This window comes from Symsagittifera roscoffensis, unplaced genomic scaffold, assembly GCF_963678635.1.
Source record: "Symsagittifera roscoffensis unplaced genomic scaffold, txSymRosc1.1 SCAFFOLD_25, whole genome shotgun sequence".
NCBI classification, from domain to species: domain Eukaryota; kingdom Metazoa; phylum Xenacoelomorpha; order Acoela; family Convolutidae; genus Symsagittifera; species Symsagittifera roscoffensis.
The window spans coordinates 819993-964171 of record NW_026971149.1 but is presented as its reverse complement, the minus strand read 5'-3'; the positions used below and the strand labels follow the sequence as shown (position 1 = coordinate 964171).

Here is a 144179-nt window from a genome sequence, read left to right as displayed (position 1 = left end):
TGCTCATGTCCATTGGTTGACTCCCTAGCTGTAACTGTAGACTCTTTCGGGGAGAGTCCAGTGGTGGCGTCACTGTATCCCCCATACTTCGCCACTCAAGTCCTGGAGCACTGCTTCTTCAGCCGGGGTCGCCCCCGTGTGTATGTCCTCCTCCGGGTCACTGAGAGCTTCTTCCTTTCTCTCCCCTTCGATCACTTCGGTTGCATGTTCTCTTTTCAAATCATTCTCAAATCTGTTCCCCACTGGGAAATTTCCCCTCTAGGAGTGCCAATCGACACAGATGATATCGACTGGATTCGGCTGAATATACTCCATGAAACACAGAAACAGCGCAAACCGCATCGAGCCTACATCCCTCATGTTGTAGCACCACCTCTTCCAGTCCACAGGGCGCCAAATAATTCCTCGTGCTGCATCTTTACTTCGCCATCAAGCCCAGGTGTCCTTCCTCCTTTATTATTTAGCCGTCATCATTTATTGGAACTTTTTCTCGAACCCAGTCCTCTCAAGCAATTTGCTTACTACTCGTACATCCCAACTCGGCGGCATCGAAACCCTTATCTTCTTAGCCTCGATCGTCCAAGACTTTATGTTAATCTCGCTCGAGTGGAAATATGCAGCAGCAGAGTACCTCACAAACAAGTGTCTCAGCCTTGTGTAGAAACCCTTATAAAAAATGGTTGGGTTGTTTTCGGTGACAACTGTTTTTTCTCCAGTAAGTCTATACCTAAAATAACTTGCGCTAGCTAAAATTATATCAAATAATCTCTCATTCCTTTAAAATACGAGTAAAAATCAATCATGTTGATTTTTGAGGTGTCAGTATTACTATCACTAAGAAATAATTTGCAAAAGAATTTTTTTTCCAAACTGAACAACGAACTTAAAGCTACTCTTGAACACGGCAGATATTTTGACGCAAGAAAAAATACATAACTTTTTTTGTACTTTTCAAATTTTGCTGTGAAAGAAACAAAAAACACAAAAGCTAATAGGTAAAAATTGAAAGGCGTCCTTAAAAACGCAGATTTATTCCGTAGTAATTATTAAGCTTTATGAGCGCAATTTAGTTTTTGAGTCAAAAAGTTATATCATTTGCTACGAAGCTCAAGCAAAGTACAAAGATTTCTTAAGAAGCTTAAATTGAACACAAGTGCAAAAATTTAAACAAATCATTAAACAGTTCAGTTTTGCTTGAAAATTTTAGAAACCTCCTGATGATTTTCTGTTGCGAAAGGCTTTAATTTGAGACATAAGCAACTAGTTAAAACTACAAACAGAAGCAATAATAATGGAGCATTGAGACCATAAATGGACTAAAAATAATCAGAAAAACTTCAAACTATTTTGAGAATTAAAATATCTTAAAGATTTTAGTTTCTTTCGAGCCAAATAATTGACGTAAGCAAGAAAAACTTTCTAAACACAAATGCATTGTTAATGGAAGGTTCCTACCATGAGCTCACTAAAACCATATTTTGCTGACTTTTTATAGAAATTTTGATAATATCTAGTTCCAAAAAAAACCAAATGCACTAAATTGAGATTTTTAAGCAACATGAATGCACAATGCACTAATATACTGAAGATAAGGGAAATTGAATTTCTGATTCAGAGTAGTAGACCATGTTAACAATTCGTCATTATTATATTGCGAATTTACAGGAAAAAGTAGATTTAAAACTAATAGGTATTCCGTCAAAAAGAACCCTGAGAACATTTTTCCAACGGAAAGCTTTATGCTGCGCAAATTAGTGTTCGAGTAAAATATTACATTGTTTGCAACAAATAAAACCCATGGAGAAACCGTTTTGTTAAGTTTTTTTGGCTTTCTATTAAGTTGTGCAAAGTTCTTGATAGTCATATGCATCAAAGACGCTCGTTGTAACGTTAGGTCAAATTTAGATCGTAACGATGGAATTATATCAAATTTATGTCCAGTTTTAACAGGCTCTATTGAATAGCAAGAGATAAAAACTCACGAGACGATTGTTGACAGTGTTGATGATCCCACATTAAGTTGAAATTTTTGTTTCAAATCCTTCTTTGGAAATTACACATAGAAAGTAAAGTTTTGATTGAAAGTGAAAAAAAAAACATTTTCGGTTATTCTGGACGACAACTGTTTATTCACCAGTGAAACTTTTTAAAATTTTTTGCATCCTTAAACTAAATGCCAATTTGATTTAATTAAATTGCTCTTTTTCAATAACAGCTGTTAACAAGTAGAATAAATAAAAAACCAAATCAAAGACAAAAAATAACAAAATTATAAATGAATTCATTCGAAGTTTCTAAAAAAACCGTACCCCAGATGGTCCGAATATCATCATATGTTCTTTGATTAAATTATCTCCAACAAAAATTACTTAAAAAAAGAATAAACCTTCAATTTAGGCATTTTGCGGTTAATTGTAAAAAGTGCGGTAGATCTTGTTCTCTTTGAGAAAAATACGCAAATTGTGAATTCATTTGTTCATTTCACAAATGGCTAGTTTTTCTGTTGAATTCTCAAAAAAATTCCTTTCCGATCAGTTTTGTTGTAATTTCAACCAATTCAAAAAATTGTCAATTGAGTTTTTCTAAGATGGTTGTAAGCTTGCTCTGAAAATTTTTTTGGAAAAGTTGGGTTTAATTGAAACAAAGTGAAATTTTTCATAAATTCAATTTTTCAATACTTTGCCCGAATTAATTTTTTTGCAAATCTAAATATGAAAAAAAACCTTAAATCACGTGAAAAATTTCCAAACAAACCAATAGAATTACTTGCAGTTAGTGTTACTATTTTGAATCAGCTCATGCTGTAAAAACCACTTGTGTTAATTCTAACTTTGTCTTTCAGAAACCTGCTCTGAAAAAAATTATGGCTAGAGTTGAGCTAATAATGGAAATTTAAAGTTTCCAGAATTCTAATGGTTTTAGTTAGCTGGAAATTTTCGGCTATTGTAGTCAAGCCACAGTTTGAAAGTTATATCAATATCAGCGTTCGATACCTTACTCTTAGCATTTTTAAGCTACCTAAATGATTTCAGATTTTTACATTTTTATAGCTCGCCTTAGCTTATCTTATTTTCAGAAAGTTTCCAAATGGAACCAGTTCTAAACTAGAATTTATAAATGGTTATATATATAATTATCTATTTCTGTAAAAAAAATTCCTAGACTAACCAATCATATTCCATCTCTAACATTTAGTTTCAGAAACAGAGCAATTTGAATTAAACTTAGAATACAGTTGTTCTCCTTCTGGAAACTAACTCGCATAAACCAGTATAACCAGATCTTTTGAGATAGGAGATTTATGAGTAAGATTAAGATCGTTATTAGACTGAGAAGTTGCACGAATCTATCCGGCCTAAAACAAAATAGCGTGACGAGCAGACGGTGTACCTTCTCTGGAATTACTCTACTCCTCTGGTGCGACGAAAAGTCTCAAACAAGACCTTTACTAAATTAGGTTTAGAACAAAATAGATTTTAGAATCAGACAATTGCAAAATTGCAAAATTATTAGACGAAATAGAGAACTTATTAGAAATGCCTCTACGACTCAAAAGATCGCCGCCAATTTCCCAAACAATACGAGAAACGTACTTCAATTTCTCACATGAAATCAGATCTTTCAATGCTGCTTCAGCCGAACACCACGTGAACAAAAACTGACTCTCGATCCGGGTGAAAAAATTCGAAAAAGAGGTTGGGCAGATGAGGTATGGCCACATCTCGTTCTCGAAGTACTCCAGCACCAATTTCTCCCACATTCGCCACTTGTTGGCTCCTCAACTCCAAGTTATTCACCTCTGCTTTCTGCTACGTAACCCAATTTCGACTATTTCTGGATACTCTGCAGTCGAGCTTCCTTAGTTCTTTCAACGTATCCAGGGCTTTTCACCAGGAACGAGTAGTGTTCTTAGTGAGTCCCTTCCCAAGAGGATCATTTGTGATTTGTTGCTCGACGCTCTGGCGTTGCCTCAAAAGCTGCTTGAAGCAACATACTGTATCATCATCCGGTACACATACGAGCTTTTGTCTCCGAACTTCAGTTTGTCACATGAGTTCAGATCTTCCTATGGAACTCCAGTCAAGCACCACGTGAACATTAACTGACCCTCAGTCCGGCTGAAAGGGTTCGCCATCACAAGTTGGGCAGATGAGGTAATGCCTCATCTCGTTCTCGAAGTACTCCAGCAGCAATTTCTCCCACATTCGCCCTAGTTGGCTCCTAAACTCCAAGTTATTTACCTCTGCTTTTTGCTGCGTTACCCAGTTTCGAGACTTTCAGGATACTCTGCGGTCCAGTTTCTCTAGACAATTCTCTAGCTCTTTCATTATATCCTGGGCTATCCACCAGGAACAGGCAGTGTTCACCGTGAATCCCTTCTCAGGAGGAATATTTGTGATTTTTTGCCCGACGATCTGTGTTGACTCAAGTGCTGCATGAAGCAACATACTGCATCACCATCCGGTGCAAATGCAAGCTTTTGTCCACGAACTTCGTTTTGTCACATGATTTCAGATCTTTCAATGCAGCTTCAGTCAAGCACCACGCGAACATTAACTGACGCTCAGTCTGGGTGAAAGTGTTCGCCATCAGAGGTTGGGCAGATGAGGTATGGCCTCATCTCGTTCTCGAAGTGCTCCAGCAGCAACTTCTCCCATGTTCGCACTAATTGGCTCCTCAACTCCAAATTATTCACCTCTGCTTTCTGCTGCTTGGTCCAATTTCGACTATTTCTGGATACTCTGCAATCCAGCTTTTCTAGACAATTCTCTAGCTTTTTCATCGTATCCAGGGCTATCCACCAGGAACGAGCAGTGTTCCTCGTGAATACCTTCTGAAGGGAATCAATTGTGGGTTGTTGCCCGACGCTCTGGTGTTGACTCATGTGCTGCATGAAGCAACATACTGCATCATCATCCGGTACACATGCAGGCTATTGTCCTCGTACTTCATTTTGTCACATGAGCTCAGATCTTTGAATGTAACTTCAGCCAAGCACCACGCAAATATTAACTGACCCTCCTGATGAATTAATAAACTGTTTGGGTGAAAGGGTTCGCCATCAGAGGTTGGGCAGATGAGGTATGGCCTCATCTCATTCTCGAAGTACTCCAGCACCAATTTCTCCTACGTTCGCCCTAGTTGGCTCCTCAACTCCAAATTATTCATCTCTGCTTTCTGCTGCTTGGCCCAACTTCGACGCTTTCTGGCAAATCACCGGTGCAGCTTCTTTAGACAATTCTCTAGCTCTCTCATCGTATCCAGGTCTATCCATCAGGAACGAGTAGTGTTCCTCGTGAATCCCTCCTCAAGAGGATCGTTTTTGATTTGTTGCCCGACGCTCTGGTGTTGACTCAAGTGCTGCATGAAGCAACATATTGCATCATCATCCGGTACACATGCAACATTTGTCCCCGAACTTCAGTGTGTCACATGAGTTCAGATCGTCCAATGCAACTTCAGCTAAGAACCACGTGAAAAAAAACTGACGCTCAGTCCGGGTGAAAAGGTTTGACATCAGGAGTTGGGCAGATGAGGGTGCACTCATCTCGTTCTCGAAGTACTCCAGCAGCAGTTTCTCCCACGTTCGCCCTAGTTGGCTCCTCAAATCCAACTTATTCACCTCTGTTTTCTGCTGCTTGGCCCTTTTTCGACGCTTTCTGGATACTCCGCGTTCCAGCTTCTGTAGACAATTCTCTAGCTCTTTCATCGTATCCAGGTCTATCCAACAGGAACTAGTAGTGTTCCTCGTGAGTCTCTTCTCAAGGGGATCATTTGTGACTGGTTTTCCGACGCTCTGGTGTTGACTCAAGTGCTGCATGAAACAAGATACTGCATCATTATCTGGTACACATGCAGGCTTTTGTCCCTGTACTTCATTTTCTCACATGAGTTCAGATCTTTCAATGCGACTTCAACCAAGCACCACGTGAACAATAACTGAAGCTCAGTCTGGGTGAAAATGTTCGCCATCAGAGGTGGCCTCATCTTGTTTCGGAGTACTCCAGCAGCAATTTCTCTCACACTCGCCCTAGTTGGCTCCTCAACTCCAACCTATTCACTTCTGCTTTCTGCTGCTTGGCCCAACTTCGACGCTTTCTGGTTAATCACCGGTGCAGCTTCTTTAGACAATTTTGTAGCTCGCTCATCATATCCAGGGCTATCCATCAGGAACGAGTAGTTTTCCTCGTGAGTCCCTTCTCAATGGATCACGTGATCATTTGTGATTTGTTGCCTGACGCTCTGGTAATCACTGGAAATCCCTTCCTTGCGGACATCCACCTCCCATAATTGCCCACTGGTGGAACCTCTCTTCAACTTTACCCTCTGTGCCATTAAGTCCCCTTCTGTCACGGGACCAGGCGCAGCTTTTATATCTGCCGTCACCTCCTAGCTTCCTTGATGTCAAGTTGACTTGTTAAGCTGCAGTCTTCCATCTTGCTAAAACCATCGGATGTGTCTCCTTCAGTTTCGCCACCGACACCGCCTCCGCTGAAGGACTCCCTTCCTCCATCTCTCGCTTCCTCTGCCTTGACTTTGACTCCTTGTTCGGCGCTGTAGACACGATCATCACTGAAGCGGCCTCTTTTTCCAGGCCCTCTTCTCCTGACACTTGCCTCTGCTGTTCTCTTGCCTCAAACACTTTTTTTCCTTCTCTAGACTTAGGTAAAATAATATTTTTAGCTATGATAATATGTTTATCTCTATCACTCATTTTGGTCGTAAATTTCTTTCTCAGAGTAAAGCTGTGTTTACAGAGTTCGGGCTCGCTGTTTGGCCTCTTTTCTCCGATATGGATTATCTTGCTAAGCACGTTCTCTCCCTAATCGCCTCCACTCTAATTTTTATGCCACCACTATGTCCCATAGTTCCTCCTTGAACTCTTCAAAATCCATGTTCCGCTTCACATTCTGATTGAACTCCAGCAAGAATTTTGCCATCCTTCTTGATCCAGAGTATTCAAGAACATCGTTTTGTTTTTCTCAATGGTGTTCTTCCCCTTGTAATCATTGCTCAAGAACACCAGGCTCATGTCCATTGGTTGACTCCCAAGCTGTAACTGTAAATTCTTTCGGGGAAAGTCCAACGGTGGCGTTGCTGTATCCGCCCACTCTTCACCACTCAGGTCCCGGAGCACTTCTCGCGTTGTGCCAGGAATGTAACTCTGGGCACTGCTTCTTCAGCCGGGGTCGCACCCGTGTGTATGACCTCCTCGGGGTCACTGAGAGTTCTTCCTTTCTCTCCCCTTCGATCACTTCGGTTGCATGTTCTCTTTTCAAAGCATACTCAAATCTGTTCCCCGCTGGGAGATTTCCCCTCTAGGAGTGCCAATCGACACAGATGATATCGACTGGATTCGGTTGAATATACTCCATGAGGGGCACAGAAACAGCGCAATTGGCATCGACCCTACATCCCTCATGTTGAAGCTCCACCTCTTCCTGTCCACAGGACACCAAATGATTCCTCGTGCTGCATCTTGACTTCGCCATCAAGCCCAGGTATCTTTCCTCCACTATTATTTGGCCGTCATCATTTATTGGAACTTTTTCTCGAACCCAGCCCTCTCAAGCACTTTTTTTACTACTCGTGCATCCCAACTCGGTGGCATCGAAACCCTTATTTACTTAGCCTCGGTCGTCCAAGACTTTATGTTAATCTCGTTTGAGTGGAAATATGCAGTAGCAGAGTACCTCAAAACAAGTGTCCCAGCCTTGTGTAAAAACTCTTGTAAGAAATTGTTGGAAAATTTTCGGTGACACAAGTTTTTTCACCAGTAAGTCTAGAACTAAAATACTTAGCGGTAGCTAAAATTGTATCAAAAAACCTCTCATTCCTTTAAAATACGAGTAAAAACCAATCATGTTAATTTTTCAGATGTCAGTATAACTATCACTAAGAAATAATTTGCAAAAACAATTTTTTTTCCAAACTGAACAACGAACTTAAACTTACTCTTGAATACGGCAGATATTTTGACGCAAGAAAAAAAACAAAAACAGAACTTTTTTGTATTTTTCAAGTATTGATAAGAAGAAACACAAATATCAAAGGTTAAAGGTAAAAATTGAAAGGCGTCCTTAAAAACGCAGTTTTACTCCGTATTAATTATTAGGCTTTATGAGCGCAATTTAGTTTTTGAATCAAAAAATTATATCATTTGAAACGAAGCTCAATCAAAGTACAAATTTTTCTTAACTAACTTAGACTGAAAACAAGTGCAAAATTTAAATAAATCATCAAACAGTTCATTTTTGCTTGAAAATTTTAGAAACCTCCTGGTGATTTTCTGTTGCAAAACCATAAGGCCTTAATTTGAGACATAAGCAACTAGGTAAAATTACAAACAAAAGCAATAATAATGGAGCATTGAGACCATAAATGGGCTAAAAATCATCAGTAAAACTTCAAACTATTTCGAGAATTACAATACCTTAAAGATTTTAAGTTTCTTTTGAGCCAAATAATTGATGTGAGCAAGAAAAAAAATCTAAACAAATGCATTGTTAATGAAAGGTTCCTACCATGAGCTCACTAAAACAATATTTTGCTGAATTTTTATAGAAACTTTGATAATATCTAGTTCCAAAAAAATCAATTGCACTAAATGGAGATTTTTAAGCAACATGAATGCACAATGCACTAATATACTGAAGATACGGAAAATTGAATTTCTGATTCAGAGTAGAAAACCATGTTAACAATGAGTCATTATTATATTGCGAATTTACAGGAAAAAGTAAATTTTAAAACTAATAGGTATGCCGTCAAAAAGAACCCTGCGAAAATTTTTCTAAAGGAAACTTTATGCTGCGCAAATTAGTGTTCGAGTAAGTTATTACATTGTCTTACAACAATTACATTGTCTTACGTTATTACAAAAAATAAAACCCATGGAGAAACCTTTTTGTTAAGTTTTTTCGGCTTTCTATTAAGCTGTACAAAGTTCTTGATAGTCATACGCATCAAAGACGCTCGTAGTAATGTTAGGTCATATTTAGATCGTAACGATGGAATTATATCAAATTAATGTCCAGTTTTAACAGACTCTTATGAATAGCAAGAGATAAAAACTCACGATATGATTGTTGACAGTGTTGATGATCCAAAATTAAGTTGAATTTTTTTTTCAAATCCTTCTCTGGAAATAATACATAGAGTGTAAAGTTTTAATTGAATGCGAAAAAAAAATTCGGTTATTTTGGAGGACAACTGTTTATTCACCAGTAAAATTTTAACATTTTTCCTTTTTTCGATGAAATTGTATTTATTTCTGAATCGGAAAAATATACTGGGTCCTGGATTGGATAAGTTTGATTTATTGAGTCTTCTACTTTGTATAGTGTATCGAGACTACTGACTTCTGATTCGGAGAATGCATTTCGGTATTTTGAAAAAGTTTTTCGTTTTATTTGTCTTTGCTTTCTTAGAATTGTTCTATTTAGTGTTTGCCGTTTTGTGTGAATGTATTCAACTGTTTGTGTATGCGGGGTTATGACAAGATCGTATTTTTGATTTTCGATTTCACTCTTTAATTTTTTTTGCATTCTTAGTTTAAATATCAATTTGATTTAGTTTAAATTGTTCTTTTCAATAACAGCTGTTAATAACTAGAATAAAAAAAACCAAACCAAAGACAAAAAATAACAAAATTCTAAATGAATTCATTCGAAGTTTCTAAAAAACCTTACCCCAGATGGTCCGAATATCATCATATGTTCTTTGATTATTTTTTCTCCAACAAAAATCACTTAAAGAAAGAATTAACGTTCAATTTTGATATTTGCGGTTAATTGTCAAAAGTGCGGTAGATCTTGTTATCTTTGAGAAAAATACGCAAATTGTGAATTCAATTGATCCTTTCGAAAATTGCTAAATTTTTTGTTGAATTCTCAAAAAAATTCCTTTCCGAGTAGTTTTGTTGTAATTTCAACCAATTCAAACTATTATCAATTGAGTTTTTCCTAACAGGGTTGTAAGCTTGCTCTGAAATTTTTTTTTTAAAATTTATTTGATTCAAATAAAGTGAAATCTTTCATAAGTTTTATTTTTCAAAAACTTGCCAGTATTAATTTTTTTGCAAATCTAAATATGAAAAAAACTTGAAATAACCTGAAAGATTTCCAAACAAACCAATAGAATTACTTGCAGTTAGAGTTACTATTTTGAATCAGCTCATGCTATGAAAACCACCTGATCTTAGTTAGCAATGGTCTTACTTAGCTGGAACTTTTCGTCTATTGCAGTCAAGCCACAGTTTGAAAGTTTAATCAATATCAGCGTTCGATACCTTGCTCTTAGCATCTTCAAGCTACCTAAATGTTTTCAGATTTTTTAATTTTTTCTAGCTCGCCTTGACTAATCTAATTTTTTGAAAGTTTCCAATTGGAACCAGTTCTAAACTAATATTTATAATTGGTTATAAATATAATTATCTATTTCTGTAAAAAATTCCCAGACTAACCAATCATATTCCATGTCTAACATTTACACTTATTTGTAAAGGCTGAAACTGCTTGTAGTTTCAGCAACAGAGCAATTTGAATTAAACTTAGAATACAGTTGTTCTCCTTCTGGAAACTAACTTGCATAAACAAGTATACACTAGATCTTTTGAGACTAGGAGATATAAGAGTAAGATTAAGATCTGTATTAGACTAAGAAGTTGCACGAATCTATCCGGCTTAAAACAAGATAGCGTGACGAGCAGACGGTGTACCTTCTCCGAAATTACTCTACTCATCTGGTGCGACGAAATGTCTCAAACAAGACCTTAACTAACTTAGATTTAGAACAAAATACATTTTAGAATTAGACAATTGCAAAATTGCAAAAATATTAGACGAAATAGAGTTTAATAGAAATGCTTCTACGACTCAATAGATCGCCGCCAATTTCCCAAACAGTACGAGAAATACCAGGTATTGCGAGAACACCAAGGACAAGGCACGATCTAAATTTAAGAAGTTTTCATGGTAGTACGACGGAAACCGGAACAAACCTATGTACTTAGAATCCTTTCCGCAGTAAATTTAAGTTTTCATTTGCTGACAAAAACTTTGAAGAAGTCCTTCAGTAACCTTAATGGTGCTGAATCTACTGTTTGTAGAGTAACGACTGATAAAAACGACAAGTCGTTCTTCCCAAAAAGTCTGCAGTAAGTTAAAACACTTTGAAAAAATACATTTCTTTGATCAAAATACAAAAACTAATTATTAAAAAAGATATACACATCAATTTTCATATCAGCTTCATTACCTAAAAAAACTTAATGTAGAGAAAAACAACAGGATAATCAGAACGAACCACAAAAACATAGATAACCAAATAAATCATTTTACCAATACATGAAAAAAGACCAAAATCTACCAAAAAGAAAATTCACGGCAACAATAGTTCAGGGAAATCATTTCCTGATAACTATAATACGTCTAGAAAACAGTCACCTTAAAGACATAACTATCGTGGAAGATCTCCAGATCAAATAAATTTAGGAAATTTCTCACAAAATAATATAGTCGATCAAACAGTCAAAACAATCAGTATTGAAATAACTATTCAAGATCAAACTCAAATTGAAGCAACTGCTCAAATTATAACAGAAATCGTTCAAACTCAAACCCAGAAACAGATATCACTGAAACGATCGCTCCAGAAATTCTTCATACAATAGAAACAGAAGTTATTCAAACAATAGGAACATAGAAATTCGAAATATCAAAATCGACAAAAAAAATTATTTCAATAACCGCACAGAAAAAATACACAAAAAAATTCACATCAACACTATAGTACACCTGAACATCAAAGACAAATAACCAAGTACAACCAACTGAAGAAACTCAATTAGATCCTCCCGGTATTGATAACAAAGAAACCAAAGAATTACACCTCAGTCAGGTAATTTGCGAACCCACAGACGTTTAGAGCGAAACAGAAACTTCGCTTTCATTAAACCTGCTTCAGATTGAAAACGAATACGAAGCAACAATAGAATCGATTTAATAACAAAGCAAAAATGACAATTTTCGAAACCCTGATAATATTCAAGAATCATCAGATTAAAATGAACAAGAGTTTAACGGAAAATCAGGCAGAAAACATTATATATGTATCAGAATACATCAAATGAAGTACAAATATCCAAAAAAAAGTTTTGACAATTCCTCTTCTCTTAGGAAACCCAAAAAGTTAAAAGATTTTCAATCACCATTACTCGGAATGATTTTTTAGTAGACTGAGTAGCAGAATCAAATATAATAAACTTTCCCACATGGAGTGAAATACAAACTTTACATCCCAAGTTAAAACCTCAAGCAAATAAGCTACAACAGAAGGACCAAATTTAACTAATTTTGAAAAAATCCAAATATTCCTTTTTCCCACTCGAACATGGGAACAGAATGAACTTTTAACTAAACCATTCAAACAAACATTCCACATCACAGATATAAAACACAATATCGTTGGAATACTATTTATTATTAAAAACATTCCCACACTTAATATTTTAAACAGCAAGATACATATAAAAGACACATACACGAGAAAAAAAATCTCATCACTTACATTCTTCTAAAGACTAAATAAACAACCGCCATTTTTCTCTTAAATTCTATACTATTTTTAACCAAAAACGAAAAGACCTGAAACCACTAGCAGGATATGTATATAACTTTTCAGTAAGTCAAGTCCATCAAATTAACATGAAACAGAACAAACAACGATTACAAATTTTAGATCTAGAATTCAAGCCAATTCATAAATTTTTCCCAGTAAAAATCTCATCCATCAAATACACGAAAAATACAAATTCAGATAAAATTTCATTACGTGTATACAATATTTTTCCATATATAAAACAAACATTATTTCTAGGACTTCTAGGTTTTTGTGAAACAAAGGCAGCAAATTCCCACAATAGAAGTAGCACATAGAGTGAATAATATTTTGAAATTAGATATATGCCAATCAACAATTCTTAATGATGAATTAACAATTAATAATATAATAATTGATCCAAACTGAAACACAGAATAGATACTTTTTTATAAAAACATCTTATTTTAAAACCAACATTTCAGATAATAAAACATACCAATGAACAAGAAAAACGCCTTACAAGGTTCAATTTCCAACACTCTCAAATTAAACAAAATTTGCTACTAAAATACCCAATGGTTTACGCCACATCTAAATTTGATGTTGGAAAATTAAATTCACCACTACACCTACCTCTGAAACCTGACAAAATTTTCAAAAAGCAACGAGCAACTTAAGTCCCAATTCACTTGCACGATAGAGTTAATAGATTACTAGACATACAAGAACATAATGAAATTATTTCCCCAGTAAATAAAGAAGAACAACCAAAAGGAAACACATTCATAAATCCAATTGCTATTTTAGCTAAAGGAGAATCCTTGAAAATCGTTTTAGACGCAAGATACCTCAATTCACTCATTGATGAATATAAATTTAATTGGCCCATAGATTATCACGAAATTAAACGGAAAACATTTCACAACAGCCAATATGAACAGTACATATAACTAAATGCCACTAGATGATCAATCACGACGTTTAACGCAATTCGTTATTGGAAAACAACAATACGAATTTAATAGACTTTTCTATGGAATTTCTATAGGACCAGCAGCGTTCTCAGCATTTATGAGTGAAATTTTTTGACCACTCAATCTCAGTAGAAAAGTTATAACATATTTAGACGTTGTTTTCTTGCAATCACAGACAAAAAACGAAATGTTTAATGTCTTAGATAATTATCATCAAATACTACTTAAAGAAAACATGAAAGCAGCCCCGGATGAATCACCGTTTTTTCTCACTAGTTTAAAAATTCCTGGGCATATTATCCAAGGAATTACGATTACTCCACTAAAATCCCGCATACGCGCAATCATCAAACTTCAACCTCATTCAAATAAAAAGAAAACTCAAGAATTTCTTGAAATGCTTAATTTCTCAAATAATTACATCTTTAAAATGCAACTGAAATTAAGACCATTTTAGAACAACCTCAGACAGCAAAATAGTTTTGAATGGACAACATAACATCAAAAACGGTTTGAAAAATAAAAACACTTCTCACTGAACAAATATCAAATACTATCCCAGATCCAGACCAACCTTTTTATGCTATGTGCGACGCCTCAAATTTTGGCATCGGCGCAGCATTATTACAATCACACAGTGGAACAAATAAAATGAATCTTATTTCAGCAAACTCAAGACTTTTTAAACAAGCTGAAATCAGACTCTCTACACTTGAGAGAGTGCAAAGCTATAAAATACACTCTCTCAAAATAAGAACTTTAATAATTGGATCAAAACATCCAACAGTTCTCTTAACAGACCACAAACCTATAATTTTTACACAGAAATCAAATCCAAACCATAGAGTTTGTAGATTTCAATTAAATTTAATGAAATTTACAAACCTACATATAGTTTGGAAAGCAGGAAAACTTCTTGCGCTACCAGAAACACTCAGTAGGAAGACGCCATCTAAATTATTAACGAGAAAAACAACATAGAATGCAGATAGGCAGTAAAAACTGACATCGATCACGCACAAATAAATAACTTAAAACACTTACCATTATATTCAGATTTCCGAAATAATCTTTACGAAGTAGACTTATTAGAAAACTCTACATTTAAACCAGTATCATAATCATCATGGATCAAAAACAACACACAACAAAAACGACTCAATAAAAAAGTTATAGGACAGACCTATTCCCTTTAATAGAAAAAGAAAATCTTACTTATAATATAAATTTATCAGGACCCCCCCTGATACTGACTCAAAGTACACAATAAATCAAATTTTTAACCTCCATGACCCCCTAGATAACATACTTTTCTCAACAACAGAAACTGAAAGTATCTTTCTACCAAAACTAGAGAAAGTAACACTTGAACTGCTATAAAAAATATCAAAACCTCGACCCATTCATTAGACAATTACAGTCTTAGCACATTTAAAATAAAAACCCATGAAAGCAGATATCACAATTCTAAGAAACAAATTAATTCTAACATACTTTACAAAATTCAATAATACATCCATAAAAAAGAACACAAATATTTTAGAATACCAAACATCTGATTTAAAAGTACCCTGTTTACCGCTAAGTATGATTCTCATAGCGTTTCACATTTCACATTCCTTAAACACTAAAAGACATGTAGGATAAAAAAACATATTCAAACCTTATCCAAAACTTTTACTTTACAAATGCACCGATTCGGATAAAAGTAATATGTAGCAACTGCATCACATGCCGACTAAATAAACCATACCCACATCAAAAACAAATAGCAGAAAAACAAGGAATTTTGAAGGAAAATTTATATTTTAACCACAGAATATCATTCAATACAAAAGGACCAAAATCAGCTTGTTCAGAAGGAAACTCAAATATAATGGTCATATTTGACGCTCTTACACGCTACGTACCATCCAACTCAAAAAACCATTTTAATGCCTATTTTGTATATACAACACTGGGTAGCGAAATTTGGATTACCAGAAATCCATGTCACACATAATGGCACTAATAAAGAAATAATCACATTATGCCATCTATATAACATTAAACACAAACTACGAACATCTCATGCCCCTTGGACTAATGGTTTAGTCGAAAGAAAGAACCGTTCACTACAAGAACACCTCAGATGTATCATAAATGGGAACGATACAAAATATACTGAATGGTCAACAGATGTAACAATAATCCCCTTGGTTTGCAATTCACGAATAACAACGAACTCAGGACTATCACCTTATGAAATGGTTTTTAATCAAAAACCACTGAAACCAATAATGTTCACAGCAAACTCCTAGAAAAACACACAAGACTATTGCTAACCTACAAGGAATCAATGTGTTAAAATCTACCAATACATACACACAAGGAAGATCATTTTTATCACCCACAAACTTTATAATTAGCCTCCGGCATTCATACCCATGGATTTTAAACAGAGAAAAAAAACACAATGAACTTTATCAAAAATTAGCCAAAAACTATTACAAAAACAGAATATTCATTCTCAAATAAATTCATGATTCACACCAGCTACAAAATGAAAACTTGGAACAATTGTCCTGATCCCAAATTTTGTAATACAAAAAAGAAAATTTCAAAACCACTCAGAAAAGGGCCATTTCAAGTTATTGACAAGCCCACTGATGTAACATATAAACTTGTTGATTTAAATAAAAAAAATTGTTCAACATAGAAACAATCTTTTACCCTATTACCCAAAAGAATACGCTCTTCGCGAGCTAACACAATTATACTCCTTTACAGGACTGAAAAATTGTCCTTGAAAACTCAGACTTTAGACTTCAATCAAAAACAAACAAATGACATAAATTGTTCATCACAAATGTTAGAAATAAAAAAAACAAGATACCCGACAAAAATCCCAAGAAATAACCAATGAAAAAATACATCAGAATCAAAGAAAAAACCAAAAATTAGAAGAAAAATTTTACCACAAGAAGAAAAAGAAAAATCTCAAGTACAGAAATTAACGCGACTTCAAAATCAATCGCGAAAAGATTACAAAACCTTCATTCCACAATGTGAAATATTAAAGAAAGATGAATTCCAAAAAATTCTTTCTGATTAATTATCACTTTACACTTTCAGAAATTTAGCAAATCCTTCCTCCTTTTTCTAAAAATTCATGCTGACACTCTTGAACAACTTGTTCAGCTTTAGCCAATCAAAAGCTATCTAAACATCACCTCATTCTGACACTACTTCTTCAGCCGACAGTTTGCAAACTTCAATCATATATGTAAATATAACTAAAAGAAGGTCAAAAATAAGCAACAAGCTCTTGTTTGACAACCGGAATAAACAAAATCTAAAAATCACAACCCTCCCCTATCATATAGAACAAAAAATTAACAATATTGTCCCAACTTACACTCCAAATTTCCTTTAAGGAAAAATATTAAATTAGCCTAAAAAAATAGGATATGATCATTTAGCCTAAAGTACACAATAATTCAAATTTTTAACCTCCATGACCCCCTAGATAACATAATTTTCTCAAAAACAGAAATTGAAAGTAACTTTCTACCAAAAATAGAGAAAGTAACACTTGAACTGCTATAAAAGTATCAAAACCTCGACCCAGTCATTAGACAATTACAGTCTTGGCACAATTAAAATAAAAAACCCATGAAAGCAGATATCACAATTCTAAGAAACAAATTACTTCTAACATACTTTACAAAATTCAAGAATAAATCCATAAAAAGAGCACAAATTTTTTAGAAAGCCAAACATCTGATTTAAAAGTACCCTGTTTACCACTAAGTATGATTCTCATAGCATTTCACATTTCACATTCCTTAAACACTAAAGGACATGCAGGATAAAAAAACATATTCAAACTTTATCCAAAACTTTTACTTTACAAATGCACCGAATCGGATAAAATATTATGTAGCAGTTGCAACACATGCCGACTAAATAAACCATACCCACATCAAAAAAAAATAGCAGAAAAACAAGGACTTTTGAAGGAAAAACCTTATATTTTAACCACAGAATCTCATTCAATACAAAAGGACCAAAATCAGCCTGTTCAGGAGTAAACTCAAATATAATGGTCATAGTTGACGCTCTTACACGATACGTACCATCCAACTCAAAACCCCAATTTAATGCCTATTTTGTATATACAACACTGGGTAACGAAATTTGGATTACCAGAAATCCATGTCACAGATAATGGCACTGAGTTCATTAATAAAGAATTAATCACATTATGCCATCTATATAACATTAAACACAAACTACGATCATCTCATGCCCCCTGGACTAATCGTTTAGTCTTAGGAATGAACCGTTCACTACAAGAACACCTCAGATGTATCATAAATGGGAACGATACAAAATATACTGAATGACCAACAGATGTAACAATAATCCCCTTGGTTTGCAATTCACAAATAACAACGAACTTAGGACTATCACCTTATGAAATAGTTTTTAATCAAAAACCACTGAAACCAATAATGTTCACAGCAAACTCCTAGAAAAACACACAAGGTTATTGCTAATTTCCAAGGAATCAATGTGTTATAATCTACAATTACATACACACAAGGAAGATTATTTTTATCACCCACAAATTTTATAATTAGCCTCCGGCATTCATAGCCATGGATTTTAAACAGAGAAAAAAAACCCAATGAAGTTAATCAAAAATTAGCCAAAAACTATTACAAAAACAGAATATTCATTCTCAAATAAATTTATGATTCACACCAGCTACAAAATGAAAACTTGGAACAATTGTTCTAATCCCAAATTTTGTAATACAAAAAAGAAAATTTTAAAACCAATCAGAAAAGGACCATTTCAAATTATTGACAAGCCCACTGATGTAATATATAAACTTGTTGATTTAAATTTAAAAAAATTGTTCAACATAGAAAAAATCTTTTACCCTATTACCCAAAAGAATACGCTCTTCGCGAGCTAACACAATTATACTCCTTTACAGGACTTAAAATTGTCCTTGACAACTCAGACTTTAGACTTTAATCAAGAACAAAAAATGACATAAATTATTCATCACAAATGTTAGAAAAAAAAAACAAGATACCCGACAGAAATCCCAAGAAATAACCAATGAACAAATACATCAGAATCAAAGAAAAAACCAAAAATTAGAAGAAAAAATTTTACCACAAGAAATAAAAGAAAAATCACAACTACAAAAATTATCGCGACTTCAAAATCAACCGCGAAATGATTACAAAATCTTCATTCCACAATGTGAAATATTAAAGAAAGATGAATTCCAAAAAATTCTTTCTGATTAATTATCACTTTACACTTTCAGAAATTTAGCAAATCTTTCCCCCTTTTTCTAAAAATTCATGCTGACACTCTTGAACAACTAGTTCAGCTTTAGCAAATCAAAAGCTATCTAAACATCACCTCATTCTGACACTACTTCTTCAGCCGACAGTTTGCAAACTTCAAACATATATGTAACTATAACTAAAAGAAGGTCGAAAATAAGCAACAAGCTCATGTTTGACAAGCGGAATAAACAAAAACTAAAAATTACAACCCTCCCCTATCATATAGAACAAAAAATTAACAATATTGTCCCAACTTACACTCCAAATTTTTGTTAAGGAAAAATATTAAATTAGCCTAAAAAAATAAGATATGATCCTTTTGCCTAAAAAACCAACAACTCTTGGATACCCCCGAACATCCAATAAACAAAAAGAAAAATAAAAAGCTCATTTTTAGACCTTTAGCTTTCTCTCAGCCAAAAATTGCCGATATCCAGCCCACTTGTCGAAAATCAATGAACAATCCGACCACACTCATCATATTTTTTATTATAGTATAGATACTTTCGAACTGACTCCCTTTCTCTTCATAATTTTTTGCAGTTTTTTCATATTTTTCTATTCAGTCCACAAAACCTACCTCAACTTTGCAAAAATTCTTGACCACCTCAGGTACGATATTTCAACAACTACCTCAATGTAAAGACAAATATTCAACAAGAAAGACATTTTTCCTCTTTTAGTACTATTTTTCATATTTCTATTACCCCTACTTCTGACAATATGCAAATGTATAAAGAAGGCAATAATAACATTTGCAATAGCAACGATACTTTAAATCATTTTCATAGAAAAAAATTATGATCCATATAACTTCATCACAACACCTCCCACATTAGATGACACAAGCTTTCACTCGAGGTGAGCCAAACTTGTTAAAAAAACAAAAGAAATATCATCAGAAACATCTTTGTCACTACTAGAAACCCCCTCACCCCCTTCAACCGCTTCAATTAGTCAGATATCAACAACATCATTTCCCCCAAACTTTTTTAAACTAATTTAGTACATCACCCTCTCCCTCTAGCTCCACCAAGTAAAACAGCTCAATTATTACCTCCCCCATTTATCAAAACAGAAATTATCTTTAAATATGATAGATATACAAAAAAGACACTTGGATACATCGCATTCAATAAACCTTATTCAGGACTATCCTACACAAGTAATTTTTAGTATCCTTCTCCTTTAAACCCCATTCCATTTCATTTTTTCAGAGGCAACAAGTCATAAAAACCCTCCCCCCGAACAAGACCCCATGATTTTCTAGTCACACACTATGATTGTGAAGAAAATAAACAAAAAACACTAGATAAAGACGCCATAAACCAGGTAACTCAATGCGAACCCGAGCTACAAGAAATAGAAACAACAAATATGACAGCCCGAGCTACAACAATAACAGGATACAAATTTACAGCAATATTCTCAGAGAAAAAGTACATTTTTCCCGAATCTCAAACGGAAACGAAAATAGACTTGATCACGAATCATCTTATAAAAGTAATATAGAAAGATTTTTCAATCTTAGCTTTGAAGAATTTAAAAACGAGCTTAGCTGATTAAAATTAACCACAAATAAAGGCACACACCAAAATTTGGTAATTTTCAAGTTTTTCCAGACTTAGTTTATCTAGTGGAACTTGAAAGATACCAAGGTACCAAGTCATATAAAATTACGCATATGGACATTTAATTTATGATCTCTCTGATAAAAATTGGAACCACACATTGGAATTAACAACACTCCTAATTGCAAAGCTGACACAAAAAACAAAGGTTACCAAGAAAATACGTTTTTTGATTGGAAAAGCCAATTAGAAAAAGTACAATTAACACGAGATTTAAAAGACGACACTTTTATTTATCAAGAATTACGATTAATTTGTAAAAAAAGATCAAGGATATTGCGATCCAACAAGATAGCACAAGCAACAATTGTTTGGTTCCCCGAAGACACATGTACCACATTTCAAGTTGCAAGAACACACACAAGAAATATCAAGTTTCATCAAAATACTTTATTGAATCCATCCCTAATGATAAAGTAAACACTGAATAAATCAGACAAAACAATCACCGTTTCAACAATATCAAAATTATAGAAAACAAATTGACACGTTTTCAAATCTACCCAGAAACAGAACTTGCTTGCAAATATAACACTTCACTTTAAAAAAGACAAAACTCAGAAATTCGTGTCGAATACGAAAAAGATTTCGATATAAACACAGGAAAACTAATAATTAACCCAAATCCAACACATCACATTTCAAATAGTGACGAAAACTCATACATCCCAGTAATATTTCTAAAAACCACCTGAAGAACTGGTGGAAAACTTCGACCACAAGATAAAAGCAGTACACGCTTACAGAAACTATCACTTATGGACAAGATACATGTTGGTGCAATTCACTATGAAATCCACTTAGACATGAAATAAGACTATACAATAAGCAGAATTTTTCGAGAAATGTCACTATAAGAACTAGAAACGCTTCATCACTTATGTGAACTTGAACGAACGAACACAAATTTTACAATCACTATCAAAAATATTTTATGCAGGTTATTTTTTGTCAGGAATTAGATCAAATTTTATCGACTAGGAATGAAATGTATTATGATGGTAATACACATGTACAAAAAAGTATCACCTTTATATGTATTTGAAGACAAAAAATGTTACAAAAGAATCACCATTTTCTACAAAAATAAAGTAAATTTTGTTGACACAATTTCTAGAAGAACAAATTTTTGCGATACAGCTGACCCATGTGGATCTGATAATAGCCACATTATTGTACAATTAAATCCCGATGATGATAAATATTATCTTCTCACATCATATCCTACACTTATGCCACCATTAAAGAAACAATCAGCAGAAAGTATTAAAGCTATTGCTAGAAACCGAATATACATTTACAATCAATGGGTATATACTCAAGATAAGATATACAAGATCACATCGGCACACAGCAGTTTCAGGAACTCCTTACAAAATTGTATACAATACATTACAAAGGCAATCCACTGACCAAAACTGAAGAAAACTTGCAGAAAACGCAGGGTTTTCAGACATCTAAACACAAAACTTCAGTGAATACTTCAAAGAAATAAAATATTCCATTTATTTAAACAGTGAAAAATACCGTCCACAAGATATATCACCGATCAATATCTTTAGTTTTGTAAATTTGAAAAATGAACTACTCGCCTTTCTAGAATGGCTCTACTACATCTTAGAAAGATTGATTATTTTATATGCAATGTTTAACTTTTTTGCTTTTGTCTTTTCATTAATAAAGAAATATACAAAATATAAGCGATACACACAAGTAAGCAAACAACCAAGTGTAGCAAGCATACTTCTCGCAGGGTTTTTCCGAATATTTTCAACCTCAATTAACAAAATCCTTTTAGAAGCTCAAATAAATGATTTAAACAAAAAAAACTATCAACTACATATGATAATTTACAAGACAATAAAAATACAACACCTTTTGCACCACAATTATACACTTTACTTAATAACCATCCTTTATCTTCAGTACCACGAAATTACAGCAATATACTCCTAACAGAGCACATCGCTATAAGTCATAGTTACCCACAAAGTCCAGTTACCCTTATTATAGTACAGCAACCAAAAGTAGAAGAAACGTATGAAGAGATTATAGAACAGCCACATACCACTAATTTTCGTTCTCAGAACAACCATCTTTTATGCCTACGATGAGCCCACAACCGTTCTTTTTCGTTTCCATCCAACCTCCAAAGTCACTCTCAGGTCCTACCACTTTTTGATTTCAATCCCTACCCTGAACCATCATATACTAATAATTCATCAAGCATGGCCTCAGATGACACTCCCACAAACACAGTTTTTCACAGAAATTAACAAATTAACAATTCTGATATTGAAACCCCAGATGAGTTCGCAGACTCCGAGCCTAGCCCATTCACTTTTTCCCAACCCCCCTTTTACAACACTCCATACCCAAATTCCCGGTTAAACTTTCTCAGCCCTTCTTCTTAAAATGATGCAACCCCAATTTACTTCTCTATGACTAGAGACCCACCTGACCACACTAGCCCCGTTAATACAGAACTCGAAAACGATTCAGATAACGTCATAACCCTTCAACAACAACTACAACACCCTAACACACTAACCAATCATCACTTCTCACAAACCAAGATATCCTCAGAATCCTCCAACCCCCAGATTCCCGGTGAAACTTTCTCAGCCCTTCTTCTCAGAGTGATGCAACCCCAATTTACTTCTCAATGACTAGCGACCCACCTGACCACACTAACCCCGTTTATACAGAACTCGAAAACGATTCAGATAACGTCATAATCCTTCAACAAAAACTACAACACCCTAACACACTAACCAATCATCACTTCTCACAAACCAAGATATCCTCAGAATCCTCCAACCCCCATCCACTTATGGAGAAACGCGAGCCCACCGAGTATTTAAACGAAAACTCCTCAATACCCCGTTCCCTTCTAACCCTCGACCAGCTCGAACATTTTCGAATCATCCAAATCTTACTAACACAAAAGCAGTTCTCCAAGTGTGCTTGGCATTTTTTCTACAAAATACTTACTATCACTCAAGTCCTAACAACGATCAACCAAATTACGTTAATGATGATGCCTTATTTCCCACACTTTCTTGGACCTCACATTATCATTTCAGTAACCCATTATCACTTCCACTATATAATAATCCAGAAGACAACAATTTATGTCAAACTAGACTATATCACCTAACCACAGTACTTCATGAAAAACAGTTCACAACCATCAGATTAAACCAAACACTAAATAGATTCACTGCACAAAAAGCTGACCGATTTTCCTTTAACCATAATGTTCATGCCAGTGCACGATCCAATGAAGATACCTTTTTAGATGACGATACTAATGCTTACCCCCAACTAATTAAAAAAATTTTCATCAAATCCAAATATGTATTTACTATAAACTGCATGAATAAAAAAACTGATCTTATTATATCCACAGCACTTCGCGCCACAAAAGCCTAGGACTCCCATTTCAGTAAATGTAACCTTTTTTCACTAAGTTTTATTTTTCTAACTACGAAAGAATGTGACTTACACAGTTCACATCAAATAATGTTACGCACAAAACAAACTCACACAAACACATATTATTAATTCATACAACACCATTACACAACTGATACACCATCACGAAACCCACAACATCGACTTCAGTTTATGAACTCCAAATACACTTCACCATTCTTATTAAACTTCACATTTTGTATTAAAGACCTTTATATGCAAGGGATCCTTAGAAACTACGACCCTTTCCGACAAATGTATATATTCTGCCCACTAACCAGAAATTTTAACGTTGGTGAATCCCGTCCACTAAAGGTCCCTCACGAACATATACAGCCCGTTGGAATCCCAATCCTAGAATACATTCACAACATTAACTATAATCATAAGCTTTATAATCTAATCCAAAACACACCTCATGAAATCTCACCAAGTAGTGAAGAGCACAAGATAATCAAAGCACTTGAACTGCTTTGACCTCTACTGCAAACTAAATATATTACCAGCTTGCTTGCTAAACTTTTAACATCATCGAACGTCATTCACGATATTTTCCCAGATGGAATTTTCGCTGACAATTAAAAAGTATAATTATGTATCTTACACTAAAAAATTCAAAACACAACTAACCATTCCTAGTAAAGGTTTCACTTCTGTTTTAGATCTCATCACGCACTCATCTAAAATGAACAAAAAACAAACGAAAAATTGAAAACTCCTTTCTTAAAATTCTAAACTCGTATTAACAAATCGCCGTATAATTAATAAGCACTAAAATTTCCCCCAAATAGCAGTAAAATAGTAAATAAACCTCAATGCACTAAATTCTTTTTACCAAGCAGTTAATTCATAAACGAAACTCTCCAAAAGCAGTAAAATTAATATTTCAATGCAGTAAAATCAAAAAAAAAGCAGATACATTGAAAAAGTATTAACCTGTTTACAAGATGCTTTTTTACAGATTTGAATCATCCACTCGCCCATAAGACTCTTTCCACAATCGTACAGCTCGCCCACAAAGAATTGCTCAAATAATGAGTTTTAAGTTTTAACTCTCACTGATAGCAACTCTACCCAGTTTTCACACGTTTCAATTTTTCATTTAACCGGTTTGGAAGGAACTATATAGTAAACTACAATAACCAACGCAACTTACTAGTCATACTAATGTCACAAAAACACAAACTAACAGCATGACTAAGAAAGAAAAACCCACGGTACCCCAACCAGGTTAAACCCAGATTAAATTATTCTTTTCAAGACCACTTTCAAGTCTAACCACAAACGAATGAAACACAAAAAAGTCGAAAGACCAAACCAAACTGAAAGATTCTGTTTTTGAGAAAAGGACGTAACCAAAAATAAAAAAAATAAAAAAACAGGTAACAAAATCTAGACAAGAGTTGAACACAGAAAGAGACTCTCCACAAAAAGACCATAAAAATATACCCCACTCCTGGCCTCACCTACCAAAGGGACGTCCTGAGCATGCTCTATAGCCGGCCTAACCCACCGCGCTACACCACGCTTTGTGACCCACACTCTATTTTAGCCAAGAGTTGCTCTAGTGTGAGCGACTTTTAAAAAATAACCAAAGTAGAGAAAAACGCTTTTGATAACCATTGATATCAAATCATAACTAAAACTAAATTAAGAATAGAAATTAAATATATAAACGATAATTTCAGTTTGTATAAATTTCATTGAGCCCAAAAGACGAGCAGCAAAGGAGACGATAATTCAATCACATTCCAACTTCGGAATGGCAAATCTATTCGATTAGCTGCCTAAAGTAACTCTTCCCAAAAGATTTAAAGTTTGGACTTAACAACGCAGCAAAGGAAAACCATTAAACCCAACCAATGGCCATCTCGATGTTGACTACACATACATAGTCAATTGGCACTTCACAAGGAACAGTCAAATTTCACCCTGCACGTAGTCACGATCTAAACTTAACGAAATCGATACATCATGGCATCGATCAAAAGTCTTGACACAACCACCCAAGACTACCACGATCAACGAGACCCATCAAGAGAAACGAACATAACAATCTTCCTCCATCAAACACAAACAGTCACACTTCTCCTTTCTCCAAGAAGTCAATGCTCGCAACTTCAAAAAGAAACTACATCGCCCGTCCTTTACTACCTTAAACATTTAAAAACTAAAAACTCTCTAAACCCCGGATGGGTGGAACCAGTTTTAATCCAGAAATTATAATTGGTTATAAATATTATTCTCTATTTCTGTAAAACATTCCTGAACAAACCAATCATATTTCATCTCTAACATTTACTCTTATTTGTAATTGCTGTAGTTTCAGCACCAGAGCAACTTGAAATGAACTTAGAATACAGTTGTTCTTCTTCTGGAAAGGAACTCGCATAAACCAGCTCGCTTATTGACTTCAGAATGTGTTCAGAAAAAACTGTTCAGAATGTTCTCTTTTTTTGCAATAAAACTCATGCGATGAAAAAAAACTTGCAATCAAAAAGGCTCATGCGATGATGCTTTTTAATGACTTGCTCAGAAACGAGTAAAAAGAGTCTGAACAATTCGAACCATGACGCTGTCATACCAGCATAAAAAGTATCCAGGCTCACAAACTTTCATTCACCCAGTTCTAAACGGAATTTATAACGATTTAACAGCAAGTGATCGTTTACCAGAGCTGGTAACAAGTCTATGTTTTTCTACAAAAACTTATATTTTTAGGAAAAATCCAGCTTTTATTTCAATTAGATGATATCACAAGTTAGAGAAAATAATTGCAAAAATTACGGGGAGAAAAACCGTTCAGTGTGTGGGGGCACATTTATCGTTTATTCCAATCAATAAATTATTCAATTAGCGAAAAATTAGGAGTGAACTTGAGTCCGGTTCAACAGGGTAACAATTTGACGTTCCAGAAAACTTACTAAGTAAGCCTTGAAAACTAGTGAAACTAGTTCGGACTTATTCGATTCTTTTTGCGCTAGTTCAATGAAACTTGTGCTTACTCAATGATTTAGGGTGTACTTCAAGTCAACAATGGCCTAGCTGCCGTTAATGCCTTACAGCAGACGGGTGATGATGCGGGACATCGAATGAGTTCAGGATTGGAATACGTAAAGGACCCGAGACCATGATAAAAAACAAAACAGAAGGAGTTACCTACCCAGAAGTAGATGTCTGAAATTGAACATGATTTCTGGGAAAACGATTGTTAAGAAAAGTTAGCAAAAACATGTTCGTTATATCCCATACAGGCCATTATGACGTCATGAACATCTGGGAATCATCTGGAAAAAGTTTGGTCGGCATGGGTATCTATGCTTCTTATTTGCGAGAAAATGAACCTAACGAAAACTAGTAAGTAGTGAGAGCACTGCTCTTAAAAAAATTCCGGTTTGATAAAAGTGAAAAGACGCTACACAGATCTTCACGGTCAATGCCAAAATTTATTGAATGTAGATGGCATCCTTTTGTCTTCCAATACTCGAGCCAAGAGTACCAGCAAAACCAGGGGACTTATCAACCTTAAAAAGGAGAAGCTGAAGATCAGGCGTGTTGAACACAACGCCATGCGGGAACAGCATGCTGTTCACATAGGATTTGAAGCGGGCATGACCGCAGAAACATTGGAGATACATGGCAAACGACTATCAGTGAAAGGCTTGCTAGAACCATTCGCGGTTTCAAGTGACATGCCTGTTGACACTTGCGCGGTGATCATGTTGACACTTGCGCGGTGTTTATGTTAGAGCTTTGACAAACATGAAACTTGGCAGATCTGACCTGTTCTCTATTAATTTGTGTGTGTGTTTATTTATGATTGTATTTAGTTATTTTTGCTTATACAAAGAATGGAGTTAAGGCTAAAACTCGTTACTGGCTACTGGGCAGCCCCACTAACTTACATACACACTGGATAGGTCAGTTTTCCTCAAATTGGAGATCCTCCTTTTGCTAGTAAGGACAAAAAAAAATTCGTGTTTGTTTTTGGTAATTCTTGTGCGACGCCGTCATAATCTTTTGCGGATTCTCATAGAACATAAAAATGAAAATAAAGATTAATTCGAAGAGTAATTTAGTATTCTAGATCAATCACATTTAGCACACGAAAAATAAGGACAAGATAAAGTCATTTCTCTGTGAAACGAATTTAAGATCAAACAAGTTCCCGCGAGAATGAAGATCGTGATGGATCGGTTGATGACTCTGAAAGCAGCGAATCACATGAGAAGAGAGGGCACCTGAACGACCCGAATTTCATCAGGGCGAGAATTCACAAACTGTTAGCTCCTTAAAAAAGACAGACAACTACAAAAGCCAAAGACAGAACAGTCATCTTAGATAAAGCAAAGGGGCATTGCATTGATGGACAGCAGAAGTCCCTCGGAGGATCAATTGTGAAGAATATGAACGAAAAATCAAAATCTAGCTACCAAAAAGCTCTGAGGAATGGCCAACCGGAGGCCACATCAACTGGGGTCGATATATTAAAAAAAAGCAAGAAAAGAGTGTCAACTACTCAAAAGAGAACCACGTCTAACGGTTTTCCACTGGGTCTTCTACCACAATTGATGTTGATGATGTAAACTGGCATCAAGAGAGATGATGTATCATCAACCAGCGGTCTAAAGATGCCTCTGATAACCAGGAAGTTCATATTGACGCGGTTGGTACGCACGCGAAGATATATGACGGAAATTTTGGGAGATGTGACGATGTTGCTCAAGTTTTTGCAAATGAAAATATCAGTAAAACTAATTTTTGAAGCAATAGGCTCCGATAGACCAAAATATACAGATTGATGAGCTAGCTAGGATGTTAGCTCAGGTGAAGTAATAAAAATCAGGGTTATTGCGAAGAAGCGATCAGTACTCGGCGGAGAATCCTTATGTGGCAGCCAGCGAGGCAGAATAAAAAGAACGACACATGATGAAGGAGCTTCTAAAAGGATGGATACACTGGCTGAAGAATGAATGAGAAAATGATAGTGATGATGAGCAAACTCGATGCATTTCTCTGCACTGTCAGCTCAGCAGGTTGCTCATACTCCCGAGGCGGTAACGATTGTCATTCGAATCGTGAAGCTAAAAGCTGGAGCAAACTGTGGGTCGAGGAACGAGGAATCAATCAACGCGGCTCGTCAAGGTGAATTAGGCTTAGCAGCGTTTAAACGATCAAAACTAGGTGATCCTGACGATGCCAACATGGCTGCTTCAAAGTTTGAGCCGCTCAATAGGTTCATTCCGGAAGCTTATCACGACATTTTCAAAGACTACTGAGAGAAGGGATTTGTCACCAAGGACTGTCGAAAAGCCAAAGGAAAACAAAAATGAGTCAGTTGGGTGCCTCGTTATCTAAAAAGAGCTGATGAATTTCAACTTCGAGAAGAAGAATCTGTCGAAAAACTAAAAAGGAAGTGTGTTGAGAAGCAAACTGGACGGTACATTCATCGGCAATTAGGAGCTGATAAGAAGGAGCTCAATCCGCTTGAACGAATTTTGGAAAGGAATCTCGCAATAGCACTATGTTCATGATAAGTTCAGGAGCGACAAGCTTGTTAACAAGCTGGTTACTCAATTCACTCTATCGAAGGATTTTGTATTTACACCAGAAATTCTGCACATCAAGTCAAGATGGTATCTCTTAATCAAACCGAGAGACCTTCTTCGTATCACTACTAGATTAATAACAGTGGAACCCACAACGGCATGGGGTCCCGTCGGTACAAGCCATGTGACGACCCTGATCGAAAGGAACATGAGCTTTAAAAGATTGAACTAAAAAGATCGGCTTTCAAGGATCATAAGGAAAACGTCAGAAACCTTACAAGGAAACTTTTTCCGTGTTGATTCCTCCGTGATCCGGAAAAACTTTTCTTTTTGCGCCTTATCTAACTCTTAGACGCAGTAGCCGATGTCAAGCACACTTGCTTGAAGAATCAATAAGGGTTAATGTCTGCGGGGTCCGTTTGATGTATGAAGCTACGGCCGGGAAGAATTAGGACTTTCACGGGAAGTTTGCAGAAGAGAAATTAAAGGCTGTTGTCGAGTAGGAAATCACATCGGACCTGGGTACAGTGACAATGGGTAAACCTTAAGTTGATATTGGACTAGCTGATAGGACTTCTTTTGAAAATATGCAGCAAGACTTGTCCACATGTTTGGTGGAACATTGGGTCAAGATAGAAATGGAAACACTGGAATACGATAAATTTTCGGCTCCATGAAAATAGTTGGAAGATTAGAAGAAACCTTGCCTAAAGTATAGGTTTGAAATTGAACGTTTTATCTACCGAATGATTGTTCTGAGAAAAGAAGGGACGAAATCCATATCCGTCATATTTGTGGCAAGTCATCAGGTCGTCAAGAACCTATCCGATGTTCTAAAAGTAAAATGAGTTCAAATGGATATCAACGCGCATTACTTGCCAGAAAAAAAAAGAGAACAACTCGAAGATCGTGAGAGCTCGAAGCTCGAGCAAAAACTCGAAGATCGTGAGAGCAGTACTCGTGATGGGAGCACCGCATTGATGACACTGGAAGAACACAACAAAGAGTTTCACGAAACTTCTCATTTTTACTATATGTAGACAGAATCATAATATGATTAAACGCATACTGCACGAGCGCCAGCAATCGGGTGGGACGAATTAACATTGTAAAGAAGGAGAAGAAAGTCAGGCGTTTTGGAAACAATCTCATGCTTTGAAGCATACTTGCCTGCAAAATTTCGGATGTGCAGGGCAGACATTTTGCCGGGAAAGGCGTGATAGACACATTTGCGGTGGTCAGTGCCCTGCCCATTAATGATTGGACAGTCATGGGTTTCGGCAGTTTGGATTGAACTTCTAAAAGCTTTCACATCAAGGATTATTCTAAATGGCTGGTAGAACGCCGATCGTATTAGTGCAATTGGGAGACAGACAAATCTGATTCAGCTTTCCAAAGGTATAACATTTGACGTTGACCAGTTTATCATGGTGCAAGACTTCATGGCCATCGATCTGAACAACAAACCCGGAGGCAAATTAAACTTTGCCTCCGGGTAGGCTCCATAAATGAACACTCAGCTTAAGAACTTTCTAGTCTATGCCAAATGTTATCAAGAATTTGATGAAGGGTACGCAGATAAAATCTACGTAAGGCAGTAAATCAAGCGAATCAAGGGCAAATTGCACCAGATTGTTTTGCCATTCGACTAAATGGCTGCTAGTGTGAAAATAACGAAGAAGCGCTCTATTCGAGAGAAAAAACTAGCATTTCCGAAAACAAATCTTTTTGAGCATTAACGTTGCTGGTCACGTTTTATAAATCAGGAAGCTTGAAAGAGTGGGAAAATCGTTCACAAGAGAGAAGAAGTACTATGTTCAACGCAAACCAGCAATCGAGACTGTCGGCGGACTAACACAACGTGGCTCAGCTAAAGAAAAGTTTAGCAGCAATTAATAAATCAAATCTGGGAGCTACTTTATAAAAAATTGGCCACGAACAGCTCAATGGAGTTGAGCAATAGATTTGTCAGTAATTTCACACGATACCAACATGAGTGCTTCAAAGTTTGAGACGCGCAAGCAGCTCCTTCAAGAAGTTTGCCTCCGGGTAGGCTCCATAAATGAACACTCAGCTTAAGAACTTTCTAGTCTATGCCAAATGTTATCAAGAATTTGATGAAATGTACGCAGATAAAATCTACGTAAGGCAGTAAATCAAGCGAATCAAGGGCAAATTGCACCAGATTGTTTTGCCATTCGACTAAATGGCTGCTAGTGTGAAAATAACGAAGAAGCGCTCTATTCGAGAGAAAAAACTAGCATTTCTGAAAACAAATCTTTTTGAGCATTAACGTTGCTGGTCACGTTTTATAAATCAGAAGCTTGAAAGAGTGGAAAAATTGTTCACAAGAGAGAAGAAGTACTATGTTCAACGCAAACCAGCAATCGAGACTGTCGGCGGACTAACACAACGTGGCTCATCTAAAGAAAAGTTTAGCAGCAATTAATAAATCAAATCTGGAAGCTACTTTAGAAAAAATTGGCCACGAACAGCTCAATGGAGTTGAGCAACAGATTTGTCAGTAATTTCACACGATACCAACATGAGTGCTTCAAAGTTTGAGACGCGCAAGCAGTTCCTTCAAGAAGTTTATCACGACGCTTTTGAAGACTTGGGAGAGTGAATAGGTCTCAAAGAATCGTCGAAAATCATAAGGAAAACAAAAGTGAGCCAGATGGTTGCGTCGTTACCTGACCTGAAAAGTGTTGATGGATCTAAATTCCGAGAAAGGGAAACTATCGAAAAATTAAGATGACAGTGTGTTGACCAACAATCTGGATGGTACTGCCCTTAAATGTCGATGAGAAGAGGGCAAATGAGCTTAAAAGCGCTCGGAACAATTTTGAGACTTTGAACAACAGCTATTACTCGGGAGTACAGGATCATCAGGCGATGGTGAATTTTGAAGAAAAACAGCGGCGTGATGCTAAGTCGATTCAAAAGTACTTAGACAATCTGGAACTTATGAGTTGGCGAAACAACCCACATGAATGAATTTTAGAAAGGAACCTCAATATTGCCTCTAAGTTCGTGATTGGTTTCAGGAGCGACAAGCTGGTTACCATGTTGGTCACTCAGTTCACTATATCGACGGATTGTACTATCTCCACATAATGTCAAGATAGTACCTCTTAATCAAACCAAGAGATCTTGACGAGGATCATGAGGAAAACGTGAGCAACATTACAAAGAAAATTGGTCCGCATTGACTCTTCCGCGGTCCGTAGTGATTTTTCACTTTGCACTATATCCAATTCTCAGGCGCAGTAGACGACGTCAAGCAGCCAGCCATGACGAATCAATGTCAGGGGTAAAGTCGAGCGGAGTCCCTTTGATTTACGAAGCTGTGGCCGGGAACAGCTTCGTAAATCAAAGGGACTCCGCTCGACTTTACCCCTGACATTGATTCGTCATGGCTGGCTGCTTGACGAATCAATGGCCAGCCATGTATTCTACTTTTCAGGTTATTTTTAAGGCTTTCACGGGAAGTTTTCAGCAGAGAAGTTAAAAAATGTGGCCGAGGGAAAAAAATCACATTAGACCTGGATACAGTGACCTTGGGTACACTTTAAGTAGATTTTGGAATAGCTAGCTGACTTGACTTCCTTTGAAAATATGCAGCAAGCGCTGTGCACAAAGCATGTGGGACATTGAGTCAAGATAGAAATGGAAACAATGGAAAATGGTAAATTGTCGACTTCATGAAAATTGTTAGGAGATTAGAAGAAGAAACTGTTCCAAAATACAGGCTTGAAACCGAACGTGTGTTCTGGCAAAAGGATTGTTATGGGAAAAGAAGGGACCAAAACTCGAAAAATTGCTTCTTTATGCGTTTTATTATATATATTTTTATTATCTTTATGCGTTTGTTAGCGTCAGGTTTTAATTCAGTTAGTTTGTATTAGCTGTTTTTTCTTAGTCATAAACCAAGAAAAACCAGAAAATCCTGAAAAGTGAAAATAACTCAAAACAAAAAAAATGAAAGCATGTTTTTTTCTCTGTATTAGCTTCAATTGTTTCTTACTTTTGAGCTGTAAGTTTAGTTGATTGTTGTAAAAAACAACGAAAAACAATGACTCAAAAATTGCTGATCATTTCCTTGCCTTTAGCTTTAATTATTCATTTTTTTTATTTTTATTTACAGTTGTCACTATCTGATCTAGTCAGTATCGAGACTATGAAAAATGCATCATTTCTTAAAAATCACGGAAACCTTTCAACTGCCCTTTACAGTTAAGATAATTATAGTTAAGTTAGCTACTTTTTTAAAGTGAATTTGTTGGCAGTTTTGCATATAAAATAATCATTTAAGGCATTTAAGGTTGATATATCTTTTAAGGTTTTGATAGGAACATTTTTAGGGTATTTAATAGGGGAATTAAGATGTATCTAAAGTAGAGCAAAAGTATCTCAACTTTGGAGGTGTTTTAGAGTTTTTTAAGGTTATTTTTTTTATTTTCGTAATACCTCTCAAAAATTGAAAACAATTTTCGCAGAAAGAATATACCGCGATTGCGCTTTGCCGTCCTAATCTTACGTTAACCCAAGTTAGTAGACTACAATTTGTACTTTGCTTCTTTGTCATTGAGATTATTCGTTTAATTTTAATCATCGCCAAGCTTACTTAGTCAAACTTCAAAAAATTGTACAGTTCAACGAGCTTTTTTTGAGTTAATTCGAAATTATTTTTATGGAATTGCCCGTTTTAGGGTTGAAACCTTTAAAAAGTGTTTTATAGGTAAATTAACCTTAAACATCCATCTTATAAAGTAGGTGACTTAACTTAAATCGTATAACGAAGATGTGAATTTACCTGAAAGTTGTCCCTAAACACAAGAAAAAGAAAGTGTCGAAAATCTGAGAAATAAAAAAATTCAAGGTGTTTTAATCTTTACTGTTAACGTATTTTATCTGAATTTTTGTTTTCAAAACTTTTCAGGTTACCTTATTTTTAAGGTACACTTCTAGGGCAATTTTACATATACAATAAATATTTAAGGTTTTTTTTTCAAAGTTGATACACCTTCATTCTTAAATTATTATTAGGAGAAATTTTATAGAGCAATTAAAGGCAAGTTAAGGTGACTTAAGATACTGCAAAATCAACTTAATTTTAAGGTATTTGAAGTATTTTATGGTTATTTTACTTATTTTTTTTAGGTGTAAGAGTGTCTCAAATTGCGCAATAAAAACATTGTTCTTTATTTAAAACAACAAAAACTTGGTGGTTTTTTGGGGATTTTATTTTATGATAACAATTTATGGGCCTTCGGTTTAAATATTCGAATTTGGATAACGCAGAGCAAAATTCTATCCAATCAGACTCACGAGAACGGCTATAGTTTTTGTATTCTTATTTAAATACGGTACCTCGTCTTTTTTTTAATCACGCCATTTTTTTCGAAGATTGCAAAGATATGAACAGTTTGAATTTATTTATCCTTCCACATTCTAATGTCAATTTTGCAACTTGGAAAAAAACTGATTCAAGCCACTAGTTTAATTGAAAAACCTTGTATTCTACATTTGCAGCGTAAGCTTTGTTTTAGCTTTGAGTTTTAGTTTATTGGATCAAACGCTTTCCGGAGTACAAAGCGAACATTTTTCCGATAGTGGTCACGTTTCTTAATTTGTTCATAACATGACGTGTCTGTCTGGCACAAATGCACTTTTCGGGTCTGGATAGAAGAGACTCCAGTGTTTATTTGCACATGACTCATCCGACTGGACGTGTGTGGTGTCTGTAGTAGGAGTAGGGGCTGATATGATGCATGAGTCCTCTAGAGAGAAGTATGTCTCCAGTGAACTCCTCTTTGCTCTATCTCCGAACACCATGAAGTGCTGCTTCAACACCAGTCTGTCTGAAGGGTCAAACACCTGTCAACAAACATCAAAATAAAACTTATCGTGACAATTTCAATTTCTATCAAGCGGTAACACTTTCCCCTTTCATCTTTTGGGAGCAAATTTTTCTTTCCATTATCTACAAAGGCATCCAAATTATCAAGGTTATTGCAGCGACAAACGGTTGATTAATAAGGAGTGAGTTAATGAGATTTGAGTGATAAATTCAGTAGCAATTCAGATCAAATATATATGGTAAATCACCCGCACAAAGTTGCTCGAACCAATGACTAAAGGTCATGTTTCACCAGCTAATTTTAACAAAAATCGGGAAGTGATCTTTCAGTTTGAACTGAATAAGAAAGATCAATTCCAGTTCAGTTAGGAAAAATCACCAATACCCCGCCTTTCAAATTAGGTGGTTCCTAGAAGAATGTCTCGGAAAAATGCAGTTTTGCACTTTCCCAAGTTTTTCGTCAATGCGTCTGCAGGCATGTTTGCTGTTGGTAAAAAGGTTAATGTCACCTTCTCCTGTTCAACTAACTCTCGAAGGAAGTGTAGTTTTATGGCAAAATGCTTCGTCTTTCCGTGGTTCATTGAGTGTTTACTAAGGGCAATACAAGCTTGGTTATCAACGAAAACTTCCAGAGGCCTATTACAAATTATGTCTAAGTCGCTAAGTATGCCCTGTAAATGAATTCCTTCCTTCACTGTTTCGACCACAGCATTGTGTTCTGCTTCGGCTGCTGAAGTTGATACACAACGCTGAAGTCTGCTAGACCAACTTATTACACCTGAGTTGTCACTGAGTTTAAAACAATATCCTGAGGTACTTTTCCTGTTGTCTATACTTCCTGCCCAGTCCGCATCCGAATAGCTAACAAGATGCAAGGCCTTATCCCTCCTATATACTAAAGGTAAACTTTTTGTTCCTAGGAGATATCTAAGACAATTTTTTCCGGCTTTCCAATGCTTTTCACCTGGGTTTTCCACAAAAGAACTTAGAAGATTTGCTGCAAAGCTAATGTCGGGTCTACTTGATAACGCTAGGTAATTTAGACAACCAACAAGTCCTCGATAGTCACATTTTTTCATGTTTTCTTGTTCTATGCTACCTTCTAAAGGACAATCTTCTTTTGTCAATTTTTCGTTTTCACCAATAGGGGTCGTTTTCGGCTTTGCTTCAGTCATCCTAAATCTTGATATCAATTTTTCAACATATTTCTCCTGGCTTATCCTAATTTCGTTTCCTGAGTAATCAATTTTCATTCCTAAGAACCATTTAAGATCACTTATCTCGCTTGTCTCAAATTTTTCAGAGATACTGTTTTCAAACCAACTACAGAAATTTTTCTCTGCTCCACAAACCACTATATCATCTACCCACAAGCAAATTAAACCTTCTATCTCTCCCTCAATCCTCCTAACAAACAAGCACTCATCAAAAACTGAATTTTCAAAACCTAATTCCTCAAGATAGTTTTTTAAAGTCCTATGCCAGTTTCTACCGGACTGCTTCAGTCCATAAAGACTTTTCTTCAGAAGACAAACTAAAGGTTTTCCTTCCTCATCAAACTTCTCGAACCCTTCAGGTTGCTTCATAAAAATTTCTTCATCTAGTTTGGCATTCAAGTATGCAGTTTTAATGTCAAACTGTCTCAACTGATACCTATTTTGAACTGCTAAGCTCAGTACTATTCTTATGGTCGACATCTTGGCTGTAGGCGAATACGTTTCGTGAAAATCCCTTCCCTCAACTTGGCTAAAACCTTTAGCAACAAACCTAGCCTTAAACCTGGAAATTTCACCATAAGGTCCGTACTTCAAAGCAAAATGCCATCTGCTGCCAATAGGCTTCTCTCCTCTGTTTCTAACTAGTTCCCAAACTTTGTTTTTCTCTAATGAATCAAACTCTTTCTTCATTGCTTCCTGTCAGTCAGGGTCTGCTAAAGCTTCCTGAGCAGTTTTCGGTATATTTTCGAGAACTTCTCCAAAAAATACTACATCACCTACTCTTTCTCCTTCGTTTTTTTCTATCTTTTTCTCAAATTAGAACTTAGATTCATCAAAACTAACGTTTCTAGACTTTTGCACTTTGAGTTTTCCTTCACTCTCAACTCCTATCAGATAAGCTTTACTATTTTCCGATGCCCCAGAAAAATTCCCTTTTTAGAGTTTTTGTCTAGTTTTTTTGCGAAACTGTTTTTCCACAAAACTATATGCTACACACCCAAAAGTTTTAACAAAATTAAGGTTCGGTTTTTCTCCATACATAGACTCGTAGGGTGTTTTGCCTATAGCAGAATGAAAGCACATATTTTTGAGATTAGTAGCCATATTAAGAGCATAAGGCCAAAAAGTTTTCGATAAATTCGCATCAAAAATTATGCGGCGAGCCATTGGAGTAATTGTTCCCCACACCCTTTCTATCTTTCCGTTCTCTTGAGGGGTATAAGGAGCCGATGTTTCCAGTTTTATTCTTTGTTTCCTACAAACTCGCTTAAAATCCTGACCAATGTATTCTCCTGCGCCATCTGAAACTAAAGTCTGAGGGACTCCTATGTCTGCTATGAACTTTTCCAACTTTTCTGTTGACTCATCTCTCGTCTTCATGAAATAAATTTTCAGATATCTAGAAAAACTGTCCACAAAACCTATAGCATATCTATGTCCATCCTCTGCTATCGGGTCGATAGGACCTAAAATATCTGTGTGAACAAAATCTAGTGCCCTGGTTGCCCTGATATAAGATTCTTTCGGGACTGGCTTCTTTTTTGCTTTGTTTAACTCACAAGTTTCACAATTCTCAATTTCAAAATCACTTATCTTCATGCCTTCAACATGTTGCTCCAAATGACTTAAATCTTTGTAGTTATTATGACCCATCCTGCAATGCCACTGTTTCAAGGTGCTAACTACATAACACTCATCTTTTCCTACAAAAGTGTCCCATAAAAAGAGACCACTTTCCTCTCTTAATGGGTAAACTGAACCATTTCCCTGGCGAATGAACGAGCTCGCACCAAAAACAACTTCTGCTCCTGCTTTCTTCATTTTTGATACACTCAGCAAATTTCTTGAGTTTTCAGGAACGTACAAAGTATCCTTCAGCTCAATCATCTTAAACTCGCCTTTCTCATCTTTCACTCTGAATCTAACTTCACCTTTCCCTAAAATTTTTGATTCAGAGAAATTTGCATTGCTAACCGATCCTTTGAAGTCCTCATCTAAACTAACAAACATGTCTCGTTCCTTAATCATTTTACTGGTAGCTCCAGAATCTACAACTAAGTCCTCGCCCGGAGACACTCCACTCAAGAAACTAAAATGAGCCTCTGTTTCAGCTACTAGGTTCTGCTGTTCTCGTTTAGTCTTACTAACGAACCTTTTCTTTGCTTGACAATATTTTGCAATATGTCCAAACTCCTTGCACTCATAGCACTGAATTTTTCGAGCTCTATCTTCACTATCTCGTCTGCTGCTTAAGTTTTCTCTGCACTGTTTCGACACATGTCCTCTTTTATGACACTTGAAACAAACTAAGTTCTCGCTATTAAAAGCATGCTCTTTTTCGGTTACTTGTCTCTCGCTATCAAAATTCACTAAATCTCTTTTCAACTCATCTAAACTTTTCTCATCTCTACTAAACTTAGCTATAGTAGAAAAAGTTTCAAATTGGTTTGGAAGTCCTTTCAAAATAATTGAAATTAACATTTTTTCACTCACTCCTTCATTCACTTGTTCTAAGTTATACTGAATCTCCTCTGCTCTAGTCAAATAATCTACCACTGTTTCATTGCTATTCTTTTTCAAAGTTGTAAGTTGGGAGATTAGTTTTTGCAGCCTGGGTCTTTCAAAACTCTCAAACCTTTTCCGTAAAACATCCCAAGCTTTGCTACCATTGCCTTTATAAGGTCTTAAAAACAAAACTGATTTCTTATCTAGAGCCTGTACAAGTTCGTACCAGATATGCAACTGTTTTTCTTCAAAAATTTCTTTTCCTTTATCTATCGCAGCTTGTTTTTGATCACTGCTTGCATTCGGTCTTAAACTTGGCATAAAATTTCTATAATCAACTGTCTCATCTAAAATCTTGTTTAACTTCAAGTGAAAAATTCTTGCCTCGAATTGCTCTTCAAAGTAGGAAAAATCTTCTTCTTTTCCCGAAAAAACTATCCTATCAGTTTTCGACATTTCTTTCCTAATCCAAGTTCTTCCTTTCGACTTAATTCTCACACAAAAGTTAAGCTCCAATCCAAAACTCAAAAAGTTAAGTATTGCCCTAGGTAAAGATCAATGACCCCGTTTTCTCTTACATCAAAATCATATTCTATAAACATCAATATCGCCCGCTTATATAACTATGCAAGTATATTTGATTACCTAAATCTGATTTGGAACCTAACGGAGTGCGTACCGAATAACACATCAGCGACTTAGCAAAGCTAAGGTCCCTCCTCAGATTTCATACTAGGTAATATATATATTAGCAAAATAGAAATTCGTCTTTTTATTCTAGGGTATCAGTTTCTTTTTCTTTTAATTGCAATGTATTCTTTGGATTGATTTTTTGTCGGATTCGAGCAACCGCGTACGAACGAATTTATCCTTCCGCAAAAATTGAGTATAAATCAGCAACTTTTACAAATAAAACATGTAATTTATCAGTTTGGTTCAGTTTTCTTTCTCTAACAACAGTGTAGTGCTTCTTCCACTGCGGTGCTCACTCAATGCCCCTTCGTGTAGCTTTTGACCGTCTTCTCTTCTTCTCTGTTGTGTTTCCCTGCTTCTATCGTCAGAGTTGTCTATCTCTAGAAGTTGTTGTGCCCTGCTTCTGTCGTCAAAGTTGCCTGTCTTTACTAGTTGTGTTATCCTTCTTCTATCTTTGCACTTCTCTGTCTGATCAATCGTCTTTGGCCTGCTTCTTTTTGTTCAAAGTTGTTTTGGCCTGCTTCTTTTCTCGCAGTTCTCTAACTGATCAGTTGTATACTTCGAGTTGTAATTTTTCACTGTCACAACTCCACTGCAAATCTCAGCTTTTTTACTTATTCGTTTGAACAAACAGTCAATCTTGACTCCTGACTTCTCACTCGTGATTGGGCATCTGGGCCCATAACCTATCAAGGTTATTGCAGCGACAATTGGTTGATTAATAAGGAGTGAATTAATGAGATTTGAGTGATAAATTCAGTAGCAATTCAGATCAAATATATATGGTAAATCACCCGCACAAAGTTGCTCGAACCAATGACTAAAGGTCGTGTTTCACCAGCTAATTTTAACAAAAAACGGGAAGTGATCTTTCAGTTTGAACTGAATAAGAAAGATCAATTCCAGTTCAGTTAGGAAAAATCACCAATACAAATAACCGTTTTCTATTCTCGCTCTGAGATGCATGAACACCGTCTTAACCTAGTCTTATGAGACTTTTTTGTATAAGATTTCTTAATTTGTAATTCCGGTTCTTGAAATGACTTCACTTGGAAACAATTTATAACACCGAGGGGAAGTTGCCTTTCGCAAACACAAGCAACAATATGACCGATAACGCTACTGGGAAAAACTGAATGAGTAATACTTTGAGTCTACAAAACTTCTTAAGTGACGCACGCCAATTATGAGTCTACATAATTGCTAAGTGACGCAAGCCAATTCTGACGCATTAGCAGTAACGGTCAATTTGCAAAAAAAATACCAGCTAACATGCCTCAATTTATAGAGCGGACGCATTTTAGCCTATATACAAAAAATTTCATTGGAACATCCGACCCTCAAATTTTGTTGTGGCTGTTTGTAATATAATAGTCTGTGTTAATATCCTAATATCCTTAGCATCGGCTCAACTTAATAGCTGACTATTATTCCGACTTTCGATACAAAAGTAACGGAATATTTGTGCTCGGGGTGGGTTCTTTCTTCAGACAAATTTCGACTTTTTAACTAGCCATTTTTGACGGAATATCATTCGAAAGTTATTGTTGCCCTGAGCTTAAAATTGAAAAGATATTTCACCTGTGATCATTTTTCGTAAAGTTATGGGGGTTTAACGATTGCCATTTTGGCCAATTTCGGACAATTAACGCGCGATGTATATTTCGCGCTATTAACGCGTAAGCGGAGATTTAATCCGTCTCAGAAATCGTGCCAAATTGGTTGAAAGAAGCTTATTTGCCATAATTGATTTGTTACAAGGAGCGAAACCTATCTTTCTGTACTTAAGATGGCGTGTGGGGGGATCATTTTCATTAAAAAATTCAAATTTTAGAAAAAAAAATTTCATTTTGTTTTAATTCATTTAATTTTTTAATGTTATCACTGCTCCATAAACATTAAAAGGCGGTCAGAACATTCAGGGCTTCGCCCTGATACGAGCAGTCTTGTTGATCGTATTTATGCACGTACTGCAATAAAAAAAACACTTTCTAAATGAGCACTAATATTTGCGACTTTTCATGAAAAAAAAATAAACCATACTATCACATAAGCTTTGCTTCTGTAATTATTTGTTCTCAAATCTTATATTATCTCTAAACATAAAATTGGGCATGTCTGTGTGTTAGCATGTCATTAATGCTTGGTTAGATGTTCACTCAAGCTGAACATAATCATTCAATATTTTAGGAATTTTATTAGCACTAGCAGCAGTAAAAGTGCCTTCCTGTAAAAGATTTCAACTCCCGTCAACTGGGATTTACATTTATTATGAAAAAAAAGGTTAGAAAAAACTGCGGTTCAATATTTAGCATTTTTGAGTTTTTCCCACAAACAATATCTGAGCTTTTAATTTACACATTTTTGACACTTGTACTCAATATCTTTTCACTCATTGAGGCTGTCAAAAAATAATGGATCGCAACGAATATTTGATAAAATGTTGACTTTTTTGGTTGTCAGTAGTTCGTCTGTAGTCTTTTTTTATGACTGAAAAAATGGAAAACGTTGGAATAAACAACACACGTAAACATTCACATACTATCAGATCTTGTTCTATCGATTAAAGCCTCATTTTCAGTCCTTTTTTTTTCCTAAAGCCTAAACCTAAGCAAAACTTAAAACATTTTTCCATTTTCCAAAAGAAAGTTTTTTTAAAGTCCAATCTTGCTTTTCTACAAATTTAGAGCGTAGCCGCAATGCAGGGAAAACTCCTGGCCCTTATTCTTTCAGATGATACCGTAATATTATAGTTGGCTGAGTATTTATCAATAGCTTTTCTCAAACGTTTCCAAAAAACGGTCAATTTTTGAAAACTTAACTTTTCGTGTAGCCACAAGTTTTTAAGGAAGTCCAAAAATTGGATCAAAAACTGGTCCAAAACTGGAAATTTCTTAAGTCAATAGATGATTGCTTTCAACATATGGGAGAAAAAGTTTATGCAGAGGAAACCTTTACACTTTGACCCAAGAAAAAGTTTTTCTTCTCAGAAAATTTACACTTTAAGTCCAACGTCGCTTTTCTAAACAAGTAAGGGCATAGGCGCTATGCAGAGAAAAAGATAAACCCAGTTCATGAGTTTGAACCATTTTCATGAGATTTGTATGTAGTTTTCGAGAAAGCATAAAAGTGTCCAAAACACTGTCGAAGTTTCGAAAGTAGTCTAGATTTTTAAACCTGATTTTCTCCAAAAAATAGTTCGTAAATGCTTATGCTGAAAAAACTACTGCTACATTTTCTTTCAACTGAACTCTTTGTGACGGTTCCAAGCGTATCACCCCGCGTTTTTCAACCCTTTTCTGAAAACCACTAATATAACCCCAGAACTAGATCACCCCACTACAATTTAACCCCTTTTTAATACCAATTGTTAGAATCAAATAGGTACCTACTTGAAAGGAATTCGGACCCATGGCGTCGGTAAACATCAAAGCTTAAATTGCAAAAATTAGGGATTAAATAACGTACGGTTAAAGAGTGGTACACCCTTTGTGACAGATTTGTTAGGGTAGTTTTAGATTAAAGTCCAAAGCCAACAAGCAAAGTTAGACAATTTCTATGACTATAACTTTTTCAGCAGAAATTAGGGTGTAGTCGTTTCAGCAGGGAGGTTTCTCAGTATCGGTTATTATGATTGAGATGTTGATCTCCACTATTTTTCCGGTAAGAAAAACTGAAGAAATGGTGAAATTTCAAAGTTCGGATGTTTTCGGAGGCTGTAAGTCTCTGTCTACAAAAACAAGCGCGTACCATACTAAGCAGTGAAGATCTCCATTTTGATTAAAAGTTAAACCTCAGATGAAGCAGGGTAATTTTAGAAGCAAAAAATCCAAAATATTGCTAAAAAATCTCCACTATTAGAATGCAGTTAGAATCTCCACATGCAGTTAGAGATTCTCCACTATTAGAATCTCCACTATTAAATGGCCAAGTACCCACAAAGCACTTGGTCATTTAATATTCCTCAGAGACTAGCAGAATATGCGGCACACATGGTCTTTCCATCACACTGATTCTTTCCACCATTTAGTGAAAAAAGGTGCCACCAAATTTGAACCTATAATTGCGACTTCCATTGGAAAAGAAAACGTTGCATGGTAGTATTACACTACAGTTTGCAATGAAATGTGAATGAACTTTGAACTGCAACTGAATTGCAAAAATGGCAACAAAAACTCATTCTATTTTCATCATGTTTTCGAGCATTGACTGTTCCCTTGGCAATTCATGTTTGATAAACCCTGTTAACACTAAGTGGTACAAAGGAGACAGAGGGGCCTCACGAAACACAGATAAGCTCAAAATCTTTTAAAAAACTGAATCAGTCATGTCAATCAGGTTAGCATCGAATGAGTTTTAAGTTGGAATTAAGTTTCAGAAAAATTTGAAGTAATCAAGGGGCGCCCATTTATTTACTCAACTAATTACTAAACTATTTTTCATAAAATTAGCGCCATGTGGGACCTCTCTGACCCTTTTGGTTGATACCCCCCCCCCCCTATCACATTGTACCCACAAAGCACTTGGTCATTTAATATTCCTCAGACTATCGAGCTGACCAGGTTGAACACTTTAATCAAATCTTCACCTCATACAAAATCCTTCAAGAATTGGCGCATTTAAAACAAGAAATACCACTTCAATTTACTGAGAGTTCACTGAGAGTTACTGAGACTTTACCGCCCGGGCCCCGGCAGTGAACTCTTCCTCGGACTTCAAGACGGTCTATGCATTGGAAGGTCTGCCGAAGTCTTCTGAAGTTTTCGTAAGAAAATTTTCTAAAGAAACTTAAGTTCCACATCAATCAAACATGGCGTGGCTGGGATTCAGACTCCAAATTTTAGGCTCTCAAGGCACTCAAACTATAACTCAACAAGGTAACAGTGCTCGAAAATTACTGAGGCTTCATATAAAGCACAGCCAAAGTCGTTAGATTACAGATTCGTTAGAAAAATTATTAACGCAAGAAAAAACAATTCCTAATAACATGTAAATTTTGCCTCGCAAGAAATACGACAACTAATTCTTAAACTACTCGTAGTCGTAATTATTTTGATTTTGCTTAACTTTTACTAATACAAAGAAGAAGAAGAAGAAGAAGAAGAAGAAGAATTAATTTCTCGTAGTAAAAAACGGCTTAGTAACCAAATATAATTATAACTAATTTTAGCAACTCGGAAAGAACAACGAATGAATTCATTTGGATTGCAGGATGCTGCCCTAAACTCAAAGAAATTCGAATAAACCAACTAATAAAAGCATGAGAGTGGAATTAACATAAGCTAAATACAATTTCTGAAGAACAAAGGCAACAAAAAACGTCGCTCAATAAACTGGACCATTTAAGTGGTACGTAGGACAAATTTTCTGGCGATATACACCTTAATAAAGCCAATTTACGTATAAGACTTTGATACAATTGGCTGAAAATTGTATAAACATATACTGAATTTGTTTGTATAAACTTCAGAAACTGCTAGTCGTAGCACCCTTGTTCGATTCAAATGTGAAACTTGAACTTGTTAACTTAGCGGTTACTTCTCCTACTAACTGTATCTCGTCTCTAAAGACTCCCTGGCACCTATAGAAACGGATGGAGGCCATTTTGACGTTGGGTACCTAACTGAGTTCGAGCGGCAGTAACCAGTGAACAAGTCGAAGTGGGGTTTTCAAATACTTCAATTTGTCAAAAAGCATTCGGTCCTCTTTATAATATTTTCAGACTCACATTTTGATTTGACAGTTTTTTTTTGAAAAACGGGACACATCATTAAGAAATGCATTTTGAGAACAAGCTACTGCATGGGGGTTCGTTTTTTAAAAAAAAAACACAAAAAGTGTATCAATGTGTAAAAAAATTACATAAATTCATAAAAATATAACTTTTGCAGGCATTGTTTTTTAACCTTGTTATTTATATAGCATTTTACTTTCAGCGTCGAAAGACGACTAAAGCAAACAATTCTACTGGAGCATCGAAACCAAATGAGAGACCAATTCATCTAGATCGAACAACATTTAATCCAAAAAAAATATTCAAAAAATTTGTTCAGAGACGAAGTCGCATTTTACAAACACCAGCAACAAACGGCAAGTTTTATTCTAAGAAGCGAAAAAGCAATGATACTGCAAAAAAAAAGATATTACCAAGGAAAATGTGTCTCTCTGGCAAAACCTAATACCCACAACCTCCAGAATCCGATACAAATAACATAAATCGTCGAGCCGGCACAACCTTCAGTATCCAAAGCTAAGGTAGAACTAAATAAATCACTAGTCAGATAAAAAGCAGAAAGAAACAAGCCTTAATGATATGCAAACCTTTAAAACCGATGAAAACCCGATTTTACAACAGCTTCCTCAAATCAACCAGTTCAGGACAAGTTCGAACAATTGACTTCCGACATGCAACTCCGACATCCAATAACAGAAACAAAACATTTTGAAAACGACTTGATTCAACTATGAAAACTGAACAAAATAACTAACGAAAAAAATGAAAACAATGTTTAGTTACACAATTAAACAAAAAATTTCATAAAAATCGTTACTATGGCGTTTTTTGGGAGCAATTCCATTAAAACCGTTTGATTTCTCTTAATTTCAACTCAAAATTTATCTTCACTGCAAAACTTACTGCTGCTCTAATATGATAGTGCAATCTTGATCCTCGCATTTTTTTTAATTATTCATCTATGGCATCAGAGAAGCCTGTAATTATATTTTTCTCGACGATTTATATTATTTGTATGTGACATCTCTGATTTACATTATAACTTATTTTGTTCAGCTCTCTTCTCACTCTCTGGGTTTGACCTTTAGCACACAACAGCAACAGGAAAACTTAACCATCAACATTACCAGCCGAAACTAACTATAAAAAAATTCATTTTCAGCGCAATTCCGGTTTGAAACGTCTGAAAAAAGCAACTCGTGAATGCAAAAAGCAACAAAAGATGAAAATGCGGACATCAGCATCATCGAAAAAAAAACAGACGCACAACAAACAACTGGTCAAAATATTGCTGATAATCTATTGAACAATACAATTAGCAGTAAAATCAAGGGCACTTACAGCGGAGTTGAAGATCAACTGAACAACAACGGAGCAACAATAGCCTGGCTGAGCAGACAATCAAATCCGTAAGCCGCGCGTCCAAATCTGCTGCAATATTTCGTGCACCATACCAGCTTGTATGACAGCAGCAACTTCTGCATTAAATACATCCATCTGCATGACATAACAACACCAGCCCATCGACGGAACAACTAATCAGACGCCACCAACCGACTCAAGGAACGGCTTTGAAACATCAAAGAGCTTGATAACACCATATGCAACTGAAAATATGTACTCTTTCAAAAAATCAAGAAAGGCAGTGGCAGCATCATCTGCACCAGCTTCAATCAGTAGAGATTTCCATATTTTAGATTTAGAAATGTTGGTGGTGACTAAATCAAAATAGCACAAAACATCGAATGTTTCATTACTCAGTGCAAAATCAACCAGAGCAATTGAATCACCTGCAAACTTTACCAAAAGGGAAATAAAACCAGTCAGTAGCCGATTTTCAATGTACACGAAAGCCCCACATGAACTTAAAAGAAGCTTCGTGCAATTGAACCATCAGTGCAATTGAATCATCTCCAATTTTTACCAAAAGGAAAAGCAAACCAGTCAGTAGCCGATTTTCATGTAACAGTTCAATGTACATGAAAGCCCCACATGAACTCAAAAGAAGCTTCGTGCAATTGAACCATCAGTGCAATTGAATCATCTCCAATTTTTACCAAAAGGAAAAGAAAACCAGTCAGTAGCCGATTTTCATGTAACAGTTCAATGTACATGAAAGCCCCACATGAACTCAAAAGAAGCTTCGTGCAATTGAACCTTCAGTGCAATTGAATCTTCTCCAATCTTTACCAAAAGGAAAAGAAAACCAGTCAGTAGACGATTTTCATGTAACAGTTCAATGTACATGAAAGCCCCACATGAACTCAAAAGAAGCTTCGTGCAATTGAACCATCAGTGCAATTGAATCTTCTCCAATCTTTACCAAAAGGAAAAGAAAACCAGTCAGTAGACGATTTTCATGTAACAGTTCAATGTACATGAGAGCCCCACATGAACTCAAAAGAAGCTTCGTGCAATTGAACCATCAGTGCAATTGAATCTTCTCCAATCTTTACCAAAAGGAAAAGAAAACCAGGCAGTAGACGATTTTCATGTAACAGTTCAATGTACATGAAAGCCCCACATGAACTTAAGAGAAGCTTCGTGCAATTGAACCATCAGTGCAATTGAATCATCTCCAATTTTTACCAAAAGGAAAAAAAACCAGTCAGTAGCCGATTTTCATGTAACAGTTCAATGTACATGAAAGCCCCAACTGAACTTAAAAGAAGCTTCGTGCAATTGAACCATCAGTGCAATTGAATCTTCTCCAATCTTTACCAAAAGGAAAAGAAAACCAGTCAGTAGACGATTTTCATGTATTAGTTCAATGTACATGAAAGCCCCACATGAACTTAAGAGAAGCTTCGTGCAATTGAACCATCAGTGCAATTGAATCATCTCCAATTTTTACCAAAAGGAAAAAAACCAGTCAGTAGCCGATTTTCATGTAACAGTTCAATGTACATGAAAGCCCCACCTGAACTTAAAAGAAGCTTCGTGCAATTGAACCATCACTGCAATTGAAACTTCTCCAATCTTTACCAAAAGGAAAAGAAAACCAGTCAGTAGCCGATTTTCATGTAACAGTTCAATGTACATGAAAGCCCCACATGAACTCAAAAGAAGCTTCGTGCAATTGAACCATCAGTGCAATTGAATCATCTCCAACTTTTACCAAAAGTAAAAGAAAACCAGTCAGTAGACGATTTTCATGTAACAGTTCAATGTACATGAAAGCCCCACATGAACTCAAAAGAGGCTTCGTGCAATTGAACCATCAGTGCAATTGAATAATCTCCAACTTTTACCAAAAGGAAAAGAAAACCAGTCAGTAGCCAATTTTTATGTAACTGTTCAATGTACAGTGCTGATTTAAATGAACCGGACAAAACGCGTTAAACTTGAAATTTAAAACGCCTTTTTCTCAACTTGGGTTGAGTGTAGGTGAAAACTTATGAAGACAAAACTTGCTTAAATTTTTAGCAGAATTAATATGGTGTAATTTGTTTTGCGAAATTCGGTCCCAAAAATTTACCCCAAAAATGCAAAAATGGGCCTTTTTGGCTTTTCTTAGTTAATCAAATATCACGCCAAAAATGCCCGGTTGATCACAAAGGCAATTATATCAAATTGAGCCCCTTACGTAGCCCAACAAACTTTGAGAAATGTATATTCTCCAAAACATTGTATAAATTAATTTATTTTTGTTTAATAGACAAAAAAGGTCGTTTTTACTATATAAAATACCTAACTTTTATTTAAAACCAATTTTTAAACGGTTTGCAAACTTTTTTTGGAGAATATACCTTCTTAAAGTTTGTTGAGCTCACTTTGATATAACTGTTTCTGTGCTCGACTCCGTATTTTTGGCGTGATTTTTGATTAACTAAGAAAGGCAAAAAGCCCCATTTTTGGGGTAAAATTTTGGGATCGAATTTCGCAAAACAAATTACATCATACTAATTCTGCTAAAAATTAAGCAAGTTTTGTCTTCTTAAGTTTTCACTTAAACTCAACTCAATTTGAGAAAAAGGTGTTGTAAATTTCAAGTTTAGCTCGTTTTTTCCGGTTAATTTAAATCAGCACTGTACATGAAAGCTCCACATGATTTTAAAAGAAGCTTTGGAAGACTCAAGATCCTTGTGAGCAACTTCATCAGCCGACTACAGATTTTTCAATCGCCATCGATTGATCGCATCATCAAGACATATACTAGCAGTCCTTCTTTTTGTCAGCGCCCCTGTTGAAAGTTTTCAGACATCTATACTTCAGAAAGACATTAACTCGACCATCTAGGCAACCATCTAAAATCAACCACTTCAAGCAACCACAGTCAAATTGAAATAGTGCGCTAGCACCAGCCAAAAACAAAAGATACCAACAAAAAAACTGCTGACTTTACGCATTCAACAACTGATACCAACATTCTTCCCACTGTGACAAACACAAAGACTAGACAAAAGAAACAAAACTATCAAAAAATCATTACATCATTCGCTGACGAATACTTGTGTTGCAAGATTGTCCCTCAAAGCAAACATGTTCAACGTGCAACCGAAAACATCATAGCAACCTCCACAACAAAAAAAAAACGAGTAACAGATGCGCATATTAGAAGAATTCTCTACAAAAGTCATCATTTACGCTTTACTCCATGTTCTTTCTTTCAATTCAACCTCAGTAAAACGCTTGTGCAAAGGAACATATCACTCTCAAACACGGACATTCATTAAATTCCAGCAGTCGATATACCCATCTTTCCTTAAACTCTTAAACTGATGATAATTTTATTTTCAAGCCCATGAACAAAATAGCAACAATCAAAACATGATATTTGATCCCAAAATGCCATCAGGCTAGACAAAGACTGATCCAAACAGCCCTCCTTCAACTTAATGATTGCACATACTGATTTCGCAAACCAACACTTTGCCTCTTAAAAAAGGTAAAGCGTAAATGCCAAAACAACTACCCTCGCCAGCTCGCTTTTATGTTAAAAATCAAAAAATCTACATACTCTACATAAAATAACGGCTTGTTTTGAATTTACCTCGAAGAGCCACTCGTGTCGAGTGCAATTGGATGTGAACTTGATCTGAAACTGTTGTTTGAACATTACACTCAGGTGCTGTGTCTTGTGCTCTCCCTCGAAGGTGGGTGGGTCATCTCCCCCGACCTATAAAAGAAAGAGAAAAAACTATCATTAAACAGAATTAGATTGCGCGAGCAATTGCAAAAATAGGCAGTAATGTTTAACGTCTTGTACGGTTCTCTAACCTCATTATTTTGCTGGAAAATTGATTTAGGAAAACATGTTATTCCCCTTTTTAAGGGAGGAGTAAAAGAATCTTTGGAAAATTATAGACCTATTAGTTTACTCAGTTCACTCAGCAAAATTTTCGAAAGGATAATATTCAATAGAATGTATAACTTTGCTAACAAGCAGAAGATTCTTTATGAAAAACAATTTGGATTTCAAAAAAAAGTCATGCGTGGACGCATTAATCGAATTCACCGAAATTATTAGAGAGGGATGGGACAAAAAATTGTTTGGTCAATCATGCCTTGTTGATCTCAAAAAAGCATTTGATACCATAAATCATGATCTTCTTTTGGCAAAATTGGAAAAATACGGCTTTATAGGCCGGATTTTTTGTCTTCTGAAAAACTACTTTACAAACCGGTTTCAATTTGTTCAAACTGATAATAAAATATCTTCTAGTCGCTCTATGTCGTGTGGAGTACCGCAAGGGTCAGTTTTAGGTCCGTTTTTGTTTTTAATATATATAAATGATCTTCCGAAAATTGCTGAAGGATCTGAGGTTGTTCTGTTTGCTGATGATACTACAATCTGCAATGCAGAAAAAAACTGTTGCGATAGCTTTGATAGTTCGTTAAATAAAGTGGATAGATGGTTCAAAACGAATGGACTTCGTGTCAAACCTGGTAGAACTCAAATAATGAAATTTGGTATTAATTTTTCAAAAGATTACTTTGCTTTTGGTACTACAGTTCAAATTACAAATGTGTGTAAATATTTGGGCATTTTTGTTGATAAGAAACTTACTTTCAAATTTCACATTGAACATGTTTGCAAAAAGTTAACTAAATTTTGTGGCATTGTCTGGAAAGCTAGGTATGTTTTTTTAAACAGCAGATGCTTCGCTTCTACAAAGCATATGTAAATCCTACAATCACTGATGGAATTTTAATATACGGCAATACATCCCAATCTCACCTTACCGAGGTAATGAAACTACAAAAAAATCTTGAGAGCAATTTTTTTAAACGTAGATATGAATCAATTAAAGAAATTATGGACGAAAACAAGTTGCTTACTGTTTTTGATTTATACTTTTTTTGAGATGTTTAAGTACTTGTTTATGGAATTGCGATCGGACAGAAAAAATGGTTTTCTGCCTCAGATTTACTCCCAAAAAAGTGGACCATAAACCAGGAGCAAAGCGAAAGGCTTAATTAAAGTGGCAAAATTTTCTACTACCGCTAAACAGAGATCGCTTATAGTTAGACTTGTGCAGGCTTTTAACTATTTAAAACAAAATGACTTGATACCTGTTAATATACATGAAATCTCAGAAGTTAGTTGTTTGAGACTCTATAAACAGTTTTTTCAAACTTACCTAAAATACAATCAGGACCTCTACAAACTGTTTTTCAATTTCAGCCCTTAATTTAATTTGTTTGTTGAGTTGATGCATGCTGGCTGTCTTCTCTTTACTCTCCAGGATATCCTACTCGATGAGCAGTACTACTCTTCAGGATCTCCCTCCAGGCATAATATATTGCTTTTGGCGTTGTATATGTAGCTAGTAAAGTAATTCAAATTTCAAATGTTTTAAATGATCTTTTATGTTCTAAACTGCACCAAAACCTGTCAGCGTGAACACTTTTTACACACTTTCTATAAGGCTAAATGCAGTATGGATAATTTTAGGCAACCAGAATAAACAGCCGGAACGACCTGTCTCCTCTTCCCCGGTGAACGAACCTACTGCAGCTTCTGTACAAAAAAGATCGGCAAAAAATCTTGATTTAAAAAAAAAAACATTTTGGATGCAGAATTTGGATCGGAAAATCGCTATATCCGCGAGCTTTTTTGTATCAATGGAAGAAAAGAACATTGTCTAAGAATTCATGTCTCAGGTTTGTCTAAAAATTCAAATTGGCCTGCTCAATGTGTTCGAAGATGGCAGGAATCCATTGCTCTGTTGAAATTAATTAAACCAGTCAGTCAGTTAGAGCTTTTAGTTTTAGCTCTCTTGGTCTCGTTAGATGATACTAACCTGACTGAGGAAAACTGAGAAAGGGTACTGGTGCTCTGCAATGGGGGGTATCTTCCTCACAAAGTCCCTCCTGAAGCCCACAAACAGGGTAACGAGGGAGTCCCATTGGGTCACCCAGTTGTTACTACTGCGAGACACATTCTCCTTGCTGTCGAAGTGAGTAGTCACCTACACAACGATAGAATTAAAGTTAGAAAGTTGCTACCAAAAACTGCAGCTATAAAGTTTCCTAGAAAGACGATAACCTGACTTACATAACCACAAAACATAACGGCGTTTTAAGGAACTTTTTGGGAAATTTTGACCAAAAAAAAACAGCGTTTTTTTGGCGCGCGATCCCAAAATAGTACAAAGGGGGACCCTTTGGGTCGGCAAGGGGTCGAATCCCTGAGGGGGGGCGTCCCCCACCCCTCCTCCATATCCGCTACTGACAAAACTGTTGATAGTGAAATCACAGAAACATAAGCTAGCGAGAATTAAAGCGACTTGCTTCCAGCTGGGAATTGTACCGAAGCTAATTTATATTCAATTTCAAAACACAGATCAGTGCGTAGCTTTTCGCACTGTTCGCCATACAAAAAAAAAACATTGCCAATTTTCGGTTGGAAAAGTGTACAAAAAAGACTGAAAAATCAACTATTGTCGATAAGATTGAAAATTGGCAGGTTCTTTAATGGCATGCCAAGTGTTTCAAAATATTCGTCAGAGAAAGATTGCTTGTATCCGTTGTATCAGGTCGGTTGAATAATTTTTGCAATCGTTCTGCTTCTGATGAAAATAAGCGTGGAACATCTTTTCGGTCATTTCATTTGGGACCATTCTCGCATCACGATTCGTTCTCGAGTTTTTAAGTGCAGACGAATTTCTGAAGCTTGTTCAAAATAAGGTCCATGTGCTCCAAGAAGAACATTTTGAATGATCAAACGTTTCTTTCCCCAAAACAGACTTTTTCAATAACTGTTGTATGCGTTTCAGTGCCCTTCTTACCACAAATGTTTGAGCAAACTCGTCAGCGCTGTGCCTTTATCTACCCAAGTTTTTAGCTGTTGGTTGGTTTGATTTAGTCTTTTGTTTGAATGCATCTGCCGTTTGAATACTTTTATTTGAAGGCTTCTTTCGTTTGAACACTTTGTAGTATTGACAATACTACACGGACAAAAGACCATTGTCCTAATTGTTTATTTAACGACCCAATTCTAGATTGGAGCGTGCCATTTAAATTAAAGCCTCTCTTCACAAAACCAGATATTGACTGATTTACTCTTATTAGGACTATAAAATCCACTACTTTTTAAATACTTGTCCAATTTCTCTAATTTTTTTCGTGCTCACTATTTTAAAGGGGCGGCGATTATTAAAACGTCCCTTTTAACTTTAACTTGAAACAAAATGGATAAATATTTAGCAGTCTTGCCGGCTGCACTGAAATTCTCCTTGCTTTGACTAAGCAGAGATGCACCTGCAATATGATGCATCAGAGGGAGTATTATGAATTTTTAATCAGATAAAACTGAAGGCTGCGGTTCTAATCAAAGAGGACTAACAATTTAAAGATATTTGATTTGAAAAAATCAAAAAAAAAATAGTTGAAAATTCCCTTATACGAATGGGAGAATAAAGGAGCAGGTGAAACCTGAATAATTAAAGATTGAATCAGCCGCCGGTTTATGCTTACGAGTAAAAGGACTGGCCTGAAATCTTCAGTGTTTCAATTTGCTCAGTCAGCAGCAAGTCAGAACTCTTAACAACTACTTTTTCAAAATAAATAACTTTTTTCTTTTCCACTTTAACAATAACATTAAACTGGCCGTTTTTCCAAATAAAAAAGAGAAAAAATTCGCGTTCAAAATTCGATAAAATTATAAATCGAGATACGCACAACCGAGGAAATCTGGACCATACGGACTAAAAGGACTACGGCAAGGACAATACAGACGACCAACTGGAAGTGCAGAAAAGGACACAATCAAGGGTGACGCAAGAATACTAAACAATCATCGACCTTAGTAAGAAGATAAAATATTGATGAACAAAATAAGATTAACTCAACCTCCCTCATAGGTAATGTTCTTTAAGCTGTTCGATTCGTTTATATAATCTAATAATCATGTGCTTTGTATTTAACCAGCTAATTAACTCATACCTTTTCTAACTATTGTTTCTACTCTAACTTTTGTCAAGACAACTTGACGATCCAAGGTGAGACTTATAACTTAGGATAAAATTACTAAGCAATCAACCAGCAATGAACGCTTAGTAAAACTTCAACTTCAATGGTTATACAGAACGATAACAGGAGGGGGACACGCAACCAACTGCAACAAGAAGATGCTCGTGTTCTTTGATGTCTTAAGCAATTTTATCAACATACGCCAAGTCATCCAACAATCTTTTGTTTTAGGTAATACGCTATCACTTTGAGTCGCAATGTTTTGCGGCAAACTGTTCAAAATTTTGTGTATACAGTTTCTGTAAAAAACCTGTAAGTAATTAACTGTGGAACTTTCAAAATTTTCGCACAATTCAACGTTCAAAATCGTCACACTGCCAAACAGAGATGGATCTTTACTTGTATATTTGTTTTGATGAAAATTCTTCAGCAAACATAGATTCGTCATCTTTTTTTGCTTACATCTGCTTCTTTTCAGTCGATGATGTATCTCAATCGTAATGGGGCATTCCGTAGGATTCGGGTTTTTTCTTCATCTCGTCTGGTTTGCTGGGCTTTCTGTGTTTTTCTCTGTCTACAATGGTAACTACTATGGTTTTGCGTCTTTTCTTAAGAGGGTTTTTGAGGACCTCTGATTCTTTGCTCAATCGGTTGTTCCGTGGTCGTTGGTTGGACCGCGAGTTATATTCACTTATTCATAACCAACTTTTGTCAAACTTAGGAGCAGATGAAATCAATATGAAAGCAGGGTTGTAGCAAATCTTAGTTTATTGGTTTATTGTTGTATGTAAAAAAAACTGTATGCTATAAGACATGTTGGAAATAAATCACTGAGTTTTTCAGTTTTTTTTTTCATTTTAACTTAGTCTGACTTCTTAATCAATTTCAGATTTTTTTAGATCGATTCTTGTGGATGAATTGTATCTATAGCATTGTACAATTCAATATTTACAGCCTCATCTAGCTCATCACTTAATTCCAGTCAATTTGCCTTCAGTCAGAAACAAGGGATGTTTTCTTGAGTGGCAACAATATATATTTCAGATGTTAGTATGAACGGCACCCAGGGTCAGTTTATGGATCTTCTTTTTGAGGTCTTCGCGGTCTTGATGACAGGATTACAGGATTATCTTCAGAGTTCATTCGTGATAAGCGTGATCTGTGCCAGATTTAACGACCACTAAAAAAATGAGCGACAAGAAGGTAATTTGTTTGAACTTCATATCACAGAACCTGATGTTCGGCGCTTTAAGCAACTAAAACATGTCCCTTGTGTCCTTGAGTAACAATTTATACCAATTTCTCAAACACTTTGTAAAATTCAGTTGCCTTTCAAGATACTCAAGTACCTGAACCTCTTGATTGGTTTTTTAAAATGAAAAGGCTTGTTTTTAGATCAACCGTTCGAGACCATAGCTGAGTAGGAATAAGTTATTTATAACTAAAAACATCAAAGCCTTTCATGCCGCAATGATGAGTAGATCCAGCAGAACTACTTGTTGATTTTTGGGTACTAAGGCTAGCAAATTTAGCAAATTCGTATAAACTCCTCACTTGCTCCCTAAAAGTTCCCGCATATTTAAATAGTTGGAAGTAAAAGAATATATGAATCAGTGAAAAACCCTCCTCCGCAGGGGCGGATTTAGGGGGGGGGGGGTGTTGGGTGTGGCGGACGCCCCCCTCCCTTCAGGGGTTCGACCCCCTGCCGACCCAAAGGGTCCCCCCTTTGGTATTTTTAAGAAATCCAGTTTTGGCCGACCAACCCTTAAATTTTTCTAAAGGAGCCTTCGGCACCAATGTATACTAAATTTAAGGGGGAAGCGCGCGCCAAAAAACGCGATTTTCTGGTCAAAACTTTCCAAAAAGTACATAAAAATGCCTTATTCGGACTGTTTTTTCAAAATTTTGACTGCGGCACACAAAATTTGGCCAAAATAGGGACTAAACAGGCTTAGGGAGGAGCTCGAAAAATCAATTCGGTCGACCAAAAAAAAATGTCGACAAAAATTTCGAAAATTTTTTGAAAATCCGCCCACCCCTCGAGAAAATCCTAGATCCACCCCTGCTCCTCCGGCAACAAGGTCGTCTTCAAAAACTGTTATCTGTTCCTTTTAATGCCTCTAAAATAAATGTCTCTGTGAAATTTTTTTTTCAGCACTGAAATCCTAATCAGTCTCCGCTGTAATCCCAGATTAAAGCACTGAATTTTGAAAGGTATGTTTCCAATTTCGCTTAAGATCATTTTCAGCCAATTTTAGTAGCCTTTGGAATTTTTAGAGCACACAGATTTTTTTAAACATATTTGTTATTAGGCGTTGTGAGGCACATTTGCTCTACAGCGTGAAAGCTTTTCGAATAAACATTTTCAACCCTGGAAAGCACAAACCGAAAAGGTTCCCTACTTTGATGCCCAAGTTTTTGGATGAAAAATCTACCTTCTTTTTTTATTGCTTAGAAAACAGCCTTGTAATTTTTAACCCACAATTTTGAATTATTTCAATTAAAATTCAATACAAGAGTTCTCCGCGTTCCCAGTGAAGCCCGGGCAAGTAAATTGTCAAAGAATTGTATGCTTCGGCTTATATTTTGGAGGAGAGTTGAAATTTAATAGAAGTAGGACAATACTTGAGGCGCAGTACTCGGTAACCGTTAAAGATAACTTTTTAAGTATAACTCCTTTTTCCTTGTGATAAAATCCTTGTGAACAGATCACATTCTTGAAAAAAAAAAAAACTCATTTTGTTTTTCATTTTGAAAAAAAAACGCGCTTCCTCCTATGGTGAAGCATATAAGAAAATATATGATTATTACGTATTATGTATTACGTTATTTATATTTATTGTAATGGCAAGTTCAACCGTATAGAGGTTGCTAACCATGCGTGTTGCCATTGGAGCTAGTGTTCACCGAGAATTGAAGTTGTTCTTTTTACGTTCTCTTTGCCATAAACTTAACATACACGTACCTCCAATGAAAATAGTTCTACATGGCGCAGTCACATACGGAATCAAACTATCGCGAGCTGGATGTGTTTTGGAACGGACTGACCCAAGAACAGCCGGTAGCTTAGGATGATTGGGCACAACGATTTCAGCTCACCGTAATTGCGAAAGAAGAAATTGACATTGAAAACATACTTGCTGAAAATACGTTGTCTGCGAACGAGTACCCAACATTGGAAGAACCACAGGGAAGGGAAGACGCTCAAATGAAATCGGATAGAGAGGCACGTACTGAAAGAGTTTTAAAAGTATGGCAAACTGAAGAAACCCGATGATTAGAGGAGGAGAAGCGTTTTTCAAGGGAATAAGTAGAGGAGAAGCAGATAAAAGTCTTAAATCAAAGTTATTCCTATCTCTCGGAAAACGAAGCCAGCGGTAAATTTTCAGAAACACCCTCGCATCAAGATTGTCGAAAATATTTCCAACGAGCTCTGGAAGTTGGCTAGAGATGTTTTTATGGAGGAGCCCAATTTGACGAACTGTCGCTTTATTTTGTTCGGACTTAAACAACGGGAGAACAAAGGGATGGAGCAGTTTTACTGCGCATTGAGTCATTTATCCCGGGGTTGTGATTTCGGTCCCAAGGAGGAATCAATAGTTTTAGAAGTGTTTATTTTCAACATGCAAAACAAGAAGATTCACAAACAATTGAGTATGGAGACATTGCTCCCATCGGACTCGTTACAATTTGCAGTGGTAAGAGAGAGGTGAAATTATGTATAAAAAGGTCAGCGGCGGTCTTCCGAAGTTTGAAAGAGGTAATTTCACCCCAGGGCGATCGACCAACGTGGGGAGTCAACAGTCAGGGTATATAAAACGTGAACCCGTGAACTAAGTTGAAGGCAAACGGCAAAATAAATGCCACAAGTGCGGGAATTGGTTGAACCCAAACCACAGAGAACATTGCACTGCACGAAACATCATTTATAACAATTGTAGGGAACGTAGACATTTTGCAAAAAACTCTAAGAAAACATGCGTTAATCAAGTTAATGATTCAGAATTTACCCAATATGAAATAAATGTCATACAAGAATGGGATACCGAGAAAAACGAAAATGAGTTTGGTGTATTCGCAATACGAACGGTGTGGAATTATGTATTACGTTATTATATTATTATCGTACCAAGGTCAACCGCATAGAGGTTTCTAACCTTGCGTGTTGTCTATGTCGCTAATGTTCAGCGAGAACTTCGTTTTTTGTTCGTTTTACGTTCTCTTTACCGTAAGCTAAACATACCCGCACCTCCCAAGACTATAATTCTACACCTCCCAAATGAATTAGGAAGACTGGTGTTAAACTTCTATGACAGCAAATAACAGCATGCAAAACCAGAGCTCTAAACTTCGTGAACAAAGCCCAAGTCAGCCGTTTCGACAGACATTGTCAAAAACTAGCAACAAACAGCCGCGACAGACATTGTCAAAAATTAGCAGCAAACTAGCAACAACTAGCATTCTTCAACCCCCTATCATAATTTCAACATGATGCACCGTGCTGATTAGTCTACAGAGAACGGCAGAACCACTTATGCATGCATGTCAAAAGCAAAGGAGGCGAATTAAAAACTATATGCAAGGAAGAGCAGTGGTGAATTTGATTATGTCTAAGCGTTTCATTCAAAAGTCGGTGATTTGAGGCCAGCCACAATCCGTGTTCGTTGCTAGCGAGAGGCAACAACCCATAGCCCAAGAATGGGTGGGCATAAAATCTATACTTCCTGAATAGCCCCCAACATTTCGACTTTTATTATAAAAAATGGCTATTGTTAGAATAGGAGCTGGGCTTGTGTATTAGTGTCTGTGTATCGTAAACCAATCACTTAAGTCAGTTGTGTTGTAATAACAGCCGATAAGAGCTGTCTGTCTGTTCTATTATAAGAGTGATGTATTCATTTGATACTTGGGGGTCATTGTACTAGCCTGGGCGTAGGAAGTGAATATCTGTGGGTCAAAGTAGTTCTCCTTCTCCCTCTCCTTCCGAGTCACCAGAGTCTGCACCATCACAACGTTCCCCTTTCCCTCCCCCTCCCCCTGCTGCTTGTACGAGGAGGTAGAGAGGGAGAGCGTGATCACATCCCCCACATACTTGTCATGAGAGTAGAAGTGGTCTGCTCGCATTTGTTTCGCCTCCACTTCTAAACACACTCTCAATTATGAGAACAAAGCAAACAACAATTCACAATAGAAGCACAATTTAGGTCTTGTTTAGTCGTGATGATTAGTCATAAAAAATAAAAAATTTAAAATTGATTTGTGATTTAATCGAACTCAAGGCCTCCTAAGACCAAGCTTTCTGCTGAGAGAAGCTATCGTTTTCGAAAAACGGATAGGCTAGAAATCACTTAACGCAAAATAAAAAGCAATTCACGAAAGAACAGATTGCAAATTATACCAAGAGAATATGCTTATGAACTCATGACTTAATTACCTTCGCCAAAATATATATAACAACAGTCAGTATAGACTGACTGTGTGTGAATAATGTTACTTACCTGGGAGGGAGTGATGGGGGGCTATGATGTGAGGGGGCAGGTGTTGCATGATGATGGCGGCTGAGATGTACTTGAGGGGGGTGGTCACACTCTTCTTCACTTCTACTCTGTCGAATGAGTGGTGGAAGAAGTTGAGCCAGTAGCTGTTCCAACTCCCTCCCTCTCCCACTGATGGGGACAAGGGGGTGCCTATTCGCTCATTCAGAGATGTGTCCACCTCATTGATGGCTGACAGTGAAATTGTCGAGTCGAATTTGCGCGCGAAGAAGCGAGGTCGTCTAGACATCTGCACACAACACGAAAAAAAACAAAGTGCGATGCACGTTTTATGAACGAGAACAATCGCAGTATTTAAAAAAAACAAATTTGCAGTTCACACAAACAAGTTACAGAAAGGTGAGCTAAGGTAAATTTTAGATCAATATTAAATGCAACCCACGGAGAAAAACTAAATGTTAATAAATAATGCTTATAAAAGTCAATATATTAACCAACAATATCAATTCAAAATCTTATCTCGTGGACGATACTTCAGAAAACTTTGACAATTTAACTGCTCACGATGTAAGTAAACACCAATTAGCATTTGTGGTGACAATATTTGTGGTAACAATATTTTTTGGGTGAGTGCGCAATAATGCTCTTGTTTAGTGATTATAGCTTGAAACCCCAAACTTTTTTCAATTTCTTGTGCAATTTCTGGAAAAAAATGAAAAAACCTTAAGTTTTTTTATCATTTTTGTTGGGCAGGGAAATAACGGTCGGGGAGGAGGGCATAGTAGGAGAGAGGTGCTAGTTGTAGATTTAAGATCCAAATTTCAAAAAAAAACAAAGCTCGGCTTCTATTCCATTTCCTTCTGTTTTGAGAGACAACTCGATGCTACTCTATAGGACGGATCAGAAGAGGCCAATCGTTCGTCCCACGGGCTGCCGTTTATCAGTTCTTATAGGACGTAACTATGTGTAGTGAAAAAAACTTGTCCCGGTTTAATTCTCTAAAAGCAACATGAATTAATAATTGAGAGACTAAAGACTATAAGGGGGGCAATTTTTCCCGTCCGGATCATATATTTATATCCGTTATGTATTACTTTATATAAATGCTATACTAAGTTAATTATGAGCAATAACATTTATGTTCGGCCTTGAAGGCTACTCAAAAGACGGTGACCTTGATCGCCTTATCTTGTTACCTAAACCGAGGATTGCAGTTAGTCGTGACACGGAACTTGAATCCGTACGGATACGAAATTCTTGTAAAAAATACGCTACTCATTAGATATACAATACAACATGGCGCAGTCATATGATTCGAATCAGATGAATCCGCAGAATAATCCAACTTTTTGGCACAAACACACGACGCAACCACCGATGGAAAGGTCAAAATGGATTGTGGGACTACAGATGGCGATATTCGCGAAAGAAAACAGACGTGAACATTTTGCTTTGCAATCTACCCACAGCGCCCTTAAGACCACCATCACTAAGATTAGAAGAAGCGATCGAAGAAGAAACAAAAAGGTAAAAGCGCGACAGAGAATATCGGAATCAGAAAAAAAACGGTACGAAAAAGAGAGACTAGAGAACTATGTTGGGGACAATGAAGGATTGTGAGGGATAGTCCAAATCCTAAATATCTCACATGAGATGAGAGAAAGGGAGATTGAGAGCTATGGTATTCGTAACTTTCATTACCGCACACACAAGTCTACATGAGACATTTCAACTAATACCCAAAAACATCAAAAACTTCTTAGCTGAATGAGTGGATTTGCTTGCTAAGGTATATGACATTGCCTTTTGAAACTTGATTTATATTATTAAGTCTGAAACGTTGCGATAAAAAATTACTGCTTCTGGAAAGTTTACTAATCTTGAGTAATGTTTTTGACACGTGCGTCAATGTGGTGAGAACAAAACTAATAAAGTTAGCCGACAACGGGATACGAAGATCGCAATCGATTGGGAGTCAAAAACTGCCTAAATGACTACCACAGAGGCGAAGCTTCGCAAACACTAGCGGGAAAACGACCAAAAATCAGCTGTAGAAACAAAAAATAATAATCCTCAAATTAGTAAACCTTTTACTGCGTGACGGATTGGTTCCAACCAAAGACAACGAGATGAAGAGTCTCACATCCTTCCCATTCTGCCAAAGAAGCTTATCACCAAACACTAGCCGCAAGTAAAGCAGAGAAGAGATGCTATAGCTTGTGATTATAGCAAATAGGCCACCAACTTGAGGGCTTTTTTTGCGACCTGGTGTTGGAAGAAAAGATAAGTTCAAACTAATACACTATGCTCGTAAGCTCGATATTGAAAACACATCTTTTAATTGATGTTGACACATCATAAAATAGTTAAAACCAGGCACCATTAAATGCGCTACTAAATCTCTAATAGAACTGGGGAAGTATACATATATACTGAACCTATTCAGGGCTTTTTGCTATTTGCACGCTTTGCTTTACCTCTTCACAATTAACTTAATCCTTTTAAGGTCAAACCGCTCTAAGAAAATTGCACCTGGAATAGAACTTTGACGTAATGCTCACCAATCACCCGTGCTACCAACTGCGCCAAGCACGTTACATTGGTTTAACAATTAGCATATTTTTGAACACCGAACCACATGGTCGTTTTGCAATATTAAAATTAGATTGAAAAAATTGCGGAGCTTTTCCGCTCAAACCCTTGTGGGGACGCGCAACAGCCTGGCATGTTTGTACGTTTCTATTCACTAGAAAGACCTTCAAAGCAATTTAAATCCAATGAATTGAGTAACTTCAAACCGATTAAAGTAAAAAGTGTTAGAATAAACTGCATTGGTGTATCTGGGACTCAAACAGGCTCCTCTGCTATAGTGCTCAACTGCATTACCATTTCACAATCAGCTACTCGTATAGACACAGTTAATGGCAATGAGGAGAAGAGAACCGATATAAAATCATTTACATGATTGAAAGGACAAAAGTGAAAAAATATATTTTGCTTACAAGATAATCCGCACACTCGAATTTAGTTTCATTCAAAACAACTGATCAATTAAACGATAGAACTGAAATCTGCAGTGTTTTTTTGAAAATTCAGGAGATACGAAGGTTCCAACTCGAAACAAATTGAACATAGGTTTGGTAATTTTCAAAAAAAGCTTTTTACCTGAATGGAGATTCGAGCAAGTCTAGTCAGTTTGGGAGTTTCTAACAGATAAAATCAACAACCGACCTCTCCGAAAAAAGAACTGGAAAAACTTAAAATGTTTCAATTCTGCAAAATAAGCAAGTGGAAAACTTTAGAAAAAATCACAATATTTTTTTGGTCTTCGATTGCGATTTGAACTCGGCCACCGGGCAAATGGGACCAAAAAATATACGCTCAGCTATATTGGTAGTTAAAACAAAAGAATTCCTTTTTTCGCACAAAACAAAATTGGATTTCTCACAGAAAAGAGAATGGATATTGAACCTCCAACTTTGTTTCTTCCCTTACTTGGGAAGCAAGTCACAATGGAAAAAACCAGAAGAAAGATTTTCAGGGTCAAAATTACAACGTTGAAAACTCACGGTGGCTCGTTAAAAGAGGATTGAACTCGCGTGTACGAAGGTTGGCCGAAAAACCACAACCATTGAAAACAAAACATATAACTTCGGTTGAAAAAATAGGTCGTATTATAACACAAACGTACGCGTGGAAAAACCCAAAACAAACATTGGTACTTCTTGGTAGGAAGAATGAGAACCTCTGCTATAGTGCAGGTAGCCCAGAACCTTGCAACAACAGTTACAATTGCAAAAAAAAACGAATAACAAAAAAGACTTATAGGAGGCTACATAATCTGAAACAAATACTGAAACAAAATTTAAGCTGAAACAAAATTAAAAGTTTTTTTTTCTCGTTTAAAATCTTTAATTTAGGCTGCTGTACTGTGAACAAGCCTGAAGAGCAAATAAAAATATATTCGGATCGTTTTTCTCTGCCACTGAGAAATTCTGAAAGATTTTTATTAAGCCGAACAATTTTTTTTTTAAATAGAGAAAAAATTGATGTTTCTTCAAATGTACAAAAATATAAAATCTGAATCTGTTTTAAAAATTAGTCAGGCATTTTATACTGATACATATCAAAAAAAATACATAAGGAGAGGATTGACAAAGCAAATTTTTATCCATAAACTATGTTGAACAACAAATTTAAAAATAAATCTAAGTTTAGCTAACGGAAAATTGGGAAGATAGTCAAATAAAACAAGTAAACAAAAAAAATACTGGCTTGTTTTTTGACAAAAACTCAATTTTCAAATTTTGAAGAAAAAAACAGGCCTTCAAGCTCTTTGAATTTCTAGAAGACTTTTTCAACTCTGTTTTGATAAAATCAACCCAATCTGAGAAAAACAGGATTAGTAAACAAAAATTTTATTTCGCTGATAATTCTAATTATTAAAATCCGTTGTCGAAATTAGAAGACAACCACATTACTCGTGAGCTTTATGCTTTCGCTGTTTGATAGTGGAGTTTGACGTTCTTTCTTTTAATAAAAGAAAAGAAATTAACTTAAACAGAACTCAAAACTCAAACCGCAAAAAAGTGAATTAGAGCCTGAACAAGTTTTATGGTTTTATGACTTTCCTGGAAAAAAAAAATCATCACGATCTATGAGAGTCTGAATTACGTTCATCTACTCGATGATCGAACCACAGGCCCCCAGATTGGGAGTCTAATGAGCAAATTACTTGGTCATATATTCTTTAACTCTCCAAGCAGTTTCCGACAACAAACCGGATAAAATAAAATGTTTAAATTGCCAATGCTAAAGCGCTATATTGCAAAAGCGAAAGTGCAGCAAAATTGGCACAAAATAAGTAAGGTTAAATAGTTACCTCAAAATATAACACAAGCGATTGCTGGTGTAAGTAAAATTGATAGCTCTAACTTTTGATGATACGTCTTTTTTGTACCTCAATATAGGAGAAAAAGTAGAGTCAATATGGAAAAAAAAGTTAAATTAGCAAGTATGCAAATATTATTTAGCGGCAACTAAGCCGACTCCCCTTGACCCGAAAACAATAATGTAGTCACAACAAAAATCGACACAGAAGCGAAGCTGCACTTCGCATACACAAGTAAAAAAATGACCGAAAATTTATAGAGTGGACGCATTTTAGCTGGTATCCGAAAAAAAAATTAAAATACCCAATTCTGCCCAGGTTTGAAACCTCTAATTTTGCTGTGGGTCTCCTTCCCTACATCTACACTCCAGATCCATGATACCTTGAAGCTAAAACGCTATTTGTAAAACAATTGTCTGTGTTAATATCCTTAGCATTGGCTGTACTTAATAGCTGGATCAAAATGAACTTTCAAAATGAACACATTCTGTCGCAACAATTACATCGCAACAATATTTGCGTCTTAGGTTGAAAAAAAAGAAAGTTCATAGTATAACACAAGCTATGCTTGTGTAAAAAAGGAATTCTTTAGAGGAAAATGAGGACTTTATTGTTCCGGCTTTCGAAGAAAAAGGAATATTTACGCTTGGGGTGTTTTTTTTAAATCAAAATTCGGCGACCGAAATAATAGTTTTTAACATAAAAAACATACCCCATTGAAGATATTTTACTACCGATAATTTTTTACAAACTTTTGGGAGTTTGAAAATTGCAAATTTGGCCATGCTCTGGACTAACTTATGCGCTCTTTGAAGATTGTATCAATTATACTGTAAGCATAACGCGAAATACATTTTCTGCGCGGCGAATTATCCCGCACAACAAAATCGTTCCAAATTGAAATTAGACTGGCTTATCGGTCGTATTATTTTCATACGACCCAAACTTTTTCACTTGATCGTTGACATTGTCCATATTTTATATTTTTTCAAAATTTTCCCAAAAACTATTCAATATGGATTACGGGACAATCGGGACGTTCAGGGCTTTGCCCCCAATTATTTATTGCACCCAATGCTTCACTTTATTTAAACTTTCCAGAAAATTGATTTAATACAGAAATTTAATTGCTTTTCAATATCGGCCAGGAGAACATATCCAATGGAATGTTGGAAAAGAGTCAATGAACATAAGTAAACAAAAAAAAACTGACTTGTTTTTAGAACAAGTTGATCCAATTTGACAAAAATGGGATCAATGGGTAAAAATTTTATTTCGCTGGGATATCTGACAATTAAATTCCATTTTCGAAAGTAGAAGTCGATCAAGTTTTTGTGACCTCTAGACCTTCAATGTTTGATAGTGGAGCTTGTTCCTTTTACCAAAGTAAATGAACTGAAAGTAAATCAAGAGTCGAACCAAAAAATAAATAAATTTGAGCCCAAAAAAAATCATCGAGACGTTCATCGACTCTAAATAAATTCACGCATACTTTAATCTTAGATGTCAGGATGTAAACACTACACTTCGATAGAGCGGAATTGGATGCGGTTTAATTAAGCGAAAAGAGCTCAAGCAACTCAGAATTGCTGGAAGGCGCTAATAATTCAATCTTGCACAAAAATGGTGCAATGAAAGGTTGAATTGTGTGACATAAATTGGGGTAAAATGAGACAATGGTTGGTAGAGTGGATGAAGTATGACGACTGACGTTGGAAGACTTGATGTCTGATTGGTAGATTGGGAAGGTGGATATGTTGCGGATGACGAGGGGAGAGCAGCCACACCAGTCCACTGTGCTCTTCTCACTGCAGGTGCAGCCAGTCTTGTTGGCCCAGTTGGCGAACTTCAAGTCGGTCGGCCTCACTCTGTTGCACATGGGAGACGCCTTCACTATGGTCGAAAAGAACGACTAAACAACACCACATTACACTAAAAAACCACACAACAGGAAACAGAGGAAACAATAAAGAACAAACATAGCCGGTTACCGGTTGTTGTCCATCACATAACCCACTCGAAAGAAGAAGAAAACATAATAATGAACGACAGTTAAGAAATAAGCAACAACAGCAAAAACGAAACTTCTCCTATAATAGAAAGGGTCTGAAAGTTTTCCTAACATTCAACGTGTCCGAAGCAGATTTTAATTTAAGAAAATCGTTTGTTAATCCCTAACTTTCAAACGTTTATTTTTTGAGAAAGTGAATGCATACGCATTTCATAAGAAGAGTATGTTTCTGCTCTTTCACACATGTTTTTATCACGACAAGGCATGAAAGAAAAATGAAATCATTTGCATAGTTTCGCGCACTTTTCTGGGCTCTTTCACAATTTTCCGGGCACTTTTTTTGAAAGCCAGATTATAACAATTGAAAAAAAGTGAATCGAAGAAAACATGGATTCTGTGTACAAGTACGAGTTGTGATTAATAACCCCCAAAACTGTACTCTCAACTTTACTTTTAATTACAATATTCGTCTCTGTCCTCCAAAACAAACAGAAAGAGCAAAAACATACTCTTCAACAGTTAGAACATAGTTGAAGATGGCCTCGGGCAAAAGATCCGCCCTCGTGCACTTCGTGCCCTCAAGCCGGGCTCTTTTTCCCTCGGGCATCTTTCAACAATGTTCTAGCTACTAAGAAGTCTTATATCATGCATCTAGCCTTGATTGAATTTACAATCATAGACTTCTAGATCCAAAATGTAGCGGCCTATGATAGATGTTAATAGATATCATAATTTGTATCATACATTAAAGTATTCCAAAATATATCTGGTTATTTATCCCACATTGGCCCTTTTCAATAACTGCACACAAAAGAATCGCACGTGAAACATTGTTGGAAATTTGCAGATGGTAACTTCAATTTGTGCCGATTACTTTTGTTTTTACGGTGTTTTTGGGACCATTTAAAACGTTTTCGGCAAACGTGAGTTACTATTCTGATCTACAGTCACGGGACATAAAACAGTTCGATTTGAACGCAGAAATGAACGAACTTTTCTTCACGTGTTTGTCGTTTTCTCTGCAACTAATTAAGATTTAGGGCCGAACTTTTGCAAATTTTCGATAAAACTATTCAGAAGGACTTATTTCGAAGGCGTAAAATATCCAGTAATTTTAGATGTGTTCTTGTTGGGGAAATTTCCTCGCAAACAATATACGGAAACTGAATTTATGGGCTCAAATTGGTTCTTTGGGTAGCGGATGAAATCAACTTGGGTGGCGCCCAAGACTTTTTGATCTCGCTATGGTCAAAACCACTTTTTAACATCGGACGAAGTAACTCTTTCAACTCTTCTCTATCAATTTTCGGCGGATTAAAAACAAATCGAGCTTGTCATTTTCCAGTTTGAGCTCATAGATTCTAATTCCTTATTTTGTTTAAGAGAAAAATTCCACAGCGAGAACATCTCTAACACAAGCTACGCTTTTCTGAAAATTTCACGCCTTCGAATCAAGAAATCTCAAATTTGGTGCAGCTAAGTTTTTCCAAGTAGTTTCATTTAGCATTCGTGAAAACAAAAATAAACTGATATATTTAATAGTCGCAGAGGAAGCAACAAAAATGTGAAGAAAAGGAGCCAGAGTTTTTTTCAACGAACAGGGCTTTTCAGGGGTTTAGTGGCAAGGACTTTTCTGGGAATAGCATCAGGTTCTTTAAGAATGACCGAGTACAAACCAAAAAGCGTTGGAAAAGCCAGCAGAATAGCCAATTTCTGTTTAAATTTCCGACACCAGCGAAGCGGAGCGATACAAAAACAAAAAAATGAAAAAAAAAATAAAGGTTGAAAAAAAAACTGGTTGAACCAAAATTTTTAAATAACTCGAGAAAGGACACCTAATGCCCAGCTAAAGCTGAATGCAAACGTTTGATATTTTATGAATTTGTTACACTGATGCGTTAAGAAATGCGTAATTTCAAAAATTGGACTTTGCCTAAAACCTTATTTGCTTCTTCTAAATTAAATAGGAGTAAAAAATGTACTAAAGACGCATTTCTCTCCAAAAAAATGAACGAAAGTAGCCGCTTCTGCTGAAAAAACTTGCGCCACCGCTTCTTTTGATTGATCTTTTCATCTCAGACTTAATAGGGTAGTTTTTAAGACAATTCATAAATCTGAAAAACCGTCAACGTTCAAACACTTGATTTTCCAAAATCCGTCAACTTTTTCTGCCAAAAACAGGTCGTTGCCGTTGAGGTTGAAAAGAATAGCAAAATAGGATTTTCGATTGAACACTTCACCTGATAAAAGGTACGACAATTTTCGAGTAAAATCACTTACTTCCAAAAACTTCCAAAGATGGCCAAAATTTCGAAATTTTCACTTGTTTTAAGGCCATAACTTTAATCAAAAAAATTAGACACAGCAAACATTAAAATTAAAAACGATCAATCCTATATCAGATTTAGAAGGATAGATATCGAGAAACGCTCCAAAAACAGTCAAAAATCAAAAAGTGGGCCATAAGTTTTTGTTTCAAAAATTTGGGTGAACTCGCGTGTTCCAAGTAGCTTGCCACAACCCGTTCTTTGGATTGAGCTTAACATCTCAAATCTATGAGGGTTTTTTGATAAAATTCATTAAATTTAGAAAACGATCGCTCAAACAATCGAAAAACTGACATTTCCGAGAACGACAACTTGTTGTGTAGAAAAAAAAAACATTTGAGAAGTCGCTTATGCAGAAGAAACTCACCTAACCTGCAACTTCGATTGAATCCAAACACCCAAAATTGGAATAGTAGAAAAATTGTGATTGTACCCCGGGGGGTAGTTGTGAGAAAGAGTAGAATAGTTGTGATTGTATCTCGGAGGGCAGTAGTGAGAAAGAACAGAATAGTTATGATTTTACCTCGGAAGGTAGTAGTGAGAGACAATATAATAGTTGTGATTGTACCTCGGAGCGTAGTAGTGGGAAAGAAGATGTTAGTTGTGATTGTACCACGGAGAATAATAGTGCGAAAGAGAAGAGTTGTGATTGTATCTCGGAGGGTGGCAGTGAGAAAGAATAGAATAATTGTGATTATACCTCGGAGGGTAGCAGTGAGAAAGATTATAATAGTTGTGATTGTACCTCAGAGCGAAGTAGTGAGAAAAAATAGAATAGTTGTGGTTGTACCTCGAAGAGTAGAATAAAGAGTAGAATAGTTGTGATTGTACCTCGGAGGGTAGTTGTGAGAAAGAGTAGAATAGTTGTGATTGTACCTCGGACTGTATAGTGAGAAAGAGTAGAATTGTTGTGATTGTACCTCGGAGGGTAGTAGTGAAAAAGAGTAGAATAGTTGTGATTGTACCTCGGAGGGTAGTAGTTAGAAAGAGTAGAATAGTTGTGATTGAGCTTCGGAGGGTAGTAGTGAGAAAGAGTAGAATAGTTGTGATTGTACCTCGGAGGGTAGTAGTGAGAAAGAGTAGAACAGTTGTGATTGTACCTCGGAGGGCAGTGGTGAGAAAGAATAGATTCGTTGTGATTATACCTCGGAGAGTAGTAGTGAGAAAGAGTAGAATAGTTGTGATTGTACCTCGGAGGGTAGTAGTGAAAAAGAGTAGAATAGTTGTGATTGTACCTCGGAGGGTAGTAGTTAGAAAGAGTAGAATAGTTGTGATTGAGCTTCGGGGGGTAGTAGTGAAAAAGAGTAGAATAGTTGTGATTGTACCTCGGAGGGTAGTTGTGAGAAAGAGTAGAATAGTTGTGATTGTACCTCGGAGGGTAGTAGTGAGAAAGAGTCGAATAGTTGTGATTGTACCTCGGAGGGTAGTTGTGAGAAAGAGTAGAACAGTTGAGATTGTACCTCGGAGGGTAGTAGTGAGAAATTGTAGAATAGTTCTGATTGTACCTCGGAGGGTAGTAGTGAAAAAGAGTAGAATAGGTTTGATTGTACCTCGGAGGGTAGTAGTTAGAAAGAGTAGAATAGTTGTGATTGTACCTCGGAGGGTAGTAGTGAGAAAGAGTAGACTAGTTAGGATTGTACCTCGGAGGGTAGTAGTGAAAAAGAGTAGAATAGTTGTGATTGTACCTCGGAGGGTAATAGTTACAAAGACTAGAATAGTTGTGATTGAGCTTCGGAGGGCAGGAGTGAGAAAGAGTAGAATAGTTGGGATTGCACCTCGGAGGGGAGTAGTGAGAAAGAGTAGAAGAGTTGGGATTGTATCTCGAAGGGTAGTAGTGAGAAAGAGTAGAATAGTTGTGATTCTACCTCGGAGGGTAGTTGTGAGAACGAGTAGAATAGTTGTGATTGTACCTCGGACGGTAGTAGTGAGAAAGAGTAGAATAGTTGTGATTGTACCTCGGAGGGTAGTGGTGAAACAGAGTAGAATAGTTGTGATTGTATCTCGGAGGGTAGTAGTTAGAAAGAGTAGAATAGTTGTGATTGAGCTTCGAAGGGTAGTAGTGAGAAAGAGTAGAACAGTTGTGATTGTACCTCGGAGGGCAGTAGTGAGAAAGAATAGATTCGTTGTGATTGTACCTCGGACGGTAGTAGTGAGAAAGAGAAGAATAGTTGTGATTGTACCTCGGAGGGTAGTAGTGAGAAAGAGTAGAATAATTGTGATTGTACCTCGGACGGTAGTAGTGAGAAAGAGTAGAATAGTTGTGATTGTACCTCGGAGGGTAGTGGTGAAACAGAGTAGAATAGTTGTGATTGTAACTCGGAGGGTAATAGTTACAAAGACTAGAATAGTTGTGATTGAGCTTCGGAGGGTAGTACTGAGAAAGAGTAGAATAGTTGGGATTGCACCTCGGAGGGTAGTAGTGAGAAAGAGTAGAATAGTTGTGATTGTACCTCGGAGGGTAGTAGTGAGAAAGAGTAGAATAGTTGCGATTGTACCTCGGAGGGGAGTAGTGAGAAAGAGTAGAATAGTTGTGATTGTACCTCGGAGGGGAGTAGTGAGAAAGAGTAGAATAGTTGCGATTGTACCTCGGAGGGGAGTAGTGAGAAAGAGTAGAATAGTTGTGATTGTACCTCGGAGGGTAGTAGTGAGAAAGAGTAGAACAGTTGTGATTGTACCTCGGAGGGCAGTAGTGAGAAAGAATAGATTCGTTGTGATTGTACCTCGGACGGTAGTAGTGAGAAAGAGTAGAATAGTTGTGATTGTACCTCGGAGGGTAGTAGTGAGAAAGAGTAGAATAGTTCTGATTGTAACTCGGAAGGTAATAGTGAGAAAGAGTAAAACGTTTGTGATTGTAGTAGTGAGAAAGAGTAGAATAGTTGTGATTGTACCTCGGAGGGTTATAGTGAGAATGAGTAGAATAATTGTGATTGTACCTCGGAGGGTAGTAGTGAAAAAGAGTAGAATAGTTGTGATTGTACCTCGGAATGTAGTAGTTAGAAAGAGTAGAATAGTTGTGATTGAGCTTCGGAGGGTAGTATTGAGAAAGAGTAGAATATTTGTGATTGTACCTCGGAGGGTAGTTGTGAGAAAGATTAGAATAGTTGTGATATTGTATCTCGAAGGGTAGTAGTGAAAAAGAGTAGAATAGTTGTGATTGTACCTCGGAGGGTAGTTGTGCGAAAGAGTAGAACAGTTGTGATTGTACCTCGTAGGGTAGTAGTGAGAAAGAGCAGAATAGTTGTGATTGTACCTCGGACGGTAGTGGTGAGAAAGAGTAGAATAGTTGTGATTGTACCTCGGAGGGTAGTAGTGAAAAAGAGTACAATAATTGTGATTGTACCTCGGAGGGTAGTACTTAGAAAGAGTAGAATAGTTGTGATTGTACTTCGGAGAGTAGAAGTGAGAAAGGGTAGAATAGTTGTGATTGTACCTCGGAGGGCAGTAGTGAGAAAGAGTAGAACAGTTGTGATTGTACCTCGGGGGGTAGTAGAGAGAAAGAATAGATTCGTTGTGATTGCACATCGGAGGCTAGTTGTGGGAAAGAGTAGAATAGTTCTGATTGTAACTCGGAGGGTAATAGTGAGAAAGAGTAAAACAGTTGTGATTGTACCTCGGCGGGTAGTAGTGAGAAAGAGTAGAATAGTTGTGATTGTACCACGGAGGGTATTAGTGAGAAAGAGTAGAATAGTTGTGATTGTACCTCGGAGGGTAGTAGTGAGAAAGAGTAGAATAGTTGTGATTGTACCTCGGAGGGTAGTAGTGAGAAAGAGTAGAATAGTTGTGATTGTACCTCGGAGGGGAGTAGTGAGAAAGAGTAGAAGAGTTGTGATTGTATCTCGGAGGGTAGTAGTGAGAAATAGTAGAATAGTTGTGATTGTACCTCGGAGGGTAGTTGTGAGAAAGAGTAGAATAGTTGTGATTGTACCTCGGAGGGTAGTAGTGAGAGAGAGTCGAATAGTTGGGATTGTACCTCGGACGGTAGTAGTGTGAAAGAGTAGAATATTTGTGATTGTACCTCGGAGGGTAGTAGTGAAAAAGAGTAGAAAAGTTGTGATTGTACCTCGGAGCGTACTAGTTAGAAAGAGTAGAATAGTTGTGATTGAGCTTCGGTGGGTAGTAGTGAGAAAGAGTAGATTAGTTGTGATTGAGCTTCGGAGGGTAGTAATGAGAAAGAGTAGAATATTTGTGATTGTACCTCGGAGGGTAGTTGTGAGAAAGAGTAGAACAGTTGTGATATTGTATCTCGAAGGGTAGTAGTGAAAAAGAGTAGAATAGTTGTGATTGTACCTCGGAGGGTAGTTGTGAGAAAGAGTAGATTAGTTGTGATTGTACCTCGTAGGGTAGTAGTGAGAAAGAGCAGAATAGTTGTGATTGTACCTCGGACGGTAGTGGTGAGAAAGAGTAGAATAGTTGTGATTGTACCTCGGAGGGTAGTAGTGAAAAAGAGTACAATAATTGTGATTGTAACTCTGAGGGTAGTACTTAGAAAGAGTAGAATAGTTGTGATTGTACTTCGGAGGGTAGAAGTGAGAAAGAGTAGAATAGTTGTGATTGTACCTCGGAGGGTAGTAGTGAGAAAGACTAGAACAGTTGTGATTGTACCTCGGGGGGTAGTAGAGAGAAAGAATAGATTCGTTGTGATTGTACCTCGGAGGATAGTTGTGGGAATGAGTAGAATAGTTCTGATTGTAACTCGGAGGGTAATAGTGAGAAAGAGTAAAACAGTTGTGATTGTACCTCGGCGGGTAGTAGTGAGAAAGAGTAGAATAGTTGTGATTGTACCACGGAGGGTATTAGTGAGAAAGAGTAGAATAGTTGTGATTGTACCTCGGAGGGTAGTAGTGAGAAAGAGTAGAATAGTTGTGATTGTACCTCGGAGGGTAGTAGTGAGAAAGAGTAGAATAGTTGTGATTGTACCTCGGAGGGGAGTAGTGAGAAAGAGTAGAAGAGTTGTGATTGTATCTCGGGGGGTAGTAGTGAGAAATAGTAGATTAGTTGTGATTGTACCTCGGAGGTTAGTTGTGAGAAAGAGTAGAATAGTTGTGATTGTACCTCGGAGGGTAGTAGTGAGAGAGAGTAGAATAGTTGTGATTGTACCTCGGACGGTAGTAGTGTGAAAGAGTAGAATAGTTGTGATTGTACCTCGGAGGGTAGTAGTGAAAAAGAGTAGAATAGTTGTGATTGTACCTCGGAGCGTAGTAGTTAGAAAGAGTAGAATAGTTCTGATTGAGCTTCATTGGGTAGTAGTGAGAAAGAGTAAAATAGTTGTGATTGTACCTCGGAGGGTAGTAGTGGGAAGGAGTAGAACAGTTGTGATTGTACCTCGGAGGGCAGTAGTGAGAAAGAATAGATTCGTTGTGATTATACTTCGGAGGGTAGTAGTGAGAAAGAGTACAATAGTTGTGATTGTACCTCGGAGGGTAGTAGTGAAAAAGAGTAGAATAGTTGTGATTGTACCTCGGAGGGTAGTAGTTAGAAAGAGTAGAATAGTTGTGATTGAGCTTCGGGGGGTAGTAGTGAGAAAGAGTAGAATAGTTGTGATTGTACCTCGGAGGGTAGTTGTGAGAAAGAGTAGAATAGTTGGGATTGTACCTCGGAGGGTAGTAGTGAGAAAGAGTCGAATGGTTGTGATTGTACCTCGGAGGGTAGTTGTGAGAAAGTGTAGAATAGTTGTGATTGTACCTCGGAGGGTAGTAGTGAGAAAGAGTAGAACAGTAGTGATTGTACCTCAGACGGTAGTAGTGAGAAAGAGTAGAACAGTTGTGATTGTACCTCGGAGGGTAGTTGTGAGAAAGAGTAGAATAGTGGTGATTGTACCTCGGAGGCAAGTAGTGAGAAAGAGTAGAACAGTTGTGATTGTACCTCGGAGGGTAGTAGTGAGAAAGAGTAGAATAGTAGTGATTGTACCACGGAGGGTATTAGTGAGAAAGAGTAGAATAGTTGTGATTGTACCTCGGAGGGTAGTAGTGAGAAAGAGTAGAATAGTTGTGATTGTACCTCGGAGGGTAGTAGTGAGAAAGAGTAGAATAGTTGTGATTGTACCTCGGAGGGGAGTAGTGAGAAAGAGTAGAAGAGTTGTGATTGTATCTCGGGGGGTAGTAGTGAGAAATAGTAGATTAGTTGTGATTGTACCTCGGAGGCTAGTTGTGGGAAAGAGTAGAATAGTTCTGATTGTAACTCGGAGGGTAAAAGTGAGAAAGAGTAAAACAGTTGTGATTGTACCTCGGCGGGTAGTAGTGAGAAAGAGTAGAACAGTTGTGATTGTACCACGGAGGGTATTAGTGAGAAAGAGTAGAATAGTTGTGATTGTACCTCGGAGGGTAGTAGTGAGAAAGAGTAGAATAGTTGTGATTGTACCTCGGAGGGTAGTAGTGAGAAAGAGTAGAAAAGTTGTGATTGTACCTCGGAGGGGAGTAGTGAGAAAGAGTAGAAGAGTTGTGATTGTATCTCGGGGGGTAGTAGTGAGAAATAGTAGATTAGTTGTGATTGTACCTCGGAGGGTAGTTGTGAGAAAGAGTAGAACAGTTGTGATTGTACCTCGGAGGGTAGTAGTGGGAAGGAGTAGAACAGTTGTGATTATACTTCGGAGGGTAGTAGTGAGAAAGAGTAGAACAGTTGTGATTGTACCTCGGAGGGTAGTAGTGAAAAAGAGTAGAATAGTTGTGATTGTACCTCGTAGGGTAGTAGTTAGAAAGAGTAGAATAGTTGTGATTGAGCTTCGGGGGGTAGTAGTGAGAAAGAGTAGAATAGTTGTGATTGTACCTCGGAGGGTAGTTGTGAGAAAGAGTAGAATAGTTGGGATTGTACCTCGGAGGGTAGTAGTGAGAAAGAGTCGAATGGTTGTGATTGTACCTCGGAGGGTAGTTGTGAGAAAGTGTAGAATAGTTGTGATTGTACCTCGGAGGGTAGTAGTGAGAAAGAGTAGAACAGTAGTGATTGTACCTCAGACGGTAGTAGTGAGAAAGAGTAGAACAGTTGTGATTGTACCTCGGAGGGTAGTTGTTAGAAAGAGTAGAATAGTTGTGATTGTACCTCGGAGGCAAGTAGTGAGAAAGAGTAGAACAGTTGTGATTGTACCTCGGAGGGTAGTAGTGAGAAAGAGTAGAATAGTAGTGATTGTACCTCAGACGGTAGCAGTTGATTGTACCTCGGAGGGGAGTAGTGAGAAAAAGTAGAATAGTTGTGATTGTACCTCGGAGAGGAGTAGTGAGAAAGAGTAGAATAGTTGTGATTGTACCTCGAAGGGTAGTAGTGAGAAAGAGTAGAATAGTTGTGATTGTACCTCGGAGGGGAGTAGTGAGAAAGAGTAGAAGAGTTGTGATTGTATCTCGGAGGGTAGTAGTGAGAAATAGTAGAATAGTTGTGATTGTACCTCGGAAGGTAGTTGTGAGAAAGAGTAGAATAGTTGTGATTGTACCTCGGAGGGTAGTAGTGAGAGAGAGTAGAATAGTTGTGATTGTACCTCGGACGGTAGTAAAGTGAAAGAGTAGAATAGTTGTGATTGTACCTCGGAGGGTAGTAGTGAAAAAGAGTAGAATAGTTGTGATTGTACCTCGGAGGGTAGTAGTTAGAAAGAGTAGAATAGTTGTGATTGAGCTTCGGGGGGGTAGTAGTGAGAAAGAGTAGAATAGTTGGGATTGTACCTCGGAGGGTAGTAGTGAGAAAGAGTCGAATGGTTGTGATTGTACCTCGGAGGGGTAGTTGTGAGAAAGAGTAGAATAGTTGTGATTGTACCTCGGAGGGTAGTAGTGAGAAAGAGTAGAACAGTAGTGATTGTACCTCAGACGGTAGTAGTGAGAAAGAGTAGAACAGTTGTGATTGTACCTCGGAGGGTAGTTGTGAGAAAGAGTAGAATAGTTGTGATTGTACCTCGGAGGCTAGTAGTGAGAAAGAGTAGAATAGTAGTGATTGTACCTCAGACGGTAGCAGTTGATTGTACCTCGGAGGGGAGTAGTGAGAAAAAGTAGAATAGTTGTGATTGTACCTCGGAGAGGAGTAGTGAGAAAGAGTAGAATAGTTGTGATTGTACCTCGAAGGGTAGTAGTGAGAAAGAGTAGAATGGTTGTGATTGTACCTCGGAGGGGAGTAGTGAGAAAGAGTAGAATAGTTGTGATTGTACCTCGGAGGGGAGTAGTGAGAGAGAGTAGAATAGTTGTGATTGTAGCTCGGACGGTAGTAGTGTGAAAGAGTAGAATAGTTGTGATTGTACCTCGGAGGGTAGTTGTGAGAAAGAGTAGAATAGTTGTGATTGTACCTCGGAGGGTAGTAGTGAGAGAGAGTAGAATAGTTGTGATTGTACCTCGGACGGTAGTAGTGTGAAAGAGTAGAATAGTTGTGATTGTACCTCGGAGGGTAGTAGTGAAAAAGAGTAGAATAGTTGTGATTGTACCTCGGAGCGTAGTAGTTAGAAAGAGTAGAATAGTTGTGATTGAGCTTCGGTGGGTAGTAGTGAGAAAGAGTAAAATAGTTGTGATTGTACCTCGGAGGGTAGTAGTGGGAAGGAGTAGAACAGTTGTGATTGTACCTCAGAGGGCAGTGGTGAGAAAGAATAGATTCGTTGTGATTATACCTCGGAGGGTAGTAGTGAGAAAGAGTAGAATAGTTGTGATTGTAACTCGGAGGGTAGTAGTGAAAAAGAGTAGAATAGTTGTGATTGTACCTCGGAGGATAGTAGTTAGAAAGAGTAGAATAGTTGTGATTGAGCTTCGGGGGGTAGTAGTGAGAAAGAGTAGAATAGTTGGGATTGAACCTCGGAGGGTAGTAGTGAGAAAGAGTCGAATGGTTGTGATTGTACCTCGGAGGGTAGTTGTGAGAAAGAGTAGAATAGTTGTGATTGTACCTCGGAGGGTAGTAGTGAGAAAGAGTAGAACAGTAGTGATTTTACATCAGACGGTAGTAGTGAGAAAGAGTAGAATAGTTGTGATTGTACCTCGGAGGGTAGTTGTGAGAAAGAGTAGAATAGTTGTGATTGTACCTCGGAGGCTAGTAGTGAGAAAGAGTAGAACAGTTGTGATTGTACTTCGGAGGGTAGTAGTGAGAAAGAGTAGAATAGTAGTGATTGTACCTCAGACGGTAGCAGTTGATTGTACCTCGGAGGGGAGTAGTGAGAAAAATTAGAATAGTTGTGATTGTACCTCGGAGAGGAGTAGTGAGAAAGAGTAGAATAGTTGTGATTGTACCTCGAAGGGTAGTAGTGAGAAAGAGTAGAATAGTTGTGATTGTACCTCGGAGGGTAGTTGTGAGAAAGAGTAGAATAGTTGCGATTGTACCTCGGATGATAGTAGTGAGAAAGAGTAGAACAGTTGTGATTGTACTTCGGAGGGTAGTAGTGAGAAAGAGTAGAATAGTAGTGATTGTACCTCAGACGGTAGCAGTTGATTGTACCTCGGAGGGGAGTAGTGAGAAAAATTAGAATAGTTGTGATTGTACCTCGGAGAGGAGTAGTGAGAAAGAGTAGAATAGTTGTGATTGTACCTCGAAGGGTAGTAGTGAGAAAGAGTAGAATAGTTGTGATTGTACCTCGGAGGGTAGTTGTGAGAAAGAGTAGAATAGTTGCGATTGTACCTCGGATGATAGTAGTGAGAAAGAGTAGAATAGTTGTGATTGTACCTCGGAGGGGAGTAGTGAGAAAGAGTAGAAATTAGAAAGAGAGAATAGTTGCGATTGTACCTCGTAGGGGAGTAGTGAGAAAGAGTAGAATGGTTGTGATTGTACCTCGGAGGGTAGTAGTGAGAAAGAGTAGAATAGTAGTGATTGTACCTCAGACGGTAGTAGTGAGAAAGTGTAGAATAGTTGTGATTGTACTTCGGAGGCCAGTAGTGAGAAAGAGTAGAACAGTTGTGATTGTACCTCGGAGGGTAGTAAACAGAAAGAGTAGAATAGTAGTGATTGTACCTCAGACGGTAGTAGTGAGAAAGAGTAGAATAGTTGTGATTGTACCTCGGAGGGCAGTAGTGAGAAAGAGTAGAATAGTTGTGATTGTACCTCGGAGGGTAGTAGTGAGAAAGAGTAGAACAGTTGTGATTATACCTCGGAGGGGAGTAGTGAGAAAGAGTAGAATAGTTGTGATTGTACCTTGAAGGGTAGTAGTGAGATAGAGCAGAATAGTTGTGATTGTACCTCGGAGGGGAGTAGTGAAAAAGAGTAGAATAGTTGTGATTGTACCTCGAAGGGTAGTAGTGAGAAAGAGTAGAATAGTTGTGATTGTACCTCGGAGGGTAGTTGTGAGAAAGAGTAGAATAGTTGCGATTGTACCTCAGACGGTAGCAGTTGATTGTACCTCGGAGGGGAGTAGTGATAAAGAGTCGAATAGTTGTGATTGTACCTCGAAGGGTAGTAGTGAGAAAGAGTGGAATAGTTGTGATTGTACCTCGGAGGGTAGTAGTGAGAAAGAGTAGAATAGTTGTGATTGTACCTCGGAGGGTAGCAGTGAGAAAGAGTAGAACAGTAGTGATTGTACCTCAGACGGTAGTAGTGAGAAAGAGTAGAATAGTTGTGATTGTACCTCGGAGGGTAGTTGTGAGAAAGAGTAGAATAGTTGTGATTGTACCTCGGAGGCTAGTAGTGAGAAAGAGTAGAACAGTTGTGATTGTACCTCGGAGGACAGTAGTGAGAAAGAGTAGAATAGTAGTGATTGTACCTCAGACGGTAGCAGTTGATTGTACCTCGGAGGGGAGTAGTGAGAAAAAGTAGAATAGTTGTGATTGTACCTCGGAGAGGAGTAGTGAGAAAGAGTAGAATAGTTGTGATTGTACCTCGAAGGGTAGTAGTGAGAAAGAGTAGAATAGTTGTGATTGTACCTCGGAGGGTAGTTGTGAGAAAGAGTAGAATAGTTGCGATTGTACCTCGGATGATAGTAGTGAGAAAGAGTAGAATAGTTGTGATTGTACCTCAGAGGGGAGTAGTGAGAAAGAGTAGGAAGGAGAAAGAGAGAATAGTTGCGATTGTACCTCGTAGGGGAGTAGTGAGAAAGAGTAGAATGGTTGTGATTGTACCTCGGAGGGTAGTAGTGAGAAAGAGTAGAATAGTAGTGATTGTACCTCAGACGGTAGTAGTGAGAAAGAGTAGAATAGTTGTGATTGTACTTCGGAGGCCAGTAGTGAGAAAGAGTAGAACAGTTGTGATTGTACCTCGGAGGGTAGTAAAGAGAAAGAGTAGAATAGTAGTGATTGTACCTCAGACGGTAGTAGTGAGAAAGAGTAGAATAGTTGTGATTGTACCTCGGAGGGTAGTAGTGAGAAAGAGTAGAATATTTGTGATTGTACCTCGGACAATAGTAGTGAGAAAGAGTAGAACAGTTGTGATTATACCTCGGAGGGTAGTTGTGAGAAAGAGTAGAATAGTTGCGATTGTACCTCAGACGGTAGCAGTTGATTGTACCTCGGAGGGGAGTAGTGAGAAAGAGTAGAATAGTTGTGATTGTACCTCGGAGGGGAGTAGTGAGAAAGAGTAGAATAGTAGTGATTGTACCTCAGACAGTAGCAGTTGATTGTACCTCGGAGGTGAGTAGTGAGAAAGAGTAGAATAGTTGTGATTGTACCTCGGTGGAGAGTAGTGAGAAAGAGTAGAATAGTTGTGATTGTACCTCGAAGGGTACTAGTGAGAAAGAGTAGAATAGTTGTGATTGTACCTCGGAGGGTAGTTGTGAGAAAGAGTAGAATAGTTGCGATTGTACCTCGGAGGGGAGTAGTGAAAAAGAGTGGAATAGTTGTGATTGTACCTCGAAGGGTAGTAGTGAGAAAGAGTAGAATAGTTGTGATTGTACCTCGGAGGGTAGTTGTGAGAAAGAGTAGAATAGTTGCGATTGTACCTCAGACGGTAGCAGTTGATTGTACCTCGGAGGGGAGTAGTGAGAAAGAGTAGAATAGTTGTGATTGTACCTCGGAGGGGAGTAGTGAGAAAGAGTAGAATAGTAGTGATTGTACCTCAGACAGTAGCAGTTGATTGTACCTCGGAGGTGAGTAGTGAGAAAGAGTAGAATAGTTGTGATTGTACCTCGGTGGAGAGTAGTGAGAAAGAGTAGAATAGTTGTGATTGTACCTCGAAGGGTACTAGTGAGAAAGAGTAGAATAGTTGTGATTGTACCTCGGAGGGTAGTTGTGAGAAAGAGTAGAATAGTTGCGATTGTACCTCGGATGATACTAGTGAGAAAGAGTAGAATAGTTGTGATTGTACCTCGGAGGGGAGTAGTGAGAAAGAGTAGAATTGAGAAAGAGAGAATAGTTGCGATTGTACCTCGGAGGGGAGTAGTGAGAAAGAGTAGAATAGTGGTGATTGTACCTCGGAGGGTAGTAGTGAGAAAGAGTAGACTAGTTGTGATTGTACCTCGGAGGGTAGTAGTGAAAAAGAGTAGAATAGTTGTGATTGTACCTCGGAGGGTAATAGTTACAAAGACTAGAATAGTTGTGATTGAGCTTCGGAGGGTAGTAAAGAGAAAGAGTAGAATAGTAGTGATTGTACTTCAGACGGTAGTAGTGAGAAAGAGTAGAATAGTTGTGATTGTACCTCGGAGGGTAGTAGTGAGAAAGAGTAGAATATTTGTGATTGTACCTCGGACAATAGTAGTGAGAAAGAGTAGAACAGTTGTGATTATACCTCGGAGGGGAGTAGTGAGAAAGAGTAGAATAGTTGTGATTGTACCTTGAAGGGTAGTAGTGAGAAAGTGTAGAATAGTTGTGATTGTACCTCGGAGGGGAGTAGTGAAAAAGAGTGGAATAGTTGTGATTGTACCTCGAAGGGTAGTAGTGAGAAAGAGTAGAATAGTTGTGATTGTACCTCGGAGGGTAGCTGTGAGAAAGAGTAGAATAGTTGCGATTGTACCTCAGGCGGTAGCAGTTGATTGTACCTCGGAGGGGAGTAGTGAGAAAGAGTAGAATAGTTGTGATTGTACCTCGGAGGGGAGTAGTGAGAAAGAGTAGAATAGTAGTGATTGTACCTCAGACAGTAGCAGTTGATTGTACCTCGGAGGTGAGTAGTGAGAAAGAGTAGAATAGTTGTGATTGTACCTCGGAGGGGAGTAGTGAGAAAGAGTAGAATAGTTGTGATTGCACCTCGAAGGGTAGTAGTGAGAAAGAGTAGAATAGTTGTGATTGTACCTCGGAGGGTAGTTGTGAGAAAGAGTAGAATAGTTGTGATTGTACCTCGGAGGGGAGTAGTGAGAAAGAGTAGAATTGAGAAAGAGAGAATAGTTGCGATTGTACCTCGGAGGGGAGTAGTGAGAAAGAGTAGAATAGTGGTGATTGTACCTCGGCGGGTAGTAGTGAGAAAGAGTAGAATAGTACTGATTGTACCTCAGACGGTAGTAGTGAGAAAGAGTAGAATGTTGTGATTGTACCTCGGAGGCCAGTAGTGAGAAAGAGTAGAACAGTTGTGATTGTACCTCGGAGGGTAGTAAAGAGAAAGAGTAGAATAGTAGTGATTGTACCTCAGACGGTAGTAGTGAGAAAGAGTAGAATAGTTGTGATTGTACCTCGGAGGGTAGAAGTGAGAAAGAGTAGAATAGTTGTGATTGTACCTCGGAGGCTAGTAGTGAGAAAGAGTAGAACAGTTGTGATTATACCTTGGAGGGGAGTAGTGAGAAAGAGTAGAATAGTTGTGATTGTACCTCGAAGGGTAGTAGTGAGAAAGAGCAGAATAGTTGTGATTGTACCTCGGATGATACTAGTGAGAAAGAGTAGAATAGTTGTGATTGTACCTCGGAGGGGAGTAGTGAGAAAGAGTAGAATTGAGAAAGAGAGAATAGTTGCGATTGTACCTCGGAGGGGAGCAGTGAGAAAGAGTAGAATAGTGGTGATTGTACCGCGGAGGGTAGTAGTGAGAAAGAGTAGAATAGTAGTGATTGTACCTCAGACGGTAGTAGTGAGAAAGAGTAGAATGTTGTGATTGTACCTCGGAGGCCAGTAGTGAGAAAGAGTAGAACAGTTGTGATTGTACCTCGGAGGGTAGTAAAGAGAAAGAGTAGAATAGTAGTGATTGTACCTCAGACGGTAGTAGTGAGAAAGAGTAGAATAGTTGTGATTGTACCTCGGAGGGTAGTAGTGAGAAAGAGTAGAATAGTTGTGATTGTACCTCGGAGGCTAGTAGTGAGAAAGAGTAGAACAGTTGTGATTATACCTCGGAGGGGAGTAGTGAGAAAGAGTAGATTAGTTGTGATTGTACCTCGAAGGGTAGTAGTGAGAAAGAGTAGAATAGTTGTGATTGTACCTCGGAGGGTAGTTGTGAGAAAGAGTAGAATAGTTGTGATTGTACCTCGGAGGGTAGTAGTGAGAAAGAGTGGAATAGTTGTGATTGTACATCGGAGGGGAGTAGTGAGAAAGCGTGGAATAGTTGTGATTGTACCTCGAAGGGTAGTATGGAGAAAGAGTAGAATAGTTGTGATTGTACCTCGGAGGCTAGTAGTGAGAAAGAGTAGAACAGTTGTGATTATACCTCGGAGGGGAGTAGTGAGAAAGATTAGATTAGTTGTGATTGTACCTCGAAGGGTAGTAGTGAGAAAGAGTAGAATAGTTGTGATTGTACCTCGGAGGGTAGTTGTGAGATACAGTAGAATAGTTGTGATTGTACCTTGGAGGGTAGTAGTGAGAAAGAGTAGAATAGTTGTAATTGTACATCGGAGGGGAGTAGTGAGAAAGCGTAGAATAGTTGTGATTGTACCTCGAAGGGTAGTATGGAGAAAGAGTAGAATAGTTGTGATTGTACCTCGGAGGGGAGTAGTGAGAAAGAGTAGAATAGTTGTGATTGTACATCGGAGGGTAGTAGTGAGAAAGAGTAGACTAGTTGTGATTGTACCTCGAAGGGTAGTAGTGAGAAAGAGTAGAATAGTTGTGATTGTACCTCGGAGCGTAGTAGTGAGAACTCCATACGGTAGAATAGTTGTGATTTAACCTCGAAGGGTAGTAGTGAGAAAGAGTAGAATAGTTGTGATTGTACCTCGGAGGGTAGTAGTGAGAAAGAGTAGAATAGTTGTGATTGTACCTCGGAGGGTAGTAGTGAGAAAGAGTAGAATAGTTGTGATTGTACCTCGGAGGGGAGTAGTGAGAAAGAGTAGAATAGTTGTGATTGTACATCGGAGGGTAGTAGTGAGAAAGAGTAGACTAGTTGTGATTGCACTTCGAAGGGTAGTAGTGAGAAAGAGTAGAATAGTTGTGATTGTACCTCGGAGGGTAGTTGTGAGAAAGAGTAGAATAGTTGTGATTGTACCTCGGAGGGTAGTAGTGAGAAAGAGTTGAATAGTTGTGACTGTATCTCGGAGGGGAGTAGTGAGAAAGAGTAGAATAGTTGTGATTGTACCTCGAAGGGTAGTAGTGAGAACTCCATACGGTAGAATAGTTGTGATTGTACCTCGAAGGGTAGTAGTGAGAAAGAGTAGAATAGTTGTGATTGTACCTCGAAGGGTAGTAGTGAGAAAGAGTAGAATAGTTGTGATTGTACCTCGGAGGGTAGTATGGAGAAAGAGTAGAATAGTTGTGATTGTACCTCGGAGGGTAGTTTTGAGAAAGAGTAGAATAGTTGTGATTGTACCTCGGAGGGGAGTAGTGAGAAAGAGTAGAATAGTTGTGATTGTACATCGGAGGGTAGTAGTGAGAAAGAGTAGACTAGTTGTGATTGTACCTCGAAGGGTAGTAGTGAGAAAGAGTAGAATAGTTGTGATTGTACCTCGGAGCGTAGTAGTGAGAACTCCATACGGTAGAATAGTTGTGATTTAACCTCGAAGGGTAGTAGTGAGAAAGAGTAGAATAGTTGTGATTGTACCTCGAAGGGTAGTAGTGAGAAAGAGTAGAATAGTTGTGATTGTACCTCGGAGGGTAGTTGTGAGAAAGAGTAGAATAGTTGTGATTGTACCTTGGAGGGTAGTAGTGAGAAAGAGTAGAATAGTTGTGATTGTACATCGGAGGGGAGTAGTGAGAAAGCGTAGAATAGTTGTGATTGTACCTCGAAGGGTAGTATGGAGAAAGAGTAGAATAGTTGTGATTGTACCTCGGAGGGTAGTTGTGAGAAAGAGTAGAATAGTTGTGATTGTACCTCGGAGGGGAGTAGTGAGAAAGAGTAGAATAGTTGTGATTGTACATCGGAGGGTAGTAGTGAGAAAGAGTAGACTAGTTGTGATTGTACCTCGAAGGGTAGTAGTGAGAAAGAGTAGAATAGTTGTGATTGTACCTCGGAGCGTAGTAGTGAGAACTCCATACGGTAGAATAGTTGTGATTTAACCTCGAAGGGTAGTAGTGAGAAAGAGTAGAATAGTTGTGATTGTACCTCGGAGGGTAGTAGTGAGAAAGAGTAGAATAGTTGTGATTGTACCTCGGAGGGTAGTAGTGAGAAAGAGTAGAATAGTTGTGATTGTACCTCGGAGGGGAGTAGTGAGAAAGAGTAGAATAGTTGTGATTGTACATCGGAGGGTAGTAGTGAGAAAGAGTAGACTAGTTGTGATTGTACTTCGAAGGGTAGTAGTGAGAAAGAGTAGAATAGTTGTGATTGTACCTCGGAGGGTAGTTGTGAGAAAGAGTAGAATAGTTGTGATTGTACCTCGGAGGGTAGTAGTGAGAAAGAGTAGAATAGTTGTGACTGTATCTCGGAGGGGAGTAGTGAGAAAGAGTAGAATAGTTGTGATTGTACCTCGAAGGGTAGTAGTGAGAACTCCATACGGTAGAATAGTTGTGATTGTACCTCGAAGGGTAGTAGTGAGAAAGAGTAGAATAGTTGTGATTGTACCTCGAAGGGTAGTAGTGAGAAAGAGTAGAATAGTTGTGATTGTACCTCGGAGGGTAGTTGTGAGAAAGAGTAGAATAACTGTGATTGTACCTCGGAGGGTAGTAGTGAGAAAGAGTAGAATAGTTGTGACAGTATCTCGGAGGGGAGTAGTGAGAAAGAGTAGAATAGTTGTGATTGTACCTCGAAGGGTAGTAGTGAGAACTCCATACGGTAGAATAGTTGTGATTGTACCTCGAAGGGTAGTAGTGAGAAAGAGTAGAATAGTTGTGATTGTACCTCGGAGGGTAGTAGTGAGAAAGAGTAGAATAGTTGTGATTGTAGTACCTCGGAGGGTAGTAGTGAGAAAGAGTAGAATAGTTGTGACTGTATCTCGGAGGGGAGTAGTGAGAAAGAGTAGAATAGTTGTGATTGTACCTCGGAGGGTAGTAGTGAGAAAGATTAGAATAGTTGTGGTTGTACCTCGGAGGGTAGTAGTGAGAAAGAGTAGAATAGTTGTGATTGTACCTCGGAGGGTAGTAGTGAGAAAGAGTAGAATAGTTGTGATTGTACCTCGGAGGGGAGTAGTGAGAAAGAGTAGAATAGTTGTGATTGTACATCGGAGGGTAGTAGCGAGAAAGAGTAGACTAGTTGTGATTGTACTTCGAAGGGTAGTAGTGAGAAAGAGTAGAATAGTTGTGATTGTACCTCGGAGGGTAGTTGTGAGAAAGAGTAGAATAGTTGTGATTGTACCTCGGAGGGTAGTAGTGAGAAAGAGTAGAATAGTTGTGACTGTATCTCGGAGGGGAGTAGTGAGAAAGAGTAGAATAGTTGTGATTGTACCTGGAAGGGTAGTAGTGAGAACTCCATACGGTAGAATAGTTGTGATTGTACCTCGAAGGGTAGTAGTGAGAAAGAGTAGAATAGTTGTGATTGTACCTCGAAGGGTAGTAGTGAGAAAGAGTAGAATAGTTGTGATTGTACCTCGGAGGGTAGTTGTGAGAAAGAGTAGAATAGTTGTGATTGTACCTCGGAGGGTAGTAGTGAGAAAGAGTAGAATAGTTGTGACAGTATCTCGGAGGGGAGTAGTGAGAAAGAGTAGAATAGTTGTGATTGTACCTCGAAGGGTAGTAGTGAGAACTCCATACGGTAGAAAAGTTGTGATTGTACCTCGAAGGTTAGTAGTGAGAAAGAGTAGAATAGTTGTGATTGTACCTCGGAGGGGAGTAGTGAGAAAGAGTAGAAAAGTTGTGATTGTACATCGGAGGGTAGTAGCGAGAAAGAGTAGACTAGTTGTGATTGTACTTCGAAGGGTAGTAGTGAGAAAGAGTAGAATAGTTGTGATTGTACCTCGGAGGGTAGTTGTGAGAAAGAGTAGAATAGTTGTGATTGTACCTCGGAGGGTAGTAGTGAGAAAGAGTAGAATAGTTGTGACTGTATCTCGGAGGGGAGTAGTGAGAAAGAGTAGAATAGTTGTGATTGTACCTGGAAGGGTAGTAGTGAGAACTCCATACGGTAGAATAGTTGTGATTGTACCTCGAAGGGTAGTAGTGAGAAAGAGTAGAATAGTTGTGATTGTACCTCGAAGGGTAGTAGTGAGAAAGAGTAGAATAGTTGTGATTGTACCTCGGAGGGTAAATGTGAGAAAGAGTAGAATAGTTGCGATTGTACCTCGGAGGGTAGTAGTGAGAAAGAGTAGAATAGTTGTGACAGTATCTCGGAGGGGAGTAGTGAGAAAGAGTAGAATAGTTGTGATTGTACCTCGAAGGGTAGTAGTGAGAACTCCATACGGTAGAATAGTTGTGATTGTACCTCGAAGGGTAGTAGTGAGAAAGAGTAGAATAGTTGTGATTGTACCTCGAAGGGTAGTAGTGAGAAAGAGTAGAATAGTTGTGATTGTACCTCGGAGGGTAGTTGTGAGAAAGAGTAGAATAGTTGTGATTGTACCTCGGAGGGTAGTAGTGAGAAAGAGTAGAATAGTTGTGACAGTATCTCGGAGGGTAGTAGTGAGAAAGAGTAGAATAGTTGTGACTGTATCTCGGAGGGGAGTAGTGAGAAAGAGTAGAATAGTTGTGATTGTACCTGGAAGGGTAGTAGTGAGAACTCCATACGGTAGAATAGTTGTGATTGTACCTCGAAGGGTAGTAGTGAGAAAGAGTAGAATAGTTGTGATTGTACCTCGAAGGGTAGTAGTGAGAAAGAGTAGAATAGTTGTGATTGTACCTCGGAGGGTAGTAGTGAGAAAGAGTAGAATAGTTGTGACAGTATCTCGGAGGGTAGTTGTGAGAAAGAGTAGAATAGTTGTGATTGTACCTCGGAGGGTAGTAGTGAGAAAGAGTAGAATAGTTGTGACTGTATCTCGGAGGGGAGTAGTGAGAAAGAGTAGAATAGTTGTGATTGTACCTGGAAGGGTAGTAGTGAGAACTCCATACGGTAGAATAGTTGTGATTGTACCTCGAAGGGTAGTAGTGAGAAAGAGTAGAATAGTTGTGATTGTACCTCGAAGGGTAGTAGTGAGAAAGAGTAGAATAGTTGTGATTGTACCTCGGAGGGTAGTTGTGAGAAAGAGTAGAATAGTTGTGATTGTACCTCGGAGGGTAGTAGTGAGAAAGAGTAGAATAGCTGTGACAGTATCTCGGAGGGGAGTAGTGAGAAAGAGTAGAATAGTTGTGATTGTACCTCGAAGGGTAGTAGTGAGGACTCCATACGGTAGAAAAGTTGTGATTGTACCTCGAAGGTTAGTAGTGAGAAAGAGTAGAATAGTTGTGATTGTACCTCGGAGGGGAGTAGTGAGAAAGAGTAGAAAAGTTGTGATTGTACATCGGAGGGTAGTAGCGAGAAAGAGTAGACTAGTTGTGATTGTACTTCGAAGGGTAGTAGTGAGAAAGAGTAGAATAGTTGTGATTGTACCTCGGAGGGTAGTTGTGAGAAAGAGTAGAATAGTTGTGATTGTACCTCGGAGGGTAGTAGTGAGAAAGAGTAGAATAGTTGTGACTGTATCTCGGAGGGGAGTAGTGAGAAAGAGTAGAATAGTTGTGATTGTACCTGGAAGGGTAGTAATGAGAACTCCATACGGTAGAATAGTTGTGATTGTACCTCGAAGGGTAGTAGTGAGAAAGAGTAGAATAGTTGTGATTGTACCTCGAAGGGTAGTAGTGAGAAAGAGTATAATAGTTGTGATTGTACCTCGGAGGGTAAATGTGAGAAAGAGTAGAATAGTTGCGATTGTACCTCGGAGGGTAGTAGTGAGAAAGAGTAGAATAGTTGTGACAGTATCTCGGAGGGGAGTAGTGAGAAAGAGTAGAATAGTTGTGATTGTACCTCGAAGGGTAGTAGTGAGAACTCCATACGGTAGAATAGTTGTGATTGTACCTCGAAGGTTAGTAGTGAGAAAGAGTAGAATAGTTGTGATTGTACCTCGGAGGGGAGTAGTGAGAAAGAGTAGAATAGTTGTGATTGTACATCGGAGGGTAGTAGCGAGAAAGAGTAGACTAGTTGTGATTGTACTTCGAAGGGTAGTAGTGAGAAAGAGTAGAATAGTTGTGATTGTACCTCGGAGGGTAGTTGTGAGAAAGAGTAGAATAGTTGTGATTGTACCTCGGAGGGTAGTAGTGAGAAAGAGTAGAATAGTTGTGACTGTATCTCGGAGGGGAGTAGTGAGAAAGAGTAGAATAGTTGTGATTGTACCTGGAAGGGTAGTAGTGAGAACTCCATACGGTAGAATATTTGTGATTGTACCTCGAAGGGTAGTAGTGAGAAAGAGTAGAATAGTTGTGATTGTACCTCGAAGGGTAGTAGGGAGAAAGAGTAGAATAGTTGTGATTGTACCTCGGAGGGTAGTAGTGAGAAAGAGTAGAATAGTTGTGACAGTATCTCGGAGGGGAGTAGTGAGAAAGAGTAGAATAGTTGTGATTGTACCTCCAAGGGTAGTAGTGAGAACTCCATACGGTAGAATAGTTGTGATTGTACCTCGAAGGGTAGTAGTGAGAAAGAGTAGAATAGTTGTGATTGTACCTCGGAGGGTAGTAGTGAGAAAGAGTAGAATAGTTGCGATTGTACCTCGGAGGGTAGTAGTGAGAAAGAGTAGAATAGTTGTGACTGTATCTCGGAGGGGAGTAGTGAGAAAGAGTAGAATAGTTGTGATTGTACCTCGAAGGGTAGTAGTGAGAACTCCATACGGTAGAATAGTTGTGATTGTACCTCGAAGGGTAGTAGTGAGAAAGAGTAGAATAGTTGTGATTGTACCTCGGAGGGTAGTAGTGAGAAAGAGTAGAATAGTTGTGATTGTACCTCGGAGGGTAGTAGTGAGAAAGAGTAGAATAGTTGTGATTGTACCTCGGAGGGTAGTAGTGAGAAAGAGTAGAATAGTTGTGATTGTACCTCGGAGGGGAGTAGTGAGAAAGAGTAGAATAGTTGTGATTGTACCTCGGAGGGTAGTTGTGAGAAAGAGTAGAATAGTTGTGATTGTACCTCGGAGGGTAGTAGTGAGAAAGAGTAGAATAGTTGTGACTGTATCTCGGAGGGGAGTAGTGAGAAAGAGTAGAATAGTTGTGATTGTACCTGGAAGGGTAGTAGTGAGAACTCCATACGGTAGAATATTTGTGATTGTACCTCGAAGGGTAGTAGTGAGAAAGAGTAGAATAGTTGTGATTGTACCTCGAAGGGTAGTAGGGAGAAAGAGTAGAATAGTTGTGATTGTACCTCGGAGGGTAGTAGTGAGAAAGAGTAGAATAGTTGTGACAGTATCTCGGAGGGGAGTAGTGAGAAAGAGTAGAATAGTTGTGATTGTACCTCCAAGGGTAGTAGTGAGAACTCCATACGGTAGAATAGTTGTGATTGTACCTCGAAGGGTAGTAGTGAGAAAGAGTAGAATAGTTGTGATTGTACCTCGGAGGGTAGTAGTGAGAAAGAGTAGAATAGTTGCGATTGTACCTCGGAGGGTAGTAGTGAGAAAGAGTAGAATAGTTGTGACTGTATCTCGGAGGGGAGTAGTGAGAAAGAGTAGAATAGTTGTGATTGTACCTCGAAGGGTAGTAGTGAGAACTCCATACGGTAGAATAGTTGTGATTGTACCTCGAAGGGTAGTAGTGAGAAAGAGTAGAATAGTTGTGATTGTACCTCGGAGGGTAGTAGTGAGAAAGAGTAGAATAGTTGTGATTGTACCTCGGAGGGTAGTAGTGAGAAAGAGTAGAATAGTTGTGATTGTACCTCGGAGGGTAGTAGTGAGAAAGAGTAGAATAGTTGTGATTGTACCTCGGAGGGGAGTAGTGAGAAAGAGTAGAATAGTTGTGATTGTACCTCGGAGGGGAGTAGTGAGAAAGAGTAGAATAGTTGTGATTGTACCTCGGAGGGTAGTTGTGAGAAAGAGTAGAATAGTTGTGATTGTACCTCGGAGGGGAGTAGTGAGAAAGAGTAGAATAGTTGTGATTGTACCTCGAATGGTAGTAGTGAGAAAGAGTAGAATATTTGTGATTGCACCTCGAATGGTAGTAGTCAGAAAGAGTAGAATAGTTGTGATTGAGCTTCGGGGGGTAGTCGTGAGAAAGAGTAGAATATTTGTGATTGTACCTCGAATGGTAGTAGTGAGAAAGAGTAGAATAGTTGTGATTGTACCTCGAATGGTAGTAGTGAGAAAGAGTAGAATAGTTGTGATTGTACCTCGGATGGTAGTAGTGAGAAAGAGTAGAATAGTTGTGATTGTACCTCGGAGGGTAGTAGTGAGAAAGAGTAGAATAGTTGTGATTGTACCTCGAATGGTAGTAGTGAGAAAGAGTAGAATATTTGTGATTGTACCTCGAATGGTAGTAGTTAGAAAGAATAGAATAGTTGTGATTGAGCTTCGGGGGGTATTAGTGAGAAAGAGTAGAATAGTTGTGATTGTACCTCGAATGGTAGTAGTGAGAAAGAGTAGAATATTTGTGATTGTACCTCGAATGGTAGTAGTGAGAAAGAGTAGAATATTTGTGATTGTACCTCGAATGGTAGTAGTGAGAAAGAGTAGAATATTTGTGATTGTACCTCGAATGGTACTAGTTAGAAAGAGTAGAATAGTTGTGATTGAGCTTCGGGGGGTAGTAGTGAGAAAGAGTAGAATAGTTGTGATTGTACCTCGAATGGTAGTAGTGAGAAAGAGTAGAATATTTGTGATTGTACCTCGAATGGTAGTAGTTAGAAAGAATAGAATAGTTGTGATTGAGCTTCGGGGGGTATTAGTGAGAAAGAGTAGAATAGTTGTGATTGTACCTCGAATGGTAGTAGTGAGAAAGAGTAGAATATTTGTGATTGTACCTCGAATGGTAGTAGCGAGGAAGAGTAGAATATTTGTGATTGTACCTCGAATGGTAGTAGTGAGAAAGAGTAGAATATTTGTGATTGTACCTCGAATGGTACTAGTTAGAAAGAGTAGAATAGTTGTGATTGAGCTTCGGGGGGTAGTAGTGAGAAAGAGTAGAATAGTTGTGATTTACCTCGAATGGCAGTAGTGAGAAAGAGTAGAATATTTGTGATTGTACCTCGGAGGGTAGTAGTGAGAAAGAGTAGAATAGTTGCGATTGTACCTCGGAGGGTAGTAGTGAGAAAGAGTAGAATAGTTGTGACTGTATCTCGGAGGGGAGTAGTGAGAAAGAGTAGAATAGTTGTGATTGTACCTCGAAGGGTAGTAGTGAGAACTCCATACGGTAGAATAGTTGTGATTGTACCTCGAAGGGTAATAGTGAGAAAGAGTAGAATAGTTGTGATTGTACCTCGGAGGGTAGTAGTGAGAAAGAGTAGAATAGTTGTGATTGTACCTCGGAGGGTAGTAGTGAGAAAGAGTAGAATAGTTGTGATTGTACCTCGGAGGGTAGTAGTGAGAAAGAGTAGAATAGTTGTGATTGTACCTCGGAGGGGAGTAGTGAGAAAGAGTAGAATAGTTGTGATTGTACCTCGGAGGGGAGTAGTGAGAAAGAGTAGAATAGTTGTGATTGTACCTCGGAGGGTAGTTGTGAGAAAGAGTAGAATAGTTGTGATTGTACCTCGGAGGGGAGTAGTGAGAAAGAGTAGAATAGTTGTGATTGTACCTCGAATGGTAGTAGTGAGAAAGAGTAGAATATTTGTGATTGTACCTCGAATGGTAGTAGTCAGAAAGAGTAGAATAGTTGTGATTGAGCTTCGGGGGGTAGTCGTGAGAAAGAGTAGAATATTTGTGATTGTACCTCGAATGGTAGTAGTGAGAAAGAGTAGAATAGTTGTGATTGTACCTCGAATGGTAGTAGTGAGAAAGAGTAGAATAGTTGTGATTGTACCTCGGAGGGTAGTAGTGAGAAAGAGTAGAATAGTTGTGATTGTACCTCGGAGGGTAGTAGTGAGAAAGAGTAGAATAGTTGTGATTGTACCTCGAATGGTAGTAGTGAGAAAGAGTAGAATATTTGTGATTGTACCTCGAATGGTAGTAGTTAGAAGAATAGAATAGTTGTGATTGAGCTTCGGGGGGTATTAGTGAGAAAGAGTAGAATAGTTGTGATTGTACCTCGAATGGTAGTAGTGAGAAAGAGTAGAATATTTGTGATTGTACCTCGAATGGTAGTAGTGAGAAAGAGTAGAATATTTGTGATTGTACCTCGAATGGTAGTAGTGAGAAAGAGTAGAATATTTGTGATTGTACCTCGAATGGTACTAGTTAGAAAGAGTAGAATAGTTGTGATTGAGCTTCGGGGGGTAGTAGTGAGAAAGAGTAGAATAGTTGTGATTGTACCTCGAATGGTAGTAGTGAGAAAGAGTAGAATATTTGTGATTGTACCTCGAATGGTAGTAGTTAGAAAGAATAGAATAGTTGTGATTGAGCTTCGGGGGTATTAGTGAGAAAGAGTAGAATAGTTGTGATTGTACCTCGAATGGTAGTAGTGAGAAAGAGTAGAATATTTGTGATTGTACCTCGAATGGTAGTAGTGAGGAAGAGTAGAATATTTGTGATTGTACCTCGAATGGTAGTAGTGAGAAAGAGTAGAATATTTGTGATTGTACCTCGAATGGTACTAGTTAGAAAGCGTAGAATAGTTGTGATTGAGCTTCGGGGGGTAGTAGTGAGAAAGAGTAGAATAGTTGTGATTTACCTCGAATGGCAGTAGTGAGAAAGAGTAGAATATTTGTGATTGTACCTCGAATGGTAGTAGTGAGAAAGAGTAGAATAGTTGTGATTGTACCTCGGAGGGTAGTAGTGAGAAAGAGTAGAATAGTTGTGATTGTACCTCGAATGGTAGTAGTGAGAAAGAGTAGAATAGTTGTGATTGTACCTCGGAGGGTAGTAGTGAGAAAGAGTAGAAAAGTTGTGATTGTACCTCGAATGGTAGTAGTGAGAAAGAGTAGAATAATTGTGATTGTACCTCGGATGGGAGTAGTGAGAAAGAGTAGAAAAGTTGTGATTGTACCTCGGGGGGTAGTAGTTAGAAAGAATAGAATAGTTGTGATTGAGCTTCGGGGGGTATTAGTGAGAAAGAGTAGAATAGTTGTGATTGTACCTCGAATGGTAGTAGTGAGAAAGAGTAGAATATTTGTGATTGTACCTCGAATGGTAGTAGTGAGAAAGAGTAGAATATTTGTGATTGTACCTCGAATGGTAGTAGTGAGAAAGAGTAGAATATTTGTGATTGTACCTCGAATGGTACTAGTTAGAAAGAGTAGAATAGTTGTGATTGAGCTTCGGGGGGTAGTAGTGAGAAAGAGTAGAATAGTTGTGATTGTACCTCGAATGGTAGTAGTGAGAAAGAGTAGAATATTTGTGATTGTACCTCGAATGGTAGTAGTTAGAAAGAATAGAATAGTTGTGATTGAGCTTCGGGGGGTATTAGTGAGAAAGAGTAGAATAGTTGTGATTGTACCTCGAATGGTAGTAGTGAGAAAGAGTAGAATATTTGTGATTGTACCTCGAATGGTAGTAGTGAGGAAGAGTAGAATATTTGTGATTGTACCTCGAATGGTAGTAGTGAGAAAGAGTCGAATATTTGTGATTGTACCTCGAATGGTACTAGTTAGAAAGAGTAGAATAGTTGTGATTGAGCTTCGGGGGGTAGTAGTGAGAAAGAGTAGAATAGTTGTGATTTACCTCGAATGGCAGTAGTGAGAAAGAGTAGAATATTTGTGATTGTACCTCGAATGGTAGTAGTGAGAAAGAGTAGAATAGTTGTGATTGTACCTCGGAGGGTAGTAGTGAGAAAGAGTAGAATAGTTGTGATTGTACCTCGAATGGTAGTAGTGAGAAAGAGTAGAATAGTTGTGATTGTACCTCGGAGGGGAGTAGTGAGAAAGAGTAGAAAAGTTGTGATTGTACCTCGAATGGTAGTAGTGAGAAAGAGTAGAATAATTGTGATTGTACCTCGGAGGGGAGTAGTGAGAAAGAGTAGAAAAGTTGTGATTGTACCTCGGAGGGTAGTAGTGAGAAAGAGTAGAATAGTTGTGATTGAGCTTCGGGGGGTAGTAGTGAGAAAGAGTAGAATAATTGTGATTGTACCTCGAATGGTAGTAGTGAGAAAGAGTAGAATATTTGTGATTGTACCTCGAATGGTAGTAATTAGAAAGAGTAGAATATTTGTGATTGTACCTCGAATGGTAGTAGTTAGAAAGAGTAGAATAGTTGTGATTGAGCTTCGGGGGGTAGTAGTGAGAAAGAGTAGAATAGTTGTGATTGTACCTCGAATGGTAGTAGTGAGAAAGAGTAGAATATTTGTGATTGTACCTCGAATGGTAGTAGTGAGAAAGAGTAGAATAGTTGTGATTGTACCTCGGAGGGGAGTAGTGAAAAAGAGTAGAAAAGTTGTGATTGTACCTCGGAGGGGAGTAGTGAGAAAGAGTAGAATAGTTGTGATTGTACCTCGGAGGGTAGTAGTGAGAAAGAGTAGAATAGTTGCGATTGTACCTCGGAGGGTAGTAGTGAGAAAGAGTAGAATAGTTGTGATTGTACCTCGGAGGGTAGTAGTGAGAAAGAGTAGAATAGTTGTGATTGTACCTCGGAGGGTAGTAGTGAGAAAGAGTAGAATAGTTGCGATTGTACCTCGGAGGGGAGTAGTGAGAAAGAGTAGAATAGTTGTGATTGTACCTCGGAGGGGAGTAGTGAGAAAGAGTAGAATAGTTGTGATTGTACCTCGGAGGGTAGAAGTGAGAAAGAGTAGAATAGTTGTGATTGTACCTCGGAGGGTAGTAGTGAGAAAGAGTAGAATAGTTGTGATTGTACCTCGGAGGGTAGTAGTGAGAAAGAGTAGATTAGTTGCGATTGTACCTCGGAGGGGAGTAGTGAGAAAGAGTAGAATAATTGTGATTGTACCTCGGAGGGGAGTAGTGAGAAAGAGTAGAATAGTTGCGATTGTACCTCGGAGGGTAGTAGTGAGAAAGAGTAGAATAGTTGTGATTGTACCTCGGAGGGTAGTAGTGAGAAAGAGTAGAATAGTTGTGATTGTACCTCGGAGGGTAGTAGTGAGAAAGAGTAGAATAGTTGCGATTGTACATCGGAGGGGAGTAGTGAGAAAGAGTAGAATAGTTGTGATTGTACCTCGGAGGGGAGTAGTGAGAAAGAATAGAATAGTTGCGATTGTACCTCGGAGGGTAGTAGTGAGAAAGAGTAGAATAGTTGTGATTGTACCTCGGAGGGTAGTAGTGAGAAAGAGTAGAATAGTTGTGATTGTACCTCGGAGGGTAGCAGTGAGAAAGAGTAGAATAGTTGCGATTGTACCTCGGAGGGGAGTAGTGAGAAAGAGTAGAATAGTTGTGATTGTACCTCGGAGGGGAGTAGTGAGAAAGAGTAGAATAGTTGTGATTGTACCTCGGAGGGTAGTAGTGAGAAAGAGTAGAATAGTTGCGATTGTACCTCGGAGGGTAGTAGTGAGAAAGAGTAGACTAGTTGTGATTGTACCTCGGAGGTAGTAGTGAAAAAGAGTAGAAGAGTTGTGATTGTACCTCGGAGGTTAATAGTTACAAAGACTAGAATAGTTGTGATTGAGCTTCGGAGGGTAGTAGTGAGAAAGAGTAGAATAGTTGGGATTGCACCTCGGAGGGTAGTAGTGAGAAAGAGTAGAATAGTTGTGATTGTACCTCGGAGGGTAGTAGTGAGAAAGAGTAGAATAGTTGCGATTGTACCTCGGAGGGTAGTAGTGAGAAAGAGTAGAATAGTTGCGATTGTACCTCGGAGGGGAGTAGTTAGAAAGAGTAGAATAGTTGTGATTGTACCTCGGAGGGTAGTAGTGAGAAAGAGTAGACAAGTTGTGATTGTACCTCGGAGGGTAGTAGTGAAAAAGAGTAGAATAGTTGTGATTGTACCTCGGAGGGTAATAGTTACAAAGACTAGAATAGTTGTGATTGAGCTTCGGAGGGTAGTAGTGAGAAAGAGTAGAATAGTTGGGATTGCACCTCGGAGGGTAGTAGTGAGAAAGAGTAGAATAGTTGTGATTGTACCTCGGAGGGTAGTAGTGAGAAAGAGTAGAATAGTTGCGATTGTACCTCGGAGGGGAGTAGTGAGAAAGAGTAGAATAGTTGTGATTGTACCTCGGAGGGGAGTAGTGAGAAAGAGTAGAATAGTTGTGATTGTACCTCGGAGGGGAGTAGTGAGAAAGAGTAGAATAGTTGCGATTGTACCTCGGAGGGGAGTAGTGAGAAAGAGTAGAATAGTTGTGATTGTACCTCGGAGGGTAGTAGTGAGAAAGAGTAGAATAGTTGGGATTGCACCTCGGAGGGTAGTAGTGAGAAAGAGTAGAATAGTTGTGATTGTACCTCGGAGGGGAGTAGTGAGAAAGAGTAGAATAGTTGTGATTGTACCTCGGAGGGGAGTAGTGAGAAAGAGTAGAATAGTTGTGATTGTACCTCGGAGGGGAGTAGTGAGAAAGAGTAGAATAGTTGCGATTGTACCTCGGAGGGGAGTAGTGAGAAAGAGTAGAATAGTTGTGATTGTACCTCGGAGGGGAGTAGTGAGAAAGAGTAGAATAGTTGTGATTGTACCTCGGAGGGTAGTAGTGAGAAAGAGTAGAATAGTTGTGATTGTACCTCGGAGGGGAGTAGTGAGAAAGAGTAGAATAGTTGCGATTGTACCTCGGAGGGGAGTAGTGAGAAAGAGTAGAATAGTTGTGATTGTACCTCGGAGGGTAGTAGTGAGAAAGAGTAGAATAGTTGTGATTGTACCTTGGAGGGTAGTAGTGAGAAAGAGTAGAATAGTTGTGATTGTACCTCGGAGGGGAGTAGTGAGAAAGAGTAGAATAGTTGCGATTGTACCTCGGAGGGTAGTAGTGAGAAAGAGTAGAATAGTTGCGATTGTACCTCGGAGGGGAGTAGTTAGAAAGAGTAGAATAGTTGTGATTGTACCTCGGAGGGTAGTAGTGAGAAAGAGTAGACAAGTTGTGATTGTACCTCGGAGGGTAGTAGTGAAAAAGAGTAGAATAGTTGTGATTGTACCTCGGAGGGTAATAGTTACAAAGACTAGAATAGTTGTGATTGAGCTTCGGAGGGTAGTAATGAGAAAGAGTAGAATAGTTGGGATTGCACCTCGGAGGGTAGTAGTGAGAAAGAGTAGAATAGTTGTGATTGTACCTCGGAGGGTAGTAGTGAGAAAGAGTAGAATAGTTGCGATTGTACCTCGGAGGGTAGTAGTGAGAAAGAGTAGAATAGTTGCGATTGTACCTCGGAGGGGAGTAGTTAGAAAGAGTAGAATAGTTGTGATTGTACCTCGGAGGGTAGTAGTGAGAAAGAGTAGACAAGTTGTGATTGTACCTCGGAGGGTAGTAGTGAAAAAGAGTAGAATAGTTGTGATTGTACCTCGGAGGGTAATAGTTACAAAGACTAGAATAGTTGTGATTGAGCTTCGGAGGGTAGTAGTGAGAAAGAGTAGAATAGTTGGGATTGCACCTCGGAGGGTAGTAGTGAGAAAGAGTAGAATAGTTGTGATTGTACCTCGGAGGGGAGTAGTGAGAAAGAGTAGAATAGTTGTGATTGTACCTCGGAGGGGAGTAGTGAGAAAGAGTAGAATAGTTGTGATTGTACCTCGGAGGGGAGTAGTGAGAAAGAGTAGAATAGTTGCGATTGTACCTCGGAGGGGAGTAGTGAGAAAGAGTAGAATAGTTGTGATTGTACCTCGGAGGGGAGTAGTGAGAAAGAGTAGAATAGTTGTGATTGTACCTCGGAGGGTAGTAGTGAGAAAGAGTAGAATAGTTGTGATTGTACCTCGGAGGGGAGTAGTGAGAAAGAGTAGAATAGTTGTGATTGTACCTCGGAGGGGAGTAGTGAGAAAGAGTAGAATAGTTGCGATTGTACCTCGGAGGGGAGTAGTGAGAAAGAGTAGAATAGTTGTGATTGTACCTCGGAGGGTAGTAGTGAGAAAGAGTAGAATAGTTGTGATTGTACCTTGGAGGGTAGTAGTGAGAAAGAGTAGAATAGTTGTGATTGTACCTCGGAGGGGAGTAGTGAGAAAGAGTAGAATAGTTGTGATTGTACCTTGGAGGGTAGTAGTGAGAAAGAGTAGAATAGTTGTGATTGTACCTCGGAGGGGAGTAGTGAGAAAGAGTAGAATAGTTGCGATTGTACCTCGGAGGGGAGTAGTGAGAAAGAGTAGAATAGTTGTGATTGTACCTCGGAGGGGAGTAGTGAGAAAGAGTAGAATAGTTGTGATTGTACCTCGGAGGGTAGTAGTGAGAAAGAGTAGAATAGTTGTGATTGTACCTCGGAGGGGAGTAGTGAGAAAGAGTAGAATAGTTGTGATTGTACCTCGAAGGGTAGTAGTGAGAAAGAGCAGAATAGTTGTGATTGTACCTCGGAGGGGAGTAGTGAGAAAGAGTAGAATAGTTGTGATTGTACCTCGGAGGGGAGTAGTGAGAAAGAGTAGAATAGTTGTGATTGTACCTCGGAGGGGAGTAGTGAGAAAGAGTAGAATAGTTGTGATTGTACCTCGGAGGGTAGTAGTGAGAAAGAGTAGAATAGTTGTGATTGTACCTCGGAGGGTAGTAGTGAGAAAGAGTAGAATAGTTGTGATTGTACCTCGGAGGGGAGTAGTGAGAAAGAGTAGAATAGTTGTGATTGTACCTCGGAGGGTAGTAGTGAGAAAGAGTAGAATAGTTGTGATTGTACCTTGGAGGGGAGTAGTGAGAAAGAGTAGAATAGTTGTGATTGTACCTCGGAGGGGAGTAGTGAGAAAGAGTAGAATAGTTGTGATTGTACCTCGAAGGGTAGTAGTGAGAAAGAGCAGAATAGTTGTGATTGTACCTCGGAGGGGAGTAGTGAGAAAGAGTAGAATAGTTGTGATTGTACCTCGGAGGGGAGTAGTGAGAAAGAGTAGAATAGTTGTGATTGTACCTCGGAGGGGAGTAGTGAGAAAGAGTAGAATAGTTGTGATTGTACCTCGGAGGGTAGTAGTGAGAAAGAGTAGAATAGTTGTGATTGTACCTCGGAGGGTAGTAGTGAGAAAGAGCAGAATAGTTGTGATTGTACCTCGGAGGGGAGTAGTGAGAAAGAGTAGAATAGTTGTGATTGTACCTCGGAGGGGAGTAGTGAGAAAGAGTAGAATAGTTGTGATTGTACCTCGGAGGGGAGTAGTGAGAAAGAGTAGAATAGTTGTGATTGTACCTCGAAGGGTAGTAGTGAGAAAGAGCAGAATAGTTGTGATTGTACCTCGGAGGGGAGTAGTGAGAAAGAGTAGAATAGTTGTGATTGTACCTCGGAGGGGAGTAGTGAGAAAGAGTAGAATAGTTGTGATTGTACCTCGGAGGGGAGTAGTGAGAAAGAGTAGAATAGTTGTGATTGTACCTCGGAGGGTAGTAGTGAGAAAGAGTAGAATAGTTGTGATTGTACCTCGGAGGGTAGTAGTGAGAAAGAGTAGAATAGTTGTGATTGTACCTCGGAGGGGAGTAGTGAGAAAGAGTAGAATAGTTGTGATTGTACCTCGGAGGGTAGTAGTGAGAAAGAGTAGAATAGTTGTGATTGTACCTCGGAGGGTAGTAGTGAGAAAGAGTAGAATAGTTGTGATTGTACCTCGGAGGGGAGTAGTGAGAAAGAGTAGAATAGTTGTGATTGTACCTCGAAGGGTAGTAGTGAGAAAGAGCAGAATAGTTGTGATTGTACCTCGGAGGGGAGTAGTGAGAAAGAGTAGAATAGTTGTGATTGTACCTCGGAGGGGAGTAGTGAGAAAGAGTAGAATAGTTGTGATTGTACCTCGGAGGGGAGTAGTGAGAAAGAGTAGAATAGTTGTGATTGTACCTCGGAGGGTAGTAGTGAGAAAGAGTAGAATAGTTGTGATTGTACCTCGGAGGGTAGTAGTGAGAAAGAGCAGAATAGTTGTGATTGTACCTCGGAGGGGAGTAGTGAGAAAGAGTAGAATAGTTGTGATTGTACCTCGGAGGGGAGTAGTGAGAAAGAGTAGAATAGTTGTGATTGTACCTCGGAGGGTAGTAGTGAGAAAGAGTAGAATAGTTGTGATTGTACCTCGGAGGGGAGTAGTGAGAAAGAGTAGAATAGTTGTGATTGTACCTCGAAGGGTAGTAGTGAGAAAGAGCAGAATAGTTGTGATTGTACCTCGGAGGGGAGTAGTGAGAAAGAGTAGAATAGTTGTGATTGTACCTCGGAGGGGAGTAGTGAGAAAGAGTAGAATAGTTGTGATTGTACCTCGGAGGGGAGTAGTGAGAAAGAGTAGAATAGTTGTGATTGTACCTCGGAGGGGAGTAGTGAGAAAGAGTAGAATAGTTGTGATTGTACCTCGGAGGGTAGTAGTGAGAAAGAGTAGAATAGTTGTGATTGTACCTCGGAGGGTAGTAGTGAGAAAGAGCAGAATAGTTGTGATTGTACCTCGGAGGGGAGTAGTGAGAAAGAGTAGAATAGTTGTGATTGTACCTCGGAGGGGAGTAGTGAGAAAGAGTAGAATAGTTGTGATTGTACCTCGGAGGGGAGTAGTGAGAAAGAGTAGAATAGTTGTGATTGTACCTCGGAGGGTAGTAGTGAGAAAGAGTAGAATAGTTGTGATTGTACCTCGGAGGGTAGTAGTGAGAAAGAGCAGAATAGTTGTGATTGTACCTCGGAGGGGAGTAGTGAGAAAGAGTAGAATAGTTGTGATTGTACCTCGGAGGGGAGTAGTGAGAAAGAGTAGAATAGTTGTGATTGTACCTCGGAGGGGAGTAGTGAGAAAGAGTAGAATAGTTGTGATTGTACCTCGGAGGGGAGTAGTGAGAAAGAGTAGAATAGTTGTGATTGTACCTCGGAGAGGAGTAGTGAGAAAGAGTAGAATAGTTGTGATTGTACCTCGGAGGGGAGTAGTGAGAAAGAGTAGAATAGTTGTGATTGTACCTCGGAGGGGAGTAGTGAGAAAGAGTAGAATAGTTGTGATTGTACCTCGGAGGGGAGTAGTGAGAAAGAGTAGAATCTGCTAAGGGGGTCCACCAGTTGGTCCTCGGGGGGAGCATGTAGCAAGTAGTCTATGAAGTTGCGTGCCAACACGAACCAGTCACTGCCCCCTGAGAATCGAACTCCATACGGTACCCTAAACACACTCGTTACATTTAATGTAGTCAGTGAAAACTATTCAAACAATGAATGTTCAAACGTTTACAGAATAAACAGACAAATTTGCTAAATCATAGTTAAATTTCAGCCAGACAGAAGCAATCACAATTCATTTTGTTACTTTTTTGGATTTTCTATACAAATTTGTCAACCGAAATGAAATTCTTCACGATTCTTTTATGGACAGTTTATCTGTCTTCACTGCTTGAAAATTTCAATATTTCAATTTCAATAGTTTTCTTGGACCCATTTAGTTTTTTCCGTTTAATAAATAGCTGAAGCGTTGCCAGTGTCATTAGGCTTACTGAGAAGGTATAGTAATGAGTGTTTGGTAATTCATCAGCAGTTTGCATGTAGTTTGCATGAATTGATGGGAGCGTACCTCCTGGCAGACAGTCTGAACATGTGTCCGTCGCACTGGTAGAATGTCTGGTTCACTCCCTGTCTTTTCATGAACTGACTCCTGGCTACCGCCTTCATCCCAGTGATGAATGACATGCCTCTGTTCATACTCAACATCCCCTCCAGCTCATCCACCGGTCTAAACAGACACATGTATGACATAAACTAGAGGAAGGAGGGGGTGAGGGAAGGACACAAATGGTAAATGACACAAAGGGCGTCTGGGAAGTTTGTTTTGTTTTGTTTTCGAATAATAAAGTGAGAAAAAACTGAATCAATGGGTAAAAGAAGTTCTAAGATAATTTAGCTGCTGTGCAACTCGAAATAACCATCGATATATTGTTCCGTATCATATAGCATCAAATAGCATCATGAGAGAGCCTGTAAAATTCGGAGCAATTTTTGTCTCCATCAACTTTGTAGCTTGCACTATAGTAGCTTGTTCAGTCAAAAAGACAATGAAACTACATTTAATCGCGAAAACATGCGTGAACAAAAACAATTCACTTCACGTACCACTTAGGCTTCACCACTAGACGACGAGTGCTTTACCACTATCATAAAAACGCAAGGTCAATTTTCTTGCAGTTTTGTGAGCCGAGTTGCTTACTGAAGAACAGTGACTAGTTTATGAGAATGAGAACACTAATTGGAGAAAAAATAATTATTTTTTAACGTGCAAGCTGGTTTCTTCATTTTTATGAACTTCATAAACTAAAACGAATAGCAGATCAGGGACATTATGCATGCAGTATGACATTCAATCGTGCTTTCTTACTTCGGTCCAAAGCGCGTCATATGGTTTTGTCATAGCGTCAATCTGTTCTGAGATCGCATTGCATATTTTGAAAAGTCTGTTAATGTTCAGATAATTTCTCCTGGTGAAATTTTAAAATTGGATTGTAGAGAGTTTAGAGCAAAGGTGAGATGAAGTCTGTTTTGTTGGCATGCTGAGCGACAGTTAGGAGTAACAAGGCTTCGCTTTCAATTAACTTCAGAAGTTTTAGAAGAAACGTGACCATCGTTGGTGCCATATCTAGTTCAAGCTATCCCGATCGATGTTTTAACGCAGCGCTTTTGGTTTGTTCAGCGTGAAATAGAGTTCTACTTTTTAGCTCAGTAATTTGATGGTGGTTTTATTCAACCAATCAAGCCCTTCTGACACCCATGGTTCCTGAAATGGACAGTTAGCATGTGGAAGTTCAACTTGTTTCTATGGAGTGAATTGGTAGACCTGATGCGGACGTCGCTCTCGCTGAGGTTGATGACGAAGTCAGTCTGGGGCCAGAAGGTGGTGGCCTCCCGGTAACCAGCGAGCTGCATCAGCAGCAGGTGTGAGGAGCCCCACAGAGTCTGGAACCTGCTCTTCATCAGTCGGATGTTGCCAGGGGAGCCAAAGCGGGCCACCAGCTGGGACAGGTAGGAGTGCAGATACTCCGAGTCCTAAATACACAACCAAATTGAAAATAGAACCCGTAAGGACATTCATTCAACGACAAGGCGTTTCATACGATAAGGTACAAGACATCTTGGAAAAAATGTTGTCATACAAACTTAATAAACCTTTTCAGGCAATCCCTGTACAAAATTTGTTGAAAAAAAATCCTTAAGAAAACTGAAATTTTGGGCATTACGAACAGTATTGCGGAGTTTGGTAACAAAAGACTAACTCACATTCCAAACGAAGCATACGAATATCTGCGCATGTGCTGAATAAGTTGAGCTAATTGTTTCAACTGATTATTCAAACAGAGAGGCGAAGCGGAGCTCCGCGCCACTTGCGATAGAACACAATCATGAAAAAGCATAATTCGAAAAAAAAACGAGAAACGATGAAAAAAACTAGGTGAAACAAAACATTCATGTCTCGATGAAAGAGACCCAGGGCTCACATAAAGCTGGAGGCAACCAATCGATATTCTTTGAAATTGTCATACTGATGCCGGACGAAATGCGTAATTTATAAAATTAGACGGCTCTTTTTCGTTTTCCCCTCACCTCACGCCAGTTTCAACTTATTAGTGTAACGAGTGGTTTTACGAGGTTGAGTATGAAGACCAAATATGTTTGCCGTGGCCTTATTAGTCTGCATGTAAATTTTCATAACAATCGGACAATGTGGTCAACAAATTTACATGTAAAAATTTTCAGGTGGGGGTAAAAGGAGAAAGAGCCAATTAGACTTATTACAAAAACCTCAATTGTTTCTCAACTGAAACAAATCAGAAGAGTGAAAATTGTTGAGATTTATGAAATTTCTCAAAGAACTAACCTTTTTCGTAAAAAAAATTAATAAAGAGCCGTTTCTGCAGGAAAAAATCGCGCAACCGCTTCTTCTGATTGGAATTTTCATCTCAGATTTGTAGGCTAGTTTTCAAAAAAATCTAGAAGTTTCTGAAAAGCGGTAAAAATTCATAAACTTGGCTGTCCAAAATCGTTAACTTTTTTCTCCTAAATGCAGGTCGTGGCCAGTGAAATGGGTAAGATTTCCAAAAGCGGGTTTCTAAATTGAACGCTAACCTGAGAACTGACATGGTATTTTCGAGTCGAGTAAAAAAACTTTCAAAAACAGTCCAACTTTGAAATTTTCACTTGTTTAAAGGCCATAACTTTATCTAAAAGAAACTGAGCAAACGAAATTATAAGGTTAACAAACTGTTGGATCGATTAAACCAGTATGATACCAAACTCGGCAGGATGCTTATCGAGAAAAGTCCAAAACACGGTCAACAAAAAATTGACATTTCCGAGAATCAAAGCCTTTCGTGTAACAAAATTTGAGACTTAATGCCTATACATTACATTACATTTCCTTTTAGCGTCTTCTTGTCCCTTCTAAAGAGGTTAGACGGTTATGACAGCTCTCCATTCAGCTCGGTATTCAGCTGCAGTCTCGTGTACACCAGTGGCTGCCATATCTTGCTTGAGGCACTCTTTCCAGGTTTTCTTGGGTCATCCTCTTGGTCTGCGACCTGGTGCCTCTGTGTGCAAGATTTTCCTTAGCGGGTTATCTTTATCTTGTCTTCTGTGGATGTAGCCAAACCAAGTCAATCTTCGCTTCGTTATGACCAGCAAAATATCCTCTAGACCATATCTTCTGAGGGTTTCTGAGCTTGGCATTCGGTCTGACAGCGACACATTGCAGACCATTCTGAGCATCCGGCGGTCACATCTCTATAATAACTGTTCTTCTCTATGTGTGAGTGCCTATGTTGCAGCTCCATACAAGATGGTTGAGCGTATGCAGGTACTTAATGCCCTTGCCCGATGCTTCATAGGGACGGTGGCATTGCATAGCAAGCTGCTCAGTTCCCTCCACTTAAACCAAGCAACGTAGATCCTGTGTCTGACAGCTCTTTCAGCTCCTCCTTCAGAGTGCAGCATGTTCCCCAGGTAGCAGAACTCGCTGACCTCTACTGTACCTGAGGTCTTACTGTACCCACGTTTACAGTACACACCTTCAACTTGAGTCCTTCTCTATGATCGTGTGTACGGCTGTTTAACCCAGGGACTCTTAGCATCCTCTGCCCATTTAAGGGCCGCTGGGGACTGAGGGCCATTGGCTGGTTTTGTGCTGTCATAGTTAAGTGAAGCGGGGGTTTTACACACCGGATGCCCTCCCTGACGTGAAACCCTCCCCATTTATCCAGGCTTGGGACCGGCACTGAGGGTAAACCAAATAAAACACCCTCAGTGGCTGGGTTATATTCAGATTTCCGAAACTATCGAACCATAGAGAAATAGTGGAAAAAAATTTTAACGTTTGCTTTTCGATTGACTTTTGTTTTGATGTTTGGCCTGAAAAAAACTACGAGGATAATTAGTATGTAAATTTTCTGCACCAAAAAAAATTTTCTGATTTTAAAAATTTTATTTATGGGTCATTTGCCTAACAAAAATGAGCCTGGAATGTTGATAATGAAAGTGACATTTGAATAAGTTTTACATAATTTTACATCTCACTGCGAGGGGAACCCTTACTTTTGCACAATTTGGGAAGGAATCCCTTAAACGCAATAGTTTGCGGTTAAAAACTTTGCTCGAGTGGCTCTTGCTCCCTGTAGCTCTGATGGAGATTTTCTTGAATACTCAAATTTGCTTAACAAAAAAAGAGTTAAGTTGAATCAGTTTTGTTGAGATTATGCAGATTTTCACAACCTTTCGAAAGTCCATTTAAATCCACTGCAATAAAATTGATTTCTTTCTTACGTATAAATCCATTTAGTCCATTCGAAATCCATGTACGTATCTAAATGGGCTATCGTAAATCAATTTCTATATTACATTATCTGCATAAAAATCAATTTCAATCTCAAGTTTGTCACTGCAGGCATGCTATCAAACTGCCAAAGCAGCCAGGTCAAAAAATGTCACCAAGAGTGGCGACTTAGGTTGGAAAAAGAATAGTCGTACGACTACATTGAACTCGCTGAAGCTCGTTGTGTAATAAGGAAGACCAATTGCGAAAAATGCAAACACAATTTGAATTAAGAGCAGACAAACTCAGGAGAGCTTCGACTCAAAGTGAAATGGGTAAACACCAGCTAATATGTTGTATCAATACTCTGCCAAATAGCACTTAAAGTATGAGGGAAACCTTTTCTCCAGAGATCAGAAACGTTTTCGAATATTTTACTTGACCGAAATGTCCAACTGCACTTAACTGTACTGTGGAAACTCATTTGTCCATTTCGTTCTCTTCTATCCAAATTCATGCCACTATGTGAGTGCATTGAGAGTGTAATGGGCTGACCTGGCTATACAGATGGACACATGATGGAGAAGCTATGCTCCCACATTCAGTCTGTCCTTATTCTTCCAAAAAGAACAAAAACACACAACAGAGTACAATTGATCGTTGCTGTTCAATTATATCTATTATTTATAATTCTGCTGAAAAACAACAACGGACGAACGCGAAATGCAAGCATAGATGAAAGATAGCATATGAAAAGATAGTTGTTCAAATAGTCACATTGCAAGACGCATATCTTGTATTCACAATAAAACTGGCCCAGAACTTAAGTTTTTTTTCAAATGTCAAATTCTGGTGTCATGAAAATGTTAATGGCATTATTATTCCGACAATTTTGGACGCAATTTTTCACTCGATTCTGTTATGGAATCAAAAAATAATATTTTGAAAAAGTGGAAATGAAAAGCAAACAAGGTGTGGGCGCAGCCTCTAGCAAATGTCAGTCATATCTCGGGGACTTGAACAACTTTTGCGAAGTGTTTGCATTTTGCGCAGCTACTAGACTGCTCAAGTTTGCCTGGTGATTTAAGTAGTTAACTTGTGCTGGTTATGAGTGGAGAGTGGACTAGTGGGATGTTAATTGTGGCTGTTGTGCTGCTCATTTGCGTGGAAGTGGTGGGCGGGAGGAATGGCATGACGGAGATTGACTTGCCGTGTGAGTTCGATGGGCGCAGAATACCCTGTGAAGGGACACAGTTCTGGATGTGGGAGGAGGAGTTCAACAAGTGTATTCTCACAGACTGCTTCTCCATCTTCAAAAAGAACCAATACCGCAAAGGTACATGAGATACTACTCACTTGCCCCCCCCCCCCCCCGTTGCCACACAAAGAGTCAGCACCAACTGTTTCTCGCCCTAATTCAGGTACAACCTACATCTTGGATCCAGTTTGGTCTTAAGTAAGAACCTTTCTAGTCTGACTCGGATTGCAAAAATTAATTTCAAAAAGGGTTTGAAAGAAAAATCTATTTCCCCAAATTATTAACTTGAGCAACAAATTTCAAAGCAACTTAAGACAGGGCAATTTTTCATTTACCGGTAAAAAACTCAATTTTTCCCTCTCAAAACATAAAACGTTTTGAGTTTGTATTATAATTAAGTACGAGTTTGCATAAAAACTAAGGCTTCTCAGGGAACTTGGTTGAAACAGGGATGTGTGATTAATTATCTGAGCAACACGCAAGATTTCAGCTTCATCTAGCAATGGAATTGAAATCAGATGTAAGAATTGTTGCTGACGTTGAATTGTTGTACTGGTTCGCGCTGACGTTTTTTTATTGCAACTTTAAGCCGTTTTAAACAAGCTAGTGTACACCTAATTTAAGAGAAAACCAACGTAGGAACAAAAGAACCCTACAATGGCAAAAACTGTATGTGATTAGAGGCAGAATGTCTGGAAGCATGTGAATATCTGAAGAAAGCGGAGAATACCTCAATTCCACTAGATGAGATTGAAAGTGAGACGGATTACGAACTCAACACGACCACCACAAAAGCACCCAACTGCTAAACTACACTTAGTTGCTTAAGGTTCTTTTTCCTCTTCTCTAAACCTGAAAATTCTGCAGACATTTCAGCAGACAAAGTCTACGCATAATTGGTATGCACTCCTTAACAAGTAAAACCAATTGTTACGCCATGAAAGCGTTTCAAATGGGAGGTGTGGAAAGGAAAAAGAGCCTTGCTAATTTCACTGTTCAAGCTGTCAATCAATTAGAGACAATAAATTTAATTTAAAATATAACAATACAGCTCGTGTCAAGGCAAACCAACCCCATCACGGTTGCAAGTTTTTTAGTAAACAAACAAGTCTTCTTTTAAAACAATAAAAGCTCTAGTAGCCACGAGATTCGCCCAATATGATACCTCTGCAGTGCCGGAAGTAGCCGATTTGATTTTAGAAACCGAATAACCTGATAGAAAACGTGGGGACATTGCATTGGTCTGATTATTGGTCAGTATTTGGGTTGTTTTTTTGCTTCAAAACTCCACGCTCTCATTCATGAGTTAAAATTAAGCATTCATGATTTCTACTGACAAATGGCATATACATTTCAACTTGGTTTTATATGCATTTATACTCTCGCTTACATTTGCGTTGCAAAATCCTCCCCCCCCCCCCCCCCCCCTGAAGAAGGAAGAACCGGAGCAAGCTTAACTGTCGGCCGAGTGACTTCACGGATTGCGGTCTTAACAAGGGCGGATCGAGCGCAACCGTCCTGTCCGTAGTTTAACTTGACGATTCGGGCGAGAGGGTAGTACCCACGCTGACTATCGGTCTCAATCACCCACACGAGATCGACTGTCTTAAGAGTGGAGTCAGAATGAGTGTGCCACTTGACACGCTTATTCAGTGAGGGAACATATTCTCGAAGCCAACGAGACCAAATCGTGTTAGCATATGACTGCGCTCGCACGTAAGTTTTCTTGTGGTCGAAGTGCTCCCCAGGTAAAAGCGAAGGAAAGCTTGTGGCATGTTGTCCAAGCAAAAAGTGGTTTGGGGTTAACGCTTCTAACTCACGTGAATCAGTACTAACTGGAGTGATTGGCCTCGAATTCAAAGCCTGCTCAACTAAGCAGAGTGTTGTTCCTAACACCTCTTCCGTGACTCACCTACTGCCTCGTATATCGTAAAGCACGCGCTTCACGCTTCGGACGAGGCGCTCCCAGGAGCCGCCATGATCGGGTGCGCCTGGCGAGTTACATTTCCAAGCAACACCTTTGTGTGCAAAAATGGTCGGAGCAATGCCATTCCAGCTCTTGATGCAGGCAAGTAATTCCTTTTCCACACCAACGGAGTTCGTGCCGTTATCCGACCAGATTGTGCTTGGTGTACCACGACGCGCAATGAACCGTTCAAGGCCCATGACACAAGAATTAGTGTCCAGAGATGGTACAATCTCAAGGTGTACAGCCCTGGTGGTGAGGCAAGTATAAAGAAATCCCCATCTCTTTTCAGTGCTTCAGCAAACCGGAACGTAAAGCGGTCCAAAGTAATCCACAACCGTATGATTAAAGGGTGGTTGCTTATACCTGAGACGTTCGACAGGTAAATCGGAGGTAACTGGCTGGATGGTACTTCCTTTGCTTTTACGGCATGCTACACATTGACTTTCGATTGACCGAAGTAGTCGACGCAACCCAAGTATTGCATATTTCATATTTAAAACAGAGCGCATGTAATCTAAACCTTGATGAAAAAGCTTGTGGTGAAAGCTGCGGGCCAACAAACGAACTAGGGTATGTCGGGCGTCGAGTAATATTGGGTGCTTAGTATCAAACTCGGTATTCACTAAGCGCACGATCCGTCCGATGGAACGGATGATACCAGCGGGACCGACAAATGGTGACTATGTGGCAATTTTACTACTATTCTTGACAGGTTTGCCAGCGGTGAGTGTTTTTAACTCAATGAGGAAGAATTCCATCTGAGCAAGATGAATCAGTTTGCTTTCTGCAAAACCAAGTTCAGTGGGGTCGGTGACTCGTAAGTCCTTACCGCGAAAATGCTTATGTGAAGGCAGCATCCTCAACATAAAGGCGACTACTCGTCTATATCTTGTAAAGGACTGAACCTTTCCCAATTGAACCCATTTTCGGGATGTTTGATGGATGTGACATCGGTGACGAAGGAAGATGATGTCTCCAAGCAATTATCAACATCACAAGCAGGACCTTTTAAACGAATTTCATTGATTACACGTTCGTCGGGTATAAACGGCCAATCAGTAGTCCTGAGAATGCTCGGACCAATAACCCAGCTGCTATCTTTGAGGGCTTCCGAAGAAATCCCCCGCGTACCGGTATCAGCTGGATTTTCACCGCTCAGAACATGGCCATCGATAGTGGTCGATTCGAGGATTTCGCCGACACGGTTCGCGACGAATACAGGTAAATTTCAGTGGAGTTAAGCCGCTGCAAAACTGTAGTACTATCTGTGCACATGTAGACATGATGATTGCAGACAGTAAGGGCGGTCAGTATATCATTTTTCAGACGTGTGGCGAGCAGAGCAGCTTGAGGCTCTAGCTTCGGTATAGATAATGCTTTCATGGGTGCAACGCGAGTTTTACCAAAGATGAAGGATATTTGAGTTTTGAGCGAACTCGAGAGTCGCGCACGCAAAAATTCAACCCCACAGAAAACGTCCTGCGAGCTATCACCGAACACGTGGTGCTCAATTTGATCCACAGGCTCTGTGAAATAACAACGGGGAAAAGTCCATTGCCCAAAGAGAGAGAGAGACAGGAGTGCCACTCGAGAATTTTATCTCTTATGTCTTCCGGCAATTCGTCCTCCCAAATTTGGCCACTGATTTTCCAAATATCTTTAAGCAACAGACGGGCCCTAACGGTGTAAGGAGCTACTAACACAACAGGATCAAACACAGAAGAGACGAAACTCAAGACGGTTCGTTGAGTTAATGCCTTATCGAGAGGACGATTCACGCCTCTGCTAGCAACCGATGTGTCTTTCACAAGGTCCAACTTAAGCCCTAGAACGTGTGATGATTGTTGTCACCGTTACACATTTCCTTGATTGTTGAAGACGAGGTTTCGCAATCCTCGGGGTTCATTGCTGAAGTGATTTCTTCAGCATTACTGACAAATTTAGTCAAATTAAATCCTCCTAACTTAAGTAACGAAACCAAATCAAGGCTCACTTAAATTGCATGGGTAACGTTCTCGAACGAATCGAAGTAATCGTCCATGTAAAAAATTTTCATTTATAACTGAGGCGGCCTCAGGGTATGTGGACATATTATCAGTTGCTGTTTTTCGCAACGCGAAATTGGCGCCCGTAGGCGAATCCCGCGCGCCGAATATATGGCGAGTGTACTGGTGAACTACCACATCGGAAGTGGTATCCTCCTACCACAAAAAAAAGGAGCGAAACTTGATCGCGGGCGAGGACTCCTACCTGGAGGAACATACCCTGTACATCCGCGGAGACGGAGTACTTAAGTTGACGGAACCGCAAAAGTACAAAAAATGAATTCTGGAGTAGGTCCAGACCCACCAATAAGGACTTATTTAAGGATGTGCCGTGAAAGTTAGAAGCCCCATTAAGGACTCGGCGCACCTTACCCGGCTTATTCGGATTTACGACTGGATGGTGCGGAAGATTGACAACCAATTTCCTGAAGGAGATAACATTTCTCAAAAAATAGTTGCCGCTTCTGCAGGAAAGTTATCGCAACCATTTATTTAAATAGAACTTTTCATCTCAGATTTGAATGCAAAAATTTGGAAAAAAATTCTAGAAGCTTCTAAAGAAACGGTCGTAACTTTTAAAAACAAAAAACTTTTCCAAATCCATAACTGCTCTCTGCAAAAATCAAGTTGTGGTCGCTTGAGCAGAGAAGATTTCCCAAACCGGATTCTCGATTGAACACAACCTGACAATTGGCAAGGTAGTTATCGAGTAAAACCAAAAAGTTTCCAATAACTGTTAAAGACCCATAACTCTGACTTGTTTAAAGGCCAGAATTGTTTTTCTCAAATAAACTGCGTGTAGCCACTTATGAGCGTATGCTTTCAACAACCTGTTGCTTCTATTACACCTGTGATATCAGATTTGGCAGTATAGTTAACGAGAACCAAAAAACTTTTTAAAAAAAACAGCTTGAAGCCGCTTTGGCAAAAAGAATCCATAAAAATCTAATTTTGATTGGACCTAAATCTCATATTTGGGAGAGTAGTTCTCGAGAAAAGTCGAAACTTGAAAAACAGTTAAAAAATCAAAATTTCCGAGGGCCACAACGTTTGATGTCAGGAAAATTTGGACGTAGTCGAGTACGCAAATGATCTTCCCAAAACTCGTTCTTTATATTGAACCCAAAATCTCAGATTTGGCTCGTTCTTTAAATTGAACCCAAAATCTCAGATTTGAAGACAAAGTTTTCGAGAATATTCAAAAAGTTTTAAAAACAGTACAAAAATCAAACTTTTGTCTTTTCCAAAAAGCCGATAACTCTGTGGGTGACATATATTGCAGAGAATTTCCCAAAGCCCATTTTCTCCACTGAACCGACAAAATCACATTTGAGAGGTTAGTTTTCGAAAAGGGAGGAATAGCCGCATATGCAAGGAACTTTTCAAAAACGTTCCATTCATTGAAACAAGAAAGTCAAAATTGAGAGGGGTAGTTTTCAAGAAAGCGAAAAGAAAAAATCAAAAATACGGGTCAAATACTCCTCACAGAAATATGGGTCAAATATTGCCCCACAGATTTTTTCCAAGGCTGTAGACAGAGGGTCAAATTGAAAGACACTCTAAGGGAGTATGTAGGCTCGCAGGCTCAATTGACGCCCCTTTTTTGAAAATCAGCACGAGTTTCTGAGAAAAATTAAAATTTTTCTTATAAAATTGGAAATAATTTTCCATAACGAAAAAAAATAAATTTCAAACCGATTGGTAAACTTACAACCAACTTGAAACGTGCGGAAAGGTGTGTTAAAATTTTGTTTTCCCTGATCCGACCCAAAATTAGGTCATTAAGCCGAAATAATTTGGGCAGCAGAACTTTGTTTTAGCAAAAACAAAAACAAAGAAAGAATTACAAAGTCAAAGTAAGTAAATGTAATATTACATTACAGATTAAAGAAAAAATCAAACATTTAAAGTAACATTCAAGAAAAATGCGGGCAGCAACAAAAAAAACATTCCACGATGTGACAAGTTAGCTGACAACAGATAAGCAGACAGATAATCGGCCGAAAATTTTATACGAAACAAAATTTCCCGTTTAAAAAACACTGACCCTGGTCAGATTCGAACGCAGGACCTTTGCCATCCAAGGCATATTCGCTACCTCCAGGCCAAGTTGCTGGTAACTCATAGAAGTTTACACAAGTGATTCATGTAATTTTGTTAAACAATTTGTTAACCCAAAAAAACGTCGATATTCCAGTTTGATAATACTTGCTAATGGCAAGCGTAAATACGGCTCATGTAGCATAATAATTAACAAAAACCACCAAAAAAAGCACTTTTAACTGCCATTTAAGTTGAAAAAAGTTCCATTGTACTATCACAGTACGCTACGCATGTGTAATCAAGCGGTAACTAAGAAGACAAAACTTGGTTAGACGAAAACTGGGGGAACGTTATAGAAAATTTTCAAATATGAAAGATTTGAAATCCAATTCTTCATGATTCTCCGAAACATAAACGCAAAAACACTAATTTTTTCTCACTTCAAAAGACGTAATATGATAAACACAAACAACAGACAGATGGAAAAGAATCAATGACCACAAGGAGGCCGAAAAAAATATGTCCTCACTGCTCCTTGAATTTCAAGCATAATTTATGATAAAATAATGAAAAATTACGCAAATCAAACAAACTGGATTAATACAAACACAATAATCTGTAGAGAAATCTGAAAATTAATATCCACTTTCGAAATTGGAAGGTGATCACGTTTTTCGTGACTTTTCTAGTTTTGCTGTTCGAATGAGGGATTTGCCTTCGTTTTATCAAAGAAAAATGAGTTGACAATCAAAAAGAATAAAAAAACCGCAAAAAAATCAAATTTGAGCGTAAACAAAATTTAGAAATTTTCTTGTTACAAAAAAAATACAACAAAAACCATTCAAGACATATATAAGAGTCTTCACTGCGTTGATCGACTCTTCAAAACCACTTGAGATAAAAATGAGCAGATACTGTTTGAGACGAAGAAGTCTATAACACAAAAAAACAAAAGGCTATACGAAAGCATAGTTCTTAAATTTACAAATTATATGACAAAACCGACGAAATGAATCCGAAATGAAGTTTTAAAAAACGATACTTCGACGATAGGCAACCAGGCAACCACAAAAACTTTGTATGCAATAAATTAGAAAAAGTAAAGCCAAACAAACATTGCATGAATTATATATTTCAAAAACTTCGCAAAACATACTGGGTTGGGAACTTTCTGAACCTTTCTGTACTTTTCTAGAAAGGAAATAGCTTCTTTCGCTTCGGTTGATGGAATAAATATGTATCAATTGTGTTCAATAGAAACCATTGTCAAAGCACAGAAAAATCTATTGCCAATACAGGGTACGGATTCACAAAACTAACCAGAACCGTCACTTTCAAAAGAGTCGCCAGGAAGTAGAACTTTAATTTGTGACTGGGTAGAAAAAAGTTGTATCGTACTATCAATCACACTACCAGGTTGCAGCACCCTTGTACATCGCGAGGGCAAAGAAACTTCAAATGCATTATCATTACGTGAAGCATTTTCGGAAATCGACGTTTTTGCATCTTTTTTTCCGTTTTAATTAAATGTAAATAGACATTTCAAAATGTATTGAAGTCATACAGTTATTGTTATGTACCTTCAACGTACAGGGATTTAAAAGAAAAGATATTAAATTGTTTTATTTTTGGAATATTACGGCTGAGCGGTCACAATTTTTTGGATGCGTATTTAACATCAAAATGGGCTCTGATGAAATCAATGATTTATTTTGAAATTCCAAAAAAAAATAGATCAACCGATTTTTAAAGCTGTAAGTTGGTAAACCACAGGCCGTTTTTCAAAGTGAAGGCTAGGAGTTATTAAAAAGAACGCATTAACTAATTCTTTGCAGGCCAAACAGAGAATGCTAGGCCTGAATTATTACTTACAAAAGATTATTAAATAACTTCCGAACATTTTCACTGTGGGTAAAATCATAAACAGAAAAGTTTCAAAACAATAGCAGCAGCACTGGTGCGCAACAGTGCTGTCTGTTGTAGATTTGAGAGCTGGAACGAAGGGACAAGTATGTAGAACCCCAAGCGCACATTGTCAAGGATTGAGGCTAAAGGATCAGTGAAAGTGGAGACCAGGGACTGCCACGATGATGTGAGGAACTACACTTTGCCTAATAACCCTCAACAGAATGGTGTATCAGAGCGCTTAAAGAGAATGATCACCGTGATGACTCGGTGTCCGCAGCCCGACACAAATCTAACGAAGATGTTCTGGGTGTGAGTAATGTCGACATATATGAGGGTTCGCAAATTGTGTCCCACATCCAGTAAGTAGAAGCGCCTTTCACCGACAGGGATACCCTATGGGAACCTATCAAAATATAGCTATTTGCGTGTTTTCGGTTGCCTGGCGTACTAACTGGCTCGAGGCAAGAGACGGAAACTGGATCCAAAGGGCAAGAAAAGCAAGTTAATCGGTTTCGAGGAGAGCAAAGCGTATTTCCCGATGGATCTAGAAAGAAGACGAGTGGTGATAGCGAGAAGCGTGACTATCTATGAGAACATCATTCCAGACAACTTCATGGTTGACAGTTAGCCATTCTGGCGCTATCAATCGAGGGATGCATTGATATTGAGCAACCAAGCACGACAACCAACGAAGCAACAAGCGCACCAACTGATGATGATACTGCACATTCAGTGCGGACTGCTGGTGAAGATCGTTTCGAGGAGGAAACAGTAGACTCAAATTCGACTGAGCACCCATTGCAGAGGTCCATTAGGACAAGGAACCCAATTTTTCGATAGAGACTGACCTATACCCATGCTTCAGCGATTGTAATCCAAGCAGAGGCTGACAAACGAGCAGTGACTGGCAGCCATGGCTCTAGAGGTGAAGTCTCTAGAAGCCATGAGAATGTGGACACTTGTCCATGGGTTCATGTTGTGACGAGAGACGCGATGGGACAAATGGAGCGGTTGAAAGCTCAAAATGCAGTGAAACGGTCCATGCAAAAGGAAGGAATTGGCTTAACTGAGATGTTTGCTCCAACCTGTGCACCCGAAACAACAAAGATATTAAAAATCGGGGCACAAAGTGATCTTGTACTTCATCAGATGGATGTTAAGTCAAGCTTCTTCAACTCTCTTCTACCAGAAACACTGTAGATGGAGAAGCTAGAGGGATTCAGCAGCGTGACAGACAAGTAGGCTTGCTTAAATGATATGCTGCGACATCTCTATAGTCTCTATAGGTTGCGGCAGGACGTAAAGTAACAGACGCTGATCACTTTCGTACTTAATTAGGACTCAGTAGAAGCAGCAAACGACTTCTGTTCACGATGAGGGGGTTAAATGATGCAAAGATTTATGTGGTTGTTTGGGTAGATTCAACCTTGGATGCAGAGGTCAGGATGGAGTTGTCAAGACGGGGGGCCGTTTCTCCGGGCAATTCAAAATGGATGGCAGAGGACCATTGTCCTGGTTCCTGGGAATGCAGGTCAAGCAGTCACCTGGGACGCTTACAGTAAATCAATCACGTTGCATCGACAACTGATTCGAGATTTGGCTTATCTGAACGCTATCCAGTGGGCACGCCAGCGGATATCAGCGCACACAATTTTTGAAGAAGGATTGCCCTCAAGCTGGGTCAGCAGAGGTGAAGTCCATGAAGGCTGAGGACTACAGAGGCATTGTTGGCTCACTATTACACCAAGCTAGACAAACAAGGCCTGATATCCTAGCTACTATGAATCAAGTCTTTCGTTTCCTGGAGAATCTAGGAAGGGTGCACTGGCTGGCTGCACAGAGGATTCTTCGTTACCTGAAGCGGAGCAAAGTTCTGGAGCTGTGCTACACCAAGGACGCCGATGGTGCATAACTCTATGGATCCGCAGATGCTGATAAGCGCTGGAAGTCTGGATGATAAAAGGTCAACTACTGGCTACAGCTTTCATTTGCAGATTGCAGGGGGAGCAATTAGTTGGGAGCACCAAGAAACAACCAACTGCAGCCACATCTACCAGTGAGGCTGAGTACAAGCAATGACAGCAGCGGTTCAAGTGGCTCTATATCTGCGATCACTTCTCAATAAATAGGCGTGGGGAATGACGGATCAACAGTCATCAAGGAGGAAAACCAGAGCTGGATCAAGATGAGTAGGAATCTTGTGATGCAAAAACGAACGAAGCACATCGATGTGAAATACCACTTTGCATTACTGAACACAGTATTGCCCAACAGCATTTAGTGGAATTAGCCTACTCGTTTGCTTTACTCGTCGAAAAAAGAATAGAAAACAAACATATTCAAACCTTTTTTCTCGATACTTATGGAACTTTGGCCTTAAAATTTTCTTATGACTTTCGAATCACGCATTCAGGGGATTTTATATGTCATATCACTCAAGGTATGGTATGTTGATGATTAACTGTGCTACAGGTACCTAATTTGCGTGGAAAAAAGCAGTAAGAATGAAAAAAAAGCTGAAGACACCCGAAGATTAAGTTTTTCCCCACTTTCAGCGGTTGAAACAATAAATCGTACATCGATTTTTTTTCAATTATGCAAGCATTAGCTGTAAACTATTCGGAATATTAGTAAAGAAAGCTTATAATAACACTGAGCTTAAGCGGCAAAACATATCTTTAGGCACCCAGTCATAAACATAGATCGAAACTGTGGTAAGAGTTACACGCTATAAAAAAATGGAAAATCTTAGACCAGTCTTAAGTTTTTGACAGGAAAATTATTCGATTATTAGAAACATACCCGAACATTTGTTTTGACTAGAGCAGCCTTAATTTGCATTCTAAGTTCAAGTATGGTTTTCAGCCTGCATCTTATGTTTTTTGTATGGTTGTAATTTTGATTTTATAACTGACCGTGTCTACATGTAGAAGGTATGCGTGTCTGCCACTGTAGATGGACTTGATCAGTCTCTCCACCTGTCGCTCCCCCCGCCCACTCAGCTGCAGTAGAAACACTATGAACACACCCCCCGCCCCTGCCCCTCCCCCTGTCTCCATCGGGGGTCTGTTGTCCATCAGACCATTCACATGTTGCCCAGGAAGCTTCAGAGGCTCTACAACACATTACACACAAATATAGTCAGTCAGGAAATTATTGTGGAGGAAATGATTGATAAGACAACAAGTGGGAAAAACTTATTGGGCTCTTCTACTGTGGGAGGAGAAAATGTCTTTGTAAGTACATTCACATGCCTATATTCTATTACAATTGGACTACGTGGAAATAGTTTGAAACACAAATAAGACATGTGGCGAAACGGTAAATGCGCATCTGAAAACCTGAAAAAAAGCCAGCTGACAGTTGGAAAGGAGTAATGAACGCAAATAACCAGAAAAAAAAACATTGACTTGAAAAAATCTCGACTTTCGATTTTCAAAGAAAAAATAGATGCCCTTTAAGCTCTTTCAATTTCTAGAACGATTTATGATTGGCACTTCTTCGATAACATTAACCCAACTTGAGAAAACTGCATCAATAGGTAAAGTTTTTATTCCCCTGGAAATTTAAAAAATAAATTTCACATTCGAAACTAGAAATCGTTCACATTTTTTCGCGCCACTTCCACGTTTGTGTTTGGAGTGTTTTCAAAAGATAAAATTCAATTGAACTCAAAAAGTGCGTATATACCTAAAGTGCGTATCACCAAGACCTATATAAGTCTTTTCGACGTTCATTACTCTTAATTTCAAAAGATGATTGTAAAGAAACGCCATAGCCAACAGAAAAAAGGAAAAACGCCATGAAACCCCAGGAAACCAAAAAAATTCCTCGCTTTCGATAACAAAACAAAACAGGAATGCTCGTAGAAGGATGAAGCCCTGAATATTTCAACTGCCTTTTAAAGTCTATGAAGCAGTGTTCCCTTTCTAAAAATTGATAAATTTGTCCGAACAAAAAAAAATCACCCAACACGCCATATTGAGTACAAAATAATGGATTTCGCTCGTGGTTACTTCATTTCCCAAAAGCAAGGCTCCTGGACGGACTCGAATTGCAGTTTTTTGTCACCCCTAGCTTGCTTGTGCGTGCGTCATTGTGCGCTTGCGTTCGTGTATGCGTGTGTGTGTGTGTGTGTGTGTGTGTGTGTGTGTGTGTGTGTGTGTGTGTGTGTGTAAATGTGTACGGGTATATATGTATATGTATGTGCGTGTGTCTGTGTGGTGCGTGTGTGCGCAAGCAGACGAAAGAAATGGGAAGATAGCTAAGTCATGGTTTTATAGCACCTAGCACACTTTTCGGCAAAAAAACTAGGCGTTTTCTGAAAACTTCCGACTCTCAGATTGATTTATCACAGTGTATTATTTCCATCTCTACCAGTCGAAGCTATAAGCAGACTGAACTATGCTTTGAACTCCATATTAATTTGAACTCCTCTAAGTCGCCAGAAACGCAAACATATATAATAAGACTATGTCTTTCGTCTTCTCGCCTCGCAGCGTGAGTGAGAAGTTTGAGTGGGTGGGTGTGGTGTATTGATGAGTATAGACTGACCAGTTCTTTCCCGTTCATCGAAGTGGCAGTAGTTGGGGAGTGGCTTGAGGAGAGGTGCTGGATACAACTGTGCTTTGGTCAGACTGCATCCTACCACTGCTATCTCTGCCTTGCACTGGTGTGTCTTGGCCCGATCCAGGGCACTGTGGAATGCACTTGGCCCATGTCCCCTCTTGATTCCACAGTCTTCCAGGTACTCTTCCTCCCTCCCCTCTTTGATCTCTAAACACACACACACATCCACACACATACATACACACACACACACATTTATATATTTAATATTTTGTTTCATTCGATCTCCAATCATTTTTTACAATTCCTCATTTTCATGGAAACGTTATACTTAGAATATAAGCAAACCAAAAGTCTTTCATTTGCTCCCGTTTCTGTAAATTATGAGCACAATCAAATTTGATGAGCGAAAACAAGCTTTTGTCTAAAAATGTGAAAAAAAGGACGAAAAATTAAGAAAGTAATTTCGTTCATACGTTTCAGAATAATTTCAAACTAAGTAATGATGATTTGATAGATGTGTATTTCAAAACACATATCTGTTTTCATATGAACCAGTGCCAAATTATTACCTGCATATCCTTACAGGTTTTCAATTCTAGACTGAGTTAGGACCCTCCATTTTCTTCTATTCTTTGAGGAATCCTATCTTTTCAGATTTCTTCAATTTTTAATTTCAAAATGCTTTCTAATCTTGATGATATAATTCTATTAACTTTTGTCTTTTAATTATCACTTATTCAGAAACATATAGCCCGACTCTGTACGTGTCTAAATTTGGTATTTTTAGTACTAAAGTTATTTTCAAAAAGTTAATTAAATTTAAAATTAAGCCGGGTAGACTCTCGGAAGCTACTCAATGTGCCTTTTGTCTATCTACTCCAGATTATCCAATTTGATGATTTTCTGTATTGCATCTAAATTTACAACCACAGCCGCAAATTCTTTCTTTCTCTATGTAACACAAATACTTAACACTGCATGTTGACTATGTTACCGGATGTGATACTTGTGCACTACTTACTCATGGCCTGGTCGATGAACTTGCCAAAGAACTTGGTCATCTCCGGGTTCTCCAGCTGTCTCACACTTTCTGGTTCTGCACTCTTGGGGGGCAAAGGTTCCCTCTTCCTCGAAGCCCCCCTCTTCAGGTCCCGGATGCCCCCGGCCAACAAGGGGTTACTCCTACGCATCTCTTTCAACTGCAACACACACAAGTTCCATTCAAAAGTCTAATTTTTCATTCAACTGAGATCATCAAAACCGACAACAGTCAAGGTCACAGACAAACAGACGATTCAAAACAGCTTGTTTTGTGTTCATTATTATAATTGTAATATCTATTTTCGCATTAGAGATTTTCATTTGGTTGAGATATTTTGTGCTGTTTCTAAGCAACCATTTAACTAAACTATGGTTTTCCTACAAACGCTCACCTCTTAAACTGTAGCACAGGTGCATGTGCATGCAATTTGAACGTGCAATCATGTTTGCTGAGCACCATCAATACCGATGCACGGCCAATCGGCAACAGTATACATGGAACGAAGAATAGAACAAGAGAGAAGCTTTTGACGTGCTTTGCGGTTCACTGACCTTGTCTCCGAACTCAACCGAGGTGCCATTGACGAGACTGTTAGGGGAGTGCTCAAGTGCAGCCAAGTGAAGCCTCTGTTTGGTCCTCTCAGCCGCAGTCTCCAACTCCTTCTTCTCCCGCATGTCCATCTCCCTCTTAGTGTGGAAGTCCAGCTGTCCCCTCTGTCTCGCCCCCACTTGACCCCCTTCACCTTTACCCAATTGACCCCCTAGTGCGTGTGGGAAGTCATCCGAGTAGTCAGAGTCCCACTGCAGATTGAGTTCAGTCATAAAACGCCTGCTTAGAGATACAATACAGTACAAATGAATCACATCTGCATCACAACTCATCTTAAAGCAAAGAAACAGGCTTGTTTTCGACAAACGACCATCACTATCACTCCTCTAACACGCACACATACATCTTCACAAAAATTGAGTACTGGTAAAAAAACTCAAGAGCAAAAACTGGCACTTACAACAATATTAATAAAATCGAAAAACTAGTAGAGAAAAACGCAACGGCGGAAAAATATTTCAACAGTAACTTGCAAATCTCAAAAACACAAAAAAAACCAAAGCTCCTTTGCGAAACTTCAAACATAGCCAACAAACAATTTTGGAAAAGTGTCTAAAGAACGCAGAGAAACGGAAATGGAAAGAATTTTTTTTTGAAAAATTTCAAGTTTCTATTTCATCAAAAAAATATGGCCTTGAATCAGTTTGATCCTCAAAAACACTTTTATTTGACATTTTTGTGGCGAAAAATAACCCAAACTGGCTGCGGGTTGCAAGAGGCCGGGACACACCACATGGAGTGAACATAATTTTCTCACTCCGCTGGGAAATTTTAAAACTAAATTCCACGTTCTTTGCGTCATCTCCACTTCCATATACTCCCGACGATTCGAAAAATGGGAAGGAACTTTATTTTCGGGTGTATTTAACCTTTTTTTGTTTTCCACGAAAAATCAGCTGCCACAAATAGTCATCGGATAAATTTGAGTGATATATCATATTAAAGCCATTTCAGTCGTGATTTAAGAAAAACCTGTTTGTTTTTTTTTCGTTTTAATTCGAGCAAATAAAGCCAGCGAGCACGCTAACAATAGCTTATTTTAATGGCTTCAAACCTCACAATAACCTTATTTTGGCAAATCGAGTAAAGTTTGTTTTTTGAGTATTTTAGCGTCTTTATGGAATCATCAACTTCAAAAATTGGAAAAACTGCAAAAATATTATGATGTTTTTTAATTTGTGATTTCTAGTCAGTTTTCTACAAACATTGTTCTCCATTTTGCTTATTTAACAATGACTTTTGAAAATTTCTAAGCTCTAGTTTTTTCTTCAGACCCTTTATCACACCAGGCAGAAAAAACGAAAATTGTTTCAAAAAAACTTTTTTTTATGTTTTTGAAGACTGTGGTCGGAAAACTCTGTGCTACTTGCATGCACAGTATCCGGCTATCCTTGTTACCAAATGGATTTGAATGAAGGAATTGTGAAGTCAAACCGCCAAAAAACCAAAAAAAAAAAACAAATTTGACGTAGTAAAATTCTAAATTTTGCATGCGGTCATAGAATCTGAAACGGCTGTTTATTTTACCGCATTCCGTTGTTTTCAAGCATAAGATGACTTCTGGCCATTTTTGTAAGCCCTAATAGAGGAACATCCGGCATCACAAATTTAAAAAAGACAGTCAAAACGTAAGCATTTTTAATTGAAACTTTTATGCTTTTGCCCTATTTTGTGGGACTTGAAATTGAACCAATTGAACTTTTTGTTGGCCTTTGAGTTCTCGCGTATTGTGACTGAAACCACTCAAAAATTATAACTAGGTATGCAAACTAGGTCAATTTCAATATCGAATTAATCTGAAAAACAGACAATTCTGCTGCACGAATTTAGCCTTAAAATAATCCAAGGCCCAGAACACCGTTAATCTTGTGCGACTAGATTGTTCAAACCCCCCTTCCCCAACAAGAGTAAGTCCTTTTGAAGGGTCAGTGGATATGAACTGATGTGTGTATGTGTATGTGTGTGTGTGGGTGTTTACCTTGGGTGTGCTCGATTGTGATTGTGATTGGGGGGATGTGTAGATATGTACAAGTGTGATATGAAGAGAAGGGTGGCCACAGAGAGGATGAGAAGGAGGGCGAGTCGGAGGGGGGAGGAGAGGAAACGGGGGGGAAGCAGTCCCATTGTCCCCACTCTCACCCGCAATCTCCTCAGTCGCAGGGGGCAGCCCATGCTCACAGAGGAAGCAACAGTTGCAAAAGAAGAAGAAGAAGATGGAATAGAAAGAAGAATGACAAGTTGAGCTCAGAAGGACAGATGAGGAGAGCACCGATGCACTTCTGTTCCGACAGAAGTATAAGAGCAAATTAAACGATTTGGCAATATAACGTGACACAAATTGAGGAGAGCATTGCAATACTTGTTGTGAACAAATAACAAAATTATAGAGATAACATTCCGATGCTGTCTTTCACCATTGGACAGACTGCTCCGATAGCAGGACTTGATTGTGGATAGAGTATGTGCAAAACGATTAATTATAACGATGAAAACAAGAGAGGGTAAACGAACAGAATGACTACAAATAATAACAACTGCAGGATGAGAGATCAGGTAATCTAGGGCAGGGTAAGTATAAAATGTGCAGTAATAAAATGGGAAGGGAGGGTGGGGGTGGTAATAGGAGTAGGAATAGGGGATGAGGAAGAGCTAAGTAGCACCAGAGGGACAAGTCACTAAACCATAACCACCTGAAACACAACAAAACAACACAATTCACAACTGATCTCAAGTCACTCAACATTAATGAACAAATGCACAGGCAGACAGGCTACAATCATTGTCAATTTATTGAATAACTAACTTAATCTTCGAAGAAACTGAATAAAAAAATCTTAATCTGAATACAAATCATTGATTGAAAGAAATGAGACTCAATTAAGAATATCAAGACGCGGCGTTTGAACTTAAATCATTTTTGCTACAAATGACAGATTTTTTCAGCATTTTGTTCGACGTTTTGTGTAAACAAAACAAAAGTAAGTACAGTACCATCTTCCTTTTTTTCCAGTGATGCGACTTATTTAATTCAAGTTTCTAAATCCTGTTTAAGGCACATTAATAAGTTTGATTCCATTTATTTTCAATCGGTGCTTATTTGTAGTTAGCGAGATGGACATTTGCTGCTCGTTGTATGTAGTCAAGGAGTTTCATAAGAGACAAAACTAATAAGACCGAGAACTGAACAAGACCGAAAAAAAAACAAATCGATGTGTTCGAATCATCTTTAATCATGCACACCACTCACACAGTTAAAAAAAACTCGAGTAAAAAAAGTTAACTTCAAGTAAATAACAAAACTCAAATTCAAACAAAGATCAAAAATCTAGCAAAACAAAATATCGAGAGAGCGAATCTGACCATTTGATTCGCAAAGAAAATAAAAGCAAACATGTAGAAGTGCATGAAGGCTATGTTGAATACAAACAGGTCGAGACTTGCAATCCAACATGTTTGAGCCAAAACTCAGAGATGATTGCAGTACAAACCAAAGTTACTGAAAATAGCATAGCTAGTTTTAATACCACAGGAGTCTGTTTTAACTGAATGATTGTCGCGTGAAGCTGCCAAAAAAACGATAAACACAAAATACTATCTTGAAACTCGAACACAAAACACTTGACAACATATTTCAGCTGAAACAGTTAAAAACAGAATCTTCAATCCACCTATACAGTTATTTGTTATTTTTGAAGCTATTTTCTCTTCAAGAAACACGTAAATTTGTTAGTGCTGCTAGACGAAATACAGCAACACAAAAAAGGAAATGTAAAAAACGCAAATTGATAATTTCATTTTGAAAAATCTGCGGTGAAAATAAAATTAACAATTAATGACCATTTATTCATAAAACAAACAGAGTAGAAAATGGTTTCTCAATTTGCATCATCCAAAAATCATTCCAGAGTTCAATGGCTTCACTTTGTGCGAATTAAACAAGCTAGAAAAGATCAATCGCACATGTTAACAATAAAACATTATACAGCGCTGATTTAAATTATCTGGACAAAACGCCTAAGACTTGTAACTCAAAACGCATTTTTTCTGAAATTGGGTTGATTTCAGGTCAAAAACGATGAAAACACTTTCTGCTTAGATACTCAACAGAAATCAGATTATTGGAACCTGATCTAAACTACATTTTATGATTGGATAATTTAGATATTTTACCAATGTAAAGTATTTAATATTAACCAATCATGATCCATCTAACTAACAACCCACTTATTTGTAAGTGCTGAAGTTACTTGTAAATTCAGCACCAGAGAGATTTGAATTTAACTTAGAAATTAGTTGGACTCTCCCGAGCACTTCAGCAGCCGCAATAAACCAGTATACCCTAGATCTATTGAGCCTAGCAGAGACTAGTTAAACAACCTGAGACTAGATAGTATAAGAGTAAGATTAGGATCGGTATTAGACAAAGAAGTTGCACGAATCTATCCGGCCGAAAATAAGATAGCGTGACGAGCAGACGGTGTACCCTATCCGAAATTACTCTATGAGTTAACCAACTCGGTCCTAACTCATCTGGTGCGACCATAAGTCTCGAACAAGACCTTAATAGCTTAGAATTAACCAAAATAGATTAGAAATTAGACAAAAACATTTACAAAATGTTATACGACAATAATTTAATCGAAATGTCTCTACGACTCAATAGATCAGAGCCAATATTCCGAACCATAACAGAACTACCCGGAATTGGAAGAAGACCTCGAACCAGAGACGACATACGACAAAGTAGAAATTTGCCATATAGCTATATGATAGTTAAGCAAAAACCAGAACAAACTTTTATATTTAGAATACTACTGGCAATGAATTTAGATTTTCATTTGCAAACATAAAACCTTGAAGCTAATCTTCAAAATCATTTCAGGCGCTAAACAAAATTATTAATATACAATAACGATTGATAAAAAGATCTAAGATCGTTTTCCTAAAACTCTGCAGTAATATACAAAACATGTTTGAAAAATATTTATTGAAAAATAAAAATAAAAATTAGTAGCATGACAATAAATGGTTAGTAATCATAAATCATCCTGTTGTTCCAGCTCCATCACCTAAAACATAACAGCAATCATAAACCCACTAATATCATCAAAACACTAAATCTTTCCTTTACACACATTTAAAATTTTATTAAAACTTAAATTCACTTAATTTTAAAACCAGATCATCAAGGCTTATCCTTGGATCTTAAATCATTTTCTACTTAATTAAATTTCAAATTTGATCATCAAGGCTTATCCTTGGATCAAACAGAACAACTTTGTTCTCCCCCACCCACTTAATTAGTGTCTAACGACCTCAAACGTCGATTCACTACCCAACCCTTTCTAAAGACCTAAGACTAATAGAAATTTTTAAACAAAACTAATCATTCAAATTAGGATAAACAGTGAAGAACTTCGGTTATTCATCCTTCACTTGACCCCCCCTCTTACCAGACCCAGGATAAATCTTAGACTTAGTAAGTTTAAAATAGTATCTAACGAACTACTCGCGTTCTAATTATACCTGAACCTTGTGGATCGATTTACTATTCTCCAACCCTTGAACACAATCACTACCCCTAAGTAAGATTAAGTAAGTTAACACCTTAACTTATACTAGCCACGAGAAAGTAAAAAATCATTCTTCGGAATCGATATACTTTTCTCTCCAACCCTGAACAAACAGACCCAGGTTAAGCTAACCAAAAAATCGTAAGAACTAACAGTTTAAGAAAATAGAAACCATTTAACAACCTTTTGCATCCGTCATCCTAAACCTTATGTCATTTAAAAACCTAGGAAATAAACAAACAATCGTTTTACACAATTGTGAAATAGATAACAAAAAATACGACCTTGTAATCACACCTCATACACAAACAGTAGGATACATTCGAACAAAACGACAAACACTAAAAAGAAAAATAATAACGAAACAAAGACAAATAACACGAAAAAGATTTTCAAAAAATCGAAACGCATTTTCAGAATCAGAAACCAACAGTTTAGACGAACTTTACAAACTAAAAGAATCAATAGATAAAAATTACCCACTTCACGATCAATTATATTTTTCTGACTCAGAAACAACTTCAAATTCATCAAAAAGAGGAAAAAGAAGAATAAAAAAGCAGTATAAACACAAACCAGTACATTTATACAATTGGAATCAACCAATTCGACACATTAATAATTACATATTAACAGTCATCGAACGAAAAAATGAGCTCAACGCACACTCCAGGTGAAGAAAGTCCAGATGATGATGAAATCTTTCCTTTTATAGTAGATGCAACCACTGATAGAGGACAGCATATATTTTGCAAAAATTTACTATTAAATTTATTTGAACCCGGAATTAGTCCATGTAAAACAGAGTTCCCAGATGTAAAAATCAAAAGACAAATCATAGACCACTACTTAAAAGATATATGCAACATAACACAACAGTATGGAATCTACTCCATAGAATTCACCTCACCAAACCATAATAATAGAAAATATACAATTCAAACAGACGATCTTGATTTAGAATTTTCAAAAGTTTTTTCAGAATATATAAAAAGCATCCAATATCAAAACTCACAAAGAGCAAACTCCATATTCACCAATGAAGTTTTCGCAATAATATATAGTTATATTTCGATATTAGAAAACGAAATCCCAATAACAAATGTCTCACCGACAGAAACATCCAAACATTTGAAAGTACGACATGAAATCACACTACTCTCTAGTTATTTAAACATCATTAAAGAAAATTTCACGAAAGACGACGTTTCACAACATACAAAACACGATCTACAAAAAATTTTGGCATGGTTCATAATAGATTATTTCACACACAATATTGATTTAATTGCACAAGCAAGAAAAAATTTTAGACCCCAAAACTCGAACGATGATACCGCTATCACAGAACAATCAGATTATGTTTGGGACCCCGAATGGTCTCATCCCGCATTTATAAGCTTCCCACAATCAATCTCAAGTCAAGCAATAAGTACGATATCTTACATAAGAGATTATGTAAAAGTAATACCATTAACCATTGATGCAACACCATTAAACTATAATACATTTTTGCCCGATACACAAAATAATAGTTTAAACTCTACAGTTATACACAATGAAAACCTCAATGGAACTAGGAATCTTACTCAACAAGATATCCAGACACCATCACACTTCATAAATGAAGAAATTGTACACACAACAACTACACAACAAAGTATTTCACCAATACGCCCAAATTTAACAACACCAAGAAATACAAATCCTTCACAAACACAGGTAACCTTACAATCAACCGTTAAACCTTCGGTTGCTCCTAAATATTCACATATGGATTACCAAACATACAGACCCATGACAATACCATCAAAAACACGCAAAACATTCACTAGAAACAACTTTACAGACCATAATTATAATTATACACATCCATCAAAAACATATAATCAACCACAAAGAAATTTTAACCAATATACAAGATCTCGAAATTGGGATAACCCAATGACCCAACCTAATTCAATAAATTTCCAAACAAATCCTCCACAGGATCACAGTGAAAATTACCCATTTTTTCAACAAAATAAAAATAAAAAACAGACATCTTATCAAATGGATTATTTATCCTCAGATGATGATTTCTTACAACCAGATATATTTGCACAAAATACTCAAGAATATCGTAGACAAGGAATACAGAGAACACGTACAAATCATAGAAATTTTTCTCCACAATCAATAGATGCACAACATCAACAACCAATTCAACAACAAAATCCAATTAATACACAATCTTTTCAACCAATTCAACAACAAAATCCAATGACTGCACACTCGTATCAACCATCACAAATGCAAAATGAAATACCACTCCCATATTATCTCCAACAACATGAAATAACAAGAAACCAACTTTCAAATTTTTCTCAAATGCCAAATGCAGCAGAATCATTACAAATGACAATGAATCCATACCTTATGGGTGGATCATCAATAACATCAAACAAACCTTTAATGGTTTTCACAGGAACAGACCCTGAATACTCTGTAGAAGATTATTTAAATGCAGTAACAGCAAACCTGATTTTAAATATTGGACCTGAACCAATTAATACGCCACTACATCAAAATTGGATACATCGACGCACAGCGTTAATACAAACAACCTTAGATGGCGCAGCCCAAAAATGGTTTTCAGTACTACCTCTAGAAATAAAATCAAATTGGAAAAGATTTACACAGGAATTTTCAAAAATGTTTGACTCCGAAAGAAACAAACAACAACAAAGAGTTTTATGTAATGAAATTCGCAGATTACCAAACGAAACCATCAAGCAAATAGCAGTACGAATCGAAACACTAGTTCGAAAAGCATATTCACTAAATACGCACGACTATAAAAACACAAAGATGACAGAAATCTTAATGATGACCTTAACACCACAATTAAGGAAAATAGCAATAAAAAAGAGAGCATCCCATCCTTCTTCAATTCGAGAACCCGATTTAGATTTTCGAAAACTAGTAGACAAATTAGAACAAGCAGAAATCACGATGAAACTAGAAGAAACGGAAAATCTGAAATTACAATACGTTAACAGAATTGAAACGACTCCCACTAATATTAATAATATACAGGAATCAGAAACAGACCTCGTTGAAAAAATCACTGAAATACTCAATATTTACGAAAAGAACCCAAACTTCAAAGGCAAACCATCTTTCAAAAAATGGTGTAATTATTGCCGACGATACGGACATAGTATTTCCGAATGTAGACAAAAACAGCAAGACAATCAAAATAAACCTCAAAAATATAAAGAACCAAATAAATCATTCTATCAATACATGAAAAAAGATCAAAATCTACCGAACAAAACAGTCCACAGCAACAACATTTCAGGAAAACCACTCCCGAACAATACAAACTATACAAGAAATCAATCACCATATAACTCAAGTTATAGAGGAAGATCACCAGAACGAAGAAACACGTATAATTCATCACAAAATCACTACAATAGACCAAATAGTCGAAATAACTACTCCAGATCAAATTCAAATACACAACGATTTGTTTCTAGATCTAATTCCCAATCAAGAAATAACTACTATCCAAACAACCAATCACGAAATTCATCATACAATAGGAATAGAAACTACTCCTATAATCGAAATAGAAGTTATTCAAACAACCGAAACCAGAATTACCCGAACAATCGATCAAGGAATAACTCATATAATAGATCGAACTATAACAGACCAAACAATAATTACCAAAACAGATCGCGAAATAATTCACAAAATCGACACTCAAGTTATAATAATCGTTATAGAAATTATTCCCAATCACCACACCGGAATAATAATAACTATAATAATTCTAATAATCGCCACAGAAGTAGTACACCTAAACATCAAAGACAAATCAATCAAGTACAGTCTAATCCAGAAACAACATCAGACCCTCCAGGTATTGATGACACAGTAACTGATACGTTACAACTCAATCAAATAAACTGTACATCATCAGATTCAGAAAGTGATACTGAAAACACTCTTTCTATCAATATGATAAAAGTCGAAAATGACTATGAATCTGTCATATATGAACAACCCTTTTCATCACACATATATGAAAATCAATCAGAATTTCTTCAAAATTATTACACTACACCCATAAATTCCACACTAACGACGCAAGAAACAAATGAGATTAACACTACAAATCAAACCAATAAAAATATCAAAACAAAATGCTTGAATACAAACCACATTTATCAAAATATACAAAAAGAACAACCCAAAGAAAAAATTTGGACAATACCATTTCTCTTAGGAAGCCCAAGAAATAAAGAATTTCAACCACCAGACCTTGAAATAGATTTTTTAATTGATTCAGGAGCAGAATCAAACATAATAAACATCCCCACATGGAATGAAATAAAAACTTTACACCCAAAGCTAACACCTCTTGAAACCTCCAGTAAGTTAGCAACAGCACAAGGATCAACATTGATAAACTACGGAAAAATCCAATTATTTCTCCTCCCCACCAGAACAATGGAACAAAGCAAAATTTTAAATAAGCCATTTAAACAAATATTCCATATCACTGATATTAAATATAATATCATTGGAATACCATTTATTTCGAAGTATATACCAACAATTAACATACTAAATAGTAAAATATTAATCAAAGATAAATATACGAAAACAAAAGAAACATCCTTAACATTTTTTCAAAGATTAAATAAACAACCACCATTCTTTTCAAAATTCTACCCGATATTTAACCAACAAAGAAAACACTTGAAACCACTATCAGGAAATATCTATAATTTTTCAATCAAACAAGTTCACCAATATGATAAAGAACAAAACAAACAAAAATTTTATATGTCAGAATTTGAATTCAAACCTATTCACAAATTTTTCAAAATCACAATCTCATCCATAAAATATTTGAAAAATTCGAATTCAGATATCATTTCCTTACATGTCTATAACAACACACCTTACCAAGTAACATTACCTTTAGGACTTTTAGGATATTGTGAAACCAACGCTACAATATCACCAATACACGAAAAAGCCTATCGCGTAAATAATATACTCCAATTATTAGATATTTGCCAATCTACAATTCTTAATGAAGAATTATCTATAAATAATATAATAAGTAACGAAAACAGAAATACGGATTATTTCACAAAAACTCCATATTTCAAACCTACATTCAACATAAGTAACTACACAGAGGACCAACAGAAATTTTTAACAATGTTTAATTTCCAACATTCACAAATAACACAAGACGAATTCGAAAAGTTAGCCAAACAGCTAATTGAATATTCATCAGTTTATGCAACATCAAAATTCGATGTTGGAAAAATCAGTTCATCACTACATCTCCCGTTAAAACCAGACGCAGTTTTCAAAAAACAAAGAGCAAGTAAAGTACCAATTCACTTACATGATAAAGTGAACAGATTACTCGACATTTTAGAACAATACAACATTATATCACCAGTAAACAAAGAAGAACAACCAAAAGGCAACACATTTATCAACCCTGTTATCATTCTAGCTAAAGGAGAATCATTAAAAATCGTTCTCGATGCTAGATACCTCAATTCACTTATAGATGAATCAAAATGTAATTGGCCCATTGAACCAATACAAGTTATTTTAACAAAAATAAACGGCAAATACTTTACAACCGCCGATATGAATAGTGCATACAATCAAATGCCACTAGATGAACAATCACGACGTTTAACACAATTTGTTATCGGAAACCAACAATATGAATTCAACCGCTTATTCTATGGAATATCCATAGGACCAGCAGCATTTTCAGCTTTTATGAGCAAAATTTTTAGACCACTAATACTCAAGAAAAACGCAATCACCTATTTAGACGATGTTTTTATGCAATCACAAACAAAAGACGAAATGTTCAATGTTTTAGAAAAATATCACCAAATACTTCAGAACGAAAATCTGAAGGCCGCCCCCGATAAATCACACTTCTTTTTAACAAGAGTTAAATTCTTAGGACATAATATAGAGAGAAAAACAATCACTCCATTGAAATCACGCATTGACGCTATTCAAAAACTTCAACCACCAACAAATAAAAAGAAAATCCAAGAATTTCTTGGAATGTTAAACTTTTTAAGTAAATATGTTTATAAAATGCAATTATATCTACGACCATTTTATAACATCCTTAGACAACAAAATAATTTTGAATGGAACACAGAACATCAAACACGATTTGAAGAAATAAAGAAACTTTTAACTGAACAAATTTCAAACACAATTCCAGATTCAAATCAACCATTTTATGCAATGTGCGATGCTTCGAACTTTGGCATCGGTGCAGCACTATTACAATCACATAATGGTACAAATAAAATGAACCTCATATCAGCAAATTCTCGATTATTCACTCAAGCAGAGCTACGACTCTCAACTCTAATGAGAGAATGTACAGCCATAATATATACACTGACAGAATATGAATTTCTGATACTTGGATCAAAACACCCCACAGTTTTATTCACAGACCATAAACCAATCATCTTTCTCTTTACACAAAAATCTAACCCAAACCACCGAGTTTACAGATTTCAACTAATTCTAATGAAATTTCCAAACTTACATATAGTTTGGACTGCAGGAAAAAATCTTGCATTACCAGACACCTTAAGTCGAAATACACCACCTGAATTACTTACACGAAAAACAACAGTTGAAATACCCAAAAACATAAAATTCTACCTTGCAGAAAACGAAACATCACCCCGATTGGAATGCAAATATGCAGTAAAAACTGATATTGAACAATCACAAATAAATAGTTTACAACATTTCCCACTTTATTTAGATTGTCAAAATAATCATTATGAAGTTGATCTACTTGGAACATCAACTTTCAAACCAATCCCATATTCTCAATGGATAAAAAATAACACCCAACAAAAACGAACAAAACAACACCCGCCTAAAAAAGACCTTTTTCCACTAATTGAAAAAGAAGATTTAACTGATAAAATAAATTTATCAGGACCACAAACAAATGATTCAAAATACACAATAAATCAAGTTTTTGACCTTCACGACCCACTTGATACAATACCCTTATCTAAATTCGAAATTGAAAACATTTTTCTCCCTCCAACAGAAACAATTACAATTTCAACACTGAAACAATATCAAAATCTTGACCCGATAATTAGACAACTAAAATCATGGCACAAATATAAAACTAAACCCGTCAAGGCAGATACAACTATTTTAGGAAATAAAACACTCCTCCGATATTTTCGAAAATTCAATAATACAACAATTAACGAAAATACAGACCTTTTAGAGTATAACCTGAATGAATCTACAGTTCCATGTCTCCCTTTAAGTATGATTCTTATAGCTTTTAATATTTCACATACGCAAAATATTAAAGGACACTCTGGATCAGAAAAAACATATTCAAATTTTATACAAAATTTTTACTTCCCAAATGCACCAATTTGGATAAAAGTACTATGCAATGATTGTATAGTATGTCAACTAAATAAACCTTACCCAAATCAAAAACAAATAGCACAAAAACAAGATTTTAAAGGACAAAGTTTGTACTTTAATCATCGTATCTCATTTGATACCAAAGGACCAATCTCACCCTCATCCGAAGGAAACTCCTACATTATGGTAATTGTTGACGCATTTACACATTATGTAGCACTTAACCCAGTACCACATTGTAACGCTTATTACGCTTACACAACACTCTATGAACACTGGATAGCAAAATTCGGACTACCAGAAATTTTAGTTACAGACAACGGTACAGAATTCATAAATAATGAAATTATCACACTATGTCATTTATATAACATTAAACACAAACCACGTACATCTCATGCACCTTGGACAAACGGCTTAGTCGAAGGTATGAACCGTTCATTACAAGAATATCTTAGATGTATCATCAACGGAAATGATACAAAATATACCGAATGGTCAGCAGATGTAAAATTATTTCCCTTAGCATATAATTCACAAATAACGACAACTTTAGGAATGTCACCATATGAAATGGTTTTTAACCAAAAGTCACGCAAACCAATAATGTTTACAGCAAATTCTCATAAAAACGCACAAGGTTATTGTCAACCAAATAAAGACTCAATTTGTTATAACCTACCTTTACATACACACGATGAAGATCATTTTCATCACCCACAAATTCTTAAACTAGCCTCCGGTACACACACCGAATGGATTCTAAATAGAGATAAAAAACACAATGAAATTTATCAAAAAATAACAAAAAAGTTATTACAAAGACAAAACATTAATGAACAAATCAATTCACGTTTTACACCAGCCTCCGAATTAAAAATTGGAACATTTGTTTTAATACCTAATTTTAATACTCAAAAAGGAATTTCTAAAAAATTACAACCCCTTCGAAAAGGACCATACCAAATAATTGCAAAACCCACTGATGTCACATATAAAATTACCGACTCAAACAAAAAAGAAATCGTTCAACATCGAAACAACCTACTACCTTATTACCCAAAAGAATACGCACTCCGCGAATTAACTCAGTTATATTCTTTCACAGGATTAAAAATCATTCAAAATGAACCACATCTGAAAAACACAGAACAAAATGATAACCCCACCGAAAATCAAAACACAAAACCAACCGCCACCAAAAACAATATACAAAACCATAAAGAATCCCCAAAACAAAGAAAAAATAGAAAAATGACCGAACAAATAATACCCCAAGAACAAATCGACAAATCAGAAAATAGAAAAACAACAAGACTCCGAAATCAACCACGTAAAAACTATAAAATATTCATCCCCCAATCTAAAATTTTAAAGAAAGTGGAATTTCAAAAGTAATTTTAACATTATACTTCACTATCTTGAAACCTTCGAAACATTTTTCATTTACATTTTTCAAAATAACATGCTGACAAGTACGCAATAATTCTAGTTCAAAATAGACCAATAGGATTCATCCAATCCGTCACTTTCTCTAACTCAAACTAAGACCAATTAGACGAATCATATAGAACTCCAGGCACATCTATAACTATAACTTTACGACCTCCAGGTCAAAAATAAGCAAACCACTCCAACTTGACAACTAAAATAAATATCACCATAATACCGTACCCCTCCCTTATCTAATAACCCAAAGATCAACAATATTTCCCCAACTCAGACCACGAATACCCCCAAAGCAAATTTGTTAACTTAGCCTAAAGTAACAAAATGAACATTTTAATTAGCCTAAAGTATAAAAATCTCACCATACCCCGGATCATTTGACAAACAAAAATAAAGAAAAAGACGACCTCCCAGTCACCATGAAAATTGCCCCCAACAATTTTTTACAAAACTCAACCCACTTGTCAAAAAACTAATAAATAATCCGACCACACTAGAAAATCGCCTCAAACAGCAAAAAATATTCGACCAAGAGATCATTTCTTAAATGCTCTTCTCTCAATCAGTTACTCAAATACTCATAAATTTTAAACATTTTTTTACAATACTTGAAACCTTTATAATATTTCTTTTTGATATACTTGAATCTTTTCTAATAATCCTAATCATTTTTTGTAACATTTTTTTAATTTTCTACACCATACTCGAACTATTCCTCCAACTTTCCAAAACCCTTGATTATATCCACAGGTACGATTCATATAACTTGTCTAAATGATACGAACAATTTTCAGTAGAACTGATATTTTTTTATTGTTTGTAATTTTCATAGCATTCTTATCATCCCTCATTTTGACCATCTGTAAATGTATAAAGAAAGCAATCCTCACATTTGCCCTAGCAACAATCCTTCTAATTCTTTTTTTGGAAGAATATTATAATAAACACAAAATTTCTCACTAAAGTAATAATTCAAAAAACCATCAAAAATTGCTACCCAACAGTCACAAAGTCAGTCTTCACCGACATCATCCCAAGATAACCCAACACCACCTTCAATTACTCAAAATCCTCAAACATCTACACGAATTTCTTTTCAAGACAATCCATACACTTTTGAAGAACGATATGCTCGTTTATCAGAACCACTAGAACCAGTTCAACGACAAGCACCTCTAAGCGAACCAACATATAACCTATACCCAACACTACCACAAGAACTAAGTAGAATAAGAAATCCTAGTCAAAACCAAAATACAGTCGAAATAAATAGACAAATTATACATCCTCGACGAAACAGAAATTTTCAAACTCCCCGAGTTCATTTTGATATACCTCAATCCCCATCACAAAACACTCCAGAAAACCCCATTGGTATATTCCCAGAAATCCCTACGCTTCTTTCACAACGTAGCACCTCAAGCCTACCATCAGATTACTTAGGTTCAACACCAACATCTGAACAAATACGTGAAAATCCCTTTAACCCCCCAAACCAAGCATCACGACTACCATATTGGACAACACATTCATTTACACAAGGTGAATTAAATTTAGTCAATGACCCAATAGATATTTCTACGGATACAACAACATCCTCATCACTACCAGAAACATTATCACTACCATCAACACCATCAATAAGCCAGATTTCACCACCACCTTTTAACTTAAATTTTCCAAATAATCTCGACGCCAGATATCGAGAACAATCATCAATAAATATTCCTTTAAGATTAGATTGGAATACATTTACAGCACCTCCACCATTATTTGGACAACATCAAGAAAGTAACCGCCTTCATAACTGGGCACTTAATAGATTACAATATCGCCAAGATATTCACAACGATATCCGTGATCACAATATTCAAATACTCCAACAAAACAGTTTACAATTAAAGTTTGAAATCACAGTTAAGTTAAATAATATTACCCAACATCCCTACCCATTAAATCCACCTAACATAACAGCTCAATCACTACCACCACCGTTTATAACTACTGAAGTAATATACAAATACGACAGATATACCAAAAACACAATTGGCTACATTACATTTTATAATCCATACTCAGGATTATCATACACATGTATATTCTAAAATAATTAATTTTTCTCCAACTCCTTTTTCTAGTAATCTCAAATCAAAACATAAACCCTTCTCCTCGTACAGGACCACAAGATTTATTAGTAACACATTACGATTGTGAAGAAAATGAACAAAAAACACTACATAAATATGCAATAAATCAAGTATCACAATGTGAAACAGAACCACAAGCTATAGAAACCACAGATGTAATAGCAACACTCTATTCAAAAGCCCGAGCAACAACAGTTACAGGTTATAAATTCACAGCAACATTTTCCGAAAAGAAAGTACATTGTTCACAAGTCTCGAACGGAAACAAAAACCGACTTGACCATGAATCATTCTATCAGAGTAATATAGAACGTCTTTTACATCTCAATCCCGACGATTGTAAAAATGAATTACTTAGACTAAACATCACACAAAATAAAAACTCCCAAAGAAAGTTAGTTAATTTTCAAGTTTTTTCAGACTCTGTACATCAATCACAACTTGAAAGACACCAAGGACATATAAAACTAGACGAAAAATACCCGTATAACGGCGCACACGGACGATTAACCTATGACCTACACGATAAACATTGGATACCACACATTGGTATAAATGACCCATCAAACTGCAAAGCAGACACAAAAAATAAAGGATACCAAGAAATAATGTTTTTCGATTGGAAAATACAACTCGAAAAAATACAACTAACACGAGATTTATCAGATAACACAATGATCTATCAAGGAATCCGATTACCTTGTAAAAATGATCAAGGTTATTGCGACCCTACAACGAGAACACAAGCAACAATTGTTTGGTTCCCCGAAGATACATGTACAACATTTCAAGTAGCAAAAATACACGCTCGTATGATAAAATTTCACGAAAAATATTTTATACAATCAATTCCATATGAACAAGTCCATCCATCACGAAAACTAAGTTCTAATTTTAGAAACATAGACAATATAGAAAATAAATTGACACGTTTTCAAATATATCAAGAAACAGAACTTGCATGTAAATACAGGAATCCACTTCACAGAACACAATACTCTGAAATATTAGTTGAATACGAAAAAGGATTCGACATGACCACTGGAAAAGTAAAAATCGACCCATATGCCACAGGTCATCCTCTAAACGAAGGAACATCCTATATACCAGTTAATTTTGAAAAAAGCAACGGACAACCTGGTGGACATCTAAAACCCCATGACACCAGAAGCACACGCTTACAAGAATTATCACTAATGAATACTACATATTTCGGTAATATCCACTATGATATTCATTTAGATATGAAACTAGATTATACAATTAGCCGAATTTTTCAAGAAATGTCACTCTCCGAATTAGAAACACTACACCAACTATGCGAATTAGAACGAACACAAATATTACAATCACTTGCACTAGCAGTATTAAAAATACCCTATGCAGGATACTTATTATCTGGAAATAGATCAAATTTTTTAGACTATGAAGGAAACATCTTATGGTTTTATACTTGTACTAAAAAAGTATCACCACTATACGTTTTTGAAGATAAACGATGTTATAAAAGAATCCCTATCTTTTATAAGAATAAAGTACATTTCGTGGATACACTTTCACGAAGAACCTATTTCTGGGATACCGCAGTCCCATGTGGATCAGAAAACAGCCACAATGTAGTACAACTAAACCCTGATGAAAATAAATATTATCTTCTCACTCCATATCCCACATTAATGCAATCACTCAAAAAATTTTCACCAGAAAGCATTCGCGCTATTGCTCGAAACCCAAATATAGACTTACAATCAATAGGAATCTATTCAAAATCAGATATTCAACATCACATTAGAACACAACAATTCCAAGAATTATTAACACAAATGGACACTATACAAAGACAATCAATAGACCAAAATTTACGCAAACTTGCAGAAACCGCAGGATTTGCCGATATCTACACGCAAGACTATAGCGGATATTTTAAAGACATTAAAGATTATATATATCTAAACGGTGAAAAATACCGTCCCCAAGATATATCACCAATTAACATTTTTAGCTTTGTTACACTCAAAAATGAGATCCTCGATTTTCTAGGATGGCCCTACTACATCTTAGAAAAATTGACTATTTTATACGCAATGTTTAACTTTATTGGATTTCTTTTCTCACTTTTAAAAGGAATCTACAACACATGTGCTATACACACACAAGTAAACAGACAAGCAAGCGTAGCACGCATACTCTTTGCAGGATTTTTTGGAATCTTTTCTACATCTATAAACAAAATTCTTTTAGACGCACAAATAAAAGAATATAACACAAAAATAGCAACACGACAAAATACATACGACGAAGAACATAACAATGTAGACATAACGCCAACGGCACCACAATTACCACCCCTACCAAATAACCATCCACTATCCCTAGTCCCACGAAATTTTCGAAATTTAGCCATCACACATAATCCAAATTTTCGACTCACCACATCACAAAGTCCCATCCAACATATAATGACACACCAGTCACAAGATGATAATACTTATGAACAAATTATTGAACAACCCCATACCACCGCTTTTCAGTCTCAAAATAATCATTTTTTTAGCCCACGATGAGCCGCCAACTTGGATCACTACACCGATCAAATTCCCACCCAACCAATCTTACCTCTCCAATCCCAATAATACCACTTTTTGCTTTTCCGCCACCCGATTTTCCATCTAGTAATGTAACATCAGGCATGAATTCCGACACTAATTCACACATCTCAGTTTTATATTCCATCTCACAACTCAATAACCCGAATATTGAAACCCCCGATGAATTTGCCGACTCAGAACCATCCCCATCCAATAATTTTCATAACTCTTCTAATTTTTCTCAACCCCCTTTTCAACCCATATTATCCAATAACCCTGACCCCATTACTCCCACACCCTCTTATGCTTCCCAAGTTACCCCAACCTACTCCTCATACCATTCTGACCAATCATCTCATTCTCCAGACACCCCCCGAATCTCCCCAGAGCTAGATAATTTTATTACCCTCCAACAACAACCCTACCACCTTAATACCCCAACCATAAACCAAATCTCCTCCACTATAAATTCATCCAACCCCCCTACCCCTACACCCTCTTCAAATTATACTGAATCATTAGCACCATCATCCACATCAACTGAATCTTCACTCAACACTAATAGAGCTTACCGCACTTTTAAAAGAAAGTTCCCCAACCATCCTTTCCCAGCAAAACCAGGAACAGCCCGTGAATACATCAACCACCCCAAGCATACTAACACAAAAGAATTTTTAGCCATCACCTTACCCTCATTCCCACAATACACCTTAAACACCCCCCACGACACTAACGAAACACGCAACTTTGTAGATGAATACGTTTTAATGCCCACTCTCTCTTGGACCTCATATTATCATTTCACTAACCCTCTTTGCTTACCTTTATCTAACACTCACATCGATATAGAGCGAAATACGGACATGCTATATCGACTCACTACACCACTAACCGCTAGACAATTTACTTACGTTGGATATAAAAAATCACTAAAAACACACACTGCACCTAGAGCTAACGAATATACACTCGAATACTATGATCACAACATCATCAGAGCTAACCAAGATCAATTCTTAGACGACGATCGCTTCGCTAATCCACAAATTACCGAGAAATTTTTCATCAAGACACCATATATATTTACACTAAACATCTTCGACCGAAAGTTTGATCACATTATTTCAGAAGCACTAACAGACACACAAGCATACGAAAGTTTTAAAGAACGCTTCCAAATATTTTCACTAACCTTTCATTTCCTTGCACCACATGAAAGAGATCTGCACTGCTCACACGATATTATGTTGCGCACTAAACAAACCCACACATATAGTTATTATCGCTTCATCCAAAATCACTTTGACCTACACACACCCTCTAGACAACCACACCATCGTTTTCAATTCATTAATTCCAAATACACTTCACCATTTTTCCTAAATTTCACATATTGCATTAAAGATACTAACCTTCATGGTATTCTTCGCAATTATGATCCCATAACCCAAATGTACATCTTCTGTCCCATCACCAAGACCTTCAACGCCGAAGAATCCCGACCCTTCCTTATCCCGCACGAGTTTGTACAACCCATAGAAATCCCAATTTTAGAATTCATCCATAATACTAAATTCAATCACAAATTATATAATCTAATCCAAAACACACCTTATGAGTTTGCAGTTGGCACTGAAGAACTAACCACTATTAAGGCACTTCAATTGCTTTGGCCACTGCTTCAGACTAAAAATATCATCCGCATCTTAGCTAAACTACTAACAACTTCAGAACTAATTCACGACATCTTCCCCCACGGTTTTTTCCCCGACGACTAACAGTTAAGTATGAATTAAATGAAGATTACTAACTAATTAGAATATTAAAAAACTCACCATACTTTATCCATGTTTTCTTTAGATTTTTAGCCTTCATCCGACAATCACCTACAAAAACCACAAAAGACAAATAACAATCGCAAATTTCATCAAACAGATTTCAAAAATTCTATTAATCTCTTACACTTATAAATTTATAAATTT

The 144179-nt window shown here is 37.6% G+C and overlaps 2 protein-coding genes across 3 annotated transcripts; one reads left to right on the top strand and one right to left on the bottom strand.

The window, feature by feature from the left end:
* Window positions 1–35076: 35076 nt before the first annotated feature.
* LOC134856178 (xylosyltransferase 2-like) lies at window positions 35077–125693 on the bottom strand. Of its 2 annotated transcripts, none has more exons than XM_063872544.1 (14): window positions 124943–125693; window positions 122907–123186; window positions 122335–122512; window positions 121296–121517; window positions 119657–119856; window positions 104555–104763; window positions 103301–103459; window positions 102748–102895; window positions 67115–67315; window positions 60516–60801; window positions 59944–60158; window positions 52848–53015; window positions 50594–50719; window positions 35077–35468 (listed from the first exon to the last, which is right to left on the bottom strand). In XM_063872544.1, the coding sequence occupies exons 1-14, from the start codon at window positions 125134–125136 to the stop codon at window positions 35226–35228; spliced, it is 2829 nt and encodes a 942-aa protein (XP_063728614.1). In that variant the 5' UTR covers window positions 125137–125693; the 3' UTR covers window positions 35077–35225. The 2 variants fall into 2 exon arrangements, with proteins under 2 accessions (XP_063728614.1, XP_063728615.1); XM_063872545.1 differs by having other exon boundaries at window positions 122907–123183.
* LOC134856179 (uncharacterized) lies at window positions 108021–109618 on the top strand. The gene is made up of 3 exons (XM_063872546.1): window positions 108021–108243; window positions 108572–108854; window positions 109458–109618. Exons 2-3 carry the CDS (start codon window positions 108626–108628, stop codon window positions 109583–109585), a joined length of 357 nt encoding a protein of 118 aa, XP_063728616.1. The 5' UTR covers window positions 108021–108243; window positions 108572–108625; the 3' UTR covers window positions 109586–109618.
* Window positions 125694–144179: the final 18486 nt, after the last annotated feature.

Bases quoted from the DNA above. Each gene is read 5' to 3' on its own strand.
- LOC134856179 (XM_063872546.1), top strand. From the start codon at position 108,626: ATGAGTGGAGAGTGGACTAGTGGGATGTTAATTGTGGCTGTTGTGCTG. The intron at 108,855-109,457 runs GTACATGAGATA...GTATGTGATTAG, and splicing joins AAAGAACCAATACCGCAAAG to AGGCAGAATGTCTGGAAGCA.
- LOC134856178 (XM_063872544.1), bottom strand. From the start codon at position 125,136: ATGGGCTGCCCCCTGCGACTGAGGAGATTGCGGGTGAGAGTGGGGACA. The intron at 122,513-122,906 runs GTCAGTGAACCG...TGTGTGTTGCAG, and splicing joins CGGTTGAGTTCGGAGACAAG to TTGAAAGAGATGCGTAGGAG. The intron at 50,720-52,847 runs GTTAGTATCATC...TTTCTTTTATAG, and splicing joins TCTCAGTTTTCCTCAGTCAG to GTCGGGGGAGATGACCCACC.